At 37.7% G+C, this 121,896-nt stretch overlaps 3 long non-coding RNA genes across 9 annotated transcripts; 2 read left to right on the top strand and 1 right to left on the bottom strand.

The window, feature by feature from the left end:
• The first annotated feature begins 1,435 nt into the window (after positions 1 to 1,435).
• Positions 1,436 to 61,344, top strand: LOC146437688 (uncharacterized). 5 transcript variants are annotated; one of them, XR_014851493.1, is made up of 8 exons: positions 1,436 to 2,011; positions 3,018 to 3,100; positions 3,573 to 3,686; positions 3,800 to 3,860; positions 43,330 to 43,478; positions 47,093 to 47,204; positions 59,679 to 59,761; positions 60,250 to 61,344. It is a non-coding gene; the product is annotated as an uncharacterized LOC146437688 (long non-coding RNA). The 5 variants fall into 5 exon arrangements; XR_014851491.1 differs by lacking the exon at positions 1,436 to 2,011 and having other exon boundaries at positions 2,607 to 3,100; XR_014851494.1 differs by lacking the exons at positions 1,436 to 2,011; positions 47,093 to 47,204; positions 59,679 to 59,761; positions 60,250 to 61,344 and adding an exon at positions 46,279 to 46,584 and having other exon boundaries at positions 2,607 to 3,100.
• On the bottom strand, positions 31,814 to 41,389 carry LOC146437689 (uncharacterized). Of its 2 annotated transcripts, XR_014851498.1 has the most exons (6): positions 41,252 to 41,389; positions 40,620 to 40,671; positions 40,452 to 40,544; positions 38,501 to 38,671; positions 34,907 to 35,003; positions 31,814 to 31,889 (listed from the first exon to the last, which is right to left on the bottom strand). It is a non-coding gene; the product is annotated as an uncharacterized LOC146437689 (long non-coding RNA). The 2 variants fall into 2 exon arrangements; XR_014851497.1 differs by having other exon boundaries at positions 34,907 to 38,671; positions 41,252 to 41,369.
• Positions 61,345 to 61,856: 512 nt separating the features above from the next.
• LOC146437687 (uncharacterized) lies at positions 61,857 to 110,401 on the top strand. 2 transcript variants are annotated; one of them, XR_014851950.1, is made up of 9 exons: positions 61,857 to 62,075; positions 62,679 to 62,864; positions 63,584 to 63,710; positions 81,641 to 81,899; positions 87,326 to 87,606; positions 88,018 to 88,217; positions 89,101 to 89,299; positions 91,861 to 91,997; positions 110,147 to 110,401. It is a non-coding gene; the product is annotated as an uncharacterized LOC146437687 (long non-coding RNA). The 2 variants fall into 2 exon arrangements; XR_014851951.1 differs by lacking the exon at positions 89,101 to 89,299 and having other exon boundaries at positions 61,859 to 62,075.
• Positions 110,402 to 121,896: the final 11,495 nt, after the last annotated feature.

Raw genomic sequence — 121,896 nt, 5'->3', positions numbered from 1 at the left:
AGAATGTGATTTTGATTTCTTGAGAGTTTTAATGTGTGAATGAAAACCTGTGAGTGAAGCTATACTGAATAGTTTAAACTACCTGTTAAGTACTTTTGGTTAAGCATAGATTCTGTTAAAGTTAAGTAATAGTGAATTTAAATTCTATTAAGTTGTAAATTCTGTTAAAGCTAAAATTCTGTTAAGTAATATTAAGTGATGTTAATTTTAAATTCTGTTAAGTTTTAAATTTTGTTAGAGTTAAGTTGTTAAAGTGATATCAATTTTAAATTCCATTATAGTTAAGTTCTATTTGTTAGTTTTAAATCAAATTTATTAAGATCAAGTTTTACTCATTTTCAGTGATATTGATTTTAAGTTTTAAATTTGTGAGTTTATATTATTAGTCCCAAAAGGCCTTTGCAGTTTTATCTTCCTTAGTTAAAGTCAAATGATAATGTCCACTGTTTTCAAATATTTCATCTCACCTTATATAGCTATCTACAAAAGTGGTAACATGTTAAGACACTCTCCTTATTGATATTAATCAAAGCTTGTTTATAAGATGTTCTAAGAAAACCTTTCTACTTAGCACCTAAGCTCTGGCCAAGCTTTGGTTCTAACTAGCTGGGAAACATGCCATGAGTCCCAAGTGTTTTGCATCAAAATGTGATCAAATAATTTTGACTTGCCAAATTGAGTTTATAAAAGCTAAACCTTATTCCAAGTAAACTTAGAGTCCTTGTCCGGAAAAGGTTCCTCAGGCTTTACCTGTGAAGTGAATGTTTTCAGCAACGACAGTTCCTAGACCATGGCAACATATCTAAATAACTAGTGAAATTTCCTTAAGTAAATTTATAACAATTCTAATAATAAGAATTACTTATAGCAAAGCAAATTAATCTGATAACAGACAACGTCTGTTCTCACAAGCGAAACGGGGGAACTGTTGGAAAACGCAGTTTTCCAGCAAAACTTATGCTAACTAAACAGGCCTGAACAAAGCCTCAGCATAGTCAGGCCTCAGTAAAAATCCTAACAAGCTATTATGAGAAACTAACACCTGAGAACCACAACTGTGTTTCTAAGCTGTGGGAAGAATGTCATGAGAAAGAATAGGGAGTCAGAAGTGTTATGAGGAAAGGATAAGGGAGTCAACAGGAGGATCCCTGAATGTGTGAGAACAGACTGCAGATATGTGTGTAACTATAATTAGTAACATCTGTAACAGTATATAAGTTTCTCGTTTGGTGAAATAAAATGGAGCTTACTCTATATCTCATATTGAGACTGCCGTGAGTTCCCTCTCGTCGCTATGTCACCTCAGAACCCCCAAAGGCCGGGAATGCCATCCCCTCACGGTTTCCCACCCTCAGAAACCCCAAAGGTCGGGAATGCCATCCCCTCACGGTTTCCTGCCCTCCGAAGCCCCAAAGGTCGGGAATGCCATCCCCTCACGGTTTCCTGCCCTCCGAAGCCCCAAAGGTCGGGAATGCCATCCCCTCACGGTTTCCTGCCCTCCGAAGCCCCAAAGGTCGGGAATGCCATCCCCTCCCGGTTTCCCTCCCTCAGGAGCCCCAAAGGTCGGGAATGCCATCCCCTCACGGTTTCCCTCCCTCAGAACCCCCAAAGGTTGGGAATGCCATCCCCTCACGGTTTCCCACCCTCAGGAGCCCCAAAGGTCGGGAATGCCATCCCCTCACGGTTTCCTGCCCTCAGGAGCCCCAAAGGTCGGGAATGCCATCCCCTCATGGCTTCCCGCCCTCCCGGAGGCTCGTTAGCCCTTCCTCCCTTCAGGGCTGCTGGGCTGTGAGGAGCGTGGAGCGCCCGCTCCCCTGGGCTGTCTCTCGGTGGGTCTCTGTGTCTTTCCGGGCTGAGAATGTGGTGTAGCTGGGAAGAGCTCCCTTCCTCCTCTGCCTCAGGAAAGAAAAACTTAATTTTGAGCGGAGTAGCGCCCTGAGGGGCTGTTCGTGGCCTGTCCGCCCCGCCTCCCCTTGAGGCTGTGCTGCTCTCGGCTGTGGCGCTGAGTGAGGTGAGAAGTTACTCTTTTCCTTCTGCTTGTGGTTAGACATATAAATGCTATGTTTTACATTCATATGTGTACATACACAAATATTTATCAGTTCCTGGGGGTGGAGAAAGGCACTGCTGAGCATTTTCAGGCCGGTGAGGGTTAACCCTGCTTGCCGACCTGATCTTCGAGGGATAATTGTTTCCCTTATCTTATACACTTAATAAACCAACCAGCAGGGCGCTAATAAAAGAAATAGCTATTACTAAAGCTTTTTTCTCTCATAGAAGTAAACAAGTCCATGATTTTGGTTTTATCAGACCCCAACCTAGCCTTGAGGGAATGGGGTGGGTTTAAAGAACCTATTAAAATTATTGCTGGGAAATGAAATTTGATTAAAAAAGCAACAGCCCCATGGCTTTACAGAAGCACTGTGGTAAAATAGTGCTGTTTCAGGTTGTTATTTGAGCTCTGGGCACTGCTTTATTGAAGATAGCTACTTAAAATATTACAGATATGAAATGGAAAACTGCCTAACCTTTTATTATTTGATATTTGAACAGCAAATACAGGCCACTAGAAGGTGAAAGATTTGCTTGCCCCATTCGTAAATGTTTATTATTTCTGTAGCACAGATGGCTCTTACAGAGTAGCATGATGTTATTTTTATAACTTTGAATATTTTTTTTATTACTATTCCGTCTGGTAATTAGAATTAGGCAGAGAAAATGTGTGTGTTTTCTTTGGGTTTTTTTGTTTGTTTTGAATGGGGGCCTGAAAATGTGAATTGGTGGTCCTTTCTCCCTGAAACTGAGCTACCACAGCAATCCTTGCCTGAAAACAAACACCTGTAGTTGCTGCCAGCCTGCCAGGGAAAAGTCTGTGCTAGCTCTTGACCCTCCCAGGGTTCAAGTGGCAGCATCCCCTGAAGAGGTGTTAGAAAGACTATCTCTGGTATTATTTTCATTCCACGAAAACAAATTATATGTAGTGGATGTAAGCATTTTATTTGCTGGCATTTATTCAGCTGGATAAAGAGAAGTCGTGCTGGCAGAAAGTCAGAGAGCTGCTTGGAAGTGGAAATTATGGGTTCAGATCAAGCATCAAAAGGTGTGTAAGTAACTTCCATACACACAACAAATAGTTATCTTTTGTGAAATAGCATTAATGACTTCAAAAAGGAAAGTTTCAGACATTAACACCATATGTGCATGTGTAAATGGTTCTTATGGCATCAACCAAAAAACCTTCAATGTTAATAGTTGTATTCCATTGATTTTATAGAATTATGTTCCCTTGCAGAGTTAAGGAAGCTGCCAATATTTGACATGACTTGTATTTTGTTGTGATTAGATGAAGCTTTTACTATAAAGCTCAGTGGATATTGGGCTCCTATGATAGATTAGTATTCTTCAGTTTTTCCATATGCTTTTGTCTGTTGCAGCTTTTTTAACAAATGGGCTTAATTAGTGCTAATAAAAGTGAGACAAACTGGAATGCTCAGTTCTTTGCTAGAAATATTTGTTTTGTTTAAGTGGAAGAGTGAATCTGTGTGAAAGGTAGTCCTATTTTCTCATTTCAGAGCGTATGTTTCAAACAGCTCACTTGGCTATTGGGGGTAATCCTGCTGTGCCTACTCAAGTCACCTTTTACAGCCTCTGCTGGCCTGCAGTTTTCCAAAAAAGCACAGAAAGTAGTGAGTTTGTCCCATAAAATTCAGAATAGCTGAGGTTTGACCCCCATGCTTTTCTAAAAGGGTGTTCTATATTTCCTTGCCTTATTCATGTTGTGATTTTGTGTGTATAACAGCAGTAAATTCACAGTGCTACAATAAAACTTCTCTGGTAGATGCCAACTTCACCATTTTCAGGTAAGTGCTTGGAAGGAGGGCTCTGTTTTTTGTTTTTTTTGGTTTTTGTTTGTTTTTGTTTTGTGAGTTTTGGGGTTTTTTTGGTCTGAAGATAATACAAAGTAACAGATAAAATGTTGCTGTGGTTAGCTACTGGCACTGTTATTAGTGTTACAGTGTTACTTCTCTGTCAAGGAGCATGTCTGTATATACTGTACAGAGGTGTAATTCCAGAGATACAGACAGATAATCAAGGTACTATACATTTTATGTTCTCACAGTTTTTCAAACACCTAAATAGGTTTCTACAGCCATGTTTTACTTGCCTATAAGCTGCTTGGAACTTGCTGGCAGTGGCAGGCTCCAAGCATGGAGATGGGCAGGAATCACAGCAGAGCCACCAGGTTAGATGCTTGTTTGCAGCTCATTCAGCAGTTCCTGGATTGGATATTCTTTTTATAAATGTGCCAGATTTTGGTGCCCAAACTGGGTATTTAACTACAGGGTAGGAGAATGAAACCTTAGTCTGGAATGCCAGATTGCATTGTATTGGCTGTGTGTTTGAACAGGGTCAACCTATGGTGCTTGGGAAGAATTCCCTCATGATTGATTGTGCCTCTCAGAAAGAAAATATGCATTTATTATACTTGTTAGGCTTTCTCAACCCAAAACTTTCTAATGAATACTGGCTATTGTATTTACCCATTTATGTCTCACTGTAAATCAATTTGGAATTAGTGAGGTACATTAGAGCAAACCCAGACCTCTATAGTTTATCTGGTAGAGAAATGGAGCCCAGAAAGTTAGTAATGGAGATTAACTCATTTTCTACATGTAATGTGTTTTGCAGGACATTAGGTCATCCTGATTTGTGATGAGTGGCTTTTAAGTCTGAAGCAGACCATGAGGAGTATAAAACCCTTCATGTTTACAATTCTGTTCTGTATCAATATTCATTAAAGCTGAATATTCATTGCAGTTCCTCCTTGAAAAGGATGCAAGTGTGTTGCCAGTTTAGCACAATTTTTCAGCTGAAGTTTTAGGCAGAGGGGTGATAATGTCTGTGCATGCAACAAAATTGATATTGGGCTGTAAACTTGTTTTGGCAATATCAAATAAGGGAATTTCTACTTGCTTTTATTTTCTTAAGTTAAAGGAGAGGAGACAGAAAAAGTTAAACATTAAGGTAGTGTTTATTTCATCTTATCAACCAGGAGATAAGTTTTTCATATTGATATTAGAAAAAAAAAAAAAAAAAAGCTTTAGTGGATATATTCCCTATTGAGTAAATACCAATGAAAATAATTTGTTTGCCAAGAACATAAATTATAGACAGAAACGAAATCCGTTCCTTGTATTTTTCTTCTAGCTGATGGATGTCTGACAGGACCTATATTCTGTCTTGCCCATGACTAAAACAAAAATTGAAGTATTTTCTTGTCTTTCATGGCAAATATTTTTTCTTGTATTGTTTTATTACCTGCTCTGAGCTGTGCTGCTTTTGCTACCTTTTCCCTGCAGCAGCCATCTCTGCACAGTTCAACTGAGCTGTTTTGGCTGAGCAAAGCACAGAGGAAAGGAAGCAGAAGCTCTTAACATTTTTCTCATTCAGCTACAATGGGGAATGTTCTTGCTATCCTCCTCAGGTCACAGCGTTGGATGGATAGAAGGGGTACAGATTCTAAAATAACATTCACAGACTTTTATCAAATTCATAATGTTTTCTCCTCACAGATAGCAAGTATTCAAGGGTTAAATTTACATAAATGTGATAGTCTGTATGATCTCTTATACTTACCTAGGAATGTGAAAGAGTTGCATAAAATAAAAACATTTAGAAAAAATTAATTGGTTCATCTAATCTTGGCTGTATTTTGGGGCTAGCTGGTAGCACTCTAATTATCTCATGCATAAAAGTCTTGCTTTCAGATAATTACACACTTTTTCAGCCCTGGTATAAAGCACAAGACCATCACAATGAAATTATAGGACTAGATTAAATGTGAAATGCAAACTTGTGAAGGAATTGGCTAGCTCTATACAGGGGCATTATTTTATTAATCTGAAAGCACAATAAACCTTTAACTTCTACAGTACAAATGCATCTGCATAATTGCTTACTGCTGTTGGGTATTTTTCTTCAACAAAGCAAATAATTCCAGAATGCCTAAATACAAAAGCTTTTTCATGGTTAAAAGGTAGGTTGGAATAAGATTTGGCATGGTCTTAGTCCTATTTTGAACTGAGGGTCTAAAATGTATTGTTTCTTTTAGGAATATAGGCAAATTATAAATATACTTCAAGGACTCTATTGCCCTAGTTTTCTTATTAAAAATGCCAGAATTTCTTTTTTTTTTAGTTTTGTACTGTTTTTTCTGTTAAAACTGCCATTTTTTATTAAACCTAGAATATCCCTACATTAGGCTCAGAGATGTGCTAAGGTTTAATAACACAAATAAGTATGATTTCTCTTGAACTCGGTTGTTATTGGTAATGGGAGTATTTAGGAGCTAACTATAAGTGTAATAGGTAGAAGGTTTTCTCACAGAATTTCCTTTTAAGAAGGAATAAAGCATTGAATAATGTGGGTAGAACCAACAGCTCTGTCTTGGAGCCCTAAGTTTTGCTGCACTTAGGTTTGCCTGTTGTACTTCCACGTTATTTAGTAGAGATCATTACTGTAGTGCTCCATGTAATATATGCCTTGAATGACAGGAGACATAGTATATAATTTAGTACTTAACTTAGAAGCAGCTTTTGTGTTGTAAAAGTGCCATAGGGGAAAGCAAATCCACTGTAGGAAAAAGGAACACAGAGGTTGATGTTACAACAGATTACATGGCTGTTCCCATTCACAGCAAGCAAAGGAAATTCTGTTCAAATGACTCAATTTTCAAATTAAGGAAAAGGAGGTCTTCTGTTTTATAACTAAATGCACCACAATTATGACTGTAACACTGGAAAGAGAAGAGCAACCAGCAGTAGACAAAGATGTGTGCCAAAAATCCACTGTGTTAAGAATAGCCTGAGTGAATTTATTCTTTTTCTTGGAACAATGTGAAATAAACGGAGTTGCTTAATAAAAATCCTCCATAGCACACTGCAGAAAAGAGCCATTATTAATCTGTGTAATGAAACAAGTCAGAGTCTGTTGAACAAGTTTGTATTCCTGCTGAAATTGAACATTCATCTACAACTGTTTCTAGTTATACCTCACATCAGAGATGGTAAAATGCCAGTAAAAATTGAGTGATCTGCAATGAAAAAGACTCATTACAATATGGTACCTTCTTCATTTCCCTGGTTTTGCAGGGCTGTTTGTGCCATTATTTCCCTGGATGTATTTCCTGAGTGCTCTTCATCCCAGTCACAGATGTCTGGAGATATTGTTTACCAACCTTAGGGTGCCAAGGTTGAAGTAAGGAAACACAGTTGCTGAGGTGTCTGTAACTTTGTGGAATTGCCACAGGAGACTTACTTTTTTACCAAATAGAATAATGTGTTTCTTGCTCTAGGAGATGTGTCCTCCTTTAAAAGTAGGAATATGGTCATTTGCAATCAAGAGGAGGCTCCAGGCTGGGGATGAAACCTGGATGTTTTGAGGCTCTCTTGAAACCTTATATCTGAGAGCAAATTTTTTTTATGATTTGAAAACTGTCTTAATTGTAGCTCACTGGTCCCATTCTTGAGTATGGCAGTCCTTTCCTGATATAAAGATGATATTGCTTTTCAGGTGTTCTTTGTGTTGCTGTGCCACTGAAAGAAGCTGAGAGTTCCTAGATACCTCAGATTGGGTAAATGAGCTCCTGTGTGATCTTCCAGTCCCTTTTGGTGTAGAGCTCTTACAGGAAGAATGTGACATGTTTAAACTATACTGCTGCATTCTGGTGATCTTCTTTGGCTTTCAGGATCTGCTTCAGCAGCTTGGTGTAGTTTCATGCTGCCCACCTAGACCTCAGTCTAAATCAAAGATGTGTGCCCACATATTGGCAATACTAATTATAAAGTATTTTCTGCTGTGGTAGAATACAGGGACTGGGTGTAGGACTCTTTGAATGCAATCTATGCATGAGCAATTTAAAATAAATTGTTCTTTCTATCACAGAAGGAATTTTTAGAAAATTTGGCATGTTTCACAATACTTTCATAAGTTACTGGCTCTTGTGAATAATTTTGAGTTAAGACTAACAACTGAATGTCAGAAGACATTATTAAATCCTACCAGGATCCTGGTGCATTTTACAAGAAAGTATTTTATAGTTAAAAATATAAAGTAGTAAAATTAGCTTGTCCTGCAGCAATCTCCACTACAATTAAATGTCATTAATAATGCAGTGTTGAAAAAGTTTGCATAAGAAATCCAGAGCATTAATATTTTATTGTTGCTAATAAGCTTAGATTTCAGTTCACGTTTTCTGACTCGAGCAAGGGAAAAGTGGTTTTTAACAGTGTTTTTTCCATATGAGTAGAGAAATATTAATCACTTTCTCAGGAAACTCCCAGGGGAATTTGCACATGGTAAAGCTTATTTTCAGGCTTCTTTCTCTTTCAGGTTTGTCCTGATTAACATTATATGAGCCTTTTCCTTTAAATTCAGTGTGTGAAATCTTGTTCTGCCAAAGCCCAAGGCACAAATTCCCTGGTTATATTTGGAATGAAATTCTGACCCTGTTAATAATCAAAGATTTGACAAATGCCGAAGTGCTGAATGAGATCAGAACACAAAAGCTCCTTCCACATAAGTAATTTCTAACAGCTAATCATTGGAGTCCTTTTCACTAGCTGGAAGCCACCCAGCCTCAGAAAATGTTCACCTGTATAACTTTATCAAAAGTGATCTCATGGATTTCAGTGATGACTCACAGTGGCTGATACAATTTGACACAGTAAAGGAATCTGTCAAATCAAAATGAAAGCAGAAGGGAGTATTTTTGTATTTCAGAGCAGAGCTAAGGCAGGAAGATGTGTGTGCTCTGCTGCTGGATGTACATAAGCAGGAATCTGTCTATGAAAAGCACCATCAGAAAACAGAATCTTTGTGAAACTATTCAAAAAACCCTGCCTTGCAGACAGAAATCTTGTTTGAGGTCAGTAGATATGAGTCAGTGGCAGAAATAATCTGATAATATTGTTGATTAATTTATTCCTCACAGATACTCCTAATATTTCCTTTCTTGCTGTGAATTTTACATTAAGATGACTTTGAAATAGTCTTAGCTCTGTAATTACCTATTCTGATCACCAATAAAGGCATTAGTCTTATGTCTTGTTGTAATTTCAATGAAGTTATGACTTCATATGTGATTTCACATTTAACTGTAAAAAGACTTAGTAAGGCATTGTTTGTGGAATTCTACTGCACCCATAAAAAAAGCTGTTTCTTTGAAAGATAACAATGTTATTGCTTTGAGTTGCCATTGAAATGAGAATCCCTTTTCACTGCAGTGGTAACTACAACTTATTAAGTTTCAAAAGAATCTTTTATTACCTCCCCTCTTTGTTTTTTCAAGCTGACATTCTGTAGAAATAAGTAACATTCAAAGATTTTGTGACAGTGTAAAGCTATTCTAGGAAGTATTTTATTAAGATAACATAGTAATAATCTGTCTGGTTTTTGCCTTAACAGTATTATCTGGTTAACCTTTTACTGATTGTGTTTCCTTGATTCAAAAACATCTTAATATTTTTACATTACTAAAAATGCTTTTTTAGTACGAGTGTGCCACATTCACTTCTTAAAATGGCATTGCAGAGGGTAATTACTCTAAAGATTTATTTACTCAAAAATATTCTAAATCACTTAATTCATTAATTCCCACTTTATTAATGGCCTTGTCAGCATTTAAGACCAGCATGACTAATCAGATGTCAACAAAATGCAATTACTACCAAGTAAAAAGTAATTTTCATTGTTATGTTTTTAATGAGCCTGATACAAAGCAAATTCTCCTGTAATTGCAGAGCTCCTCAGCTACTCCCCATAAAGTTGTGGCTTGGGCTTTGCATCACTATGACTACCATGCAAAAGGGATTTGAGATACTGAATTCCTTTCTTTTTTCTTTTTGACTCAATTTTATGGTTAAATCAGCTCCCTATAGGAGATTTTTTGGTTTTATTGGTAATTGCTGCATAGTTTTCTGAAATACACAATTGAAATATTAGTTTTGCTTAATCTATTCCTGGTTAATTTTTTGTAGAGTCCTCTGTTATTGCATTAATGACAGTTGCATGTTTTTATTCCCAAATTTATTTTAAAATCTTAAAAATATTTCTCTCTGTTAAGGAAACCCCAGAGTCTGGCACCTTTCTGAGCTTTTATTGAAAAGCAAAATCTGTTTCTCTTTGTGACTAAGTCTCTAGTTATTTTATCATTTTGGGACTGGAAATGTTGAAAACTTAACTGAGATGTTTTTGAACATCATCTATGACAGTACAAAATTACTGAATCAAGACAATGAGACTGGAACTTACTACTTGAAGTACTTTGCACTGCACTAGGTCAGAGCCTGTCCAACAGAGCTGGATGATGCTCCTGGTTACTTGGTGAGCTCACTGACATTTAGGAGATTCTCAGTCATTCCTTGTCCATCTGTGAACAAGCCCATTTACTGGCATAAATCCACAGCCACCAAAAAAGAAAAGGAAGAAGCTCACATGTAACGCCCTGCTTATGTAAATGGTGCATCTGGTGCTTTTTGAGGTAGTGCCAGTGACTATTTCTAAGCAGACTAAGACACCCACAGCCAACTGATGGCAAAATCAATCCAAACCATGCCCTGGTATATTTTAACTTCTGTAGAACTGGAGAACACCCCACCTGTACAAAAAACTATTGAAATATTAACTAAAGGCACAGAATTACTAAGTCATACACTTGTAGCAGGATGTCTTCATGATTAAACTTGCTCTTATGGAATGTTCAGAATATATAAGTTCTCTTTCTATTTTTTCCCCCTTTACTGTATCCATAGCAAATCTTTTTTAAAAAATGGAATATTGTGGCTTTCAGATCATACCTTAGAGCTGGTACAGTTTATTTGCCAAGAACAATACAGAGAAATTATAAAAATTAAATAGATGAACTCTGAAATGTTAAAAAGAGATGTGTAGCAATTTGAGTGCTGGTTTTGCATTGCTGTGTGTCAGGAATTCAGGTCAACAGAGGCGTGAGGAGATGAGTCTGTGGAGGCCTCAACATCCAACCCTTGATAAAATGCGGCCAGGTAAGAAGATGGTTCTGATTTTTAGATGTTATTTTTTTAATCTTCTTGATTTGCAGTCACCTGCTGCTCTTCATACTCATGTGTATCACCCTTTTGAATACCTTAAAGTCAAGGCACAAGGTTTGCTGAGTCTTTGAGCGACAATAACTACTACTCTTTGGTTTTGAAATGTAATTAATAATTTTTCTAAAGGCTACTGTTGAATCTATAATTTTCTAGCTAGCAAGACTATTATTTTCATGTGAGTGCCATTGTGAATGTGAGCAAAGCTGTGCTTTTTTTCTCCTTGCCACTGTTTTTAATTGCTGTAGCTCCACCAGAGTTGACAGCTGTTGTGGCTGTTTCACTGAAATAGCTTGTGTTATGTCCTTTTTCTGTTTTGGATGGCCAGATTAGCCTCAATATTTCATTCAGTTTTTGCAAGCTAAACCATCAGCTGAAGAACTGTCTCATGAAGTAACATTCTGCACCTCACTTCTTGTTACCAGTATAAAGCTGCTGGAGTGGTAACATTAGGAAGAATTGCAATTGTTTAAGAAAATGCATATGCATTTTCTTATGCATTCCTTAGCTGCAGCCTAAGGGCCAAATATAATTAGATTCAGAAATACTGTATTGGAGTATTATATTATCAGAGTCAGTTTTGCAGGTCTTTCCTAAGTTTGCATAATGTTCTACCCAAATTAATATCTCCCTTTGTGCTGCTTGCATCACAATCTGTTTTACTAAGTGCTACAATAATTTTTAGGTGATTAACAGAAATTAAAAGAAGACTAATTGCAGTATGGCTACATAACAAATTATGTTTTCCACCCACCTTTTGAAGTTACTATTTTTAAAAAAGCAATGCATGTATTTTCAGGCTTCAAAGCCATCTAGCATGGAAAATTAACAATGCCCAGTATCCTGATAGCAACCCATTCACTCAGGTAGCTGAATGACAGCTAAACAGAATCCAACTGGACAATTTTCACTTTGAAAGTAGCCTGAAAATCTGTCAGCACATCACAAGAATTGTAGCATGAGATGCAGTAAGTTGATTTTTTAAAAAAATTATCATTGGTCTTTAAAAAAACCCAGTTTTCACATAGACTGGTAAGTCAGGCTTACCAAGTAGTCCTGGGATGCTGATTGTCCAACTTATTGGAAAAGTATCCAGAGGAGGGCACCTGACTTTAAAGAACAAAAAGTGTTGGCAGGATAGGTGAAAATAGAGTGCTGTAGCCTGTACCAGTGTTCTGTCTGTCTGCTTAAACCTTTGAGATCTCAGTAACCCCAGGCAAGTAAACAATTCTGAGTCTGTTAAAGGAATTTTTCATTGGTGCTCCTGTTCAAGTAGGAAAAATGCAGGAACTGGAAATTCACAGTATGCCATGAGTTTCTTTGGAGAATGTGTAGGAATATTTTGAGCTCAGCTTTAGAAGCTCACCAGATCTTTCTCTTAAGAAATGTTATTTGTTGTCACATTTCACAGTGTATTACAAAACTATTGCTGTGTTGGGTTGTGGAATGGAAGTGTTCAAGACTGGTAAATAATAGGAGAAAGAAAAGCATTATTACAGCTTTCCAGATGAGAAACCAAAGATGTGGGCCCTCCTCCCACAGAATTTTATAGTTGGTGGAGCAGAAAGAATTTGAACAGTAGTGCTAATTCTCATGCTGGAGTCTCAATCCAACAGGATGATCATAAACATCTCATTCTTCTGGAAATAATTAAGTTAGAGGGCAATCAATAATTTCAGATTCGAGATGCCATGTTGAGCCACTCAGATATACTTTTAACCTCTTGTTTTACATGAGGCATAACTCCAAAGTGTGTTGTACACTCATGGATTTGGAGTAATTTACATAGATTGAAGATCTGCTTTTATATTTTTTCAAAGCATTGACTGTGCAATTATGAAACAGATAATGAAAAAGCACAGTATTGCTCAAAAAGTGTTTACTATGGAGTATATACCTTTTTCTCAGTGCTGTTTTCTTCTGATTTAAAATTGCCTCTGATTTTACCAGGTAATGAGAATTTTGTTTTTAAAAGATAACTTTTCTGTTCCAAACATGAGCTATCTTGCTTTTCCTGATGTTTTTCCTGTTTAGATTTAAGATGATAATTAGAAAAATTCACTGCTTAATGCTTTAGCTTGTTCACAGCTGCCTATAGAGAGGCATAATCTTTTTCAGAGCCAGATGGTTGTACATCTTGCATCTGTAGTAGGCACGAAATTGGCTCTTTGTGGAAATACTTTTTGCAATTTTTTTGGATACATTTCCATACCACTAGTTCTAATACTATTTAGTGTTTGGGGGGGTTTTCTTAGGGAAAAGAAAGGGATCATTTGCTTTTTTTCATAAACCCACTTTTTTTACTTGGTTTCCTGTAAACATTTGAATTGAGAGATCCCATCAGCAATCAGTTTCTGTCACTTTATGCCTGAATTTATTTGAAATTACTGGCTAATTGCAACCAAATTTGAAACAGAAAATTTTGAAAGTTGTAACATGGGAGAGTATAAGGCAGAACTTATCTCATCTGAGGGAAAGCAGACACTGGCATGAAACTCAAAGCCTCAGTCCTTGGAGATCAGACCAGGATTGGACAGGCCCTGAGCATTCTCACCTAGGTGGTGTTTCTCTGAGGGCTGGCATTGGATTAAATGCCTTTCAGAGCTCCCTTCATAGCTGATTTATTCTGTGAGCCTGTGATGAATAACGTGTATGCTAATTTTCTCATGCTTCCTGACTTGAAAGTCACTGGTGTTGAATGAAAGGAAATAGACTTGGATATTTATGCATTCAGTCTGGTAAGATCTCTCTGCATATGGCCTTGGAGCAAATCGTACAGCAAGTCTGGCATTAGGACTCAGTATCACATAAGAAATTAAGTAAAATGTTGTTTCAATATAAACCCCTACTAGAATGGGATCCAAAATATTTCAGTGTTTTTTAGGCACTAGGTTTCTTCATGCGGAGTTTTTGTCAGGGTTGCATCTCTCCAACTCCTCCTTTTATTATTCTGGACCATGAATTGTTTGTCTTCCCACAGCTGTCATAAAAGTGGCATAAAGTTGGCATAAACTCTGTGTCATCTGTCCTGGCAGGTTTCAGGGAAATTTAATCCTCTTCTAGCATCTGATCTTGATAGTGTTTATGCTGCTGTGTGATCCAATACTACACAGATGATGCAGCCATCCTGATTGTACTTAGCTGCCTTCCCTGAATGGCTTTACTGTGAGCTCTTCTTCTTTGTGATGTAAAGTCCAAGGAATGTAACAAGAAGAGTCTATGAAAGTGAACCAGAGTCAATTACACGCCATGATTAAGCTTTGAATATTGCCCATAAGAATGAAGGAAGCATTTGGGCAAAGATTCCCTCTTTTGACTCAGACATAAACTTCTGTCTTTCATTTACACAAACTAGTAAGCACTGTCTGCTTTCTCTGAAAGGAGAATTCTGTATTTTCAGGGGTGGCATTTAGCTGAAACCGGAAGAGAATCTCTGTGAATGCTGAGTTTGAGAGGAAAGGAAGGCAATTTTAAAAAATGTATTTTAGAATTAGGGGAATTCTGCTTACTGGTCTGAACAGACTCAGCTTCAGTTAAGTGTAGGCAAATAAATTAGGGTGTTTCGCCCTTAATTTCAATGACAGCTGCCAATAACTTTAAAACTTGAGAAAAATCTAATAAATTAGTTGGATAGTTGTGTCTTGGCATTGTCATCTACCTGATTGAGCTATTTGAATTTTTGCATTGATAGATGTACCTGTGTAAATCAGTAAAAAATATAACTGTCCTTAGGAGTTAACTTGTTAAAATATTGCACAAGAAATTTTCTTAATTATTAAGGAGGGAACTTAGTTTATATTCAGCATTTGGGCAAATATTCTGGTTAGGAGGGGTATTGGTATGTTGTTTTGCTAACAGAACTCAACAAATATAGTGATTTGGGATTTTAATCTCTTTGGGAGTTGGAAGGACTAAGGGTAGTCTTTAGTATGTTATGTGTGTTCCTCAGTCTGATAGTCTAATTTAATGATAATCAATTATTTAATCTAAAGGCTGAACGTGCATCAAAACACTTAAGGATTCACAGTAAATTCTCAAGAGCAGATTCATTAATTCTTTGAAATATTACTTGAGTGATGCTAAGATTGTGACAGGAATCATCTCAAGGTAATGAAGATTTTGCTCGAGTGAAGTCAGAATAGGCTGCAGGTCCTCACTGAGGACACTGCTTCTCTGCCAGGGTCAAAGAGAATGAAAGGATGGACATGTTACCAGGTGTCTGCTCTTGGCTCAGTAACGAGCTTACTTTAAGAATGATGGGCAAAACCCCCAATGTTTTGGTTCCTAATACCTATCTATTTGTTTTCTTCTGGTAAATTTATTACTGAGGGACACTCTTGGAAATGAAAGCTGGACACGTTTCTTTGGTAATACATCTAGAGACCTCTCCTCCTTGCAATTTGCTTTGTTTTGCCCTGTGTTGTGGATTTCTGATTCTCTCTTCCATGTAGGTTTGGAACTACTGGTATTCAGATGTTGACTCTACACATATCATTCAAACTGAAGCATATTCGTGTCAAAATGTTAAATATTATTCGGACAAGCTGTCTGACAAGTCTGGCAGTACTTGTGCATCAGTGGTTTACGAGCATTGCTCTTACCTGCTTGATTAAAAAACCCTCCACCCTTACTGCACTTTTCCACTTGCAGGTAAACTGAATAGTATCATCAAGAGAGTAGATGTGACTTGTTGATAATGTGATAGATCAGTTGTCAAATTCCAAGGTTGAATTAGTAGAAATATTAAAATTCTATAGGACTCTCTTTTTTGGTGGCAAGCATTAGAGGTGAGAATCTTCCAGCTCCTGTCCTTACCAAGGTCTCAAACATCCATTTCCTTGTTGAATGCAACAAAATACTTTAGTTTGTTAACAGTGTCCCTTTTTGATTTGACAGATTATACGTAGTTTCTCCAACACAAGACAAAGGATGAAAAAAGTTAGGTGGGCTATTTCTCTACAGAGGTTAATTCAGTAGAGAAGTGCTTAAACCAGCATTTCTGTGAAATTTTGAGAGACTTGGATCTGAGGTTAGTGTTACATGTTGCAGTGAGGAGACCAAAATCTTCTCTGAGTTTGCACATACATGAGCTGCCAAGTAGTACACAACAGCAGGTTTAAAAATGACATGGGGACATTGGAGGCTTAGAGATATTAATTTGTGTGTTGTGCATTTGAAAAGCATGGCCTTCTTGCCTTTCTTCTCCCTCAGCAGAGAGCAGAATTGTCTTTCTTGCAGATACTCAACAGAAACCAAACCAAAATATATATATATATTTTAAAAAGAAGACAATTAGTTTCCCTTCTGTAAGGGAGTTGACATAGCTGCCTAATGCTTTGCTTGCTCCTCTTTGCTTTTGGATTCTATTTTCTTGCCTAGAGTGGCTGTGAGCTGTGGCTCACTAATGGTCACAGAGAGCAGATGCAAAACCAAACAGATACTGTCCAAGGCTGAACTCCCTTTCACCACAGGAGTCCCCACTGTGATGAACAGACTGTAGCACCTGTGCTCTCTCTCTGCCAAGACTACAAGTCTCAGCTGGGGAAGGCAGAGAGGGAGATAAACCCAGGTGCTCATGTTCACTAGCAAAGTGCTGTAAGAACTTGGGAAAACATGACTAAATCTCTTGTGTATTAAACAGAAGGCAAGTCAGTCAGTGTTTTTGTGCAAGAAAACTAATATCCCTTAGTCCAGGCAGCAGAGTAACCTTCTGAATCACTGAGACTCCCAAATTCCCAAGAGGTATGGGCATTCAGTTGTTCTCTCCTGTTGCAGGACTGAGGCATGTCTTCCAGTACATGTCACAAATCCCTTTCTTTGGCACCTCATTTTCAGTGTATGGAAGAGGAGGGATTTGTATACTGGCAGTGCCATGAACTAAGCTGTTTCAGCCGAGCATGAAGTCATAATATGTCAAAAATCTGAGTGCTCACATGAGCATGAACATTAGTGAAATGACTAGTGCTGCCTTAGAATGAGGGAGAGTCAGTAGTGTGCAACAAATCATCTCTGTGCAGATCACTAAAAGTCATCTTCTAATCCCATTTTGGGAATAATTCACTTGGCATTATTCTCTTCTGTTGTACACAAACCTGCTTCCTATCCAAGGATATATTTTCTCATATGACCTGATTTGAAGTTCCTGTCTAGGCACTGGTGGCCTACCTTTTGGGAGAGGCATGGTGAAGGAAGGGAAAGAAATTGGATCAGCTGTGTTTGCAGTCCATTCCTGTGGCAAAATGCAGTGCAAAGGGGCAGAATTGGTGCTGTATGGCTGTGTAAAGCAGCATCAAGGTTAGCAAGCTCATGTGACTGCAGTGTGGTGCCTCTCAGCCTCGACGTGTGTTGACTTCCCCAGTGTGACACCAAGTCAGTGACAGGAACTGAAACCTTTGGAAATATTTCCCCAGTGTTAGCCAGTTCCCAGGTATCATAATGTCCTAGTGAACTTGTTCAACTTCCCAGTTTCTTTGGGATGATGAGTTAGGCAAACCAGTAATGATATTCCTCATGATGCTCAGATGTATAACTGTAGTCATGTGCAGATTACATCATATCAGCAAAAATACTTTTCTGCTTTGCAGATTCCAAGGCTTGCATCAACAGAGAAAGAGCAACATAATGGGGTTGAGGTTTGCTGCTCATTACAAAAGTTAAGAGTTCTGATTTAACAGATGCTTGGCTTTAAACAGGTGCTTGGAAAAGTGCTAGGCAAGAGACTTCAGCATTTCCTACTGCAGGAAAGATTTGATTCTCAATCATGATACGAGAAATTCTCCTTTAGATGAAGTCCATTTCTATTTTTCTATTCCTCAGTCTTCCTCAAACAGGGTTTTGTAGCTTGTGTCTAGTGTGTAGTGTTAACTTGAAGGTAAAAGTCTCCTTTTAGTGTGTGTCCATATAACACAGAGAAAAGCTGACATCTTGTTAATAGCATTTAGTTGCTATTACAGGGACAATCCTTATAAATACCAGCAAGGTCAGAACAGTGTGTCTTTGAATGCATTCAATGTCTGTTTGAATGTTGTTGTAATTAGTACTAATTAGCCTCTCTGTTGACAGAGTTGTAAAGAAGCCAAGCAAGATTTTTTTTTGGTCCCTTTTTTAGTGGTGTCCTTTGCTGTGATAAAGCCATGTTGATACATTTGCAGTTCTTAATTTTATTCTCCAGGACTTTCAGCCAGGAATGTTTCACCAATGCACAAAATACTAAAAGCTTTTCTAGAAGTAACAACCAAACAAATAATCAATAATTTACCATGTTAGACAATTATCCTGTGAAGACCTCTGTGTGACCAGACACCTTGCTTGGCAGAAAGAGTATATTCACATCATAAGAAATCCATTTGGGTGTTCCCTTTAGCACCAGGAGCTTGTTCATGGAAGCATAAAGATGGTTGAATATAGCTGTACTCAATATTGAACTATATTTTGGATCATAATCATATAAAAACAGGAAAAAAAGACATCTGGATACTTTTGTGTTAGATATAATTCCAATTCATTTATATAAAATGTGTAATTTGGCTTTCATGACACTAAAACTACAGCTATTTGCTCTCTAGAATCTTACATTAACAGCATGAACAGTTGTCTTTGTTATCTGATAACATTTGCATCTTTGAATCCAGAAGATTTTCAGTAGCTGAAGGAGTCAAATGCATCTTAAGCTGCTGCTATCGTTTGACTTGACTCTAAATTTGCGGAATAGGAAATATTTGGGCAAATGGAAGCTGGTTTTGTTCAGTTTTTGTGTCTTTGCTTGCATAAACGACCCTCATTTTCTGACAGTAGACTGCTGAATTTTCAAGGATGCTTGCAATTTTAAAATATTTGTATTCAGTGAAAAATAATTCTCTCTAGAGTTTGTTTCCTGCATGGATCCATTTGCATTTGTTGAAATTCATTGATGTATTTGTTCTACATACTGCGTGGAAGTCTACATCTTCCACTGTAGTAAAGTGCAGTAATGCTTGAGGTGACTGGGGAAGGTTACCAAAAAAGCATGAACTTACTTGAAGTCTGTCAACACATCAGTACAATCAGTGGAACAGTCATGCTCCCTCTCAAGGAAGTACCATTTAATAAATATTCTAGTTGCTTATATTCTTTCCAAATCGTGTTGAAACAACTAATTGTTATGCTGAGCCAAACTGTAGCTCTTAATGCAGATTTCCTCCTAACATGAATCTGCTTCAGATTTTGTGGAAGACATGGTGAGTTCTTGAAGCCAGTCTGATAGGAAAAATCCTGGGTTTAAACACTGATTTGCCAGGGACTGGTGTAAACCAGTTTGCAAAGACTGAATCAAGTGTAAGAATTCCAGACAGGTGAAATCTAGTTCAGACTGACGGTCTTTTGGGTTGATGTTGTGTGTGTTTTCCCTTTTTCTACTCTCAGAGCAGAAATGACAGACACAATTTCTGCTATTCATGGCTGCAGTCAGTCTGGTTAGGTCATTCAATGTGACTTCAGTTACAGAGCTAGTGTATCGTTTTAGATTTCAGGGGCTGACATCCATGTGTGCAATAGCAGTCACACTGGAGATGCAGTTACTAAATATTTACTGGAGTCACTGGGACTTTAAGCCGTTGCCATATGAAGGCAAGAAGTACTTTTTTTTTTTGTAGTTCACAGTTTTGAAGCAAAGTTGATGATTTCATTGTTTTCCCCACAAATTAGTTTCCTTTGTGTTCTCCAGCTTCTCCCAGCTTAAATTGGTCTTGTTTGCTCTTTTTAATGAAAGTTTATTATTTTTTATTTCATGCTTTTTCTTAGTTAAATGAAAGATGAACAGGCCTAGCTGTTTGGAAATGGTTTGTAAAGAAAGCTGCAACTTCTGAGAATCAAAGTTTCTGGTAGAAACTGAATGGGTTGTTTTTTGTGGTTTTTCTTTTTATCAGTTGTCTAATTAGTTGTTATTGTCACCTGCGGAAAAAATGTAAGAGAATTATTTTTTCTTTTTTATGTAAATGCTGAATATGATGTATCCTGGGCTATTTCAAATATTTTTGCAGGATATTGGTTTTAAAGACAGTGGATATTGTAGCTGTCGTTCTTAATATCAAGGTAGATTCTTTTATGATGAATGAAAAACAGAGGACGTGTGCATTTATTCCCATTTTGTTGGCATGTTACCTGAAAGAAAAGCACCATATGGAGAGAGAAGGCTTTTGTACTTTGTCACAATGCTTATATTTAGTAATTCAATAACATCAGCCTTTTTTATTTGATGGCTGATGTCTGCTGTCATTGATTCAATAACCACCTCTGGCTCCCTGGAAGGAAAGAAGTGTGTTCTGTACCTTTTCCTTTCTGAGACAGGTATAAGGAAAAGAAGAGGGGGATGGATTATTGTTTCTTAGCTCCATCTGTGGTGGTGAGCTCTGACCAACTGCTGAATGCTTTCAGTTAGGAAGAGGAAGTGATTTAGTCCTTTTCCTTTGTTTTTCTTATGGTTTGAGAACTTTCTGTGCTCTTCATACTGCCAGGAGTAATAAAAGAGATGTGGTGATTGAGTGTGGGACGTTTTGATCTTGAACAGAGTCACCACAGTTACCAACAGATCCTGAATCCCCAAAACATAAGGTGCATGTTCAGCTGATTTCTGATCTTAAATTGCACCAAGGAATCAGGGAACAATGAAGGAAGCTGGCATTGAATTATACATTTCATGGCATGACAGGCATCCTTTATGGAAAATGTTACAGCAACTGGATGGTGCAATTCTTCACAAGCTTCCATTGCCTTTGCATGATGGTTGCTAGGGAAAACTCCAAGTTTTAAACTTGCTTGTCACACTCATGGCTGAGGTTTGCGAGAAATAATCATGGTTGTGTGCATCTCTTTATAGGCTGTAAATGGTAGAGCTTTATCTTTTCCAGTAGTTATCTGCTTACTATGAAAAAAAGAGGCACCTTCTTGTGGAATAGAATTGTTGTTATAGCCAATTCGGTTGGTAAAAATTTCCATAACACATAGCATCATGTGTTTTAAATATTTGAGGTGCTGTAATTAATCACTAAATTATCCATGTAAATTAGCAGCATATTTTCTAAATTTTGTCTTTTTAGCTGTGAGTATAGTGCCTTTTCTGACAGGAGAAAAAATGGGGAAGAATTTTGTTTGCCATTTCTTAGTATTGCCTCTTAGCCTGTCAGTTGATCAGCATTAAAAGTCCTGGAATCTAATCCATGTTTTCTTAGAACACAAATAAATCTGTTGTAAAAGACAATTGCTTTAAAAACCCTGAAGGCAGGAAGAGTAGGAGAAATTAATTTTTATTGTCCCCTTATTCAGGTAGATAAGATAGGTACTGTGTTGTAGCCCCTGTTTCATAGCCCATCTTTTACCGCCATGGTAAGTGTAATTTTACATCAGTGTTAACCTCTTTCTTCTACTAATGCCAGTCCCAGTACTGACTGCTGGAGCTCTTGCCTTCAGGGCCAGCTGATGCCTCAGGACCAGAGCACACTACCCACATACCATGAGTGTTCCACCAGGAGAAATTATCCTGCCTGCTGGGCCTTCTGAGCCTCAAAATCCTTACAGCTGTAGATTTCTGTGTTTGTCAGTCTCCTCTGATGTGGAGAATTTTGTGCAGAGGTATGAGTTTCTTCAGAGATTAAAAGCTAAAAATGTAGTACCCTTTGACCTACATAGAAGAGTTATATTTTCCTGTGGCTGAAGTTATGAGGTCTTGCTCCTTAAAAAGGATTTTGAAGTGCAAAAAAAGGGTAAATATTCTAGCAGAAATTACTTTTGAACTGTAGACTGCCAGTGTAGTAAGCCCTGTGCATCCTCTGATAAGCTAAAGGATTTGAAGAAAAATTCCCACCTTTTTATAGAATGGAGACCTGTCTTCTCAGTGTTCTCCTTCTACCATTTTACATTGTGGACACATTACAATTCTGAATGTTTGCTGAAATTTTAGCTACGGTTAATATGGTGTTAAAAATCAAATTTTTATGTCTTGGCTTTGCATAAGAAAGTGCTTTGGGTGATATCTTGTCAGTGTGTTTAAGAAAAGAAGCTAAATTGCATTAAAGTGAATTTTATCTCTTCATGTTACTTCATAATTCATAATTTGTATTTTGGGGGAACCTTTGTTTCTTTCAAGAAAATTGTTTTTAATCTTATGGTTTCAAGTGAGAAGTGCAGTGTAGCAACAGCACAGAAGGTTTTCAGCAGCTTTCATCTGTAAAACTGGACAGGTGAAAGCTGATACAATGAACATTTCAGATGGCTCTAGACAGAGTGTGCTGTTAGCGTCATCTTGAAAAAAATAAATTATATACATGTAAAGCTTGCATTGCAACTGCTGTGCAGTGTGTTAGCAGCAAATTTGGTGGCGACCCTTGGCAAGGCTATAATTGTGTCACGTGACCTATTGAGATAAACTCAACCTAGATTCAAATTGTTGCTCATTTCTAAGTGGAGAAAACGTGGTTTTGTTGTTCTCTGAAAGACTGGAAAGAGCTGCTTCATTGCCAGCACTATCAAGGACATGTCATTCAATTTTGGCTTTTTCAGCCATGAATGGGGCTCTTTGAAAATGATTGACACCTGCAAATGAAGGACTTGGGTCCTGAGCTTGTAACATGACTGGTAATTTAACCACATAGGCAGGTAAGGTCTTGTTTGGAGAAATATTAAGATAGACAGGAATGGAGCAATGAGATTTTTGTCACATCACATTTTTTCTGTCTCTAATTCATCTCGAGTTTTTACCACAAGCCTTGCCTTGACATAGACTACTTATAGTAATTGCCAGAATTTGGCTGCTTCGTATCTTCCTTTTAATGCAGTTTGGATTGCTGTATTTTTGGATGGTTTTCAAGATGGTGAGCTGCTTTGCAGAAGTGTCTTTCAGGAAGTATGTGCCAAAATAATTAGTACATTATTTCTGCTTCCACGTGTTGTCTTGGTCTTGCAGATTTGAGGAACTAATCTTGAATTTAATAAGCTTGTGTACCCTTTCCAGGTTGAGACAAAGTGAGTGAAGCAGATTGAGATAAATCCATACCTTAAACACATGTGAAATCCTCTCTGTCAGACATGGAATATCAGTTACCCTTTAGAGGGACCCATGCCTGGTTTTTCCTGAAGGACTGTAGCTCCTGGGGAGGACCCATGCTGGAGCAGAGGGAAAATATAAGGAAGGAGCAGCAGAAAAGACAGTTTACAGATTAATCATAATCCCCAGTTCCTCATGCCCTCTGTGCCACTTGGTTGTGGTGGGAGGAGGTAAAGGAATAGGGAATGAAGGATTAATTTTTGGCCTGGAAAGAAGGGATGGTGGCTGGGGAAGCTAGTTTGGCTTTTATCTTTTTTTTTCTTCATCATCCATCTTTATTTTTAATTGGTGTTACACTGAACTAATTTATTCTTAGATCTGTTTTGCCTGTGATAATAAGTGGTAAATAATCTCCCTGTCTTTATCCTGACCCATGAGCTTTTTCAGCTTATTTTATCACCCTGTTCTGTTGTGGAGAGAGAGTGAGAGAGGAGCTGGCTGGGCAGGGAGGTCCTGACAGCTGGCCAGGGTCAATCCACCACAGTCATTTGAGGGTGGCATGAAGGAAGATATTTTTTCCAGGTATTAGTCCTTAAATTCAATGTAATCCTGCTTGGTAGGCCCAGTGTCACAGTCATAACACCCTTTTTTATTGTTTCTCTTAAAGGGGTAGCCTTGAAAGGAGAGAAAAATCCCCGAGCAGACACATGTAACTGAAAACACAGCTAGTATTTACTGTTCTCTGCAGCAAGAAAAGTTTGTCTCCCAGTAGATTCACAGCCCCATGACAATCAGTATATTTATCTAAAATTTTGATTGCTTCAGTTACTCTGAAGCAGGAGCTGCTCATTATGCAACACAAGCAGTATGGATGATGAAGTTGGCATCAAAGCAATTTTTAGATATTTATACAGTTTCAGCACAGTGAGAAACATTGTTTTCAGGATTAATGGTTTTTGTAATCAGCTAATTGTCACTTGTTTTTCTGAACAGTAATCAAACGTATTCTGAAGTTGTATTTATTTTTGGACTAGAGCACCTTTTGCAAATTGTTTACCACGTACTGAGTGCTCTGCGGGAAACTCAACATTAGGAACTGCAGAAACTGAACAGAAGATGTGGAGCTCTTTTTGTAGTAATGGCACCCATACTGAGATTGCCTTTCTTCAGTTTATACAGATTGAGCATAGCTGTGAAACACAATGGAATGAGGCAGTTAATGGGTGATGAGCTGTTTTGCTGACATGGCAGTACCAAAAGATGGCTCCTCTTATGTAGTTCAGGCTAATATTAGAGGTTTTCTGAGCAGTTGCTTGATTCAATCATTCATTGCTTATGAATGGCATTTGCCTCAGAAAGCTTCATAGAGATCTAATGAAATGGTAAAAAAATAATTTGTGCATACCACATAAGTTATTGTGCAGCAGAATCAATTTAAAAAAAAAATTTTCCTATCTAAAGTATACAGTTGTTTCTATGAAAACAGATGGTGCTTTTGAGCATTTTCTCATATTGAAAGCAGATTCTAATAATTAGCTCCAAAATCGAAGCTAATTTCTTTTAAGTGTTGTGCAAAAGAAAAACAAGTCGCATTAGCAAAGCTCATTTGATTATAAACATGCACCATAGGCAGTTTATGCTCCTAAAATGTAAAATAGGAAGTGGCCTATATTATGGAGTTCTTCACAGCTCTAGACAAAGTAAAAGGATTAATATTTATGCAAAGGCTTAATCCCATGGAAAGTTTTATCTTGATTGATATCACCTTTACACTTCAATTGCAAGAACATCCACAGTAGATATTAATATCTGTTTCATGGTGGGTTAAATCATATACTTGAAGGAGTAATTGTTAGCAAAATTTTTGCCGTGTCTCTGCATGAGACTGTGCTACAGCTTAACATATGGTGGCACTTAAACAATTACTTATTTGTGTATTTCCATCAACAGCACCAGCAAAACACTTAAGTTATTGCTGGAAAAATATTTAGTATTAAAAAAGCTAGGACTGAAACAGGGGTGTTGGAAATAGATAATCTTTAGCATCCTTCCCAACACAAACCATTTTAAGGTTCTGTGATTAAAGACTGTGGATGTGGAAATGCAGTTACACCAGTTATTTCAAGAGTTGCTTGATACATTCTTATAAATTGAGATTCCCAGCATACAAACTCATCTGTTTTTCAGTAAGCCAGGTAGCAATCTTGTGCAGTGTTTTATCTTGTAGTAGCAGCCAAAGGTGGTAAATAATCCATGGGGTTTACTGTCGAAGTTGGGGCATGAAATGGAAGATTATGACTTCTCTGTGGAGATGCAGGTTTTCAAATTTAAAGACAGTATGCCTGCAGGCAAACAAATGTCAGTAAAAATCAACTTTCTTCGATCATTTTTCTTCTTCCCTTTAAATTGAAATACAGCCTTTGCCTTCAACAGGAAAAAGTAGCTAATTTTAGCACATATTCTAATAATACTTTCAGAGCCTGCTCTGTGATAGTTTAGAACTGGCAAGTACTTATAGAAGGATAGTTTCCTGAGTCCATTGCATCTTTGTGCACTTACAATTAGTGGGTTAGTGCATGTTAATATTCAGGGAAAAGATGAGTCAGAACTGGTTTGAGCTGGCCATCTTTCATGTTCCTGCAGTGAGGTATTGAATTCCTATTGCAATTCCGTGGGCATCTAGACCCCTTTGGAATCTCAGCTGACAGACACATCCCTGGGGAGATGTCAGAAAAAGATGCTGATACCTTAATGGAATATAAGAAAATGTGTCAGATCTGGCTGTAGGTCTGTGAGTCACCAGTGAATAGGTTGTCGTTGTGATCATGGGAATGAACGAGCTGATTGAAAACCTGTAGAGGGAGATGAAGAGAATACAAATGGCATGGTAAAGTAGTGCCTCAGAGACGACTGAGCTGTTTGTGAACCACGCAGGGCATGGAAAGCAGGCACAGTGTTGTGCCAGTGCAGGTGGAGTGCTTCTCCTGGCACAGTAGGTAGCCTGGATAGCCCTGCATGCAAATGTTTTGCCAGGTACTGTTTTGCATGATGGAACAGGCAGAAATACCCACCCTGTCAAGTGGCTCTGTGCCTTCACAGAAATGACAGGTATTCTGATATTTGCCTCAGTGTGTCTCTGCTTTTAGCCCAAGTTTTAGCAAGGCAGCTGAGTCCTCAGGGAGAAAAGTGAATTTGATGCATTGAGCCATGACTTTGTCTGATTAGAGGGCATGTGTGTGGCTATTGATATATGTACAGATAGCTAAATACTCAAAATTGTGAAAGGAGGCATAATGGGTTTTGTTTGGAAGCCACATCTTAAAGTGTTAACCTTAAGATGCAGTAAACTGATTCCTTGAAAGTAAATGGTATTGTGATCAAATGGAGCAACCTTTGGACAGTATACAAGTATTCAGACAATATAAATTATTTTTAGATTTTAATAAGAAGCAAGAGTAAGATGAAGGTTTGTTTAGTAAGGTATTCATACTTGCTTTGTCTCTCTCTACTCGGTTATGTGCTATATTACCACTCCAGCTGTGCATTAAAACAGTCCCCATATTTTTCTGGTAAGTTATAGCTTACAGTACATTGTCTTATACAATTGTACAATATTGCATGTGTTCCTCTACTCCCAGCTAAATGAGGGAATTGGAAGTGTTACACAATGCTGTCACCTGATGGTAAGAAATGATGCTATTGGAGGCTTAGAACTTGAAGGGTTTTTCTCTTTTATTTTTAGCCAGTTTTAATGGCTAAAACATCTGACTCTGTGTTAGAATTTAGTATCTTTTCTTGTTGTGTTTCAGTGAAATGGAAAGTGAAAAATCATTGTGTTTCCAATATTCAGGTAGTAGCTTCACTGTTTTAAGACTGTTATGGAGATCCCTCACTTGCATAATTTACCTTCTGTCATATGCATGCCCTCAACTGCAGGTTTGAATGTTTTACAGAGGAGCAAGAGATATTTAAAGAAAAGAATTGGTACACATTCTGCAATTTTCATCTGAGCAATTAAGTGAAATCTGGTTCTGTTGGTTATGATAAACATAAGAGATATTACTTCACCCACATTATGTGTACACTGGTATTTTTTTTGAGATGAACTACTAAAGAGAAAATGTTATTATTTTTATTGGTAAAACCCCTCAAACTATTAAACTGGAAAAATAGAGGGCATTCATGCTATGTAAGACACTTCTAAAAATAAGAAAAAATCATTCTGGAACTTCACAGGAAGGCACCAAAGCTGCACATACTGATCTGAAAGGTAGAAATGGTAGGGTTTGTTTCAAGGCAATTAAATAATTCCTTCCTACCTTCACTATACTACATTTTTATTAGGAGTTGAGAAGTCAAGCTTCTCAGCTGTGTTAAGAAGAAAATACTGCATCTTTGAAAATTTTGTTTTGCTCTTGCTTCTTGTTCTTATTGACCTAAACACCTCAGCTGCTTTGTAGTTTTACCTCTTGTGAACTCCTGGAATAACTTATCCAGTGTTCAGAACTTTGGATGAGGAAAGAAATAACATGTCCTGAATAATCCCATAATAAATCTGTGAGAATCTACGCAGGAGCTTTTCTTTAATGGAATGAATTGATTTTTCTATTGAGAAATGGAAGGCAGATCTTTTACAGGTACAAGCTTAAGATCTGCTTCACTTACACTAATGCTGCTGAGTTTGGTCACAGTGATTACATGAGCCTGCAAGGTGGTGGCCAAATCAGAAAGTGCTTTGAGATTTTTCAGGAAACTTGTATGGATCTGCACTGCATTGTAACATACTTTGAAGAAAAAAAATTAAAATGATGCAGTCTTCTTCCAGATGCAGAATTCTGTGAGAATTCCATTGAAGTGTACAGTTATTAAATCTCTGAATTTGAGAAGTTGTATGAGGAAGATACTGAATTAGAAAAGCTTTTCCATCATCCAATCAAATTTACTTGATATTATGGTTGATTTTTCCACGATATTTAAAGTTCCTATTTCTCTGTTATTTTAAGAAGTTATTGGAATTGCTTGTGAGAGAGGCAGGCAGCAATTTTGCAATTGTGCTTTCACAGAAAGTGTTGCCAACTTTGTTTTAATTTGGAATGAAAATGACAAAGGTGGCAAAACTACAGGCTTACTGGAGTTCACTCTTTTCCCTGCAATTCACATTTAGCCTCATAATCCTCAGGAAAGACCACAGGTTACTGAGCAGTGCCTTGTGGACTAATACAGGGTAAAAAGCCTTTAGTAAAAGGTGCATGTCTATAACTGCAACCTAATTCCCACAGAGCAGCATCATAATATTTTTTTCCTAAGATACATCCTTTTATGTGTATATCTTAGTCTTTCTGTATTTTTAAAATGTGGGGTTTATACTTTTCAGTTTAATTATTAAATTAAGATATTTATTATATATTTTCCTAGTAAATGTGGATATCACATGTACATTATGGGGGCAGAAGCATACTGGAGAGCTTCACCTTAGTTTTCAGCCAAGATAAATGTGATATGTCTTCATCTAAGATCCAAACAATTCAAAGGAGAAGAGTCTGTCACAGCAATTGGCATTTGAAGTTATTATCAGACAAAGACTCCTTTAGAATAGTTAGCAGAGCATGAAGAAAATTATTTTCATAGTGACAATTAATCAAGTATCAGGACAAAGTGCCTCAGGGTAGGAATGCCTAATCCAGAGGCATCCCTCTAACATTTTCCCGTTTTCCAATTAAGAAGTAACCTGAAAGGAACCTGTGCATTGTGTTTGTGCATTAAATCACTCATGTAAGTACACTGTCCCCTTTAAAAAAAGAGTGTGTCCTGACCCTCTGAATGCTTAGTTCCCAGTGAGAATAGAAGTGACAGAGTAACTTTTCTGAGGGCACGAGGAAGGCAATTACAAAACTTATTTCCAGGCCATGTTTTTTTCAGAAAAGCTTTGGACTACAGAGAAGCTCATCTTTGCTTTGCCTAGCAGGGATGGGGTAATTTAAACTGTTTTCTTGAGTGGAAATAATTCCCAACACCTTTTATGTATTCAGTTAGAGATTCTATCACATTCATTAGTGGAGTTTAGGCTTAGGAGTTGCTTGAATTACAGTACTGATTGTTTGTTCATTGCTGCTTATAATAGCAAAAAATTCTGAACAGTCTCAGACCAAGTTGTTGTTCAGCTTATAGACCTTTATGCAAAGTGTGAAGGGTGTTTAAAATCTAACCTGCTCACATGTGAGCAGAGAATTGTTGAATTTAGCCAATGGGGCATGCTGTGTAAAAAGCTGTATCTCAAATTGCCTCCTTCTTGAAAAATAGCTGTATGGGAGAAAGGCATTCTTCAAGTCTTGTGATGAAAGCATTCCTCTAATTGTTGAATAATTAAAGTTAATAATGTGTAGTTCATATGGTGACTTTCTGCCCCATTTGTGCTGCTCCAGTGCAGAAAACGTAGTGGGAAACAGTTATCACAGTATTTAATTTCTGATGTTCTCAGTCGGTTTAATCTCTGTTACATAACTGGAGACTTCACATTTTCGTGTAAGTGAAGTGGATGAGGCACAAACAGGGAGGGGGAGAGGAGGGCCTGGGATGCCATAGCACACACTGGGGTGATGGTGGTGAGAACCAGCTTTTACTGCTGCCTCCTTATGATCAGTTCTAGACTTTTTTGCTTTCTAAACCGCTAACTGGCAGCTGTGGTCATCCTAGAAAGTCTGTTCTTTCTTTTTTTTTTATGTGCTAGGAGGGAGAAAATAATCAAAGATGGATAAAAGCAGATCTTGTAGAAATTAGAATCAGAATTGTAGAATGGCTTCCGTGTGAGGAACAGCTGCTTGAAATCTCCTCAGTCTGGAAATGCAAGAACTGGGTGTAGGGCAAAGACGGCAGAAAGGTTTAAGAAATGATGAACCCAGTGACATGGTAACTGGAGGACCTTGAATGAAGCATCAGGTCTTGGGTTTGAAACAAAAGAAGGGATACTTCACACACTGTAGTTTCTGCGTAACTACTAGCAATGGAATTTTGAGAAAAATCCACATGAAATCTGATTTATGGAGCTTTGAAATGCATAACTTGGCTTCCTTCTGAGAAAAGTAGTGTCACACTTTGGAGTGTCAGGCTTTTGGGCGAAAGAATGGATACTAAAAGCAGCTGTGGGGCAACACGAGAGAACATTGAGTATAAACCAAGCATAGGAAGCAGCAGTTGCATTACGTTGTGATTGCCTTAGAAGAGACATGGGTCTTTATCTTAAAAATTCTATATACATGCAAAGATGTCATTACATATAATTACTGAATAGATGTCCAGAAATCTTCTGGTTGCTAAAGCCTGAATTAAATTTGAATGTTATTGCAAGTATATATAAAAAAAAATTAAACTTCTGCTTTTAGTGTACATTTATTCTTCTAATTTATCCAAGGATTCAGTGTCTCAAACCCTGATAGAATATAACTGGCAATATAATCCTTTCTAGGAATCTTTGTCTAGATGAGTCTTTTTAGCAAGATTAATTATTGTCTCGTGACCTTGCGCTGTTGTGTACTGAGTGTATTATGGCCAGCTTCTGCATTCTTCTCACTAATTTTTCCTCTTGTTCAGTCTGTGCAAAAAGGGAGTCAATTCTGGCTGAGCCAGAGCTGTAGCTGTTGGATCCAGTGAAATCCAGCCCAGCAGAGTGTGCTGAGCCAGGCAAGAGGATAATGTATATTTATAGGAGGAGTGAACTAGAGATCCCTAGGATAAAAGGAGAATAGGAATGAAATTTTGCATGACAAGGTAAAGATGTCATAACATGATTATGCTTGTAGGTGATTTAAACTTCTTTTAAAATGATCTCAAAATTCATCTGACATGACATGCTGGAGAGAGTGCTAGTAATTGCAGCAAATAATCATTTTATGAGCAATTGTGTGACAGTAACCCTAATAAATTCTGTTTCTCCCACACTGAGGTCACTTTCTCCCTGTCTGTAGCACATCTTGTGACTAAGTTTCTTTCAGCTGTGAAGTGACAGAAAATACAGGAGTGATATCATTGGAGAAGATGGAGTGGAAATGGTTAGGAGGAAAAAAATGTAAAGAAGAGATAGTGTTAAAGGGAAATAAATAGGACTATTACTATATTTTGTTTTTAAGAATTGCACAAAAAAAAGTAGAGGATAATATTTATAGAGCTGTTGAATTACTAAAGTTGGTTTGGTTTAATTTTCAGCACAGTGAGTTGTGGAGCCCTTAGTTCCTCATGAAAATCTGGGGAGGAGCAGCTCACATAAGGAAATGTTAATTCAACTGAGTTGAGCATTGCGTGCTTAATGCATCTGAAAGGTAGAGAGGCTGGGGGTGTAGCAGGTCAGTAAAGCCAGGGACAGTTGAGACATTCAATGACAAGTGACACCTTCTTTCAGGTGTGTCCTGATTGAATCTACAGGCACTGCTATTTTAAAATAAGAGCGTGAGGCTGATTTGTGTAAAATAAAACCTCCCAAAAATTAGCAACTAAAGCTGCTCTGCTGTGCACTTTAATGCAAGCAGGAGGTTTTTCTTCACTGGGGTTGTCACAGCACTGCTTAGGCTTTATTTCATAAAGCTGATACCGTCCTAATTTAAACTTTGACTTCCTATTACAAAATATAAATCAGAAGATTAAAAACCTCCTGCTATAGATTTTTTAATAGAAAGTGACAGTTTAATTTGGCAGAGTTGAGCTGAAAGGATGCTTAAACCTAGCAGAGAGTGCCAGCATCAGCAGCTCCAGAGTAGCTGGAAATGAAAACAGAAACATGAATAATTAACAGATAAGCTTGAGTTCCTCAGATATTTTGTAATTACTTACTTTAGAAAAGTTTTCTTCTCCATTAAATCACAGAGTTCTATTTTTGTAGTCAACCTGGTTTTGCTTACTGAAAAATAGTGGATGTATGTCACTTGTGTTTTCCAGTGGAAGTCTGGGTTTTGTTGTTTTTATTAATTTGATGAAAAAGTATATTTTTGCATGGTAACTAATTTTTTTGAGAAGTATGTAATTTAATTTCTTGCTGTCATATTGGTGTTTGTTTCCCAAAATACAGTAATCTTTAAAAATATATTCATTTGTGTTTGTAGGGTTCCATGAGCCCAAATGACCTGCAGTTTTTAGGTGCAACAAGTAATTCATGAGCAATTGTCTGTTGACAAATTTTTTTTTGGTTTTTGGCAACAACTGGAATATGATTCAGCCATATGGTGGAATTAAAACAGCCAGTTTCTTCTGCAGGGAAATGACTCTGCAAAATCACTGCTTTGAAAGTTTCTGTATTTCAGCCTACAAGAGATTTCTGTAGCCCAAATGGTGATTTCAGTTAAGAAATTTGTTTAGAGTATTCTGTTGATAAAATCTAGGTGATTTTGCTTTGAGAAAAAATGTTTATGCCTGCAAAATTGTGATTTTTTTTTTTCCTCTCCTCCATGTGCCACCTTACTAAGTAGGATGACAGTCTGGTTTTGTTCCAGTTTCCTCTTCATAATACTCTAATTTGGAAAATGTTTCTTATGGGAGGAACGTATGTCCTTTTTACAGGAAACAGGAGTAAATTTAACTTTGGTTCTCCTGCTTTGATTTCCAGTATAAGTGTGTTTGTAACAGCAATTACCAAATTGAAGAGAAAAAGTAATGCCAGTTCTCCTATTTTATCCAAAGCTGCGTTAATGTTTTTTGTATTAAAATCCTGCATTTTGTCTTTACCATGCTGCCTTCCATCTCCCTTACATATCAGCATATATTGATATTACAATTTTATATCTGTTCTGGATGTCTGACAAAGTATTTACTTTCTAAGAGGTTTAGAAACAAGAAGACCCTGTCCCTTGCTGCATGCAGCATTTTGGTCTTGATGTTTTTTGTGTAAAAGTCAACTCAGCAGAGTAAAATTCCTGCGTCACTGTAAAGGATAAAGAACCTTGCAGAAAAAATTCCACTGTGGTTTTTCTCCCGAGGTTAAAAAATAGTGATCGAGGTCTCAGCATGGTGATGCCAATGTCTCTCCTTTCCTGCTGACATGACTATTGTAATTAAGGAGGTGAGCCTAATGAGGTAGTCTAGTGAAGTGTTATGAAATCTATAGTAGCAACAGGTACCATCAGTCTGTAATTATCCTGAGACATAAAGTCAAGGGAAAAGTTAAAAATAAAAAAACCCAACAAAACTAAGTAAACAGCCCCCATCTGCATATTTATAAGTAAGTGAAAGCAGTGGAATTGTAAAATAAGGGAATGCATTTGGCTTCTGACATAGTGTGAAGGTCTTTTCTTTAGAAAGTGGAATTACTGAAGTATAATACATAGTATTTCTTGTTCCAATGCTGCTTATATAATACCATAATGAAAGGAAAAAGTACAGAACTGAAATGCTTTCAGGCTTAACATAATTAAGTAGACAAATGTTCTTGTTCTTTTCTTTAAATGTCACGTTTGGTTCTCATTATTTTAAGAACTTTCATTAAGAGCAATTGGTCAGGCGTGACTTTCAGCAAGCATTTTGGTCCACAAGCCTTAGCTTCTCAAATCTTCATCCCAACTATATGTTATTACCATTCTGATTAATGCAAGAGGTATCATGGTGTCACTTTTCTTATTTTTGCCATCGCTGAAAAGGTTACTGACAAAGTAAGGCTCTTGCTGCTTGCATTTTGTGACTGTTTTCAGTTTTAACCTTGAGAATACATTGACAACATTGCTTAGAGATAAAGCTGACTTTATTGAAATAAGAAATGCATGTTTGGGACTGGAGAATTTGACATGATTTTTTTAAAGACCTAGAGCTGTGAGTTAGAGAACTAAAAAATTCCTTATTGTGTTTGACCAATTAAAAAGAATCTGTGGAATTGCTTCAAGAAGTTCTTTGTATGAATGTATGAACTAGAGAAGATGATTCTGAAAGGAAGGGTATACAACTCCAAAATCGTGTAGGAAACACTCTTAAACTTTATCAAGTATTTTATCAAGCTGAGGCCAATCCAAAATCAGCAGTGTTTGTTTTCTCTATCCTGAAATTTGTAAGCAAACCATGTTTTTACCGGTAGTGTCCACAGCTTCAAAAGGTTGACAGAGACCAAGAAGTAACTCTAATGCCAGTGAGTTTTGTGTGGAAATATGTAAATATTGAGATAAAGATCAGAAAAACACAGTAAAAAGTTCTGCAGTTGGTGTCACCTATTAAGTGAATTTTTCCAGAATATCCAGTGTCTAATTAAAGTTTATAGCAGAGTTTTGGAGAGAAGTTATTGCTTTTCACAGGAACCTGCAATTATTCTTGAAAAATAAAATATCCACGTTATGTGAAATTAAAGCAGCTTACTAGAAAATTACAGAAATTTCTTTCTGATGATAGATCATGGTACCTTCATCACTTCATTCTACATAGTGTGGTGGATGTGTTACGTCTCACATGGGGAGCACAGTCCGTAGTATGATGCAAGGAATGCAGTATGTGAGTTTGTCTGAAAGCTGGAGAAGAGGGTGAATAACAGAATAGCATCTGCTGTGAGTTACTGGGATACTGTCCCTGAAAGACGGACATAAATGTAACTCTTATTGTCTCAAAACAAGTCTTTCACAACACTGTTTTTGGTAGAGCTAGCATTTAGCTGTCGTGACTAACGAGTCTCATTTTTTCTTACTTTAACCTCATGCCTGTATTTGAATCCTATCTAAACTCTTCACCCAAGAAGCAAGGCATGATGGATTGTTTTTGAGAGAAAGGATTCAAAAATAATCAATAGATACTGTTTTTTTCTTATCACCTGCTCAATAGCTTGAGTTGTTTCTTGAGAGAAAAATATATTTTCATTTTCTTTATGTGCATGTTGTCCCTCAAGGGAAAAGCAGAATACAATCAATCTGCAGGAATTTGAAGTAAAATTTTGTGAGTCAAGTTAATTCACTGTCCAACAAGAATTTCTTTGTCTAACTTGTCAGTGTGGAAGCAGGACAGGATCTGGGAAACACTGATAAAACATGACAAAGAGCTTTAAGTGTGTTTGATTTGTCATGCAAATGTAAACAAATGCTGGTGCATAAAGCAGAAATGTATGGCAAGGGAGATGGAAAACATCTCCCCCAAAACAACAGGATAAGCAAAAGGACTGTGTTTAGCCCTACTGTCCTTTTAAGCTGCCTGAGAATGTTGTGCAAAACACAGCACCAGTCATTTCTCAACTGAAATATTAAGTATACAATGTGCAAAGTGAACGTTGAACAAATGCCAGGAGCTTCCAACAGCAGCTTCAGGTTTACACCTAGTAAGATTGAAGTCAACAAGAATCTCATTAAGCTGCTCAGAGAAATGTTGAGGCAGGTATGATGCACAGTAATTTGTGAGCATGGATCTTACAAAGCAAAGGATGTATCTACTCATTCCAGATGACACCGAGGCAGTTGGGTAGTGCTCACCAAACCAAATCAATTTACTTCAGAAGACTTGGAGTGAAAGGCATTTCTTCTCTTGGCATTTTTAGAAATGCAGCTGAAAAGTACTAGACTGGCTATTTTTTAGTATCAGACACTTCCATTTGTGCTCAAGAGAGAGAAGAAGATTAGTTTGGGGATTTTTTTGCTTTGGGGGAAAAAATCCTTCAGTGTGTGGGAAGTTGCAGAACAAATACCTAAACAATTTAAAATAGAATCAACATGCAAATGTTGTAGCACAGGGAAATGTAATGCAGCTGTACCTTTTGATATGAGGAAAAGAAAAATGATATATTGGTTATAAGAGCAGAATTTCACACTTTCTAGGAAAGACTAGAAAAACTGAGAATTTCTGTAACAGGTGTCATCAATGTGTAAGCAAAATGTAGAATTTCCACAAAGTTCTTCAAGACTTCTAGTTTTGATAGAGGAGCTGCCCTTGCCAGCTAACAGAAAGTAAATAGAGGAGTGCTGATGGTCTGTGTGCAACGTTGAGAACCTTTGGTTTAAATTTAGGAAACCAATACAGAAATTGCTTTCTTGATGTAACTGCACCACTGTGAAATTATCAGCTGACAAACACACCAGCCTGTGTGTTAATAGCCACTAATGACATGTGCTCTCCCAAAGGAAATGCTGTCAGTGGCTTCACCATATTTTTCAGGTACACTGAAAAAGAAGATGGATTGAAACAAGCCTTAAATACCAGCCAGTGTGTACATTTCATGCCTGTCTCTTTTAATACTAAATTCTTCTGTTAGGAGACTAATACATGGATCATCTCTCCATATCTCTCCAAGCACCCATCCTGTCTCCCACTGAAATATACATTAAGCTCATCTATTGTGAAATAAATCCTCAGAAATCTCTCCAAAATAGACTTACAGGTGTAATGGATTGAATTAAAATTGAGTGACATACATTTAAGAAATACTTGGTAAAAATAGTTAATCCTGATGAAAGGTATAAATACCTTGCCTGAAGCAGAGATAAGTTTGAACTATAAATAATGTAATACATTTTAATCAGTTTTACTGCAACAATTTTTATCTATGAAATAAGCTATATGGGAAGCTCTTTTCAAGTAAGTTAAAAGAAGGATATCATTTGCTTGAATAGTATTGTAGTAGTGAAACCTCCTTAGTTTGGAACCTGGGGAATCTTGTCATGGTGTATTCTCCTTCCTTCTCTGTGTAACAACAGTTGAAAACAGACTTGCTGAGAGTTTGCCTAAAGTGGTACCAAAAGTACATGTCTAGATGTAAGTTTCTTTCTTGTCATGATACTGCATTATGTACCATTGGACCTGCTTGTTCTTTCTTACCACAGAAAGGTGGTACCTAACAAAATTTAAAATCACTGAAGCAATTGTTATCATAGATTTTCCAGACTTTTCAGTGTCTCTTGTGGTTCCATCTCTCTCCCAGTGGAGGATCTTGTTGTGATATCATTACACAGTGTCGCAGCACCCTCTATAATATTTCTTGTTTCCCACCTTGGGGCTCTGGCCAGTAACCCTGAGCATGCAACAAAACAACTGGGATCACTGGTAGTAATGGAGCAGCCTGTGTTACTGATTGCTGTGCTTTTGTGATGTACTTAAACTGGCCTGTTCTCAGGAGAAAGTTGGCAGGGGACTGCTGCTCTTAAAAAGAAGCAAAGCCTCTTTGAAATGAAAAGCCTTTGAGAGTTACTTTGAGATGATTGTAATGTTTTCTTTGCTGTCTGTGCAGTCCAATTAGCCTTGTCTTTGAGATCTAAAGTAGTGTGCTGAAGGTATTAAAAACCCAGTTAGAGATATAGATAAAGTCATAGGGCACCAAGTACATTTTGACCCAGCTATGCTGCTATCTACATCCAAGGTACTTCATTCAAGTCTCAGCCACAGGTATATCTGGAAAGAAGTTTAATCTGTAACTGATAACAGCGAAGTACTTGAATGGGCAGCAGAAGTATGAAACTTTTTCATTTGTCAATGCAGACTTCATGCATTTACACTACTTCCATTTCTTCTTCCCTGCAAAGGTATAGAACATTGCTGAATTGGTGGTGCAAAAAAAGCTACAGTCACATCCTTACAAAAAACTTTCTCTATTCATGGAGAGGTTCAAACTTCCCCCTTGGTTTATGATTAAGTAGATTTGTAGTTACTTATAAAAAGCCCTAGGCATATGCCCTTGGTATATGTGATGCTGCGGCCTGGCTTTCTTAGTCATGATCTTCTTATGCTGTATCTGTAAACAGTTTTGGGACCTGGATTAAATAAATAAATATTGTTAACTTAGGAAGCCTTTCAGCTCTGCAGTCTCTCAGAACAGACCTACTCTTCACGGAAAATTCATAACTGTTCACATGTCAAGAACAAAAGATGGGTTTATTGTTATTTTACTTGTAACTCCTTCTAGTATAACAATGTATTTATAGGTAATACTGTTTTTATTTTTTTTTTGCATAAAGTGCACAGCTGTCAAAGTTTCTTCTAATTTGAGGTACTGTAGAAATAAACATTTCTAGGGCTAAAGTGTGCTACTTTAGGGTTTTTTCCCTGCGTATCTTTCAGTGTGAACATAGTGTCAGCCTGCAGTGAGCTCTGAAATGGCCTGCTAAGCAAATAGAAAGCTGTATTTGGAGTACCTGGGAATAAGCTTTGACATTCTGTCTGTCACCTGGTATTTTCTTATGGCAACTGGTATTTCTAGTAGTATTAAACACATTAGCTGAACTAATTGTCAAGAAACAAGACAATTATGATCAGGTGTCTTGTTCATTGCCTTTGGGAAAGTGCCTTATTGACAGGATTAACCTGGGTAATGTCAGTGTCAAAGTGTGAATTCAGCAATGTTCTCCTTTGGCATTCTGAGCTGTTCTTAGAGTGGCACTGAAACACCATCCCCATCTTCCTTAGCGACAGCTAATCGTTTAGATATTACCTCTAAATAGATGACATCTTCAGGAGGCCTCACAGCTAGAAAATGGGATTTAAGTCCCAGGAAACTTCTCAAACTGACTGGCAATGTTTTAGTACCTCATTTCAGCCTGACTCATTGCCATCATCACTTGAAGAATCTTAGACCATATAATCTGTGGAATCCCTGTGTATGCTGAGGGGGAAGAGATAGGGAGCATCCTTGTTAGTGGTGCTTCAGTCAATGTTTTACTGGTGTTCCTAACTGCCATTTCTTGCAAGTTGTGCATTCTACAGAATACAGAATCACAGGTGTCACTCCTTTTTTAATGCACTAAGCTAGTTACACCCTGTGCCTTATGAGAGAAGCTCTAGAATGGTTATGCTGTAAGAGAAACTTATTCCCCTACGACTCTTTCTTTTTTAATAGTTCAATGAGACACTGCACCTCACTTAGACAAGAAAAGCAGCAACGAATATGGCAGAGCAAGAAAAGTCAGCACTTCCCTCATCTCATGTGCATTCATTATAAAATCAATACAAATGTAAGTGCTGTGGAACAAGGATGAAGCAATCTGAGGAGTATAGTACTTCTGCATTTGTGTTTTAATGGCAACGTTTTGCAGTAGCTTTAATATAGGTCCATCCTAAAATAGACACCTAGAATAGCCATTGTTACAGAAATAATTTCACCCAGAGGAAGGAGAGAGTTTAAAATACCTACAATGCAGAGCTCATAACAGAGCAAATGCTGACTCCACTGTAAAATGCTAGGTAACTTTAGTGACTATAATAAGCAGAATTTATTTAGGGACAATGAAAGGCAAATATTAACCTTGACAAATGGGGTGTCAGAGAGACAGGATTTAACACAGAATTGAAATGGTAAAATGCTGCTATTCTTTCCTGCTATTCCAATCCTGAAGGGAGAAGGAATTCATTACTAAGTTTTGAGCTTTTGTCAACTCAGTAGCCTTCAAACTAAACAGAACTTTTATTGCTTAGGTGAGTTTTTCACACTAATTTAGTTTGTCCCTTCCACTTAGAAATTTCTAGCCTGTAGTCTACTTGGATGTTCTTTCTCTTTATGGATTATTTGAGTTCTGGGAAATTTCTCATCTGTTACTTGATTTATGATATTTACCATAATAGGCAGTCTAATTGTCACTGAATAAACTGAGTGATTGTGAAATAGCTCTGCTGACTTTATCAAGCCAAACAAATTACATAAACCATTAATATTTTCTCCCATTATTGCCCTTATCTCTTGAAATATCATAAACCACACCTTCTTAGTTTTATCTGCTAGCAAAAACATTATAGTAGACATTATACGCTGTTATACTAGCAATCTAGGGCAGTAAAATCCTGTGTCAACTTCATAGAGGAAAGGTCTTTGTTTGTAACAAAATGCCAGTGAATATCTGCATTCATTTGCAGTCAGTTCAGGTGCCTGTATAATTTTGATGGAGTCCATTTATTCAAAAGAAAGGGCTTTTTACAGTTTATGCCAAGGACTTTCGGGTAATTAATTGTAATGGATACTGTAAAGATGAAAGCACTTTATTTGGGCTGTCATGTGCATTCGGGATAGTATTGAAATAGTTTTCCTTTTTACACATGATGTAGGGAATGAGATGATGGCTGGCTTGCATTTAAATGAGGTGGGCTGCTGCATTCACTGTAGCAGGAGGTTTCCCACCATAAAGCCACTAGTATTTAATTGTGCAGATGGACTGCAAAAGTGCTTAATTCAAACACTTAATGACATAATTGTTTAAATGAGGCATGTAGATTCACTGCAGCCAGTACCAAAAAGAGGTTCTTAAGTTGGAATTTAGAGCAGAATTTTCTAGTCTGAAGTTTTGAGTGGCAGGAGTGGCACACGACCTTTCATGTAAGGGTTGTGTTTTTAAGGTAGACAACACAGTATCTGTTAAAATTGGTTGAGGATGTTACATAATGTCGCTACTCACCTGGTTTATCCGTCTGGTCTTTCAGTGCTTGCAATACTGGGTGGATTCCTGTCCTTCCCTCCTATATCATTACTCCAGCATGCATTTCCTAAGCTAGAGATGCCAAAGAGCAAGTGATCTGTCATTCCATCTTATTTACAGGGAATCAAGATTTATATTGATTTTTACCTTTGTAAAATTTTTGTGGTTCTGATGCAGCAAGAGCTTTTTCAAAAATGTGCTGCAATAAAACAATTTTAAAACAGTTCATTAGAAGAAGACACAAATCCATGAACATCCTGTGTAAGCACAAGTTCTCTAAGTGAATTTTGTTTGCAAGTGCTGGACTGGAAATTAACAAAGCGGCTGCAAAAATGTTTGATACCGATAATGAGAGCCAACTTTGCATGCTGCATTAGCTGTAGAATATGTGAAGAAACTCTATTCCTCTGAAATAAGTAATACAAGTAAAGCAGTATAAAATTATAAATTCAAATTCAATCAGTCATAACTGTAACCATTGACAAATTCGTTGCGTTTTCTGTGTTCTCAGAAGTTGTTTTTACTTTAATAAAAACCTCCCTCTAGAGCTGTATAGTGTTTTGGGGATGCTGATTTTTTTAGGAATGTTGCAGGTGGATGCACTGCAAAGACCTGTGTAACCTAAGGTCAATCAGAGCAGCAGCACAAGTGGCAGGCAGTCAGCTTGAACACTGAGGCTGAAGGGGAACAAGCAATGTGAGACACAAGTCATGTTGTTTTCCTTAAGCTGCTGTGCTGACAGCAGCATGAAAAAGTGTCCTCAAAGGAAGGCAGATTACTGTTCCTGGAGAGTGACAGAATCCCAGCTTCTACACATCTTCTTGCTTCTTCTTGCACATCACCCATCTCCAGAGGCAATGTTGACAGGGATTCAAATGGTGACTCTGCAACATATTTTGCAAAGAAGTCACACAACAGAATATTCCAAAGACCTGCTGCTAGGCAACAGAAGTGACAAGGCAGGTCTGTAGCTGCCATTGCCCTAGCAGTGAGAATTCAGCCTCAGAGATGGGCAGTGACACCACTTGGAGGGGGAAAACAGAGGGGGAGAATACACTTATGTTGCAGTCAGGTACACTCAGGTAAGGAGAATGCTGAAGTCCTCCCAGATACACAACTCTACCACTGAGAGATTTGCTAATTGCTGTTAAAGAATTGTCCCACAGGATGGACTGTAAGATATCTTGCCCTCTGCCATGCCTGTGACAGACTTTGCTCCAGCACTTTGGGAGGAGCAGCTCCTTGGCCAGCTCTCTCTGGGGGTTGCACTGGGGATCCTGGGTGGCATTGCCCTCTGGGTTCTGAGCTTCAGTCTGTGCCTCCATTGCTTGGGACAGACCTGCAGGGAATCATGGTTTCAGAAGGATTAAAACACTGGAATTGTGTATAGCTGATAAAGAAAACTGGCCTAAGGAACACATACGTCTGAGTACTTAGTATGGTATTGTGTGGCCTTTGTTTATCTGCTGTGAGCAAAAGGCAACTCCTGCATGGACACTAAATATTTTTATGTTCTAGTGCTATTCAAGATAATACTTTCCTTTAAATGATCCTGTTAAAATATTCAATCTGGCGCTAAAATAATTCATTTTGTTTTACTGTAGCCATGAAGTAAAATGTAAAACTGTAGAAGCTATATTAGATTTTTTTTTTTAGCTGTGTAGGTGTTTCAGTAACTAAACCAAGATTCTTAAAAGTATTCTACAAGTATTCTCACAAGTATTCTACATTTCTTTGGAGAGAATGTGCATATAATATTGGAGTAATTTAAATTAGAGTGAGCTTTCAGGTTGTTAACTATGAAGTGTACTCAGCAGGCAGTATCTGTACAATAGAGTGCATGCACCTAGTACAAAATACTAGGTACAGGGAAAACCAGCAACTGGTTTATTAAGGCACAGTTTTCACCTTATAGCAGCGGCCTAAGGGTAGCTGAGTGGCAGATTCAGTGCAAAGTCAGAGATCACATTTCTAAAGAGTTTCTTCCCTTCTGACTGCTGCAAGGGAGAAACAATTCAAAGTGCTAATTGGACGTAATCGTTTCAAGGATATGTAAATAGACCAAGCAACATGCAGGCAGCTGCAGTTATGGGCTAATTATCTGTTGTTACCAGTTTAATGGGTGGTTTCTTGAACCACAGAAACAGGAAAAACAGCTTGGAAGGGGTCTTTAGACCGAAATCTGATGTCCAGGTAGCTCTTTCAGAGGACTAAATAATCTGTTGATTAGTGTGTCTGACAGATGAGAGCATTTTAAGATAAAACTGTGATGGATTTATGAGAAGAATTTGAGGGTTTTGTTATACTTTAGTAAACAAAATTCAGACTAACAAAAGAATCTTGTTAAACCCTTCAGAGGTTTGTTGCTCATCATTCCAATACCAGACAGTCCAAAGTTCTGTAGCCTTTATTTTCATGTTTCATTGCACTCCTTCAAGATTTCAACAAATTAAAAGGTCATTCATAGTGCACTGCATGAGCCTTGGAGTGTCAGAGTTTAAAGGGGCAGTTTTTTGTTGTTGCTGTTTGTGTTTGTTGGGCTGGTGCTAAGGAATGGGATAGGCCTGATCTCTGTGCTAGGAGATGAGCAGTTAATGCAAGCAGATTGAGTGAACAGGTGCTTCCATATGGCTGAAGTGAGATTTATCCCTGAGGCAAACGGAAGTAGGGATGCTGAAGGCTTCTGCAGGATGGGCTGTGTTTTTACAGATTGTTCTAGTAAGACTCTTATTGTCACTCTGAGGATATCCTGTGACCCAGAGGCACGTGACCTCTCTGTGATAAGGACAATTCTGTATAGACAAATGTGAGATCATTAATGCACTTTTTAATGTTTCTTTGTTGCATGTCTGTGGAGTTTCTCAGCTGGAGGGAGCCTGGTGAACAGAGCCCTGTGTGACCAATGAGCTGTCGTGGAACATCTGGAGCCTCAATACCTGCATCTCCACTGAAAATAGTCTGGGTACCTGTGTCTCAATGAAACTTCAGACCACACACCTAGAAAAGGTTATCCTGTCATTTCTGCTAAATTGGCTGCTGGCTTATTTTTTCACACTGCTTTTTTTTGTGCTTAGGTAATTCTGATCTGTCAAAATCTACTCAGTTACATTCTGCCTAATTTTTCCTTAATACAAGCTCAAGTCAGACAGCTACTTTTACAGATGATGCTGCACTAATTTTCCTTTCTTTTAGGTTCTTTCCAGTTTCAAACACTCTTGTCAGTAAGTTCATTGACGTGGCGTTAAAGTAATAATTACTACTCCTTAAACAAATATCAGTCTTTAAAATAGCAATCATAGAGTAATAACAAATACTATTCCTGAAGTCAGGGACTCTCTTGCCCTTGGGAACTGTATGACAGTGCCAGGATGCAGTGGCTCAAGATGTCCCTTCAGTGCAAGTGTGATTGTGGCATTCCATTAATATTTGTTTGTGATAGAATCAACACAACAGAGCTTGAACCAAATACTGAGAAAATGTGATTTGTGGACACATTGAAGCAACTGAATAATTCAGTCTGTCCCAAAGCTGAGGATAGACTGGAAAACTTTTTTTTTTTTTTTTTTAATTTCCAGACAGGGAAATGTAATCAAAAGTTGTCATCCAAGTGTATCTTCTAGTTACCTTGTATTTACTACATCTTGCAAGTGTAATTGAAACCCGTCACCAAAAATCATCATCTTTTGCTGATTTCAAATGCAAGGAACAACTTGCTGTAGGTCAGTTTTGGTCATTATTAAATGTAAGTAACTGGTGATAATATTCATATTTTTATCAGCAATAAATGCCTTTGACTGTAGTAATAAGTGTTCTTTTGACTAGATATTGAAAATCAGAAATTATCTCTCAAGTAGTTTACTGGCACACTGTAGATTTCAAATCATACAGTGCAGATTTTATTTCTGAGGAGTGCAACTTGTTGTGTGATTTATAGTGCTGACAACACTAAGCTCAGCAAATGCATTAAGTGCTGCAACTTCCTTTTGAGAAAAAATAGTGCTTTATGTTATCAAAGAGTCATAAAACTTGCAATCATAAACCTATCTGTTGCTGTTAGCTAATCAGACTCATTCTTCCATGGATAATATTTTCAGATAGAGTTTTAGTAAATGGCATGTTTTATTGCTTTTGGAACACAAGAACCATCTTTTCCTTGATGATTCACCAACAGGGCACATGAACAAGTCTCTTGAGAATATGTAAATCTTTGAAGTGAAAACATGTTGCCTTCTTTCACTGCGTAAATTCATTTAAAAATTCAATTTCATTGTTAATGAATAAAATAAAAAGGAAAGCTCTTGAATTAGGAAAAGAATTATGGTCAAGGTCAAAATTAGTACTCAAAGCTGTCAGCAACCCTGAAGACATAAGATTTGCATGAACACTTCTGCTATTGCCAGTTTCCATTTAGTTGCTTTGGCATTCCTGTCCCATGGTATTAGACTGGCTTTCAGTTTTTGAACTTCTCCTAGAAAACTTAGTGCATTCAGCAGACAGTCAAATGAAGGGAGACAGGGAAAGTGTGGTAAAGGAATTTGCTCATTTTCTTCCTTAAAGAAAAAGTGTTGGGACATCCTAATTGAAAATGCAGACCTGGCTGGTGAGCAGTGAAATACACCACAAAACAAAGGTGCTGTCCTATAAACCATTCCCTTTCTTCTGTTATCTCTCCCATCTTCTTGCTTTTCACCTTTCCTGTGACAGGGACAAAGATGGAAATGAAGGTGAAGTACTGGCCTTTGACTGCTTTACTGAATGAAATGTATTCTGAGTGCTTGAGGTGAAGGAAGCCAGCCGGAGAATGAACAGTGTCATCAAAATATTAACAGTGTTTCTGTGTTTATTCTGCAAGTTATTATTTAATAACTCTAAATTATTAGTGCAATTGTATCCATATTAAATACAAGTAATTTTATTGACATTTTATTAGAAAACCAGCTTTATTAAGACTGGGAATAATTGTCCCAGGTTATTTATCTCAGTTTAATAGTACAACAGCACACATGTGTACAATGTGTATTCTCATTATTAAAGGCTCTTAGTACAAATATTTAAATCTCTAATAACTGGGGACCTGACATTTATTAGAATGTAGGCTTGGGGAGGGCTAAATAATGCTTTTTGTGTAACTTGACAGCATTAAAATAAAAGTTTCACTAATTCCATTACTGGAATGTCTTAATGAAAAATTGCAAAGAGATGCAACTTGAATTTATACTTTACTTCCATCTTCTGAGTCTGAAATGTATTATGGTTGCATTTGCTCAAATATATGGAGCAAAAAAAAAAAAAAAAAGGATCTTAATATATTTTTCCCCTTACCAATGCAGGGAAAATTGATGTGAGTTCATTTAGACAGTAGCATCTAAGTATCTCTGCTTAGAGATAGAGTTAGTGCTAAATGTGCCTGGCTGATAGGTAGATAGTCACAGAGATTCTCTGTTCTGGAAAAACTCAGAGCAGAATCCTATAAACTGAAATTTAGGATTACATCCTTCTGCATATTCTTCTGGTTTTCTGCTCCCAGATAGAGAGGATAGTGGGCTGATAGAGAGTTCCTAAAGAATCTTAAATGCCAGTATCAGGAGATAAAAGCACATCAGGATATTCTTGGTATTTTTGTCCCATTTAAATTGAAAGATGGAGTTCTCTTAGGCTGTTGCTCCATAGAAGAGCATGTATTGACAAATGCCACTCTGTTAATGCTTTCTGACAATAACAGCGCTTTGTGCCAATTTCTGCTGCCAATAATAATGATTGTCTGCTACAGCAAACAACTAATGAATGTCTCCAAATGACCTTTTAGCAACTACTGTCAACATTAACTACCCTGCAGCATTTTCACCTTCCCTGGAAATTGCTGGTGTTTCATTTGGAGTGTGTAAAGGTAACTGAGGTAAGGACAACTGATCTGTGTTAGTTTGAATGGCATTGCCACTGGTCTAGTTCTGCATCTTGTGATGAACACTCGAGGTTATAATGACACATGACTTCTAGGGATGGGCAAAGATGCTTGCCTGTGTGCAAGTTTCTCTCATGAAGGCAATAAAAACCACACAAGGGTGTTCTGACCTGTGCAAACAGGGAATAGTAGCTTTAGAGACTACTGGATTGCGTGACGATCATGTTGTTCAGGCTCCCTTGAAATAACCACAAGCATGCAGCTTCCTAGAAAATATAACGAAAAATATGCTAAAGGAACTGAAGCTGGAATTGGGGAGTTAAATTTTCAGATGAATGACAGACTTTCTGTGGGACCAATTAACCATTCTTTATCATGGTAGTTTTTGCCATCTGTACAGTGTGAGCCAACCTGATTCCCAAGCACCTATATTTAGCTTCCAGCTCAAAATGACAATACAGTACAAATATTTGAGGGTAAGGAATAAGCTCCCTTGGATTTGAAAGAACACAAACATCGCACCCTATTGCTTAGAGATCTGCTCTCTCGAGGCTTATGTCAGAAGGCCACTTTTCTTAAAACTCTACATGTGTAATATGTATTTATAACTCAATATGTGTGAAGTGTTTGCATAGTGTAGCATGGGCTGCTCTGAACATCAGCTCTTGAAGTGCATTTTTCTCACAAAGCCAAGAAATTATGTTGTTCTTTTTGTCAGACAGGGGAAAACACAGCTGTACCAGTATATGGAGATGATGGCTTTACAGTGACAGAACCAGACTTCAGGGAACACTGAATTTCCCAGCTTCCTATCAGCAGCCCAGACACAGGTTAGTATCCTGGCTTTTTATGCCACCACCTTCATAACCTCTCTGCTCTGGATGATGCTTCACACCCCCAGCACTGGGCTTCAGTAATTTATAAGCATGTAATACATGTAAATTGTTATCCTCTGTGGGGAACTGTGTAGTATAACTGAATCCTTACAGTACTGCTTGCTTTATGGAAATTGTTCAAACACTTCTGCTTTAATAATGTAAGGCAGCTGTTGGGCATGGAAATCACATTCCTAAACACCAGAATTTAATAGCATTTTAGCAGTTAAAAGACAGTATTTTTAGTGGTTAATTTCAGCTTGGTGTTGCTATTACACTAATAGAAAATAAAGAAGTGTGTCTTCCCTTCCCCCATAGTCCCCAAAGAGAAAACTGAAAACCTTTGATATGATTTCTCTCTGCAACATAAAAAAAGAAAATTCCCAAATAAAGTGGCATTTAGTGTTGTGGTACACAATATAAGAAAGCACACTGTAAATTAATTATTCTCTGCAGACTACATTATTATGAGATTGAGATAAGCTCTGACCTTTGCTGCATCCATTTGCATAATACAGCACAGAGTACCATGCCATTGTGTATTCTTCATCATCAACGTGTGCTGCTACTGATACTAAAATGTGTTCACTTTAAATATTCCATTGTGTGAATTTTAATTGCAAATATATTCATGTTAATTGTTGGACCAAAGTAGTGCTGAGTACAGTTTATCTCTTAATACACAGTGGCTTTTGACACCTGAAAGACAGCTAGGAGTGGGACTGGATATTGAGAGCACAGGATATTGACCATAAAGAGTCCATAGAAATATTATGCTTAACTTGAGGAATTCCTGCAGAATAAAATGTTAACACCAACTTTCACTATTCAAAGTTCTCTTTTTTTCTCCAAACCCAAAAGAGGAACAGAGTTATACTTGCAGGAATTAATCTCCTTGTTATGTACATGACTTAGCTTGAAAGAGGTGGGTTAAATGATGGAGTTTTTATTCAGCATGTGCAGACAGAATGAAAACAGTTAAGAAATATTGTTTACTAGTAGAGTAGGGTATTTTAAAGACAGATAGTAAAATGGTATGCAGGACTGGCTGCTTGGCAAATAACCACAATGGACAGATGGTTTTTCATTATCTGTTATGTAGAAATACAAGGTTTGTAACAGTGTGTTTTGTATTGATGCTTATTCATCTGTGAGAGAGTAATTTTCAGGCTGCTTGTCCAGAAAACATTCTAAATCTTCCTTTGCATCTGCAGAACATCTGCTTAAACTAGGATTGTCAGTGTCAATGTTTTATTTCTAGTAAGCTACAGGCTGTCCTAATGTCTTCCCAAAGCCAAATAAATGAGTATAAAATAGGATTTGAGGGCTGGGATCCAGGGTTTACTGTCTATGTGCATTCTTTTTGCAGGCTGTGTAAAATCTTACTCCATACTCACTCTACTCCTCGTAACAAATAATGCCAACAATTAACATGGAAAAAATCAGCTTCTCTTTGTAATAGTTTGCAAGTGGTGGGGGAAGATACATTTCGTTTAGGCATTCATGTAACCAATACATTTGATGGCAAGAAACATTGTAAACAATAAGGCCAAGTTGTAAACATGCCTCAGTTGATTACCCTGGACAGGGAGGCTGAGGATGTCACATCTACAAGACTTAAAAATTCAGAAGTTATCAATTACAGTTTCTATTCCAAAGCTTCAGTGTGGATGTTACACAGGATAAGGTGCATATTTCAGATCTTTTAGGCAATCATTTTTCTTTAATTTTTCCTGTGCCAATAATATTGTTGTTTTGGTTCAATTATCCCACCCCTTGCTTTTGACTTCCACTCTTTCTGATACCTCTTGGAAGTGTAAGCCAATGCAACAAGCTTTGAGGGAACATATGAAAGAGTCCAGTGGTTGCCTAATGTTTATAATATTTACAAGGGCTGTAGAGAACTCAGGATAAATCTCTCTGAAGTAGACACAGGTATCCCATCTGCAGGGGAGAATACCAGTTCTTGCATAGTGTTTTTAACTTTGCTGATTTCATCCTGCCATTTCTACTGTGAGAGATATAGAAGATTAAGAGAAATGTTGTTAACTGTACCATGCTGTAAAGTGAATGTAATTCATCCAAGTTTTTTCAAAATATAGCTGAGTGTAACTGTATTCTATTTCCTAAAAATCAGAAATATTTCTGCAGCATGATCATTTCACCTTATCCAATTCTTTTGGATAATTTCACTCTTAGTTCCATTCAAAACTTTGCTGTGAGACACATCACTGTGCTCATGGGCCATCCAGCTTCCAGAATAATCTCCATTAACGTAGTTGTTTGTGTGTAACCAGTTCTTTCATCTAGACTGAAATGTTTTCTCCTGTTTTAGAGACATGAGTAAACCCTGAGATAGCTAATTTTTTATTTCTTCCTAAGCAACTTTGCATAGTTGTCTCCTGTTCTTCTTCTTCTTTTTTTTTTTTTTTTTTTTTTGGTAAATCTGTAGTAATTCTGCCTAAGATGAAAGAAAGGGAAAATAGTGGGAAATCATTAGAACAAGAGAGTCAGTCAATCAGCTCCAACTTTAGGATTCATAATTTTGGGTACTATTTTCAAAATTGTAAATGCTAAATGTAGACGATTATATAAACTAGGTCAGAGTAGGGTTTTTTTCATTTTGGGAAGGCTTGACCTTATTCCACCTTCAGAGTCTGTGTTTTGAGGGGTGTTGCTCTTGAAAGAATGGCCACCATTCTCACCTGAACTTTTCTAACTATTGAATACAATGATCTCTTCTACCTGTCTTGGCTCAGCATGGACTTTTAATTTTCCTGTGAACCTTTCTCCCATGTTAAGGGTTTAGTTATTTACATCTTCCCACTGCAAAGAATATTGCCTTCCACATCTTACTTTGGTCAAGGGTCGGTTTATAAACATGTGGAATGAAACTTTTGCATCCAAACACAAAGTAACTGTTTTTCCTATGGACTATTTTGAAAATTCTTGGGAATAATTTTCAAAATTTCAAATAGAAGAAAGAACCAGTAGCACAAAGTTCATACATGAATTAGTGTTCTACTGTATTCATTGAAAATGAGAATTCTAATTAGTAGAATTAATGTTCTACTACTTTTCTTCTATAAAGTAGTAGAAACTTTTCTACTATTATATCCTTTGAAAATAAGTCTGTCTTTGTACACACAAAATTATACTAATTTATAAAATTATATATATAGTTATAAATGCTGATCCATAGAGAATGTTATACACAGGAAGTACCAAAAGTTTCATTAATCCTTAGAAAAACAAATCTTGAAAAGGACAGAAATTACCATTTCATGCTATTTGCAAGACACTATTTTATAGTATTTTGCTCATTCCTTTAACTGCTTTATGACTGGGGATATAGACTTTCAGCAAAGAAACAGAATTCTGGAAAGCTTTTGAAAAATGAAAATTTAATTAGTGCTTTGATCAGAGGCAATTTCAGGTATTTTGCTTTTTCTGTTGGATGTGTGAACACTCCTTAGAAATTTATTTCTGTCTATGATTACAGCATGAGGAGATCAAATTTATACTTGCCATATGTGATTTAATGTTGCTTTAAATGTAGTGATCCTCAAAAACAAGTATGTTTCAGAACTCATAATAGTGTGAACATTAGACAGACTTCCTAAATGAGGGTGGTAGTTACCCAGCAATTTCCTTCTGTGTTAATTGGAATAAACAGCTCATCAAGCCAACCTGAAATTTTAAGGTAATGACATTGTTTCTTCTGGAGGTTTTCTCAGCATGATGTGTACAGCCTTGTGGTTATTAGTACAGCAGATAACTGAGTTTTCTTGGCACTTATTCCAGCTATTTGCTCTGCTGGAATTTTACAGATACATATTACTGCCAAGCACTATTACCACCCTGAGAATGTCCTTGACAAATTGGCCTGCTGAATGCACATAGAAAAGAAAGCCTATCAACTGATTTCACCTTAGTTCTGTAATCTGAAATTTTATGTTATTTATAACGAGATTGTTCTGGAACCTGAGGATCTTAAGAGTGTTGAATCAAGAGGAAATATGAATTTTTTAAAATGCAATTATTTTTTTTTTGCTTTTGGGACGTAAAAAATCACTTTTGTTATTTCATTGCTTAAATTCAGCTGAAATATCAGTCTGGGGTTTGTGACAGTATATTTATATATGGTTGTGCTCCTCTTTCAAGGTAGCCTAATTTGTCAAAACAAACTTTGTTGGTTATGGAGCAAAGAGTGTGGTGAGATAACTTCTCTTGTGGGCAAATGCAGATGTCAAGTACTGTTATCAGAGTTCTCTCATGTGTACACTTAAAACTTAAGTACCCTCAGGATCTGGCTTTTGATGGTTCATGTGCCAAGTAGTGATCAATGAGGCTCAAAAATGCTTCAAGACCTTGATAACATGATAGCAAATACTAATGAAATAATTATTGCAGAGATTAAGAGATTCTGATTAGTTTTAAGAGCAATACTGCAGCAGTCAAATGAAAAGATATTAATATTACAGGGATTTGAGGTACTTTAATTTCTAGCACTTCATTTCATTTGGGACTTCCTACAGGAGAATTATTTTCATGTGGTAATTAACTCTCATTTCAGGTGTACCTTAAACTAAATGTAAGCAATTTTTTCCCTCCCTTTCCCTCTCCAGTTCTTATCATTTATCTGAAAATTGGTACGACTGAAGTCAATGCTTCCATTTAAGTAACATTGCATTCTTTTTCTCTGCATTTGTAGCTAAGTTTAGATTTACTTTTATTTGATTTATGATTTAATTCATGGTCACATACCTCCAAAGAATTTCACAGCTTTTTACCTTGGACTAAACTGCATTCTGCCTTTTACATTCAGTTTCATCCAGTGGATTTCAGAAAACCCCAGTTAGCTGAAGATGTCTTTTTTGAAACCACTTTTAGCACTTGGTACAAATAACCACTTCAAGACTTAAAAAACACACCGCCATCATTTGAAATCTTAAATCAATTTATGTGTGATCCAATGGTTGACTGTATTGTGAGCTGCATGTGTCGAATTATTTTCTTGCTCTGGCATCTCTTGGCTTTCAAAGCGTTAAGGCTAAAAATTCACCCATGCCCATTTTTCCTTTAGAAAGTATGTTCCTGTGAATTCTGTGCTAACTGTGGGACATTCAGAGGACTGGAGCTGACAAATTATTAAGTTCTGTCCTGAATCTGACTCTTCAGTCTGATTGTGATGCACACAGAACCAGCTTAATAACTGTGTAGTACAAACATGTTGCAAGGAAAACAATCAGCTTCTACCCATCTGGCCCGTGTATTTTGCAGATTGAAAGGAGAAAAGTAATTTCTTGCATTGAGGACAACACTTTCTGATGAAAAATGAACAAAATCACTCCCTGAACAGAGCACTAGTCACAGTTTTGCCTGGTTGCAAAAGCAGCAATTATAAAATGGACTCCTTTTGCTTTACTTGCAGCACAACTTTTCTGCCAGTGTAGCACCCATTAAATTTTTGGGCAAGGCAAGGTGATCTCTTGGAGAATATGCAGGAGGAAAAACCCAGAATTCCCAGATTCAGAAAATGTCTTTTTATACAGCCAGAATCAGGAGATAGTGGCTGTTTCATCACTTGCTGTCCTGCAGTGAAATACTGCCTTCTTAAATGCACAACCACCAATTTAATGTGAAATTGTCTTAAATTTGTAGAGCTTCGCAATGGCCAATTATTTTTATGAGTATCATTAAATGTTTATTGTTGGCAGTTATTGTTTACTGTTAATGATGATGACTCTCTATCTGTCTGTAGAGAAACAGCCACAATTATTTATCCTGCTGTGTTAGTGTATTCTGCATCTGTGGTCAGCGGAAATCAAATTGGAAAATAGCCACTAAACTTATATTTGGAGGAAAAATTTACATGTGCTCTTTTACAGTAACAGGAAGGACAACAACTGTTCTTTGACATGAATCATTGCAATTCGTTTTTAATGGCAAATATGCATGAGTTTTCATAATATGCAGTGATAAAATCTTTGTTTACATCAGTAATTTTTTAATATTGATTCATGAAAATAATTTTATATTATTTTATTAGTGAGAAAACATAAATTTGTTTTCAAGTACTTTTTGAAAGGCTAAAAAATGAGGCAGTTTGTCATTTAACCCAAAATGAAGTTAATGGGGTTTTGCAAATAGAAGAGAAAAAACTTGCTAAATTATTAACACTTCTTTTTCTCAAGTTTCAGAGAGCAGATTTGTTACTCTGACACTACCAGAGTGTTTTCTTTACACTCTCTGATAAATATAATGATCTTTGTGAGCTTGGGTGCTAAGGCAGTTTGGAGTTACTTATTTCTATACCTTACTTAAAATCTTTTGTAGCTGGATAAAATTTGCATAACTCATCACAGATAACTTCACTGCTTTAACAAATGCTTTAAATTGAATTTAAGAGTTTCTGCAACAGAAAATGCTTAGACAACCCTTTTGTCCTAATATCCAATCTTTAATGATATAAAGAACCACAACACAATTAGATAACAATGCAATCTAGCTGCTGAACTTATAATGATGTGGAGTCTGGACCAAAAGGCAGTAATGATGTTTTTGAAACCAGTAGTCATAGAAATTATAAAAGCTGGAGTTGCTTTGTATTCCTGAAGACATTCTAGTGGAAGTAAGAATGAAGGGATTTTAAAGAACCACCTCTCATAAGAACATTCTGAAGTCTCAATTTTAATCAGTGCTTCTATTTTTTTAAAAATATTTTTAATTTTTTTTTTTGTGAAATTAGTTGTGGAGAGGAAGATCTTGGTGTCCTCACACATTCACTGGCTTCAGAATGAAGAACAAGACCTGCAGGGTCAGCATCTGAGATTTTGCTTTGTTTCTGTCCCTGAGCCTGTTCTATTGCTTGTGTTTCTGACTCTGAGACTCTGAGAGGTAAATGCTTTTACGCAGCTCCACACCTCAAAGCAGGAAGTGTGAGAGTTTGGTTTCTGCTTTTGTTTGGCCATTTAAAAAAAAATTATTAAAAATGAATGATCCCAGAGGCAGATTTTATGGCCTTTCCTTTTACATTTTTAATGTTAATTGACCAATTCCAATATGAATGAAAAGTTACTTGAAAAGAAACACAAGGTCATGTTTTCTGCAAGGAAAAAGTTCCTCATGTAATCTTTCCTACCCCTGTAGGGAGAGTATAGGTCAAGTTTTCTACTTGCTTATTCTGCCCAGTCAGTGTCAGGGGATATGGCCTTCTCCTCTCAATTGCTTTTCTGGTTTTCTGCTAGGGAGCATAGTTAATCACATGTTCTCTTCCCAGCTCTCTTCATTTGGCCTGTGTGTGGAATCATATATCAGAAAGGGTCTTGTCCACTCTCCCTGGACACTTTAGTTGCTTAGCTTTATTTCAAGTGTCATTAAAATGTTGATTCCATCTCCAATGAGTCTGTGATACCAGCCTTCATCATCCACTTACTAATTGCTGGAAAAAATGGTGCTGTTTTTACCATTAGCTTTCTAAATGTCTGCAAACTGATTTAAATACCTTCCTTCAAATATTTTCCTGTTACTCCTGTCTGGTGTTATGCCAAAACTAAGCAATCCCAGTGCTCAGGTGTCTTATGTTTGAGACTGCATCCCAACACTGTGACCACAGCTCTCTTACGGTTTTCTTCTGTTTCCTAATGCTTAATTAATCCTTGGTTTTAATTTCAGATTACAAACTCTGCAGTGGTTACTAAATGTTTGTGGGTTTTTACAGCAGAGTCCAGTTAGGTACTGGGAATATATTAAAGCAATCCCCACAGTGAAGCAGGCAAAGTGGAGAACTCTGCTTCAGCTGTGTTCTTCAGGGGGATTCCTGGGGATAAAGCTGCAGCAGTATTGGAGACCTGCCTGGAAGATTTGTTTGTGTTATTGGATATATTTAGTGTCCTCCAGCCCAGGCATGGGTTTTACTCATGTTATTTAAATATGGAATTAGTTCAGAACATTTCCAAGACCAAGTTCTTAATGTCGTAAAGAATTTAACCCCCTATGACATAATTGTAGTTAATCTGGGGAACAAATCCTACAAACAGACCTCCCCATAACTGAAGATTGGTCTTTACATGCAGTATGCAGAACACTTTGCATCCACAGATCTCTTGGGGAGCGTGTGGAAAACTTATTGCAATCTGAGGGCTCTTAAAGGTCTTCCTGAGAGGTGTGCAGTTGCTCTGTGCTGGTACTCCTGCATATTTGTGGGTTTGGGGTTTTTTTCCCAGACTCATGGATTGTGACTTATTTCTCCCAGTACTTGTGATTGTTGTGCTTTGAGCTTGATGACTGAAGACAGTAACTGTAGCACTTGCTCTGTTAGATCAGATTTAGAGAAGTGAAGCATGTTGTTGGGATGTAATTCCTTCTGTGTAAATTCGAGTTAAGGTTAATGTCATATAAGCTCCACTGTTATCCTTTCTAAGTCATGAGCCATGCAGCAAAGAGCATTAGAAAAGCTTCATTTGATCCTGGCTCTTGGGTCTTTGGGGAGAACAAATAACAGAGGATTGAGGGAAAGAGTGCGTTGTTAGAGTTTGGCAGGAAAATTGGCAACCTAAGGCTTAAGGAACTGTCACTGATGAAAGACAAGCAACTGAATGTGTCTTTCTGATTGAAAGACATGAGGTTTTAATGAATTTTATCCCTTGGTATCTGAAAGGTCAGCTTAACACTCAAGTTTAACACTGAATAATGTGATGGAAAGTGATAACACTTGGATAGAACAGGTTAAAGTGCTGTTGCATTGGTTCTATTTCTTGTCCCATTACTTCTTCCTTTTAGCTTGGTAATTGCAAGAGAATTTAGTCTTTTCATCTCTGTCTCACGCTAAATGCAGTGAGACAACCAAACTTTCTGATTTTCTGAAATAGCTGAGCTTTTCTGTATGTCTGTGTTTGCAATCCACTGTTGCCTGCAGAGAGAGATTTCTTAAACCTCTCAGCAAGACAGCATAACCTCCCCCACTGTGTATGGCCGAATGCTAAATGCTTCTAATTGAAAGGAATGACCAAATGGACAGTGAGGCAGGAACCTGCACATCAGTGTATTCAGACTGCTTTAATATCTTTGCTGTCCCAAAGTGTTGACAATGCAGCATGAAGCTGAGTTATGTGTCACACCACGAAGTGAGGGGCTGCACTGTCAGATGGAAAAATCATCAAGGGACTCAGCCATTATCCTGTGATCTTCAAATAATCTCTTAAATTAAAAACATTTGGAATATGTTGATAACTGGTTTGTATTTTAAGCAGTATTCTGTTTATTTACTGTCAACTAATGATGACTTTGAAGTCACTTGAAGCATGGCAGAGCTAATCATTGCACTGGGCTATGAAAGTGCAGCACAGGAAATGGTTGTTGAAATGTAATTTGTGTTTTTCTCCATCTAATTCTAGATATGCCTTAGAGGAGTGCATCACAGCCCCTCTAAGCTGCGATGCCAGGGAATCCTCCATTTGCTTCTAACAACCACTGCTTCCTAAATTTCCTGTTGCTGCTGAATGCAGGGCTGAGTCTGTATTACAGATTTGTAACTGTCTATCTTGTACTGAATGACAATTTTTCAATGCACTACAGTGCAAGGAAGTTACATGAGTACTCCTTCAAGAGTTTAAATTAACTTAGTCTGTGTTTATATGATTATTTTCTGTAAATAACATCTGATAGTTTTTAAACACAGTTTAAAAAAACAGATTCCATGAGCTTTGCTAATTTAATCAAGAAGCAGACTTTCCCCTGTAAAATGTCCTTTTAACATTAAAGAAATTCTGTTTAAATAGGACAAGTTCAAAAGAAATAATTTCTGTGTGACATATACAAGAAAATGAGCTAAAGGGTTTTTGCCATAGAATTTGTGGAAGCTAATTTTAGAGTTATTTTTTGGTGAGCTATTTGTAAGCAGTCCACAGTCTCAAATGTGTCTCTGGGTTCATGTATCTATCATAAAATCTCCGACTGTATATAACTGCTGTCAGCTTTACATCTACTTGTGTGATAAATCAATACCTGAGGATCACACAGATACTCAAGGAGATTCCCCATCCCACTCCTTGGCTTGGATGCTCCATGGCCATCAGTAATTCAACTCATCAGAATGTCTCTTGACCATCAGGATGATAAATATCCATTTCCTTGTATGCCATAAAATATGTCTTTTACACCTTTTTCCAGATCCTCCCTTTCTTTGGCATGGTGTTTCGCCCTCTATTTTCTCTCTGTTGTCTCTCTTTTCTGGGAAATTCTCTCATGACTCTGCAAGCTTGGCCCAAAGTCAGGAAAACTCACCAGAGGACAAAACATAGACTATTCAAGGGGATTTTATTGCCTATTGTTTTCCAGTTCAGATATCCTTCTCCAAAACAAGGATCTGAGACACCACATAGATATGGTACAAACTTTTTGTCCCACTGGCTTGAAAGAAATCCACTCTTCTCTTATTTCATACTGTCTTGGACAAAGACATGAGTAGTAGACATTAGTCAACTAAGTCCTAAGAAAGTCAAACTAATTGTCAAAAAGTTTAATTGCCTGTCTCGTGGTCAGTTCTGCTGTTTTCCAAAGTGCCACCTAATAGGCCATGAAGCACAAGCAATGTCACAAGACAGTGCTAAAGTAGCTGTGGTGAGAGCATTTTGTGCTCAGCCATGTAACACTGCACTAGGAGAACATCCTTACATCCCAGCCTGTCCTTCCAAAGGAGGAAACGAGGCTGCTTCCCCAGCACACTTAGGGAGCTGACCTGGATATGACACTGGGAGCTGTTGAGATGAGGGATGCATTTTGGGGTCTGTTTTCCTCAGAATTCTACCCAGGCATTATTCAAATCTTGGGAGTAATCATGGAAAAGAAGACACTTTATGAGCAATGATGGATCCTGGAGCAATGTGCACAGTGTGCAGAACATGATGGTAATGTGGCTGAAATTTGATTTGCACAACCCACTGCAATCCAAGGGTTAATTGCCTGTGGAACTGCAGCACGAGGGTTAATTGGAGCAGATTAGATTACCATGATTAGTGCTGCCTGGGGAGCAGCACAAAGTGATTCACCACTTAAACTGGTTTGCTGCTGCTAGAATGAAAGTAACCTATGCAGAAAAATCAAATTATCATTGCTGAGAATGCGAGTGTAAATTTTGAGGGGTGACTATGTGGTTCTCATGTGTCTAATTCTACCCAAATAAAACAGTTTGACAATTTCTTCTTAATTCATAAAATACACAAGAAAATTAACCCTGAGAGGTTGCACAGGGCTGAACTATCTGGAATTTGACATTTTAAAATGAGGGATTTGAAATATTCAAGCCAGTTCACTTTTTTCAAGTATTTACCCAAATTATGAGCTAATTTCAAATAAATAAAGAATAGTTATTGTTAATAATCATAGCAACAATTACGTAGAGCAGCAAAGACTGAAATGCAATGGAAGCCTTATTTTCGACATATATATTTTCTAAAACCCTAAGTAGAAATGGAATAATGTTTCTGAGAGGCAAGACAGTGACTAGTCTGTGTTTTCAGACAGAACAATGGACACTCAAAAATATATAGCAGAACATTCTATGATTGTCCATTTTTATCTGAAATAAAATTATTGAAAATTTATGTCTACAGTATGTCCTATAGTGTTAACTATAGGAATATATTAACTGTAGGAATACATTCTGTGTGTCTTCCTACTTGTCAGCAGTAAATTTCTATCCTTCCAAGCTAACACTTGCCATTAATTTCAGCTCTTAGTAATGCCCATTGCATATTTTCTTAAACAAAGATTTAATTTAGACAAATTATTTTGTGTTATTTAGAAAGTAATGTTTGGATATTACGATTAGATAAACTCTTGAAGTCATAGCACTTGTAATTGCAGTACATATATACTGTTACATGTAACATACTGCTACTCTGATTATGTAAATTAATTGGTAGTCATTTGACTGTATATAATGGCCTACTATTTATTAGTGCAATTTCTTAAAACAAGCGTCCTAGAAATTGTTTTTAATTTTAGATTTAAAATTGTTCTTATTAATGTTCATTTATTAAAGATTGGGCAATGTATACTTAATCATTAATAGTCTCCAGTGATATTAATTATCAATCAGGATTCACTGAAAAGTCAATAAATAACCTAATAAATATAAATTTTCTAGCCATTTGTCTAATACTTAGGGCAAGGCACTGGGAAAATGAAGATACAGATATATATATATTTATATGGTACTAAGCAGTATGTATATGTGGTTTTTTATGAAGGTTTTGTCCTACTACTTCACGTTTCATTTTGCTCCTCAAACATACACAAAGTTACCAGCTTGTTATTCTAATGAAACCCTGTGAGAATAAATTATTTTTATTAATATTGTACATGTCAAAACCTTGCAGTCATTCAAATAACAAAAGGAGTGTTCATTGTCTCTCTCCCCCACAGATGCTGTTAGGAGTTCAAGTGATGTGATTCAGACATAAAGTGAAATAGTGAGAGATTATAGGAAAATACTTTTTTTTCACAAGGTGTTTCTTCCTAAAAGAGATTGTTTTGCAGCTTTGTTTGCTCTTGACACTATTTTGAGTAAATCTGAGCTTCTAAGACATGCTCAAGGCAATTAAATATTTATGCTCCCCAAACTGAATTCTTAAAGAACATTTTCTCTTTACAGGAATGAGGTTTACTTTAGTTTTATGGCTTTTCTTACAGGTTATAAGATAGACGGTTTTTTTTCCTTCATTGGGGGAAAATATAGGTATTTATGTGTTTGCAAAGACTTTGCTCTGCTGAAAAAAAGCAATAGGTAACGTAAGTATAACGTTGTGTTCTTCCATATTTCTATTTTTAAGTCCTATTACCTGTGATATTTTCCATTTTGCTTTCTATTAGGCCTGAAATTGGAAACTATTTAAAACATAACAAACCCCAGGGTTTATCCCTGTTCTTTGAATAGCAACAGAAGTATGGCTATTATGGTTTGACATAGCAATGAAGAACAACCTCTGCTTTTCAGCAGGTACTCAACCAGAACTTTTGCAAGTGGACTCTCATCAGAAGTGAAACGTTAGCTGCTGACTCTGCTGCTTTTGGCACAGACTGCTGCCTTTCTGAATCGTGTTTGTCCTTCCGCCTTTCCCGTGGTTTAGATGGACTTTATTGAAAATGAAGTGTTTGTCCTCTTAGCCTGGAGTTCCAGCAGGTCAACTGCAGCAGGAGGTTACTGGCAGCTTACCATCAGCTCACTCCTTTCAGCCAACCTTTTCCATTCCCTTCTCAGATCCTATTTTTGCATGTGATCATAAAGAAAACAAAACCTCAACTTTTCCAAAATCAGGTTAAGGGAGATGTGGCTTAATTGTTTATTTCATTCAAATGAACACTTCTAACATTTACTTCTTGCAGTTATAAAGCCTTTTATGGGAAGCTGACAAAAATAGGAATTTTTAAATAGGAATATTCAAAATACAATCATAGGGGGAAAATTCATCACTGGGAAAGTTCTGTTTGCACTGAGGGAGTACCATCAGATTTTACTCTGTCCTATCTATCTTTCACTGATCTTGTAAAAAGAGTGGTTATTTTAAAACACTTGTTCCTCACAAATGTTTGGATCGCTGGCACTCTGGGTGTTACCAGCTGCAGCACTGAATCACAGGCAGACATGAGTTCTGTCTGGATCACCCCTGTTAATATTTTCATGGATAACTCAGAACTCTCTTTATCAGCAGCACTTTGTTGAATTTTGTCTTTTGCCTTAGCTCTTTCCACTAAATACTCCTTGAGCTAAGAAGTGATCCTAAACTAAGAATCAGCAGTAATCTTTAATTGTGCCTTTATAACTCATGAAACCACAGTAACCTCACTTTCATCTTAGAATGTGAACGTTCTTTGGACAAACACTAAATTGTAGCTTCACTGACATGAGCTAAAGCAATCTCCTTCAACAGTGCTAGAGTGGTAGCTCTAAAGGCAATCAGAGTGAAGTTCCTCAATAATTTGCTTTTCCAACCAGCTTTTAATGTATTTCCCCTGCAAATCAATTAATGTATCATAGAGGTCAATTACCTGCCCATAAAATGAGAATTGTTGCTCAGAACTGTGAAATTACGGTAACAAGAACCCTAATGATACAGCAGATAAACACTGTTGCTATACTCTCTCAGCTCTGTTAGGGTATTTAAAATATTTGCAGCAGGTCTCAGTAAGGATGAGAAAGTGCTGAGGTACACAAAATATTGGAGGCTGGAGGACAAATGAACCCTGAAGTACTCTTCAGTCTCAACATTACCATCCACCACATGTGGTAGTGAAAATGTTGGTTTGTATTTGTAAAAAAAGAGCTGCAATCAGTTAGATGCACTGCCAAGTATTAAGTAATTTCTGTAAGTCAATTCCCTTAGAAACTCTTCCTTAATAAAAGGCCTGTTCCAAATGTACTATATCTTTTTTAAAAAAAACCCAACCCATTGTGCCTTTATTTCACCTGTCCTAGACTTTATTTATTTATAGTCTGAAGGATGAGTCAAGTACCTGTAGTGGTGCCTCTAGCAATGCAAAATGCAATCTTTTGAATAATTCTTATTTAGTGTTCCAATTTTAATGAGCTTGCAGCATCGTGAAGGAAATTAGATGTTTGTGAGGGTGAGGGGAGAAATAATTAGGAAGGATCTAAAAAGTAACATCACTTTTTTGTCAGCTATCTCTTCAGGGACTGGTTTAAATCCCAAACTGTTAAGAAATCAGTGCACAAACAGACATTCCAACTGAATAGAACCAGAAGAAGCGGATAAGGCAATTCCCCGATCAAAGTGAAGGAATAAAGGTGGTGATTTTAATCTGGTGAGGCTCTGAATTCCTGTTTCAGAAATATATCATTTAAATATAGGAAAAATTTGGGATTTTATTTTCTGTGGGTTTTTTTTTGTTTTGCAAGTATATATCCAAATATGTAATAGTTAATATAGGAGTAAAGTCTTGTGTAAAAACAGTCGTATAGTTTTTTTCACAAATAGCCAAATGCATATTACCCACCTCACTGGATGGTAATTGAGGTCTCCTGTGTTCCTCTAAGAAATATTTTTCTCAGAATGCTTTGCTGTGTGATTTGTATCTTACCTTGTGAAGATACAAGAGATTCTCCCATTTTAACTTAGCCCACCATTTACAGTCTATTCTGTGCTTTCTCAGCGGTTGGGATCTGCAGTTAAGGATTGGTAGGGCAAAGAAAAAGGGTGATGGAATGAAATTATTTTTGTTTATAAATTAGGACAATTCCATTTCAAACATATATGCACACTTCCAATGCTTTCACTAATAAAGGATGAAATTTTGAACAAACATTAATTCCTCACCTTTACTTTTTTTTTTTGAAGAAAGGAAACTGGACTTCACCCTCCAGAACAGTTCTCACTATAGACAGATGATTCTTCTTTCTTCCTACAGCAGCACAGGTGGTTGGACACTGAACTTTAAAGAAGAGGTAACTAAGATAGATCCCTGACCTGGATAAATCGACAAGTACATTGGAGAAGTTCTTCAGCCAGGACCAGTTCTTGTAGGGCTTTCCAGCCCTTGACACAAAAAGAAGTTGATCCTTGCAGGCTGCAACATGAAGACTTCCAGATTCAAGTGAGCTTCCTGCAATAGCAGGGATTGGGTGTAGTACATGATAATTTGTATGGAAAGTTAATCTGTGGCAAATTGGGATTTTTAAATTTTTTTTTCATTTGAAAAGATATCATGACTTCACAGAGAGAGCATTGTTAAGCATTTCAGTGTAGATACCTGAATAATTCAGCTGGACAGGTACTATGATAAGGTAATACCATCCAGATATTGAAAGGATTTTTTGGGTGTTATAGATTCAAACTGAAGTCCCTCATTTATTCAGGTTTTTAAGTAGCATGCAAGCCTTTCCTATGGAAGAAATTCTGTTTTATGTAAATAACTCACTGTTCAGTAAACTAGAGAAAGGCAGGGAGTAATGAGACTGCCTTGGAGTTAAAAGCTTGAAATTTGGTGTGACTGCACTGTACATGTCAAAAGACAATTTTTAAAAGTTTTCTTCCTTTAAGTTCCATTGAAGCATTCACCCCACTGTTCAGTATGCTTTTATTGCTACTCTCTGTAATTTTTCCTTGTTCCATTTTTTTGATTGAAAAGGATTCACTGTGTTAGCTTTCTCCATTGCAACACAGTAAGAAGCCATAACTACAAAATGATAATTTCTTTTGTAATTCAAAAATAATGGGAGCTATATTAAAATATAAAATATTCCTTACTCTCCTTTCCCTTCCCCCCTTCAAATGCTGTTTTAAAATTACAGAACTCTGCATTCTTCATTACAGAAAAATGCCCTCTGTCAATAAAATGTCGACATCCAGCTGGACAAATCTAGAAATAACTGTTCTTTGTGATCTTCAATGATGTTCTTCACTCAAAAGCCTCCAAGAACAAATCATTTCAGTGAGGCAGGTAGGAGAGCCACTTCCATTTTCTCTTGCAATCTAGCAGCTGTTTGAGTAGCTCATGTGACAATATAATGATTTGGGCAGGAAAATAAGAACTGAAACTATGGGGTGAACTTTGCTTTAGATTTCAGATGTCTCTTGCTGTATATCTTGAAAGGCTCTCAACCAAATGGTCAAATTCAATACAGTTCAGTGCTTTGACAGAATAAATAATTTGCTAAAAGTAAATTGATGGTAGCAGCAATGGAATCTTGTGATGCTGGTGCTTACTATGAATAATTTTAAATATCAAAAATAAATAAAACTGCAGCAGTAGTGGAATATTGCATTTCTGGTACCTATTATGAATACTTTTAAATATCACAAATAAGTAAAACCACTATCAGAAGTCTAAACTCCTGAATTAACCTCCAGGATTTCAATTTTTAAGGACTCAAATTTTAAAGGTCCTGAAAAGTCTGGAGATTAATATTTCCGTTGGTTTTGTGTCAGAAAGCCACACATGGTGGAGCTGTTTGTGCACCAAGGGCAATCTCCTTTGTGGATTTTTTGAGCTCAAAGTATTGGTGAGAACAGGAGCAGCTTAAAGTACTTCCTAATCTTAAAGAGAGCATAAGTAACACATTGCTTTAAAAAGGTGGTTTTGAACCAGATTTAGCAAAGTGATTTGCCTTTTTCTGTTTTAGTTTTAATTTTGCTTAATACTGAATTGTTTTAGCACTGGAATAGTTTAGCATATTCAGCACTTACATATGCGGTTTAACAGAGGAAGCAAGAATAAGGTTTCTAGAGTTTTGTTCTTAGTGTTCGTTGTAATGTGAATTGTTTGGCTAAAGGCATAGAAATCCTCAGAATTTTAAATTCTAAGGAGTCAAGGACTAGGTTTTGAGTTGGTTTTGTTATTCTGGTGCAGACTGGAATGACTTCATCAAACTGTGCATTTTATATGACATCTGCAATACATGAATCCCACAAGAATTTAAGATTTATTTTGAGTCTGTTTCAATCTTGAATATAATCCCAAAATTATTTTTATCTAGTCCCTGTGGATTGAAGCATCTTTGAGACTAATTACATTATATATTGAGGATTAGAAGAAATGGGGAAAATATGTGAGAACTGGGGAGAGAAAAGTATTGCCTTTCAGTAAAGTAACTACCAACCCATATCTTTTCATATATTACAAATGATAAGCTCATTCTTTCTGGAATCCCATTATATATTAAGACATTATGGCTAGTAAAATTAGCTGTGGGAGTACTTTTATCTTAGATACTTTTGTACCAGAAGATGGAGCTGGAGAACCTGGATTCAAGATCTTGGCAGGATCAACGCTTCTTTTAGTAGTGCTGGCCTGACTTTTGTTATCTCCATAGATGAGATCAAAAAAGGAAAATTGAGATCACAGCTATTTCACCATTTAATAGCCCTGTAACCATTAAAACAAACTAAACCCAAAAATAAAAACAGAGTCTAAGTAAAGTCAGCTGAAAATAGTTAATGAACAAAGACACATTTCAGTGGGAAGCATCCATAAGGTAATATATAACTTTTTTTCCTAAGAAATACGTACAGGTTAATTTTAAATTTCAGTGGGACAGGTCTCAAAGGTAAAGGTGAATTGGATTTATTAATATAAGATTTTTCATACCTGATTCTCTGCAGGAGTTTTATTGAATTATGAAAAACGAAGGATATGATTCTGCAAACTTTTTCCCAGGCAGACCTCATATAGAAACTGCTGCGGTGGAATTTTTTAAGTGAGATGCCCAACACCAATTAACATGAAGAGCTAATGCTTGTTTGGATCCTCTGATGAATGGCACTGAGGATCAGTATTTTGCAAACTATTTTATACCTTACTGAGCACCAGCCATGCAACATGCCCACATGAATGCCATTTTCAGAATTTCCAGACCAAATAAATGTACATCTTATTAACGCAGATGGCAACATTTTTAAAAAGAATCCTAATCATTCACGAACATTGCAACTTCCCCCTCTCCCTCCCACTAATACTGCAGTCACTGCAGATCTAACTGGCCCTGAAAAAATAACCTTAGAGAAGGGCTGAAACAAAATTTCATAATTTCCTTCTTTTGATAGCAACGGTTGCAAATGTGTACATAATGTTGCTGCCACTTAATCTACTTATTGTAAATACCACATGCAAATCAGTATGTTCTTCTCTTTTCAGTTTTCAAAACAAATCTTAAATGTTTGAAATGCACTCTGAAAATCAGTCCTATTTTAATATTTAGCTTGAAAAGTTGTCTATTCTGTCATTTACACAAAGTCCTCATTATTTTATTAAAAAATTCCGAGGGAGTTTTTTATTGTTGGACATGAATTCATTCTATCTTCCAGGCAAACCAGTGCTTGTAGAACTTGACAAACTTGCTGCTGCAGTAATAGACAGGTCTTGAACCTCTCACAGGAAACTATCCCAGTGTTTGATTACCTTTGATTATCCTGGCCTCCCATTGCTCTTCCTAGCAGCCATTTAAGCTTCCAATTATTGTAAACACCATCCATGACCAACAAATACCTGTAGTTCCAGTGCCATTATTTGGGTTCTGTTTTCAAGGTCATGACATGGCACATGGAACTTGGGTCTGATTCCCTGGTGTGCTGCTGCAGATTTTTGAAACTAATAGGACAAATGTTGTGTACATTGGTCATATTCTGAAACCAGTCATTTTATGAAAGAATCACAACCTTTGAGTCACTCTGCAAAATTACTTGAATGACACATATTGTATTACACTGTGTGTTTCACACAGTTATTTCATGAAGTGCCTAAATGTTTCAAGCATTTCTTCAAATGAACATTACATTACTATTATATAGAATCTCTTGCTACAAATATTCTATTGAAGTGGGTTTTCTGCATAGTAAATACTTACTTCCATAGGAAAATAAGATCCACATACTTCAGAGTTCTCCCAGATGTAGGACTGTAGTTTCAGAAACATGCCTACTTTTGGTATTCCCAGTGGCACCCTGCCACTGTTTTAGTATGTAAAACACAAGCTTTCATGAAACTCTAGTCCCTTTGCTTGTTTATTTACTACTGAATAAATAATGTAAGCACATCTGTGTACTGTATCCAGCTGCATATGGGATTCTTGCTCGATTATTGTAAATCTGTGGTAAGCCCAGAGCGTGATTATTAACAAATAATAGCAAATGGTCTGTCATGATCAACCAGAAACCTGTGGGCTTGAAAATTTGAGAAAACACACTCCTCTTAATTTTCTGAAATGCAAAGCTCTCAGGTAAATCAGAAGGCCTGGCTCACAGAAGCAGCAGAGCCCTGCAGATTTGTTCAATAGGTCTGTAATTCACATCCACTTCTACTTGACTCCCTGTTCTAATGTCTAATGTCAATAACATCCTCCTGCTTATTAAAGGTGATTAATGGGCAAAATATGGGATCAGGGGATGCAGAACTCATCTTTTTAATCTACCCCCCAAATACTCAAAACACTGCTTCCTTTTGATGGAGGAACTAATGATTTTAAATCTTCTAGTTTTGCATAAAAGTGCTGCATAATTCCTAAAGGCTTTGCTAGTACATTAATTCCATTCAAAGTTGCTAAGTGAGGTCTCAAGTCACTCTTCTCATGGGTCTGGTTTCAGAACCTTGCATACAGAGAGAAGGAATACTCCTCAGCCACGTGACTCAATGAGTGACTGCTGGAGTGAAACTTTATCTATTCTACTTTTCCTTGGGGAAAAAAATCATTGCAGTAATGGAATCTGCTTAAGAGCTACTAAAGGGAATTTCACTCAGAGCATTAATACCTTCAGTGGGATTGACACACACAGAACAAAGGTTTATGCTCACCCTTTATGAAAAACCAAGAAAGATAAGCATGTGGTCACAGTTTTCCAGTTTATAGCTTTAGCTTGTTGAACTAATGTTTATTGTCAGACATTATATTCCTAGGCTATTACTCTAACATTTGAAATAAGGACACAATTAGCTTGTGACCTCATTATAACCAACAGCTGCATTTGCTGTTTTGCATTTTTGTAGTTGAGACTAAATTGGATGGAAAAAAAGCTGATCTCAAAGATGATTGGATACTAAGTCTTGCAAACCATTAATACTCTCCTAAAGCCCACAGTGCTTTATCTTATGTACTTTTTGTTAAATGGTTATCCTTTTCTAGACATTTTCTAATTAGCCTCTTTCAATCTCCTTCTATCAGTTCTATCAGTTTTGTTTCCCTGTACTACACTTAACACTCACATTTCAAAGCTTGTATTTTTATGCTAAATGCTTCTGCTGGATAATTAATTTGTCTTAAAAGAGAATGTGTATGAATCAAACAGATTAATATTCTTCCCAGTCTTTCACAGTCTAAATTTATTTTTGAAAATTACTAAGAAAGATTTTCTCACTCTATTTCTGTCCTTGAATATAATTCCCTAGGCTATATTGAATCTTTTCTACGTAGAGGAGGGCAAAGACTTCAGTTGTTGCTGCAAAGTCTCCTAAAGCATCTCTACAGATACTGTATAATTCAGTGTAACCTACTCCATGTTTAAAGTATAAAGGTTATAAATAGCATTTCTGCAAGAGAAGAGAAAGCACAGTAGACATTTTGCTTTAAATAATAAAGGCAAAGCCAAGTATGCCTCTGTCTTCTGTGGCTTCCCCTCTAATTCAGTTTTATTCTAAGTTCTGCACAAAATAGAAGAACCATGTGAGTCCTGGTGTGAGGCCCACTGAAGCAGAGTTTTCCCTCTGATTTCAGTCACCCAACTCTCCCTTGTCATTCACAGGATCCTATAAGCACACAAGGTCAGTCTTTCAAAATAAGTCAAAACTCTGTTGCTTCTCTACCATAAAATGTATAGAAGTAATTTTCTGTTGTTTCAGTTCTGATTTGTTAGTTGTGTGAAAATCGCAGGTCCTCAAATTTGTCAGTGTCCCATTTCATCATCACATTTAATCATTTGCAGGTGCTCAAGATGCCTTTTTCTAAAGTGACTTTGGGTAGCAATCTTTCTTTGGTGTGGACTCAGTAATTGTGTGATTCACTCAAAAGGCTGTAATCATATGATAGAAGAAGGGCAATTAAATATCAAACTTATTCAATTACTCCTAATGTAGGGATTTAAATGTGTTTTGTTGCATGGTAGTGCTTTAGAATGTTTTATGACACTTGCACAGGCATAGAGTCCGTAACCCATAAAACAAGAAAAAGGCCTAATTGCTCTGTGCATGGATTATTTATAACTAGGTGGTCTATGAAGGAATGAGAGTCCATAAAAAGAATGCCACTGAGTGTTAAAACCAATCTGCTTACTGCATTTTAATTGGGATGAGAATATTAGCTCTTAGGTTTCAGAAACATTGCATTATGGATATGATGCTTGCATTCTAATTTTAAAATGGGAATACAAGAAGTAAATATTGACTAAGAAACTTTGAGTATCAGGAGTATTGTCACTGTATGACAGATGAAGCCATTAAGCCTTGGGAGATTTCTGTCTTATTTGTTCTAAACTTTAGATCTACTAATTTACTTGGGAGGGGCAGGGAGAATTCAGTATTTGTTCATAGAATTACTGTCTGCATATGGATTTGTGGAGGCATAACCAGGCATAGCTCCAGTATGAGAAGAGTTTTTATGTCAGCCTACCTCTCTCTTCCTATTTATTTCCTTGGTTCATTTGTTCTCTTCTCTCTCTTACTGATCACATGGATCTTGACCTCTCAGGACACATGCTGAAGCTTCCTTCTCATCCTCTCCTTGTCTGGAAGACACCAGCATAGGTTATAGCTGTGCATGGGTTTTGTACAACACTCTTGGCACAGAATTTGTTTAAAGTTGGCAAATGGTGATGTCAGGAATGCAAAATACATTTAATTTTGTGGAATGTGTAAAATAATCTCCTCCTGGATTCCCTTAAGTGCCACAATTCAGCCCAGAGTCAAGTTTTACATCCAAGTTGTTACAGAAATAGTAATAATTCAGTCATATAATGGCTCAAACAGCACTGTTATAGTGCACAATTAAAATCTGTCCCTACAGTGGTACTAAAATCCATTATCACCCTTGAAAACTACTCTGGACACTTGGCACTTAAATTGATCTATTGATCTATTAATGCTCACCTTTTGCTAACCTATTGGTTAGTTAGTTTCCTTTAATTTTCCCCTTTAGTGAAGCAATTCCACTGGTCTACATGTAATTGTGGTCCAACATGCATGCTTTTCAAAAACTGTGTTTTGGGAAGCTTTGCTGGTTTTTGTATGGGAGAAGTAAACATATTTGGATTCTACCTTTGTGTCTGGTAATTGGCAGTATAACAGAATATGTATTCAGCAGTAACAACAAATCTGTCTTACATTCAGTTTAACATTTTACCCATGCACGAGGAAAGCAATGCTGTTTAATAAGGATAAAGGAGGTCTAAATTGTGATTTGAAACACTTTTCCACTGTAAAGCAAATATTTTGTTTAAATATCTTAAAAATAAAATACTGTTTCAGCAGAGTGTCCTAAAAAATACCTAGTTTGCTAAATGCATATATTCAAATAGCCAGAAACTCTATACTTACAAAGCTAATAGTGTTCTCTCTGGAAACACCAGGGAAGATAACGACACTAAGGGGTTATTTTGCTTGGAAAAAATAATTCAGCTTCAGCAAATTGTCTGCTGATATTGAAGATTCTCAGACAACACCTACCTTCCCATACCTTGTCTACCTTGCCTTGAAATCCCATTTCAATATTTTCATTGTCCTCTACCTTAAAAAAGAAAAGCTGAAAACACAGAGAAGGCTTAACAGTAATGATACGTGTGAAGAGTGGTTATTTTCCTATTTTTAATTAGAAATTGGACAGAAGCAAGCCCATGTATTGTTTTGAAGCTAACTGTAAAATCAGAACATTTTGCAGTAAAATTGTTGCTGGGCACTGTTATGCAGCAGCAAAACTCAAGAGGTGAACAGCCAACAGTAGATGCAGAATGCATTTTAGGTAGAATTATTACCAGCTTGGTGTGGGCTTTAAAGATACAAGACCTGTAACCTCGTGGTGCCTAGTGGCAACCTCTGGTGCCTAGTGTGTGTTTAGGCCTAGTTCCTTTAGGGTTTGGAGGTGGGGAAGAAAGGTGGTGCTTTGGAAGGCTTTGGGGTGTGTGTGCATATGTGCATCCCCAGCTTTATGATGTGGGACATACTGATTTAGCTCCTTACTTCCATTTTCTCTGGGAACCTAAATAGACATCATGTGACCCTTGGGAAACCCAGCTATTCATAATGCATAATGGGAGAGCTCAGACTACTAAAAACAAGCCAATACACCCCCCAGATCTGGTAAGCAAGAGTCCTTTTTCATTTATATTCTCTTGCAGTCGAATTTCTGGGCTGTGACTGTAGTCTATTGTAGATGTTCAAGATAAAAGTTTGTTTCAGGTGATAAAGTACACTTAAATTTTCATAAGTCTTCATGTAAAAAACAGATCCTGAGCTGATTGACTTGTACAATTTTATGATTCACCCCTAGTCACTGGAGCTTAGAGCAGAGAGTATATTCTAAAAATGCCATGTTATCAGTGGATTGTCAAGTCATTTCTGATTTAGCCCCTGGCTCTAACCAGACTGTCCTGCTTTCTGTGAGAGTAATAAAATGATAAGCCTTGAGAGATATGTAGGGGGGAAAAGAGCTCATTTGCATTCAGATGAGCTATTCTTCCAGCCTCTCTCTCTATTTTATCTTATAAAAATTATCACAGATTTGATCAAAAGCAGAGAAAAGAAGCATAAATCCAAAGACAGGTTAACAGCAGAGTTTCTTATAATGATAACTCAGCAGATAACTGATGCATACAAACCCATCTTTCCACTCGCTGAAATCTGGTGCACAGTGTATTACGTTATTGATCAGGAATATTTCATGTGACACTGAAATGTCAAAGAACTCCACAATGAGCTGAAATACAGAATTTCATCTTAATAAGGCTTCTCTTAAAATGCTGATAAGGTCCCTTAGCTTTGATGACACTTAATAAGTTTCTTTTTGGCCACCATTGCATATGGCATGCAAAATATTTTGTTGCTAGAAACTATATTCAAGGGATAGAGGGGTGTGTTCATAATATAGATACCATACAATATCTTCAGCCATTTAATCTGATGATGCCCCTAAAAGAAAGGCACTGATACAAGCCTATGGGACAACCTATTTGCATTTATAACCTAATGTAAATGCCCTTACATTCATTTAGTACAAATGAGTGCAGACCCTCAAGTAATACAAAGTCATTTTGATCCACTAACCCGAGAACACTGGTATTTACCAGTGCAGAATCCTGCTAGGATGCAAAAATGTAGACCTCTCAGTCTTTTCCAAGGATCCTTTAGCCTATGTAAATATAGGGTAGGATGTAAAATCTGGTGGCAGATAGCAAACACTGCTGTTTCTTCCTCTCTGACAGACTATTCATGGGGAAGTTTACTCATGGTAACATTTTTCTGACCAGAGAAATAGAAGTAAAATTCATAAAGTACCTCTGAGCATGGATAAACTCAGAACATGGTTTAAAATGGCAGACTTAAACAAGATGCAGAGCAGATGTTTTCCTTTCACATTTTTTGATTAATCGGAACATGGAAAGAAGCTCCTATGGCCTCATTCTGTAGGAAGCACTTCCTGTCTTTGTACAAACTGGGGAGGAGTGGACCCAGAAAGGGTCTGGGGAGGGAGAAGGGCTAAACTGCTTTTTACTTTTGCCTTTGGAGGATCCAAGTTGTTGACTAAAACCTGCCTTAGCCAAGCATGTTTTCAGTCTGTAGAAGCTTGTTCCATTATGAATATCTGTCTCTTGGCTGTAAGTGCAGAATTCTTCCTGGTACCCTTTATCCTCCCCTTGCCCCTGGTACCACCACTAAAACATTTTCCTTTCATTGTAAAGTGAGTGAGATTTTACTCAGGTGGAATTTGGAGTGTTAGGGAATGTAGTTTTTTATGCACCTTCTGAGTGAGCCTCTCATAAGGGCTTCTGTATTGTGCAGAGGCTACTCATATTTGGGTCTGAAGGCTGATACTGTTCTACCCACTTTAAAATGGAACCACTTTGATTTATATGGAAGGCAGCCATTCCCCCTGTTACTGACTTTATAAAATAATTTACTCAGGTCAAAGGAAAAGTGCATTGTTCTAACTCATGTGGAAGCAGTGGCTGTAAATGCCACAAGGAAGCGGTGGGAAGGCAGGACAATATGATATATGCTGTTAGTCCACAGTCTGAAAGGACCTGAAAATATCAGTCATAGCCACATGATAGGTCCATTTATGTAATTAAAAATCAGTTCTTGCACCATCTGTGCTGCTCTGTTTTGTATCAACTTGGTGACCAGCTAGATGAAACTATCAGGGGAAAAAAACCCTTAAATTTAAAACCAATTTGTATTGTAAATTATGAAGATAAACCACTGAGGCAATCAAATAAATCTTTCTGTGGCTTCCAGTAATAATTTAAACCAGGTAACAAATATATGCTGCATAATCTGCTTTTAATATATTTACTTTGAAACATACACATCAGTGTATTACATAATTGCAATATTTTTACACATGTAATTTCACCCATAAATGGCCACAGGAAATGTGAGAGCTTTTGTTTTCTGTTACTCCTGTTTATTAATGCTTCAAGGTATTTCTCTGTATTTGTACACAGCTTCCACAGCATTAGAAACAGAATGTTCTAAAAATAGGAGTAAAAAACCCCAGAGAGCTCACCTTTGTAGCAGACAGAGGAAACATTTGATCCCAAGTGTTTTGGCAGAGCATCCTAACTGTGAAGCACATATCAATAATGCAGACTTCAGAGGGTGTGTGGCTGCCTAGTACCTTAGGCTGGATTTAGGAAGGGCAGTGTTCCCGAGAGGAAAGTCAAGGTTTTTCATCAGCTGAGCGTGAGCCATCTGGAGAGTCAGGGTCAGCATGGCTAACGTGTGTCAGGGTAAGGCAACAATCAGGCCCAGCTGCTGACAGAAATGTAAGTCATAGCTCTAGCAGCCAAATGATGTGCAAATAAATGGCTTCTATGTATTGCAGAGTATTGAGCATAATGTTTCTGTTTCGTACAGTTGCTTGAAGGCAACGGGGGATTCCAGAGCTTAGCGTTTGAATTGCAACTTTAATTTCCTTATTTGCTGTTATTTAGACTGTTCTGAAGTAGTAATGAGAATAAAAAATGAAAGAAGGTGTTATTTGACAGGGGCTGTGGTAGGGCTTTTTTCACAGACTTGAAATGGTTTTAATCCATTAAAATCTCCAGGTGAGGGGAAGATTCCATCGGTTCCTCTTTTAAAGGCAGATTTTCAAAGAAGGAAGTAAAATTGCATTTGAAGGTTGGGGTGGAGGTTTTTTGCCTCCTTTCATGTGCAATCTAAGAACTCCAGTTTTACAGGGCTATTTAACATTTATCCATAAAAATCAGTTCTTTGCTTTGTATTTTGGAAACTCCTTAATCTTGGCAAATTCTTAATCTTCTCAGGGCATTGAAGGTCAATCAAATGCTGCAGGTTTCATTCTTCTTTTAATATGGTTTATGTATTGGGGTTTGACTTTCAGCCAGAGATATTTTCTATCAGCAGCTCAGCAGTTGCAGTGTGGAGCCCTGTGCAGGTAAATTCACTCAAGAAAGATGCTAAATTGGTGCCTGGGAAGATGTGCACTGCCTGCCCCTGATGCTTCAGCATCCTTGAGGTCACATTGGTGGTCTCTGACTATCTAATATTAATAAATAATAATATAGTTTAATATTCTTTCTAATTGGGGATAAATAAGATTTTCCAAGTTAAGTCTGTTTCTTCAGTGACCTCTCTGACTTTATCCTGAGGCAGCTCTCTAGTTCCTGCTTTTCTTGTTTTCTCCCCTGTCCTCCTGAGAGGAGGGGATGAGCCAATGCCTGGGTGGAAGTCTGGCTGCCAGCAAGGGCCAGGCCACCACAAAAACCATGTACACTCAACTTTGGGCATCTGTTCAGGAATCTGCTGTTAGTTCTTAGCTTTTTATTTCACAGACTGACCATGCTGCCATCACTATGTTTTAATAGCGTATTTTCATTTGTTTGGTCAAACTCAAAACCAGACTTTATTTTAAAGAGGAATTCTTCTTGGATGAGGCTATTAAGAATATGCTGTTTATACCCACAGCACACTGGCAGTAGAGTAGAAAAATTCAAAACAGATTTGGCATTAAAGATCTATTTTTTCTTCACTAGGCCTGCACTAGCAAAATTCATAAGTTGGTGATATCTATCTGTACAGTGGAAAATATTTATTGACTTTATTGACAATTTAATATACCTTGTCAAGCTTTGTTGTTTAGTTTCTATTGATCCTGAGACACTTGGTGTTACTTTTTCTTCCTAAGGGATTAAACTTGCAAACACTTAGAATCACATTTTGGGAAGATGGGTGCAGAAGACTGCATAATTCCCCTCTGAAAAGCATAACAATGATGAATATTTCGACAGAAATTACAGTATTTAACATAAGAATATGTGAAATATTATTATGTGAATTTGTTTTTTAAATCCTGGATAAATTAAAATGAGGCTTTTGGGGAAAGCATGAGATGGATTTTATATTGAGCTTGATAACCTCTGTTTCTTTCTCTTTTTGCTGGAACTTGTAGTGAACTTGTTATGGCCAAGTATAATTTTGTAATAATTAACTTTCAAATGAAAGATTCTTGGTGTTGATATATGTTGTGGAAGGAGGAGAATGGAGAAAAGACACCTACTTTCATGAATACAATTTAACTATCATATTGATGATATGACCCTTTCCAAGACACCACTGAGCATTGGATCAGGTTGAAACTGAGGGGATAACTCATGACTCAGGTGCAAAAAACACATTTCATTCCCTCTATTAGGAATTTTCTGTTGCTTACAAGAAAGTTAAGGAAAAAAAAGAGAAATGGATGTAAAACTTCCTGTGCTATTTTCAGTTTACTCCTCTTTCTGCAGATGTCTTGGCATCTGTAGGACACCTGAAAAGCTTTGAACTACATCTTTGTTTTTGAGGCTACATTGAACATTGCTGCTGTTATAACGTCCTTGTCAGTACACTGAACTTATCCAAGTAATGTTAGTATCAGAGTGACTCTGATAAAGCCATACCTTCCTAATTAATAATACATTTATCATGATACAAAGCATATATTTCCCCATGTATTTAACCATCTAATGAGCACAAGATTGAATGAAGTAAATACCAAGCAGATTTAAAGCAAAGCATTGCTTTTTAATGTGTTTCAACATGGGTTACATACAACTAAATAGACATTTATTTTTAAGCTTCAGCTACCTTTAACTACTTATCCTATGCATATTCAAATTGAGATTGATGAATGCTGAACCAAAAGCAGACATAAAATAGTTAATTTAAATTTTCCTAATTCAGAGGTAAACTATTTTCTTAGGTTTGTTTTGAGGGGGTTTTTCCCCCCTAAGGAAATGGCAAGTATTTATTTATCCAGCTGCCTCCACATTTTCCACTGTCATTATTCCCAGTGATCCCTACAGTGCTAAGTGGTCAATGACCCTCACATGGGGTGAACTGCAGGAGTCTTACACATTTGCCTCTTATTCATCACAGTGGTAGAACAACTGCAACAGCACAGTGACATTTTGCTAAAAGCTCATATTTTTCCCAGCAGGTTATTATACAGGCAGAATAAAATGCTTTCTTAAGGACCAACCACATCCTTTCTCTGCCTGAAAGGTCACATTTGTTTGTTTTTTCTTTTATTTCAGTGAAAGATAAAAAAAATGAAGAGGAAACACAGAGGAAAATGCCAAAACTACCAACTGGTAGTACTTCTGTGTGAATGTCTCCATTTACACCTTTAATTTCCTCTCAGAAACCTTAGCACCATATTTAAAATGTAGTTTGGTAGGTGGTGTCAGCTGCTGATTATCTGCATTTCTTCTTCCATTTGTTTTCTGTGCTGCCTTGGTATCCCTTCTGAACGTTGCCAATAATGAAAGTGGTGTGTACGAGTTGAGCAACTAGCTTTTGAAATTGTAAAGCTGATTTGTAGGTTTTTTTCCTATTGGATTTGTAGGGATGGGTAAGCCATCAAAGTTAGCCTTTTCCAGAAAATAGCAAGATTGTCCAGCTTCCAATGAGGGATCTGTGTTTTAACAGAGGTCCTGATGGTGGTGTAAAGGAGCAAGGTGCAGAATAATTCAGAAGTCATTTAAGCAGGGAGTACACAAGGTTAATTTCTAAAAAAAAAACAAAACCAAAACTTCAGGTTTTGTTTTGAAGGAACATGAATTCTAATCCCATTTTGAGGGTCATCAGGATAAATACAATGAAATAAATACCAATAAATACAAAAAACCCCAGAAATACCTGAAACAGGAGTGGGCCTCACTGGACTGATTGCTGGCATAGCCCAGAGAATCACAGAATGCATTGGCTTGCACAGCCCTGTGAGATCGTCTAGTCCAACCTGTGGCCCATGGCCACCATGGCCACCGGAGCAGAGCCCTGAGTGCCACACCCTGGCTTTCCTTGAGCACCTCCCACAGTGGTGACTCCACCCTGGGTAGCCCATTCCAGTGCCTAATGCCCCTTGCTGGGCAAAAGTTCTTCCCAATGTCCAACCCAGACGTCCCGTGGCGCAGCTGGAATCCCTTGGTGGCCTCTGCTCTCTCTGGTCCTTGGCCAGCCCTGGGAAGGCTGGCGCTGCCTTGTCAGCCACTCACCTGCAGGCAGGAGAAGAGGCTGCGCCAGGGAGTGCTGCTCAGCTTTTGGGCTGCTCAAAGGAGCACTGGATTGTGTCTGCTGTGGAAAGGAGCATTCGTGCACATTGCCATTTCTTGCAGATTTTACCCCAGATGTTCATTAACAGCTGTCATAGTGAAAGCAAGTGTGTTTGCCTAAGTATTTGAAGGGTAATGGAACACAATGTCAGCTCAGGAAAATTCTGCTGGTTTAGTTTTACTGAGGTTTTGAGAAGAGTTGCAAATCCTGAAAATTTTCTCCTTGGGGAAGTAGTTGTTTGACAATTTAGATTGAGGGGATATTGATTACTCAATGTCAAGGACCTAATGCAGCTTTTTCAGCACCAGAAATTTTAAACATACAGTGACTGTCCTTGAAACGAAAACATTTTAAATCTTTTCTGTGGACAGGAATTGCTTCTGTGTTATTTCAGATGATCCATTAAAAATTTCATGCCTGGAAAAATCTCATAGTGTTGTATGATTTCCTTGGTGCTGTTCTTAGGAATGGCCTTTCCCCCATATTCTGAAGCTGCCCACAGAAAGGTAACAGATGTGTGAGAAGTTCTGGAAGGTGAACTGGTGTAGATCTTTGCCTCCTGTGTAGAGGTCTGTGGTGAGCCATGAGTCAAAGAGCTGATTTTACATGATGTTGAAAACACAGTTTAATGTTTTTGAGGCAGGATGTATTGATAGCATGAAACCATGGCATGGCTGACACTAGTAAATGAATTCAAATGCTTATCTGGAATGTGTTTATTGGATTGTTATGCTGATACTGTGCTAATAATTATGATGTCTGAGTACTGAACAAGCTAACACCTGATTTGTATTTGATTTTCTATCTTTAATGTGGTGAACAGATTTTTAAGGATTATGCTTTCTCGCATAGCTGAGGAATGTGTTGTTCACAGGATGCATCTTAATATCACTTTGGTTTTGCAGAAGATTATTTCACCCAAAGATGATTTTCCCTGCCCTCATTTTAATTTTTATTTCATGTATTATTGCCTGGCAGGTTGACCTTTTCAGACTGTGTGCTGCAAAATGTTGCCACTAAGGATAGTTGGCATCAAAATGGGTTATTTTCTAGCTTTTATTTAAAATATTGAAAGATGAAAGGTTTCTAATTAAGTTACAGTAGTACATATTATTAGGAACTTGTACTTAAAAAATAAGAACAGATATTTCTTCCCTGCTTGTACCTAGAAAGACAGGTTAGTGCCAATTGAACTTCTGAAATAATATGTAGAGACCATGAATGGCCACCCCAAGTGCTATTCAATTCTGGAAAACATTCTTTTTGTTAGAAATCATTTTTGCTTTAATAATGTGAACTTATTATGTCTCAAAACTGGAAAAATTAGGTATGTCCTTGACCGTCTGCATTTATATTACAATAATCATGGGGGTTTGTATTAACCATGGGCTTGAGTTTCCAATCTTTTTATCACTTCCTCAAATGCCAGTTTTATACATTTGCTTGCTTGTTATTTGTATTTTAAAGTGGTGTATCTTAGGAATGTAACTTGATATTATTGTGAATTGTAAAAAGAATCTTTTTTCATCTGTCTTCATTCAATTAAATGACTCCAGTGAAAGGACCAGGAGGTTTCAGATGTAAAAGAAGTTCAGCAGCCTTGGCAAGTAAGTGTGCCACTTTACAAGGTGAATATACAGAAACACCTGTGCTTCAGCTGGAACATACACCAGCCTAGCTTGCTGCTGCTGGGCTGTTTTGTCTTGTTGGTCTGTGAACCCATATTCTGCACAATGTCATTTGTCAGAACTCCATTTCACTTTTACAGTCCCTCTGTTTTCCTGCTTCTGAATTATGGTTTTCTCCATGCCTTTTATATGGGGAATTCTTGGTGATAAAAATAATACATGGTCCATAATGTTTTATGTTTCAGATTGGATTTTTCCCTAGTTTTTAAATAATTACCTTTTGTTTCCATCCTGGGGCAAAATGCATTTACAGTTTCAGTAGGTTTCAGCGGGTTTTTTTCCAACTGCTAATCCTACTTAGGCACTAAATAAGGAAAAAAAAATCCCCCCAAGTTTCATGGAAAACATTCTGTGTTCTTACACACCTTTAAATTAATTAAAATATGAGCATTATAACGCTCTCTGCTTGATTTCTTAATTTAATTTTGTGGAGTTTAGAAATCTCGTAACATGAAATAGGTAGTGAAGAGTGCCTGCCTTCCTGTGTTTAACTGCTGAGTGAGCATTCCAGGCTGAGTTTAGAGATTTGCTTTTAAACATCCCTTACTCCTTATAAAATCTCTCCTTTTGTTTGTTTATAGCTGTGTTAGAACATAAAGAGGACGGAGATCATCCAGGAAAATTTTTCATCTGAACTGAATTTGTGTCCTACAGCCCAACAGTGAATGCTCCTTAATTTTCCCAAGGTGTGAAGGGCAGTGGGAATTCCTCATAAACTCTTCCTTTGGGACAGCAGTCATTTCTGTTTGGCTCCATGAATGCTTTGCACAGTAGAGCTGGAGCACTGAAGGGCAGGGACATTCCATGAGGACGAATAATAAATCATTCCTATACCTTGAACTGTTTCAAACCTAACAGCAGAAGGAATGTTTCCCCTTATTCTAAGAATAATGGCACTCCTGATAAGTTTTGCAGTTCAGGAGCACCAGTCTGAGATGTGCAAGGGGTTTCTGTGGAGGAAAAGCAGTTTGTGAGACTGGACCTTTGTCCTGTGGGCAGCCCTATGGTAGAGGGATCTGGAATTTAGTAAGGATTTGGAAGATTAGTAGATTTGTTGCTAGAGGTGGAGGGGGGGAAAGTCTTGTACAGTCCCGGAGCAATTATTGGATAAGGTACTGAACAGCCTCTGAAAAGGATGTTGCTGTTGCATTTGCTTTTCCTGGATCTCACTGATGCACACAAGATTTGTTATGACTAACAGGATTGCAACTAAACAGAATGCAGCCATTTTCCTTGTAATTTAGTGAGGCATCTTTTGATCCATGATGAGCTGAGGGCTCACTGTGCAAGGCCGAAAGTAAATGACATGCTCTAAAGAGATTTTGGTCTTTGTGACTTATTGAAGGTGGATAGGACATAATTCCTTTGCTCATTGGGACTGCATATTTTAATCTCCTCTGTGTCTAAACTGTGCTAGAAAAGTGTTATTTCCCTCAATTTCAATGGCAGCAGAGACTCAGCTGATTAATACAGATCTAAGTAAGGTTTTTAAAATAAAATAAAATTAAAATTAAATAAAATTATCTGAAAACCTGTTAGACAACCCAATAATCAATCTTAACAGAAAAGGGAGAAGCTAAACTTCCATCTTAATTTCAGAGAAGATTCCTCTGTTCTACCTGCTTTCCCCATGCTGTGTATGTAACCACAATGCTCCATTTTGATCCTTACCTCTGACTGCACTAACTCACCTGCCTTCTGCTGCTCACTTTTGCTTTGTTGTCAGATGGAATTGCTGAAATAGAAAAGATGGTCTTCTTATTTAATTTACTTCAGTAAAATATCTGGGCTATTGTTTAAATCCGATTTGCACTTTTGTCTTATGCTGAATAGAAGTGCTGGCATATATCTAAAGTAGCAAATGTAGATGGAAATGTTGTACTGAACATAACATATTTATTTTAGGAAGAATCATTGCTGCACTGCTAGAAAAAAATTAAAGTGAGCCAGTGGGACAATATGCCTGATTATACTAATTGGTACCTGTGTTTGTAATGCTTAGCAACTTTATTTCCTCAAAACTATGAAAGAACACTCAGCCATCTAATGTGGCCATGCAATTACTGCAGATTCGTGTTGCCTTGCTGGGGCCAGGCATGAATGGCCAGTTCAGCATTTAACTCTCCATGTGGCTCTTACAGCCTGTTGTTATGGTGGTGTCAATTTGGGATGAGAGCACATCTGTCTCAAAAAAAATCAGCAGAGTTGTTAAGGTTTTCAGAGCACTTGCTTTTCCTGGGTGCTTTTATGAAATCTAATGATGGGCTGGCTGTCTTTTGTGTGAGAGAACTTAACTTCTTACACTGAGAAGAGAAATGTTTAGTGTCTCTCACACACAAGGACATTCATTTGGCAGAATTTCCTGGTATCTGAATGAGTGCTTTAACACAGCAGCATTCTTTCTGATTAATCCATTGTTTCTATATTCCTCAGGTAGATGATGAACCCTAGCAAATTACTGGTGGGTTTTGACTTTCCTGGAGCCAGCAGCACAGCTTACTCCTCTCTGTGAGGTTCTGCAGGACAGAACAAGGAGTCATTCTTTTCACCCCAACACATGGACAGGAAAATCTTTCCCAGTTCACATCCCAATTTCTTATGTGGACCAAAACATCCTCGTCTGATCACAACAGATGTTCTCTACATCCAAGTGCCATGGACAACTAGACAAAGCCTCTCCTTCCCATGCTTGGTAAGTACCAAGTTCAGCATCTGCTTTTTGGTCACTGCTTTAGCACAACATTGCCTTCGACTGTGAGGTGGCTAAATCTTGCTCCAGTTACAGTTTATCTCTCTCACTTGCTCCCCTAAAATTGATTTACTTATGAAAATTAACATAGTCCATTCTTGTAACTGGTGCCTTGCCTTTGCAACAGATGAAGAGATTTACTTTAGAAGTTTATCCACACTGAGTAAAATTAGTTATTATGAAGATAAAGTTTTCATTGTGTTCATTTTGTATTTTTATCTCTGATGCAGCTTCCAATTAGCCAAAATTACTAGAAATCCACAACAAATCACTGACTATATCAGTTATTTATATGATTAGATATTGAACCAACTGGCTAATAAAATCACATTACCTTGGTCCTCGACTCCTTAGTGTGAGTCTTTAATTTCTTTAATTAACTGTTCCCAGGCAAACAGAGCTGTCTTACAGGGACTGACATCTTCGGTCCCTTGACATTTGTTACCTTTTGAGGTAATGCTAAGAGACACTGTGGGAACTCCAGTCTGCTTCAGGCCTTTCCTCATTGACTTTCTGTGAATTTTAACAATAAAGCTTCTCAGGTTGCTAGTTTGAGTTGTGAAGGGAACTGGGATGATGTGCTTCAATTAACACAGCATCTTCCCTTTCCCATTAGCTGCTGACAGCTTCGTGTGGAAAGGTCCTCTTCATTTGGGACCAAAGGAACCAGACACAAAGCAAAAAACATCATTCTCATTCTTGACTCCAGGAACAGGACATTTGGCATAGAGGGAAAGAGATCTTGAGTTAGACTGAGACAGAGAAGTTATAGTCTAGTGGGGCCAGTTATTAATCTTCTTACTGTAGCCCTTATGTCTTAGCAGGCTGAAAAACTTCCCTTTTTTCCTACCTGATTTTCAAAACAATTTCCCAGCTGCATGTCTGTAGAATTCCTGTCATCCTGGGCATCTGGCTTTGTATGTATTTATATCTAGGTGCTCTAAATCATCAGGAGGCATTCCAACTACAGTGTGGCTGCTTAGCTAGAAAACAAGGCCATAAGAGATTTATACAATAAATATAAGTCTTGTGCAGCAGGATGCCAGCCTTATTTCTAGACATGTTTTTCTTTTTTTTTTTCCCCTTGCATGTGTTATGGTAGTCAAAGTGTCTGTTAGAAAAGGTTGGCTTTTAGAAACAAACAGTGCTCCCCCTAAAAAGCCATACAAACAAACAAAGAAACAAAGTAGAAAGCCCAAAGCAAGAGATTCTGAGAATGTGTTGTAATTGCTTCTTTGTTGAAATGCTACCTTTCCACTTAAAAATTAAGGAAATATTATGAACCTTCCTCAAAAACAGGAAGCCTACAGACTTCATTTTATCTTCAACTAGGAATAGAGAGGGTAAGTGGATGTTCAGAAAAGTTAAATGAAATTAAAAGGAAGCAGTGTGCTTTAGCAGTCAAAAGATATGGATTATTGTAGTGATGCTGCTAAAACATTTACTGTGCCATTAACAGATAAGTCTGCTAATCTCTCCAAGACTTTATTCCTCATATAAAGTTGAATATTTAATGACTTCATCATAAATCATTGCTAAAGGACAGCATCAAGGGTGGGAAACTGGATATGAAGTCACATATCTTTCCTTAAGACTTATAATACATTTACTAGGTCTTTTTTCCTCCTTGCTCATAACACAAGGCTCACAATATAGGATCATTGTACGTTCCTTAAATTACAACTTCAGCAAAGAAACAAGGAAGAAAAACTATTGCAGATGACATTTTACCATATTTCAGGCTGGGTTAAGTGCAGGCAAATCTGGATCTTCACTCCACAGACATGCCTCTGAGCAGGGGAGTTTTGAAGTCTTGCATCAATACCTGAAATATGTATCTACACTTCTGTGTCTTCTAAGGGCATCCACTCAACAGAATATTCCTAAGCTCTTTCTCTCTTAACCAAACACTGCTGGAACCTTCTGGGTGTTTCAAACAGTTTGAGGGGCTTTTTTGTGCTGTTGTTTGTGATTTTTGTTCTGTTTAGTTGAAATAATTTTAAGCAGTCTATAGCGGTTTCTTTGCAGAACAGAAATTAAATTGATGGAAAATTGTGTTATTTGATGGTGTTTGCAATCTGTGGCTATACCAGCATGCAATATTTGGGTCAGATTGTTTTTAAGCAGTTAATTATCTACCCAACTGAATGCTCAAGCATAATCAGGCTGATTATGTTTAAGCAGTTGAAAGTTCAATGTACAGTGAGAAATAGATAGCAATTATCGTCTAAATTCCTTTACATGAGCCACAGGAGGTGCTTTTGCTCAGGACTGGAATCCTGAATAATTTGTATCATCAACACAGTTCTGGTTTTAGTTCCTAATATGTTTTCGAGAAAAAATTCACCATGAAAATGATTGAAGTCAATTTTTATGTTAATCCTCAGGCAGCTATGAGTGGGAGATGCCTGTGATTTCAGACTTGTAAAACAAAGAAAAGTTCAGTAGTTAAAATTCTGAGCCCTAAAAGTACAAGACAACTGCTTATTCAAGGTATTCATTAAAACCACATTCCAGTATAGCCCAATGAAGGTGCCTGTGCATTAAAAGTATGGGATTACATTAGGCTTTTTAAGGACTTTGTTTTATTGGCCTTTGAGTATATGTGATATTTCAATATCTGGTGTGTGTATCTTTGAAATCCTTAGTCTTTTATCTTTTAAACATATGTTCTTAAGAAGGCTCTTCTTAAACATGTATTTGGTGCAAGGAACATGCTATCAGAATCAGTAATTTCATATTAAAAGTGACTCTCTTTGTTTCTAGAATTTGTGTGCAGGCAGGTAAGTTAGGAAGTTTTTATACTGAATGCTCCCAGTCTGAAGGGAATATATTTCTTCCTCTGGGTTGTGGGCAGAAAAGGTGACTTACTAAACCCCTGGGGCCCTTGTGTTTGGCTGTTCTGGCTGGGTGTCACGTGGATTCCTCTGAGCAGTGCTGAGAGTAACAGAAGGACAGAAGAGATTTTTATCATCTTGAGACCATATCTGATACACAGAATCACTTTATGCTTAATCAGCTTCACGATGGGTGAATACATTGGAATACTACAGAGGTGTAAATATTCCTTATTTTTCTTGGTCAGTTTCATTTTCTGTTTTCAGCAGATCTGCACCAGTTGATTTAATCTATCTAAAATGTCAATTTTTTTCAATCAGAACTTGAAAAAGCTATAATTTTTCCAGCTTTCTTGTAAAGCAATAATCTCTTCAGGAAGATCCTACAAGTGCTGTGAAGCACTGAGGTTCCTATGCATTTGAAGGAGTACACTAGCATTCCTATTGTGGTGTTAGATTAAATCACAGCCTTGTGTTAATTCTTTTTTTTGTTTGAACCACTTTGACTTGGTTCTCCTGGAGTCTAATAGAATTCAGTTACAACACAAAGCTCAGGTAAACTTAAAAGGAAAAGGAAATCCAAACTCTGCTTTTTGTCAATACATCTTTATGATCTGTCCTTCACAAGAGGCTCATGCTCCTTTAATCATGTGGGATTATAGATAATGGGGGGATTGTTCTGTTGCTGAGCTGATCATAAAAAGTGGAAGAGATTAATGAAGTCATCAAACAGGTTTAAAACAGCAGCTTTTATTTCTCAGCCCCTTTAAGACAGTGCTTCAGAAAAGCTGTGAAATCTTGCTCCAAAGCCTCATGATGCTGAAAAAGTAAATTGCTTGTGCACTTTAAACCCAGCCTTTATTCTGTTTTCTAGACTGTTCTTCACATGTTTTTCTAATCCCCCCTGTTGGTGGCAAATAGCTGGGTAGCAGTAGGTGATGAGTGGTATTTTTCCCAGAAATAGGTATTTTAAACATTAGCTTTTAGTAGACACAGACTCTTGCTGGTAAATATTAGTTCCAAGCAGAGATCACATCCATCCTCAACAAGTTTATTTGTTTTAATGGGGCATTCCTCTGCAATTTCACACTATCTTAAGCTCTTCTTCCTCACCTGCTTGTATTTCAGATGGGTCACCTCTCTTCTAAAAATTAATTTCCCATAGTCCTCTAATTATTTCTCAAACATGGGGATCTCCTAAGCATAAATGAGTACTCTGACATGGGTGTTCCCATCTGTTCCAAGCTCTTTTGGTTTTGCATTCAACACAAGATTTATTCAGTAAAGAGGAAATACCTTCTCAGAATCATGCAGGGGGTACCCCAACACCTCTAGAAAGAGCACTCCCCTTCTGAATTGGAAGAATCTCCCTTCCTTCGAAGAAAGCACCATCTGAAATTGTTTCCCCACACAAAACTTACCCATACATTCTCCATCTCACTTGACAGGTTCCAGCACCCGCTATGGGTAACACAAGTGTGGTGAGAATACCAAGTACCCCATGTTCTCAGTCAGAAAGACACTGTCAAAGACCCAATTGTCAAAAGAAAATTTGTTAAAACATGTTGATAAGTAAAATAGCAACAATCATGACGGCCAGATGGTGCTCAGAAAGCTTGAAGGAATTAATCACTATGCTATGTAGGCTGGTAGCAAAAATATGTTTGCTATATTTAAATGAAGATACTTCTCTGAAGAGTTTCAGAGTAATTAGAATTTTCTTAAAACTCTCTGTTAAAATTATTTTGAAAGAACTGTGGGCCAGAGGATTCAGACCCAGGTAACTTGGTTCAAGCATTAGGTACTTAGTCCAAATCTTCTTCCCCTCCTTGTCTTGCCTGTTGAATATTTTAGCCCTCTTGGCTTCATCTGGTGAAGTATTTGACAGAAGATTTTAAGTGTCAAAGAAAAGAATAAAACTAGCTTGTGCAGTATATATTTTTTTATTTTTATTATTTTATTATTAATATATTTTATTATTTTATAAATTGCTGTTCTGAACCCTGATCTCATGACATCCCCAATGGTTTCAGCTGGGCTGTGATTCTTAGCTTTAAGAATCCTATTCACTGTTGCTTTCACTATCAGATTAAAGCTTAAATGGCTGTGAAAAACTTATTCAAGCTTTAGGACAGCTTTCTATGTTTTCACCTTTAAAATATATTTAAAGACTCATTAAACAAGTCTCAAGAGTTCTGCTGCAATAATTTGCAAAAGGCTTTTTGTGCCTTTTTTGCTGCTGCCACATTTCCTTCTTTTTAAAAAAAAATTGTCATTCTTCCATTATCACATTTTCCACTGAAATCGGTGAACTCTGCAAAGAGCTCTACATTTTTATCAATTAAAAAAAAAACCCCAAAACCCAAAACAAAAACCAGGCCAAACAACCACCAGCCAACTTCAACCATGTCACACCTTCCTTTCCATAAATGAATATAAGTCTCTCTAGTTTACTCTTGGACAACTTGCAGGGGAAAGAACTAATAAAAAAGGCAATGGTTGATCTTTCTTCCTTGTTCCTTTTCCTCAAAGGAGAGGACAATAAGGTTTCTGATAGATTTTCCCCTGGAAGACAAATGAGAACATCCCAAGCTTTGTGGATTGGAAATCAATGTGCATAAAGCAAGAAAAATGGGCAATGTTATCAAGTGCAGAGTTTGCACAGTCAGTGAACTCCAGAAAAATGGGCCATTTTCCCATCTCTGGCTAAGCTGGCAAGCTCCAACAGAACCAATTCCAGCTATGATTCCCCTTCCTGGCCCAGCACACAGTGTTTGTGCTCCTTAGGTCGACCCACCTGTATCTTGAGAAAGGTAAGTGCATTTTTGGGTGTTATCTAGTGTTGTTTGGGGGTTTTTCAAAGCACGATCATCAATAATCTTTTTCTTCTGTGTATGAAATGGTTGCCCACACTTTGTGTGTCAAATTTTAAATCTTTATTTTCTAAAACTCACCTATAAATTCCCTCTCTTTGCTACAATGAAGTTCCATTATAGGAACAATATTAGGGAAAATATATGTAGCTAAGTGCATTCACCTAAATCCAATTGAGTTCTGTGGTGATGAATAAGTCCCACAAGCAATTTTAGGACAGAGCATTAACTGTTCTTTTCCATCAGTGACATGACATCAGCAAGGTTTTATACAAATTTGTTGTGCTTTTTAAGTATGAAAGTGGCTCTTCTAATTCTTAACTTTTCCGTCCTGGCATATTCCATGTGTAGAATGTAATTTTATTTTTTTGGAGGACTCTGTGAAGAATGTCTGGGAAGAGAAAGTGTGTGGGTGGAATCTTGGCCCTGTTAAAAGAGATGAAAAGTTTCCAGTGCCTGGAATGAAGTTACAGTTTTTCACTGGGTTTTTGTACACTCTGAGATAAGCAGCAGGCAAAGCTCATCAGTTGTGGATATTTCTTATCTCAGAGGTAAGTTGTCATAAGAATTTAAGCATTTAGAATCTTCTGACACGTACATCATCGTCAATTCTCTGAGTGGCAAAAAAGATACCTCTTGAGTCAGTGAAAAATCTGGATAGCTGTGGAAAGAATCAAGGGTACATCTTTAGAAAATATTCCTTACAGTCAAACTGAGCAAGATTTCTTGGCACTGAAGCTCTCATTCTGTATTGGAAAATGTGTTTCTTCATTTATATGAGATAAGAATTTAATGAAAACCTCTTTCCCTGGAGAGGAAGTTCTTTCATTAGTGCAGAAGTATCTGTAGGTTAATTTTAAAGGCTTTTGCAGTCAAATTATTTTAATCTGCCAGAAAATTTACCTGGATATATATGAAGATATTACCTATTCACCTTCATTTGAATAAGAGAAAGTTACACTATTTTCTTATTTAATCTATGAAGCAATATTCAGTTTAAATCCCTAAAATTGCACTGCTGCCTTAAAATCTGAACATTATACAGGAAATCAGAGCTAGCACTGAGGAAAGTTCTGGACTATTCTCCATGGAAACAGCATCGGTCATTATCCATGGGACAGTGAAGATTTTAAAGCTAAAACAAAGGAGCTCTGCCCTCTTTCAGTATCCCAATTAGGCTGAAAAATTTATGGGATAATATATAGATAATCAAGCAACATTATTTCTTTGCTTGTAAATAATGCTACAATCAGCTTCACAAATTGAGTTCTATTCTCAGCCTCTCTCCTGTTGTCAAAAGAATTTAAAATCTGCCAAATTGAAAACAAGCAAGTAAAGCACACTTGGCTTATTTTGCCTTGAGTATATAATAACTTTCCTCAGTCTGCTGCCTGTGCCACTCTGAAATAAATTATGCTTGTTTTTGCAATATAGGAGAGTATCTGTTGATAGTGTACCATCTTGTCATCCATTTCGAAAACATTTGTGGCTGCTGACAGCTCTGGAGTCTTGAATTTTGATTAAGGAATTCAGTTTTAAAATGACTGCTTCCCACTTCTCTTAAATGTTCCATTACAAATGCCTTTTCTGCAATTGGATTTTCTTTTCCTTTGATTGTCTTCATTGATTAAAGGTAAAAAAGCAAATCAATCGGTAAAGGTTATTAGGAAAAGAATAGAGATTATGAAAATCCATGTCTACATCTTACAGCCATGTGTGCAATTCCAGTTCCTTTATCTCAGTAAGTGCATCAGGAGTAGGGAACAGCCTCTCCTATGTATGTAGGGCACAGATATGTGTCTGTGTAAAGAGACTTTTACTGCCATGGAGGGGAACAGGAGATGGGAAATGAGCAAAGAGCACAGCTTGAGTCAGACTGGAGTGTGGAGTAGGGCTGGTGCTATGCTAGGGCCAGACATGGGGAGGTTGTGTTGTTAAACAAGGTCATAGCTCTGCCAAAGGATGATGAAAAGAGAAGTGACCAAATTTTTGCAGCTTTCTTTGAGTCAGTGAAAACAGATTTCCATCAAATCATGCCTGCTCTTTCAGAAGTCTGAGGTTCTAGGATGTCTCTTGTTCCCGCTTGCTTCTTTGGTCAGTTTTGCATATTTTGTTGCTTATTTGGTTGCAATAATATCTCAAGATGGAAATGGCAGAGATGGATACTGCAAAGGTGACCATTATAGCAGGCAGCTGGGAAGGGACAGCACGCAGGAATGAATAAGAAGCTGAGTAATGATGGAGAGAAAAATACATAGTAACAGAGAAAAATACCAGTACACACAGTTCAATCCATGGGTATTTAAAGAAGGAAAATGAATCTTTGGATATTTTCCAGCTGTTGCTGTTCCAATTTAATTTGATTCTCTTCACCCCCTGTGTATATAAAAACAGAGTATCTAGCACTGGCAGAAATGTCCTTTGCTTGTGTTAAACATTTGTGTAAAAATAGGCGATATTTTATCTGGATTGTCTTGTACCAATTTTTAAAAAACATATCTGTTTTCTTTAAAGGGGAAAAGTTAGGTATTACTGAGTAATCAGACCAGACTATAATCAACATTTCTAGGAAAGGAATCAGTCTAAGTTGAATTTAGTGGTAAAGGAACCTAACAGTGTTGTTTGTCTGATAACAGAAAAATTGTGCTAAGAGATCAATGTGTTCACAGGAAAGGCCGTTAAAATTCTCTTATTGCAGTATAATTTTGCTTTGTTGCTGATACATTTTTCTCTGCTCTTCTCACTGGCTTTCTAAATTCTAGTGAAAAACAAATCTTTTGTTTTTTTCACCAATAAAATTATTTTTCAGTTGTAAATTAAAGGAAGACTTTCCCCTGGATTTTTCTAGATAAAATAGCCTGAAGTTTGTTGGTTTATTTGTAAATGCCACTTTCAACTGTGACTTTGGCCTAATCAATGTGTTGCTGAGCCTCAGGCTCTGTACTCTTGCGTGGCACCCTGTTTTTGTGACTGGATGTCAGCTTTGAGAAATGCCTGTCCTTGCACAGGGGCTGAGGGGCATGTGCCCTGTTTGAAGGTACAGGCTGGTGACTGCAAAAGCTGTTATTAGTTAAATATTCCTAAATGGGAGAAAGAGCAACATGGAAGCAGCACGACCTGTTAATGCTGAGAACAGTAGTTGGGTTAATAGTCCCAACAGTGTCACCAGGAGCAAGAGGCTGCTTTTTAATTCCTGGAGCAAAATGGAGGCACTTAGTAAATTCATGGAAATATATAGTATTATACTACTGAGAAAAGGAACATGGTGGAATAACATCGACAGCACCTCCTGAAGGTTTTGCATTGTTCAGGGAAGGAAAAGGGCAGTGAGAAAAGTATACAGAATCCAGATTAAGTATGACTTGGTTCATTCCAAGTGAGAAGAACTATCGGCAAGAACATAACTGTGACTGAAGTTGTCACTTTTAACAGGACATATTTTGGTTCACAGGAGCTCTTAGTGTGAAGTCGATTGCGAGGATAGAAATGGGGAAAGACTGGAATTTCTTTGAGTCAAAAGAGGAAAATCTATCACAAATGTATATAAAAAGTGTAGGAAAGGGGAGGGAAAGCATTCAAAGAACTCTAAAAATAATAAGATTATTTCCAGAAAAGTGTAGGATTTAAGAAGCAAAATGCCCAAAGAGTAGAATAGATTGATGAAGAAAACAGTCATATTTTGGAGGTCAAGAAATACAAGGCTAAAACCAGATCTGACAAAAGGAAAACGAAGTTGGCTCTTACAAAGATTATTAAAACACATTTAGAAGTTGTCTGGGAGTGATTGATGATGACAGCTTTTCCATGCCCCTCAGCTTTACACCCCAAATGGTTGCTGGATCTCCAAGGCACTTATTCACCTTTCTTCCCTGCCTTGTGGGCATTCTGTTGTTAATAAGTGGTTGGGTCTGGTTTTGTTTTTTCACTTTCCTCCATTAGTCTTCATTTTCGATTAGTGGAGGGGGATTGTTGAAACTCTTTGAAGGAGAAATCTTATTGCAGAATGTCCTCCCTTATATTTGTCTCAAAACTGAGACACAAGTATATTTTAATTGACAAAAAATAAAAAGATAATAAAATCTGTGACATTATCAATCAAATGGAAAACTAGCAAATCATTCAGAGAGAACTAAATTATCTTCAAAACTAAAATACTGGGATTTATAAAACGAGGCAATATTTTCTTGGTGACAGGTAACAATTTCCATCAAGACCTGAATATGTGATGTGGAGGAAATGACAGAGGTGGAGAAGGACCAGCCATAAATACCAGAAGGTACACAACAAAACTGGAGAAAAGGCAGATGTGGTTATAGAGCAAATCCACCAAGGTAATTCTAACAGAAAAATATTCATACTATTGGAAAAGATTGATGGGATTGCACTTGGGAAGCCATATAAAGACTGAGTGCCCATCACAGGAAAGATGGGGCTGGAGAGATGCAGAGGGCCTAGAATGGAATGGGAAATGAGTAGTGGAAAAGTGCTTGACAGGCTTAGGCACAGGGGAGACAGGCAAACAATATTATAAATACGTATTAAAAATGAATCAGAAGTGTGGATACTAGAGGCAGAAGAACAAACAAATAGGTGTGAACTAGTTATGTATAAACCAACTCTGAAAATTAGAAGTGGGTTTCTAATCATTAAACGTGGCAAAGTTTGCAACAGTCCTCGAAAAAGAGCAGTGAAATAATTGCAGAAATTGTCCAAGTCTGAAGTTTGCAGCAACTGAAAGATTTTATATTTTGCTAAGTAATTGTCAATTTCTTGGTTTAGCTTCTCTCACTCTATATATATTTAACCTCTTATGAGTAGTGACTCAAAAATTAAGCTTTTCGTCTTCTGAGACTCGTTTTCAGGCCCTGCAGTCAGACATTTATTCATTAAACTCTGTGATGCATTAGAGCTACTTGTCTGCTCTTGGATGTCATGAATACAAACATTCACCATCGGGTTGTTTACAGTGCCAGCCCTGAATAAACATGCAGGAATCACCAGGCGGCTATATTGTTTTAGGTGTGACAGATCTATGGCTTGGTATTTCTGGTTTATTATCTGTTTATTTTAAAACACTTAATTTAGTGCTGGGGGAGTAGACTCCTCAGAAGCAATAAACATCTGTTGCTGTTGTTACTCTGAGCATTTGCAGCCCATAATGTTCCTGTCCCCTCTGGGAGTCGAAGGTAAATGAGGGAACATCACACAAGTGGCAGTGTGGAGGGACCTGGGTGGGGAGGGGGGACAACGTGTGATTACAGAATTAGGTCAGAATTTTCTTCCTGAAAACATCTTTTTCATGGAAGTTCACATGTAAATAATATGATAATTGGAGTTTAAATGACAGTCTAGTATCAAAAAATTTATTTGGAAATGCATATATTAGTTTTGCCTGAGTGTATTTCTCAAAAAAAAAAGGCCCCAGCAACCCTCCCAATAAACCAGTAGTGAATATTGCTACCTTTGGGTCAATGTTTTCTAATCTGCAGTCAGATTTCCATTCAGTTCAGGCTATTTCCTTTCAGCCTTTTAAGTTTGGAAAGATTGTGAGTGGTTATATTTACATCAGGTAATTGGTATTCCATAGGAAAGGTGGACTTGTTAGTGCTCCTGATTGTCACAATCCCCCATCACATTTTATTGTAAGACCTTATTTTCAGGTACCTTTGTAGCTTCAAAATGCATGTGACCTCCCCTCATTCCCCCTACCACTGTCTCCTTTCAGATAACTTTTTCCTGCTATTTCAGCTAAAATAGCCGTTTTCTGAAACTGAATCAAGGAAAGATTCTTATTACCCATGCTAATAAAATCACATAAGCATTTAATCCAAATGATCTCATATCCTCTATATGATGGAGCAGAGGCTTGAGATCAGAGGAACAATCTTTTGCCTGGGATGAGTTCTTTCCATCTTTATGAAATTTGCCTATCAAGTCAGTAGTGTCTGAAAAATCCCATTTTACGGCCATTTACTAGAAACATACGGATTTTGGTAGCTGAAGTATCTGAAAATGCCCTGGGCTCTAAATCTCCAGAAATACAGCTTCTGAGTGAACTGTTTCTGTTATCATTCCTCCCCACTGCAACTGGTTTTCCTGCAGGGATTGGGACCAGGGAAACTGTGACTGACCTTGGCTGTTCATGGTGTCCCCAGTTCTTGACTACAAGATGAAACATTCAGAGTCTAATTTTGATAGCATTGGATACCTTTCTTTCTTATTTTATTTTTCTTCTGCAAAGCGTTTCTAGGGAAAGGAAGGAGAAGAGCAAAAGAGTGTTCAGGCTTTTTTAAAAAGGAAATTAATTTTCTGTACCATTTTAATCATAGTGTTGAACATTGTAGAAGAACTTGGAATGACTAGAAAAGAAATAGTGCCCTTTCAGGAAATACAAGGCCTTTTATTCAGCCCTGTGTTTAGCTGTAGAGTGAGGGTGGATAATTAAATAGTGAATAGGTGCTCACAGCCACAGGACATAGACATGAAAATACTCCTGCATTCAAAGCACCTGAATACACCTCTTCACATTCCCCAGCTGTGGCATCTTGAAATAATGGTCTGCCATAACAAATGGGAAGATAACCTCACTTTTCTGCCCATTCATTTTTCTTGTCTTCACACAAATTATTAAACAGAAAGTGATAAACACAGCAATTTTAGCATTCAATGAAACTACCGTTTTTTCTTGCTCCATCTTTCTTTGAGGGATATTTCTCAAGAACCAGTTTCTTTATACATGTGGAAAGAATGCAAAGCATAAGCCCTTCTGATTCACATTTTCTAAGCCATTTTGTCATCTCTGTTGTTCTCATCTGCTTGGTTTTCAATTTGTCTTTTAAAAATGTCATGTCCCCAACAGAACCAAATCAGTCCTGCTGCCGAAGCCTGAGCATTACTGAGCAGAGCAGCAGGATTATTGTCTTGGTTTGACATATACTGTTATTGTTAATATAGTCTAGTGTAGCATTTGTCCTTTTCCAGTGTAAGCATCTTACATGTGAATCTCAAGCAGTTTATGATTTAACTTCTAATAACTGTGTCTGTCTTTGTAGAAGGTTTCCTTGGCCCACATTTCTCATAAATATTTGCTTTGGGTTCAATATTCACTAGCATTGCAATTTTTTGGACTGTAAAAATAAATATATATTTTAAAGAGTACATATAAAATGCATTAGCCAATGGAAGACTAAGACAAAGTGATTCTCTGTGGCAGGGAATATGTGGGGAATATCACAGAATCACAGGACTTTTTTGTGGCAGATCAGCAATCCAAAGATATTTTTTCATCGTTGTTTAATGAATCTGAAGTAACTTGATTGTCATGGCGAATACAGACAGGCATGAGTGCAGCATTTTAATCATCCTGACATACTGCAGTAAAGCTCAGTGCTATTGCTGTTAATTCAGGGAGGATGAACACAGTGATGGTGACATTTGAAACAGAAGGGACAGTAGGCTCTTTATGGTAGAGTGCAAAAATGTGCTACCAAGATGTCACAGCTACAGATACCACCTCCTGAGTGTTGAAATGGATGTGGAAATCAGTAGCTGAAATAAATTGAGACTACCACTCTATTTTTAAGAAGGCAGAATATTTTTCACTGCCAAATATTCTGCCTTCTTAATATGTAAGTTGTACTGATGCAATAGTCAATTTTCTGTTTTCTCTCCTGTGACCACATGGACCACATCTTCCCAGAGGAAAAAAAATACTAGAGCTCTTCAAGTCCCCACTACATCTCAGAGCAGATTATATACAATTTTAGTAGTTTCTCCACAGATCAGAGAAAAAAAAAATCATTTTTTTCTGGGATCCTCAGAGTTCAAAGTGGTAGATCAAGAGCACGTGCTTGGCAGGGGAAGGTAATAAGACAGTCAGTGCTTGGTTGTTAAAAATGTCAGAGCAGAAGTGTGAGGTAAACAGTCATTGACTGCTACTAATGAAAAAAAAGAAAAGCCAAATATTTACTTGGAGTTTAACCATGTTAAAGAAACATTTTATCTATAATATGTATAGGATATAATGTAATTAGTGCATGGTTCCAGCTGTAAAACACACTGAGCAATCCCAGTTCCCATTGTGTGGCAATCCTGCAGTATCTTCACTGTGGGCACAGTAATTTCTACACCAGGAATAGGTTTGTATGGACTAAATGTGGCCACATATGGGAGTAATGGAGAGCAACTGCTAGACTTGAAATTCCCTCCCTGATTTATCCCATGGTGGCTTCATGTGCAGACAGTCTGGTCTCATTCCTTATGCCTCATTTGTGCAATCTCCTTCTGCAAGAGAAGTCAAGAGAAGAATGAGAGCAGGTTAAAATCTCAGCATGTTGATGATTCCTCTGAGAGTTGTGGGCACTTAGCACCTGCAGGATTGAGCCTCAAGGCACTTGTTTTTCCTTCACATTCAGACAAGTTTTCAGTTCATGAAATGAAACTGAATAGTGTATAAAATGGACGCTCAGGGTTCCTGTTGCTGTAATTCTATTAGAGTAAATGGCTGGAATATGAGGGAAGCCAAACGTTACTTTAACACATTAACTAGTCTTAGCACTATCCAGCTTCCCTTACTTTTCATTGCAAGAGTAGTGAAGTCAGCTTTGCAGGGCAGTTGTCAGCATTGAGGAATGAAGGGTAAGACATCCACTAAATTCTCCTCTGCACCATTTTCTCTGGATGAAATTCAGGATAATGATTTTGGCAGAGGAAGAGAATTCTTGAGAGCAAAAACTCTGCCTAGCAGTGTACTCAGCTTGTTTTCAGTGGGAAGACAGTGCATATGGACTGGGAAAATGAGCAAGGATGGGGGACTTGTGAGCTAGTTTTGGTTCTGCTGTACACAGATGTGCAGCACAGTAGAATTTTGACCTCTGCAACCACAAGAGAAACCCGGAGAAGTCATGGAAAGTCAGATGAATTATTCTGAAATATATGCAAAACATTTTTCTTAATTATTTATTGCAAATGCCCAGCCACTGGATTCCATGTATCAGAGCCTGTGGTCTGAGGGTAAACACTGCTGAGGGAGAAGGGGTAATACATTTCCACCTGAATTGATCACAGAGTTACTGTATACAAAAGCCCATATTAAGGTTTTATGAGTTTAGGTGTGGTAAGCCCAGTCAAAATTCTGCCATGTGATTACAGTAACAGATAAAATTTTATGATAAAGACAAAAAAAAAAGACAAGTCTTTGTAAATTGATTTGATTTGATAAGAATGCAGATATTCTGGTTTTGGTTATGTTAACCATTTAAACCTCCACTTTTTGGTAGAAATCCATCTAAAGTCAGTAAAGACTCAATGGCAGTTAGGAGGTTCTGAGCCTGGACATATGTTTTCAAATGCAGGTATCATGAAATACACCATAAAATACAAATACTTTTTCTGTCAGTAGACCTTAGGTTGCATATAGTGACAATTTGGGTTACAAATTATGAGGTGGTTGTTTGTTGGGTTTTTTTAGATTTAAATAAATATTTCACCATTACATTCTGTGTACTTTAAGGAGGGATTATAAAGAAATAGGAGAAAGTTATAAAATAGAAATTGATAAAAGGCTTATTTGGTGTTTGGGAGTCCTGTGCAAGCAGCTAAAAAAGTCTTTGGAACAGAACCAATCTCTGTGAAAGCTTTATTGATTACACAGAGAAAAGTCCATTTTAAACACTTTCATAGCTCTGTGTTGCCTGAGGAAGCAAAATCTATTACACTTAGATTATGAACTTTTTGTTTATGAACTCAGCTGTCTTAGTGGGCAGCTGGAAGAAACTAGCATTATTATTTTTTCTGTCTATAGAGCAGAGTTATTAAAAAGCCCATATTTTTCCCATGTCTCTACTGCTGCTGTTTTCAAAACATCCATGGTGAAATGGTTTGCCACATTCTCCAGCTGGAGCTGGAATGGTTGGCTCTTGGAATGTTCTTCCAGGTCAGACAGCTTCTCAGGTGCCCAAACCTCCTGGGGGTAAGATCTGGGCTGTACTCCCTGATTAATATTTGTATAATTGCTCCAGTTGCTTCAGGCATTTTTCAGGCTCCAGGCTGTTGTGCTGTGTTAGGAGAATGACTCAGATCTGTCCATGGTTAAATAAGGTGTGAAATAAGCTGCCCAAACAACTATCACTCATCAGGGTGATAATGCTGCTTTACACAAAGAATTTCCACCTTTCTTTGACCCAAGGAAAGGTCTAAGCCAGAGAGATGAGAGAGAAAAGAGTGATTATTTCTCTTTATTTAAGAGGGGTGAATGTTAGGCTGCAGGGGAGGAGAGTCTGGATTTGGAAGGTGCAAGAAATCTCCCCCTCAAGGGGAGAATAAAAGCTGCTGGAGGGGCAGGAAAAGAGAAGGGCACAGTGAGGCTCAGAAAGACAACAGGCTCTCTCTCAGCTGAAATCAGCAGTGGCTGTGAAACTTGTGGGTTGTGCAGGTCATGTCTGCCCCTGGTGTCTGAGATTGCAGCCACTGGGACTGAACTAATTCCTGGAGAGCAGGAAAGGTGAATTGTGTGTATGCTATGTGGTCACATATTTTTTCTGGCCTCCAGTGATGGGGCTGACATTTGGCATCTCATTGAGGGTGAAATGATGTGACCTGCTTGTTCTAGTGCTGGGTCTTTTATCAATTTGGGCTCATACCATCAATCCGACTGAAATTGGTACCTGAAGGTTCTTTAAGTCTCAGGAACTGTGAAGTTGATTAAATTGACTCTGAACCAGCATCTTCAAATGCTTCTGCCTGTCCCCTCCATTCCCCCAAGCTCAAAGCATGTAGAGAAAAGGGTAAAAATGATAAAATGCCTAACTTACTTCCACCTAAATCTTTCCTTGGAGCTTACAGTTCTTTTCCCTCCAAGTGACCCTCGCTTCTGACTGTGAGAAACAGAGTGTGCTGTGCACAGCATGTTTTCTCTCTCCTCTTGTAATACCTTGCCAGCCTGACAAGTTTTAATGACTCCTTGGAAGTGTTTTTTTTTTTTTTTAGCAACAAAATAGAAAAGGATGTGAGAAAGATTTCTTGTCTGTAATATCAAAAGTTAGAGTCTGCTCATTTGGACAATAGCACCAGGTAGCTGCACTTGTGCCATTGATTTATGTCTCATAGAAGTTGTGGATAAACACAGAAATGTTGGGAAAAAGCCTCAAAGCACTCACAGTTCTATTCTCTCTTACTCAGCTTCTCTTTTCAATATAATTCTGAATGAAAGCTTTAGCAGAAGAGTTCTGGCAGATTGTCAGGCATTCAAGTAGATTAAACTTCTTTCTTAGGATGAGCATTGTAGCAAAGGTAGGCTGGAGAAGTAGAAGATAAGGCAATGAAATGGTAGAATTCTTATAAAATTAGCAAACTCCCTACATTTAAGATCTAGGCATACCAGCTTTAATTTCTGTTAGCTGTGAAGTTGCAGGGCTTTTATTACAGTTTTACAGAGGTATATGTAAAATGTAAAACATTTAAACTTTCCAAAATTAGTGCGTTAGGATTCTTCAGCACTTTTCTCTGCACAAATCATAGTAAAAATTGTTTAATAAATAATAATCAAAATGTTTGCTCTTGATATGAGCGACAAGAATTTGCAAAAATTGCTGCACATGTAGCAAAATGCATGATTGCATAAGTAGGAACTGTTTTTCCCTCAAAATGGCTTTATTTTGATGAGTTTTTTACCAGCAGAGACTCAGTGATAAATGTGCACTGGTATCTGAGAGCAGTTTAGAAGAAATTCCAGATCCTCCATGGTAGGCAGTATGGGAATCACTGATTATTAGGGAAAGATCAGTACTGATTTCAATGAATTAGACTCCTCAGTTATTAAAAAAAACTCCAAACAAAACAACTGACTAACTAAATACATAAATAGAATTCTGTCCCACCAAATGGGTGTTTGTGTTTGCTTTCTGCTACAAGAGTATTTGGTGAAACTGTTAATTTTGTTAAGCTGTGTTTCCTTTAAAGGTATTTTACCCCAGTTTAGAACTTACCAAGTGCTTTCTACCTGCTGAAACAGTGCTGTGGGATTAAATAAGGGCCTCTAAATAAATGTTTGGGATCTTTAAACAAATTACCTTAATTTGAGGCTTCTGTCTGACAACACCGGATGTATCTGTGTTGTCTGAAACTGCTGCCTGAAAGGAGGGATGGTATTGACAAGCTTTAAATTGGTTTGTTTGGTTTTACTGAATTTTAATTAAAAAAGAATCAGAGGTCTCTAAAGTAGTCAGTGAGAAGGAAGATTATATTGGTGAAAAATCATGTGGGTAATTTACAAATATGCCTACCAATACCAGCCAGACATTTTCAGTGTGAACCAGACTCATCAGGCTAGGTTAGTCAAATTTAATTAATTTGCCTTCATGTATCTTTTGGCATATTGTTAATCTTTTTAGGCTTACACAGACTTTGACAACCAGACCAGAAACTCAGCTCTGTGAACAGGTGTTGTGGGCTGGAGACAGATTTGAACATCAGGTGTGTGCTGACAGGGAGTTAGAATGGCTCAAATTGCTTTTCTGAGCATTTCCTGCTTGCCTTGTGTTCATGGACAGAAAGAGCAGCTTTGAAAAAGAAGCGTCTCCCTTCCTTCCCAGCAGCCTGGGATATCAGACATGGGCAGAAGGATGTATAACCCATTGTCACCTACCTTCTGCTCCTTGAAACTCCGTCAGCTCATTCATGTAACTGTGTGCATTAATCATGGTTTTGGGCCAAAAGTATGGGAGCAGAACATGGCATTCCTTGGAGCCACTCTGTGCAGCAGAACTGATTCAGCTGCAGGGTCTGTGCAGATACAAACTTGAGACTTTGGTGATTAAAGAACCAGCGTCCTGGAGATTTTCTATCTTCTCTAAAACAATTTTTTTCACGGAATGTGCTAAGGTAATTATTTTCAGCCAGTGTTTTTTGTTCTACTTGTAATATTAAGGCTCGAGGTGAGAATTTGGGTTAGTAAGTAAGCAATGGCATGTGTGCTGTGATTAAAAAAATCCCACCAGATTCAACAGATGAACAGAAGCAATGTAAATAGTAAGGTAAAAGGGAAAATTTGGTTTCCATTTCTCTCTGAAAGTTTACTTAGCTTTTTGTCTGGGTAGACTTTTGATAGATTGTAGCCATGGAACTGTAAAAATAGAACTTACTTTTAGGTGCCTGTAATATCATCAATGTGGTGGTAAAGGCTGGCCTGCCCCCCTCACCTACCATATCACCTCTCTAAGTTATTATCCAGAGCAGTCTAGATCTTCCAACTGAGTGTAAAGTTTGAGTAGCCATGCCAGTTTATGAAAATTCTTAAAAAATAACTTCAAAAATTAAGTGCTTGCCTCATTAGTCTGATCTACAGGAAATGGAGAGTTACCAATTATAAATAAAATCCTTTAAATACAACTTAATTAGTTACATTTGTGAGTGCATTAGCTATATACAGTTCTGCTATTATAAAAATAATGCTAAGATAGGTGTAATATGTTTAGCTAGATGAGCTAAATGTTTCAGCCTCCCTTTTCAATAGGCACCTTTATACCTCACCTCTGATCCCTTTGAAGCTGGACTTCACTTGGCATCTTTATTCCTAGTATCATTTCCTTACTATATCATTGTTTACTGCTGGAATTCATGGGGACACTGGTGTCAATTCACCTTAATCTCATGTAGCTCATTAGCCTTTCAAAAGGTCTTCACTGGGGTCACAGATAATGTCATCTCTGGGAGAAAAATCTGATTTTTTTGTATTAAGTTTGTTGTTTGCTCTGCTCTGAAGCAGGAGCAGCTTTCGTCTGAACCAACTGCTCGGTTTCCAAATTTCAACTTTAATGATTCATTTAGAATGGCGAAAATGAACTCCATAAATTAGAATTGTCAAAATTGACATCCTTGTGCAGAACTTTGGGCAAAGTCATTGCAGCTGCTGTTGGTGTGAAGAGGCAGAAGGTGCTCAGTCAGAGATTGAGCCTCATGAGGTACCTTAGTGAAAACCAGAGGGGGAATGCGCTGGGCTCTGCTAGAGAGGAGTTAAAGGAACAGTCAGGCCACGGACAGAATAAGAAGCAAAAGGTAGGGGGAGAGAAGTCAGGCTAACAGAAGAATGAAAAGAATTATAAAAAAGGTAGAAAAATGTTAAGGGTGACTGATGGGTCAGAGGGTATGGGAGTCTAGTGATGGATCAGAGCCTGGAAAGGAGAAGGTCGTTGCAGACTGTCAGGAGGAGTTTCCATTAGCAGCTGGATTTTGGCTGGTGTGGAGGGGAAGGGGCCTCGGGCAGTTTGTGTAAACAGCGAGCTTGGAGGTGAGAGGGAGGAGAGCGATCTTTGGTGCTCGGAGGGGTGGAGGGGTGTGTGGGTGTGGGGGTGTGTGTGTGCATCCTGAAGGGCCAGTGACACCACCCAGGGGCAGCAGGGGCACAGGGCTGAGGAGAAGAGGTGATTCTGGTGTAGCCGTTCATCTGCACAGTGAATTCTAACCCAAACACAGCAAGCAGTTTACAGCAAGTGACCAGATCTGACCGGGGCAGTGCAGAGGTGGTGCTTCACCTGTTTGCTTCCGTGTCCGTGAGACGCTGCCCTTATGGACTTCAGTGCCACACTTACAGCTAACCATGCAGAGAATCTGATTATTTTACAAGAAGAGTTGGAGGCTTTAAATTGTTGGGTCCTGTAATCCCAACAGGGTTTTATCTTTTGAATTGATACCTGAAGTACTGTGAAAATAATGCTTTTTTCTTTTTGCTTCTTAGTGATAGATTTTTTTATTTGGTGAAGGTTTCAGACTAGATTTATGGAAACGTGTCATTATCCTCCTTCATTATGTGGATTTTTTAATGAAAGCTTCTAGAGTTCTAAGAACTCTATCATATCTGAAAAAACAGATCACATTAATCTCTAACGGGTTTTTTAATATATTTTAATAACATGATTAGAGAGGTAAAATGCCAGAGCTATATTTGTCCTTTTAGAAGACACTAGATACCAAAAGAAAGCCACCTTAGCAAATGAATTTTTATGATGTAAGCTGGGCTTGAATTCAAAACACTATTACACTTGGAACGTAAATGTGTTAAACTGAAATAACAAAATTAGAGCAGACAATAAATAAAACTCTGGGGGTGTGTTTTTACTGCCTTAACAAAATGAACTCCTTATAATTATGGAAATTATCACAATATCACTAATGGAAGGATTTTTCTGGGAAACAGACCAGACTGTCTGTCTCATTCCAGCAAGTTCAGACATTATCCATGGGGTTCAGTCAGTGCCATTCTGTTATCTGTTGCTAATTGCCACATACAATTGGTTATATTTATACAGTGGTCGTGATGAAAGCATCAGCCAGCAACAGCAAACCCCCAAAAGACACCTCCAGAGCAAATCTCAGTTTATTCATGCCACTGAAGAATGGCACTAGTCTCCTGAACAGATGGGGAGCATTTAATATTATAGTACAATTAAAAACATCCTTAATCAAAGAGCAGTACATTAAAAGAATTAGAGAAGGTTAATACTGGTGGCTTAATGCAGGGGAACAGCTTTTTTATTGAATTCCATTGGAACCCATTCTGCCTTTCTGCACACTTCAGCATGCAGCACTAGCTGAGGAGAATTGTGGTTGAGTACAGGACAAGGACAGGAGAGGCAGAAGGGAAAGAAAGAACTGATGTGAACAGAGATCCAAGCATCATTTCCTGATTAGTCAAAGACTTAGACATGCTGGTTGATACTCCGTTTCAGAGCTCTTAATGACAAGCATCCTCCCATACCTTTGGATACGATTTGCAAAGGGGATGTTTAAACCCATGTAATTCCAGTTGGAAAAAGCAGAGCTTCCTGATGCTGCCATGGTTGCAAAATCAAAATCTGTATGGATCCAAATTCTTGCAAAGTCTGTTTGAGTAGTGACCAGAATACTGGAATAAGTATTTAAGAATTTTCCATGTGAACAACTGGTTTGTGAAAGGCAGAGGGCAAATGTGAGTGTAGATTTGAGAGATGCATTTCCCCTGAGTTCCTGACACCTGATCTGAATTTCTGTAGTGTTCCTCGCAAATTACATCAAGTAAAAATGCTCCTTAAATTGTTTCTCTTATTTTAGCACTAATCTGTACATTTTCAGCCTCCTGTTACAATAACATGGTACTCTGTTTTTAGATCCTGCATCCAAGCATCTACTGCTTCTTATTTGCAGGATTTGGATGCTAATGGTAAAGCACTAGAAATAACAGTCCTTAAAATGAATTTATTCTCATTTAAAATTTTTTCTTATAACTTTTATATACTGCATTATTTGGGAATTAAAAAGGCCTCTTTTATTACCTATTCAATTTTGTGTTCCAAAACAGCTTTCGCTTAGTGTGTGCAGGAAAGTGCTGGAAATTTGAATTTATCAATTTAGATATATGAATCCCTATTGATTGTTTCTAATGCTTCTCACATGTACAGAACATGACTAACATCAGGTCAATCTACATCTGCATTATTATTCTCCTTAAACCCAGGTTATTGTTCATCAGAGTTTTTCTTAAATTTCCCCAGAGAACACACAGAAAAGGATTAATGTAAAATTTAATTTTAATAGCTATATAATGTGAATAGTAACGATCAGGAGAAACATTATTGAGATTCTTTCTGTAAAATTTTGTAGTGATTGTAGACATAGACACAACTAATTGTCCATGGCAATTTGAACTGCAGGAATTAGATTGGGATGTATGTTCTGTTTCCCATCTCTTTCACTGATTTTCACAAATAAGAGGCAAAATATGATCAGTGGTGTCCACTGATATTAAATTGTGCCTAGTTTCTTGTGTTGCCAGTGGCTTTCTTTTTCAATCACCTGCTTTACCCAGGGTTGGGATGGCCAGTGATTAACACCACACACAGGATAGCACCTTCGGGTCTGTGTGATGCAATCCTCACCAGCTACATTTTGAGCTGGCATTGCTAGATTCAATTTGGAATTAAGACCCACCAACTAATTTGCAATCCTGCCCAAAATAGGTCCCAGCTCACTTGAAATAAACTGCATAAGAGTCTGGGAGAGCTAACATAGCTGTGCTACTCCAAAAATGACAAATCTAACATGCAGCTTCTTAAACCCATGAAATATGCTGCCTCTGGCTTCAAAAGGGTATGAAGTTAAGCACATTGCTTGATAAAGAAACAGAAAGAACCCTGTTGAAGGGGAAGCTACCATCTGAAATTTTGGCTGAGGCTGAGATTTAAGATGCTGCATAAGAGCTCCATAAGATATTTCAAATAAGTAGGAGATTCAATACATGTGCCTGACTGACACAGCTTTGGGTATTTTGCCTCTCTATCAGGGGAGCTTGGAATCTTAGCAATGCATCTATTGCTTAGAATAACATCCTGAAAACTAAGTGGCTACAAATCGAATTGCTTTACTTGACCTGTGGTAGAAGAGGCCTTTCTCACAGTGTGTCAGCCTCAGGAGCTGGACTTGCAGCCTACATTTGTACTTCTAAAATAAGAAATGAATTCAGGCTGCTTGGCACCCAGAAGGCAAAAGGCACAACGTCCCACAAGCTCACGGAGCTGAACTCTCTTAACCTCACCAACAGGAAGGCTGTACCTAGGCTGCCTGAGGGGAATGGTCCCTGGACTATCCTGAGAGGCCAAAATCCAGCCGAGGGCACTGCCCCAGTGGAAGAGCAGAGCAAAGTGTGTGCCAGGGTCTCTGCCCAAGCCCCTGCCCTGGCAGGGCTTGGCTTCCAGCACAGGCACAGCTGTGCTATTAGGAGGAAGGGAAAATGTTTCTCCCCAGATTGCAACTCTAAAGCTTTATTTCCCCTTGATCGTAATGATGTCTCTCACCATTAAATGAACGACTTTTCATGCATTTGCTCACTCCAGAGTTGCTGGTGGAGGGAAAAAGAAGAAAAAAAGGTGCTTGTGATGTTTGTTTTTTGTTCTGTGGAACAGAAAATAACACCACCCTGCTGCCTTCCAGCAGTTCATTAAGCTGCACAGTGATGTTCCCACAAGGGAAGGATAAGCCTTGATATTTATGTTTTGACAGACTTTTTTGCATGGTTTCCTATGGAAACTAGATTTGTGCAATCACATGGGCAATGGCTGAGGAGAGGGAGGAACGAAAAGGAGGGCAAGGGAGATGGAGCAAGAGAAGGAGTCTGTCTGTCTGTCCGTCTGTCTGTCTGTCTGTGTGATCCCCACTGTTGTGCCACAGGCTGTTCTTCCCCTCTTGGTTGAGAGATTCCTTTTTATTCTCCAACACCTGGGAAGATGTTAGCCACACCTTCCTTGACTCTAACATGAGGAACCAGTAGACTAAACTCATAAGAGACTAGACTTCACTCATTCACGTGTTAGCAGAACTTCTTGCCCTCTTTTATATTTTTTTCCATAGGAACATCAGCGAAATCTATGTGAACATGAAAAAAAAAGTTTTTTTCTGAAATAGCTTTGTCAAATGAAAAGCCTTCAGCTGTTTGACTTAGACACGTACACATGGGCACACAGACATGCCATCTTTTTTTGTTAAACATATGCACATGCATAGACACAACAGATGTTTTTATCTGTGACAAAACTTCCATGGTTTAAAGTAACATAATAATCCCATTATTTTCTTGCTAGGGTTTTCTTTCTCCCATCTGGTAGACTGGCATTTTGCAAAGTGGTTGAAATGGTGTGGCTTTTAAAAATATTTTGAATTGTCTGGTCTGATAGACTAGAGCTGAAGGTAGAATTATTTTTGTGATAATCAATTATTGTGCTGAGACACAGCTGAAATTCAATCCAAATGTCTGAAAGTCCAAATCTCTCTAGACCATCTTGTTGATTATAAACACATCACATTCAGAACAGCTTTTTCTTCCCATAAATCTACATGATTTTATAAACAAAGGAAGAGAAAAATGGCCAAATTTTAAACAGATAGTGTTGGAAATCCTGGCTTCTCCCCAGACTAGATCCAAAGTCAGTCATGTAGATGGCACTTCTTGAAAATGGACGGTGTCCAGATGCAACACCATATTCCACAGCTACTATGCTGTGTTTTTTGAGCACTATACTGTTGTTTAAACTGCAAAGGTAATATATAGGGATGGAAAAGAAAGGCAAGCTTCCCAGCCCATGATTCTCTGTTCTATCCTTGCTAAGAAGAGAAATAGAATTACAAGTGAATCTCAAATATCAGTAAATCTATTTTTTTTCTAGGTTGCAGTCCAACAATATATTATTTCTGGTAGAAAAAAAAGTTAAATTCATATTGTTTACCTTCTGCAGTTACCCATCTAGTAAGAGTAAAAGTAGAAACTAGTTTTGTGAAATTGCTTTGAATAAGTAATGTACCTCTGATAGAGTGAGAAATGACAGTTGTTACATCAGGTTTGGAGGTGACTGGATGGATGGATGGATGGATCTGCATACATATAAAAGTTCATAATGCAGCAGAGATACTGCAAATGCTTCTCTGGCTTATTGGTAGCATTGAAGCAACATCTCATGTTAAACATAAACCCAGAAGCATTTTAAGTCGAAAATAACAATATTGTAAACTTGACAAACTTCTACAAAATCTGGTTTGTGATACAAATGACACCTCTTTGTCTGATTGAATTCTTACACGCTCTGTGTTTTGTGCCTCTGTAAAGAGGGATGGTTGGAAAACACTAAAACGAGTCCATGAAGTTTTGTAATTTCAGAATTGTGTGGGGTTTAGGACCCGTGTGGTTTTAGGCAAGTATTGTGCCATTGCACAGATCCTTTATACCAAAGTTACCAAAGAAGCAAAACTGCACAGTGTTAAAAAAGTCCTTCTTCCACACGAAAGATGGGCAACATCCTAAAACAGGAGAAAATCTCTTCAAGCAACTCAATTCTCAGGGAAGCTTCCCATTTTAAAAGTCCTGGGCTAAAATGATGAGGGAGTTTTGTGTGAGGCTTTTTTCCCAGCTGTCAATATGCTGCTCCTTGTTTGTTGAAGTGCCTAAGTGGACATGAGTCACGCTGACATTCCGGGTTCTGCATTCAGGGCAGGACAGCGCTGAGGAAAGGGAGCCCGAGGCCACACATGAAACAAAGGGAAGGAAACTGAGCACTGCCTGCCTGCCCATTGATCGGAGCATTGACCTCTCCCTGTGCAGAGCTGAGCAGAAACCTCTCAGAGAGTTTGGCCCCGGGCAGTTCAATCTGTATTTAGAGTAGCATAGGCTGCCCGTATTTTGCATTTCCCAGTGTTTCAGCTCGTGTTTGCCTCGTGTTTCATACCTTGATAATGTGTGCTGGAGGGAGAAGGGATAGAAATTGGGTTGTGGTCCTTCCTTGCAGTCTGTTATTAATTCTGTGCTTGAGAGACTTAGACCTTCTGCAGGATAAAAAGGGGCGTGGGGCAGCTCTGTCCTGCAAGAAACCTCTTTGCAAGGAGAGGTTTAGCTGAAAGACAAATTCACTGGCCAATCAAAAGACTGTGAGCCTGCTGCTGAAACTTCACAGTACCTGAAGGAAAAGTCCCTTGAGAAATATTAACAGGCTGTGGGACTAGCACGGTGAGTTTGCTGACCCTTGTCTACACAACAGAACTCATGGAATGATGGGTTTGTGATGGAATTTTGAGTAAGGCTCAGAATTGGCATGCAGAGTTATCTGGAGTACATAATTCTGTTGTTAAAGTAGAGTGTGTTGATATAATCTCTTCCAAAACTAGTGAAATACCCATATATATCCCAGTCCAATCACACTTGTAGGCATCTAAGGATGCCTTGCTTGTAGCCATACTAAGAATGCCTTAACATTACTTTAAGAGCACACCAATGATATTTTTACTTTCCTACTGAGTCATTTGCCTTTCTTATGCATGGTACAGTGTGATTTATAAGAATTGGGATGTCTTCTAGTGATATGTAGTAACACACCATTCAGCAAGGAAAAAGTAGTTTCATCTGGTTAATAATTCCATATTTCATTTGGTTGGCTCAATGAACCCTTACATATGGATTCTGAGGCTGTGCCTGCAGATGAATGTGGAGATAGAATTAGCAACAGAACCAAATGCAGAATGTTAAAAATGATCTGGAAAAGGTTTCAAATTCTTCATTTCTGTGACAAGAATTATAACTGGACTGGCAAATGGCACCAGGTAAATGAATTGTAGTGACAGTTAACTGTGACAATGGAGAAGAAAAGTAAAAATTCTGGTCATTATTTTTAGAACTTCAAGGTCATCATGTTTTAGTTGCTCTCAGATGTTGCAGCATGGAGTATTAGACAATTGTACCAGAACTAGATCTACATTAGTTAATTTTCCATGATTTTTCCATTCAGGCTACAATTCTCATTATTAGAATTGAAATTTTAGCATATATTTTTCTATTAATTTCCTTTATAAGACTATCATTGAAATAGTTTACACTGAGCTGTAATAATTTATTTTCATTCTTTCTTGCTCTGCCTTCATTTGAATGACAAAAATCATAACCAAAGTAGAAAATAGTGCAGATGTAATCCATTCTTGTGTCACAAATCATAAGAAGAAAAAAGCAAGGCAACAATTTATAGTTTAGACCTGCCTAAATTACTCATAGGAGTTAATACCAATTTTTCCTTGTCAAAATCTTTTTTTGTTCTCACAGTGGTTTATAAGTAATTTATGTGCAAAACATTGTAGCAGGCATACAAGATGGTATCTAATTATTCCAGTCAGAGAAATTTTAAAGCTGCAAATTTTAGGCCTTCAAACATGCCATGTGTTATGGTCTGGCTGCAGGGTACAGCAAAAATTTGAGAGATGCTGACTATGTAATTTCAGGTTTTCCAACACAAAAGTGTTGCAGGATACTTGGTGTAAAATAAATGCTCTTAAATTTGTAGGACTCAACTCACAGAGGTGTGGGAGAGCTTTTGCTATGTGCCAATCAGAAAAAGGAAATTTATCAAGCCACTACTGTAGCTTGAGTTGAAGTGGCATAGAATATGCATTTTAAATAGCATTATATTAAAATGTTTAAATGCTTCACTTGAAACAGAAGAAAGCATCCATTAGATTGCTCTTGAGCTCTGTCATTGCAGTCAGCTTGACATCACTTAGTTTTTCATGGTTTAAGTGCTGGCTGCTCTTTAATCCTAATTTCTCCCTAAGTGCTGTTTTTAGTGAACCTTTTTTTGCATTTTCAGTTGCAGGCAGAAGCCATTTTTAGGTCAAATCCTAAAAATTTAGTTAAATTTTAGTTAAATCCTAAAAATGCTGTCAGACACCGTAGAGGGAGGGAGAGAGAGCAGAAGCAGGAAAGCAAGCTTTGGCAGTTCATACCATGTCAGAAATGCCATCAGTGGGGTGCAGAGCTCTCTCTAAAACATCTCTAAAATACATGGACTGGGAGAAGAGGCTCTAGTTTCATGTGTCAGTGCTTCATCTCAAAGTGTGATTCTGCCTTTATATGGCATAAAATTGGTTTGTGCTCACATATATGTTGCTTACAGTGATTTTCTTTTAATATATTTTTAATTGTCAGAAACAAAAGAAGGAGAAGAAAGCTTTGGAAGCTTTGTCTGTAGTCTGAAAGCCAAAGCTCTGCCTTTTCTGCTTTCTGCCTCATCAGTCATGAAGATTTTGCAGGGAGAGCTGAGTTGATGCCAACGCTGGTAAGCCAAAATTGAAAGCAGCTCCCTTTTCTAGGACTCCATTAGCATTGCAGCACTAGCAGGACTAAACATGAATAGCCATTTATTTCAGTTACTGAGGGAATCAGCCATGTCTATGGATTTACACTGGCAGCAGCTCAGTTACATAAAAAGGCACAGAATGCAGAGTAGAACTGCTTAAGTGTTGGATGAATGCTGTTCTGGGGTTGCTGGCTGTCACTTCCCTGCTCTGTACATACATGTGTGATAAATAGCATCCATCCCAGGGACACGATGGACCATGGGACTCCTTCACCTCAGCTCATAACAGTGTTTGCCAGGGCACTGATTGTGCAAGGCTCAGAAATACCTGCACAGTGCTATCTACCAGCACTACTTACAGGGTTCCTATTGCCAGAATGGATCTCCTCATCCTTACTGAAACTAACTTACTTAAAACATCTGCTTTGCAGCCGTGGGGAATGCTAAATTACTTCTGTGCTTTTATTAAAAAGTATCTTGCACCAATTCAGCTTCTCCAATGTGCACAGTCTGCTGTTCAAATTACAGGCAAATATTTGAGGATGTCCACGTTGCAGTCTGTAATATTTAGTCAAGGTTATTAAGAAAGTAATACCAAATTAGAAATGTGTTGCTCTAATGTGAAACTATTCTTATTTAATTGAGGTTTTCCAATGATCACCGTAGATTTCATCCATTATCTCCCTGTCCCAAATGTGTATTAGCAGATTGCATTTGAACACAACAGGCCAAGGAATTCCATTCTGAAAGAAATACATGATGCATTCTTTTTGATATGCATGCTTGAATTTTGGTATCTTCTCAAAAGTGCCTGATTTCAGCAACTGTACATTTACATGATAAATGGTCACCTCCTTTCCCTCTGTCTAAAAGCTCAGTCAAAAAAGTATGAGCTGTATCAATTTACACAGTTCTCTTAATCTATTGAAAGAAAGGCGAGGAAGAACTATAAAGTGATGGAGGTACTGTTTGCTATACTAAGAAATTAAGAACTTCAGTATTTCTACATAGTTCTAAGTGAAAACCAGTCAGATAACTAATTTCCAGTTTGAAAACCATATAGTTTAAATCCTTATTTCTCATCTTCTTGACTAAAAGTTAAATCAGCTACACTGCAATGCCCAAACAGATATTAAATCAAAGCTACATCTGAAGAGCACAAGTTTCTTGCAACAAAATATGTATTTCTGTGTTTTCTGGCATCACATTTACTATCTGAATTTGGATTATCTATATTACCATTGTACATATAACAGCAAGGCTCAAAATACTTTTATGTCTGAATAAGTCACATTTCTTCTATAACAAACATTAAAGATATGCTGCTGTATTTAATTTCTGGAGAAAATGAAAGGCAAGCAAGTAGGGAAGTGGTTGCAGTAGGTGGTTTAAAACTGCTCATGCTCTGCAGAATTAATTAGACAGGGAACAAATGAAGTTTTATGGAAAATCAGTTAATACTCAGTGATACAAAAGTTGGCTTTGCCAAGGACACTTCATCATTCAGCAATGTTCAATACCCCAGTATTGGATCCACAGAACCTTGTCCCAAAGGCAGACTCTGATTTCAAATGAGCACTAGAGTGTTGTTTAGAACTTTGGAGGGTTGGGCAGAGGGGAAGCAGGCTCAGAGCATTGCCTACAGCCAGCATGGGCTGCCTGACTCCGTGTCTGGCTGGGAAATAAGGGAGCTGCTTTCAGACAGGGAAATCAGGCATAGAAATCAATGACAGGATTACTTATGTCGTAAATCCTGAGACCCTTGGCTCATTTCTGTGTAAAGCATTTTGTGCTTTATTTATTTATTTATGAAAATCCAAACCAGCACGTGGATATTTTCCATAGCCTCCTGAGACTAAGAGCAACTCTGAGGCTGCTCTTGAGTTACACTTGGGTCAGTTCCTTCTGCCCAGCCCAAAATTCACTACCACATAAAAAGGTTCAGACGCTCTTTCCTTTCTGCTCCACTGAGATCCTCTTCACAGCAGGAAGTCTGGACCAGGTAGATGAGCAATCAGACTGGCCTTTTCTCAGGTAGCAGAAGGCAGGTTTAGAGATCAGCTGTCATTCTGAGGCTGAGAACTAAATTCTCTGGGGGGAAAAGCCAAAAAAATGTGTGTGTTTGTAGATTATTAGATTAGATGGGGAAAATCTAGCTGGGCTGGAAGGAGGAGCAGAGAGATAAAAGAGGACAGGAGTCCCCTTGCAGGCTTTTGTCACACAAATTTCCTAAAATTGTGCTCGCTTCTGGAAGGCACAGATGGGCTGTAAAGGCTGGAGGCTGAGTGCCCACAGAGACACAGGAGCTTATTTATACTCACAGCTTCTGCCTTGCTGGGTACACCTCCGAGGGAGACTCTCCAACCAGCAGCTATTCTGAAGTGAATTATCTTCTCTGGTTTTCCTACATGAAAATCTTGCCACAGGGAAAGGAAACCCTTCCAGCTGGTCAGGCCCCAAACACTTCAAAACTGCGAGAATCTGTCTCTGTGTGGAGCTGCTGCATTCCTCTCCCCTGTTGTAAAGGCAGCAGCTAAATACACCTTCCTGAAGATCTGTACATCAGATGGAGATCAAAACAGACCTTTGAAACAGGTATGCCTTCAGTTTATTGCAGGGTACATCCTGCAGGGTGCTGCCTCTCCCAGTGTGATTCTTCTAGGCTAGGAAAAGCTCTTCCTTTATGACTCTTTCACTTCTGCCTCTTTTCCTGCCATCATGTAGAGCTGGTCTTGGCAACCTGTCTCTAGATTTTCAGGCAGATCACATTTGTTATCAGTACTTTTGCTGAGTGATAATCTGTTTATGATTTCTTGGAAGATTTCACAGTGTGGAAAAAAAGTAGCACAGGCATATTTTAAAGTAGGTGATAAAGGTGCAATTTATAGAAGACAAGTTCTACAAATTGTGCAAAGCTTGAATTTGGCAAAGAAATTACTCTAAAAAGATTTTAATGAAAACCTACCTTCATTTATATTGTAGGAATTCTTCATTTTGAGACCCAGGATATCATCAGCTGATTTAACACAGATCAAGTTCAGATCACCACTTGCCTTTCAATTCAGTAAACACATTTACTCTCCAGGATTTAGCTCTTCTAGTGAAACCACAAATCCAGAATAGTGCAGAAGTCCAGTTCAGCAAACAATATCTATTTAAAGCCATTGAACAGAGGGTAAGAGAGGAAAAGTCTGCCTGAATAACTTTTCCTCTCTTTGCACGTCATTGAATCTTTTTCTATGGTGTTTTTGGTTTTGGGATGACAGAGGTATTTCAGAGAAAGACTCTTTCATTGTGTTTCTGATGGAAAAATCAGCACCTTTTTGCCCTGCTGATTGTAATGTGACATTGCTGGCCAAGCATTATCTGCTTTGCCAAGGAGCTTACTGTGGACTGCTTTCTCTGGTAAGGAGGAGCTGGTTGGAGTCTTCCCAAAAGGACTGGTGAGTTAGAAGGTGAGGTTTGAGCTAAGTCATTAGGAGCCAAGTCACTGTGTGTGTAATTATGTTGATCAGTATTTACAACTGCACCTTTCCAAGGTCCCTGCACAGCTTAACTTCCTTGAGTGAATGTTCTACAGTGCTGTGTCCCACAGTGACCCCACAAAACACACAGCAGTAGTTATAAAACTAGTTTAAGAGTCCTGAGGAAATGGGTATTAACCTGATGAATTAATATTCCCAATCATAGACAGAAATCCAGTTCTAATTTTTTTTTTGTTTTAAAAAGTTTCTGACATGGATGGTATTTACTGCAAAAGACTTTATTAAAGTATATGACAGCTCATGCATGTAAATGAAATCTGAATTAGTACAAGCCACAGAGATGAGTCAGCAATGCAGATTTATGTATGTTTTAATGTGGTAAGAAGGGTCCTCTGAGAAGACAGAAAAAAATTATTTATATTCCCATAATTTAAGAAGAGAAGCCCCTCTCAGCAGCACTTGAATACCTTGAAGGATATACATGAGGACTTTTCATAAATTACCTGGTGCATGTAAAATAAAGGTTATTCAGAGTAATTATGTAGGACAGTCTAATGAAGTAGGGCTGGAATTTACTTGAGTCCATTAATATCATTTGTGTCCTGTCAGAGAAAAATCAATTAGAGGTGTACATCAGGGGATTGCACTTTGTTCTGAAAAGGTGGAGCATGTACTAAATCCCCTTGGATGTGTGGGTCAGTTCCACCAGGTCACTGTTGAGTGGATTCATATGAACTGAGCTGACTGGGTCTTGTAATTTGGTGTAAAAGTGTCATTAAGACTACAATTGATTTCATAATATATATTTGCTCACCTTATTTCCATTTTCAAAGAGTCTGTAATAGAAAAGTAACTTATCCAAATGAGAAAATAAGCTTGAGATAATGGTATGATAAGAAGAGCATCCTCATACCCCAGTTGAAAACTCCTGTTCTACTTCTGAAACTGCAGAGGGAAACTGAAAAAATAATTCTCTTTCTCACTCTGAGAGTCTGTATCACCTGCAGAAATGAATGTCTCTTTTTTCCCTAACCTGTGAAGTTCTTTTACTTGTTTATCTACAGAAATGTTCTACATTTTCCATGTCCCACTAGAAAATCAAAGTATTCCATACCACGTGGAGGGATCAGGGTTTTCTTGGGGAGGGGCAGCCTGCAGGAATCATAACCTGTAACAGGAGCAGTTTTTTCCAAGGTCTTGGAAGATAATGAAGAAATGTGCTACTTGTCCTGGATCTTTATTCAAGAAATTCCTTAATGGGGTGTGGGCATTTGGTCAGCTCCTTAAGGGTTTAAAGAGAGGACTTGCACTTCATGGGGAGCTGGTTAATGTCCAGTCTAGGTTGCTGTGTATTCACCAGGTGATTTTCTGGAGCTGCTTAGGAGGTGTTTGCACTGCTGGTACAACAAAATATGGCTCCTTGGTGGGAGTAAGACATAGAGCCATGGACAGAGTTGTTTTGTTCCATCCAAAGCAGTGGGGATGGGACAAGCTTCTCCACTTGTCCCCAGGCAAGAATGCACTATTTGGCTAACAAAACACACCTGCCAGAGTCAGACACTTTGTTCTGTAATCCTTAGCATGGTTAACTTTTATTGACTCCTTGCTGACTGAAATAGCCTTTCTCACCAGAACCTGATTCAGCTGGGGGCCAGAAGAGCAGCTGTTTCAGTTGAAGTGTGTCTTGTTCACACTGTTTTAGAGTTTGGGGCTTTGCTGCTGTTCCAGGGACATAACAGAACACCACAGAACCTTTAAGATGTTGTGGCTGGTCGTGTTTGAAATCCTCAAAGGCAAGTAAGCAGTTGGCAGTTGTCACTCTATGGGTTTTGTCTCAGGGATTCTCTCAGTTACGACCTTTTTGCTGGTGTTGAAGAACAAACCCCATTTTCATCATGACATTTGCGTCAATGTTTGAGTTCACATCTGTCAGCTTAGTGTGTTCCAGTTCCTAATATTGCAAGGTAGCATTTCCATTGATGTTTTTATACTGTCTTGGAGAAAATTTCCAGTTCTCCAGCCTCTTCTTGTGAAATAATGTGTTGTATTTGCAGTACACTATATTGTATCTTTTCTAGGTTTAACAAAGCCTGCAAAACATTTCTACCAGTTTCCTAATCTAGTGTTATACCCATAAGCCTCTCTATAAGTCTTGTTTTATAGACAGAGTTACTGGACTGTGATTTAGCTGAGTTTTTATCAAAATATTAAAAGAGTGATGAATTCAACAAATGTTTTTCACTCAGCTTTCTCCTTCAGTTTGATTAGTGGCAGCTGCCATGCTAATGACTAGATGGTGATACAGCAGACAGCAAATACCACCACACCTTCCAGCTGCATTTTCATTTCCTTACAAGGCTGTCTCCCATTTTAGCAGCAGATTTTTTATCTCCATTACAAAGAAAAAATTATTAAGTGTATTTTTAAAGTCTCGTTTACATATTCTTGAGGAAAGTAGAATCAAAGAAAAAGTGTTTAGCAATTACTGACGCATCTGATTAATTGCAGGCCTTTTTCTTCCTTAGTTGCACATGAATCTTGAATTTCTGCTTGAGTCTTTCTGGAGACTGAAAGTTCCCCATTATTCAGGGCACTTTTCCAGCTGTCTGTGTTGGTAGCAGCAAATGACACTCATAGGTCTTTGCTAAGAAACTGCCTAAATCTGAAAGCAAACAGCACAATGGCATCATGACAGAGCCAGAACATCCTTTGGGGCTGCTAATCCATCACTTGCCTGTGAGAGGAATATAATATTTCCCCAAATTTGTCTCCAGCAAAAGGAATTGGTGTGTAAAATCCCAGTGGGAGAAATTTGGTTGTGACTCACAACACTGGTAGAACTCAACTGTGCAGTTACTGCTGATTTACCCTGTTGTAAATAGAATGGGAATAAGGCTTTGGTGTCTTGATAGGGCAGAGTGTAACATTATATCTGTGTTATCTTCAGCCACCTGAAGAGGATATTTCTGTCCTGGAAAAGGCTCCCCTGGTTCTTGGACAGGCACATTGTGGATGATACTGGTGGTGTCTGTGCTGGGACACAGGGCACAGGAGTGCAGTGCAGGGAAGAGGCAATTGTGTGAACATGTGTAATTGTAATTACCAGAGTTTACTGGTGATTACTGTTTACTGCTTTCATTATGGTGCCCAGCAGCAATACACACTGTTGTTGTGTTTGTGGACTCCTGATTATAAATGCAGACAATAGGCACTGAAATAAAGGGAAAGATCAAGTCTTCAAAGGAGGAGATGTCTCTTTATACTAATTAGGGCCTGACCTACGTTTGTCTAGTTAAATCTAAATTAAAAGCTGTGTATTTGTGATCATTTTATTCCATGCATAGTAAATTATTGAAAAACATTGTGTTAAATGTAATTCCTGATCCCTCTGACTAGCAGCATAAATTCATTATTTAGACCTGCTTCCAGTGAAATCAACTGAAATTTAGTTTCTGCTCTCATGGAGACCAGGATTGAAAGAATCCATATTGATGTGGGAAATGAATTCAGCCACGTTTTTAAATGTGATTGAACATGTGTTATAAAGCACAGTACTTTCATTCACCCTAATAGGCATGATAAAAAAATAGTTTTCATACAAGCCTACAAGTAATACAAATGAATTAAAGTAATTTAATTGCAAAATATTTTAAAAGTCACAGTGATAACTTAAAAATAACTGCTATGCCAAATTTTAATAAGATAATGACAGCTTCATTAGCTTTAAAAATGTGCATAATTTACAGGAATGTTATATTAGCATTGAGGTGACATTTTCTATTTTATTCAGATTAAAATTGTGTAAATAGGCCATTTGAAATGCTCCCATTGTATATTAAAATTAACTATCAGGGAATTATTTCTTCCAAATTCTCAGGAGACTTATCCTTATTCACACAAGAAGTCCCATTGATTAATGGCATTTTTCAAGCATAATCAGATGACACTAGGATAAGAATTACTCATGTGAAAAATACCAACTCCATCCTTCTTTGTTCAAGTATTTGCTGATAATGACTCTTTACATGCAATTTGCTGTTCCAGTGTTCAGTGCTGTACAGCTGACAGTGGGAAATGATAACCATCTACTACCAGTTTACTCTGTGTAGCAAGCTTTAGTTTCTTGACAAGTAATGCTTGTTTTAATAAGCAAAGTCTTTGATGGGACTCCCAAAGCAATCCATGGACACCAAGGAGTCTCTAGAGCACAGGCTGGAAAACAGTGGTTCAGCTGATAAATTCCACCAGCTCATTTCAGAACAACTTGGATTCCTTTATCAACATTTGATAGACTTATGGATGACCTAAGTTACTTTACTAAGTAAGTAAAGCCCTAGCTTTTATTGCATACTTTGTTCCACATTTCAAATGTTTCCTAGTTTTTCTAACCATGTTTTCAGGTAGCTGCTCCTCTTTGAACTGTTTTTCCTCACAGACAGTACTCTTCTTGCATCATTATTCCTGTGACTCATTGAAACACATACATGTGTGAAATGCAAACTCTCCTGAGCATTTAAAATCATCATCTGGTCGTATATTGAAAGGGATTCTTTGGGATTTACGAGAAGCACTCACTAAAATATGTCAGCTACTCATCCTGTAATTTATAAACAGATAATCCTCATCAACAAGAGAGATGGAAATGCTTCCTAAAGCAGTTTTGTTGCCTTTGTAATAGATCAGATTTGTGCAAAATGGTACATAATTCAAGAGAATATTTGAAGAGTAAAGCCATAGATCCTCTTAAATGACTCTTCCTTCTCCATAAGTCTGGGTTGAAGACTACTATCTGTCTCATATCTTACTGTACTGATATCTGGAATACATTCGAATACTTTTTAAAGGTTTTTTGCTAAAGAGCAGCTTGCTGCTCTAATCCTATTTGCTTAGCCTTTGTAGTTGATAATGAAATTATAGGTTTTGTTTTTATTATTTGATTTTTGTCAGAAAGACTTAGTTCTTAAAAGAGGTAAAGTATTAGCAAGTGCTACTGCCTCTGACTGCTGGATCCAGATGCTCAAATGAAGAGATTTAAAAGTAGCATCCAGAGGTTAAAATGTACTCACATAATTGTGTAGCCATCTTGTGTATTCAGCTGCTTAAAAGAACACAATCTTTCATTCACCAGAAAAAAACCCCCAATATTTGGGTTGAGTTATTCCACTGAAGGGCAATAACAGTGTTAATTCATTGGAACTTTATTGATATTCAGAGCCTTGGTGTGGAGTGTTCAAAAGGAGCCAGTACTTTTCCAGCAGCTGAGCTCAGAAGACTTTCAGAGATTCCTATGGAGGTGATGCATTTTCTTTTCAAAACAGCAGGAAAAGGGGTTGTACTAGAATGAAAATGGCACTGGGGCTCTGTGTGAAGAAATATCAAAGTCAAAACACAGAGCCTTGTCAGCAGGCCAAAACTTCTCTTAAAAAGTGAATTTGTAAAAACAAGATGGAATATCTCTGATGAGAGTTAAAATCACTTTTGTCACCTAAATTAATCTGCCCCTGTGTCCTTTAAATCATTTCATGCCACAGATAATTGATCAGCGAGAGAAATTTGGGCTGTGATTTAAAGGGAATTAATTCTTAATTAAGTTGGCTTACTTTGGATTTTCATCTTTAGGGAGAATAGGCTGCTAAGCATTCCAAATATCTGCCACTTAGTTTAATATTGGGAAAACCCTTCATAAGAGATTAGGGAACTCTTCACATGAAGGAGATGGGAATGAAGTACCTGAATTTAAGACTAAGAACCAGAACTCCTGGCAGTGTATAGGGGTCTGGTGTCATCTACTAAGTGAGCTTCCAATTATCCCAAGAAGTGAGACAGAACAGCAAGTTCAGAATCCTCTGTTTGCAAAGGAAGCAGGCAGTTAATCCAGAAATCTTTACAGGATGATCTTCCCTCTGCTGTGTTTCTCTGCTACAGCTTCTATCAGGAGTTTCCAGTAAGAATAATGCAGTCCTTTCTTTGTCACCTAATTCTAGGATCTTATGGGAACTTCTTCCTGAATATTTCTAGAACTTCCTATATTGTTTCAAAAGTGCTGCCTCCTTCATGTGTGGTGCTTCTCTCTCATGTTAATTGTTATTTATTCTGTCCTGCTCCTGGGTTATTTGCTTGCAGATGGGTACTTGTTTTCACAGTGCTTTAGTACAGTTTGGAACATTAGTTCTGAATGGCATTTTCCATTTTATTTTTATGTTATCTTATGAGGTCTTTTAAAAAAACCTGAGTCTCTGTTTCTACCACTGGAACACTGCACAATCAATTGCTTTTGGATGTGTGTGTGTTGATAAGATTAGTGAGATGCTGTTGCTTCCCCAGGATATTTCAAACCCTGTTTCTACCTGATGACTTCATGTATTTGAGAATGTTACTTGATTAATTGCTTGAAGTGCTTGCAGAAGTCAGGAAATGAAGCACTGTGGTCAGTGCTGATGATTTTATTGCAATGGTTGTGAAGTCATGTAATTAGATGAGTTTCTGCTGGTGTGTTTTTAGCCCTTGCAGCTATAGAAAAAAAGGCAGGAAATGTGATACAGAAGGCTGATGGGAATAGCAAGCATCAGGAGGACTCAAAACACACACACCTCATGATTTAAAGACAGTCTTGCTGTTTCTTAGGGTCTAGCTTGAATTCTGTCAGTCTGAGGGTAAGCAGCCTTGCTGAAGATACAAAAGGAGAAGATTTAGGGAGAACAAAGGGAGAAAGTAGAGAGACCCTGCCCTTGAAAATAAGAGAGTGAACTGTGTTCTCTTTTTGTGCTGAGCTTCTGGCAAGGTATTTGTCCTCTTGACTGACAAAGTTCTTGTGTTTCCCTCGGAGTGTATCTGTTCATTAGTGTCTCCAGACAGAGTAGTTTAGCTTTTAATTAAAGTACAATTTCCAGGTTTTTTAGTGTGTAAATGAGACAGCAAAAATGAATTCATTGAAAGAGGAACAGATATCTAGGCTTTACAGCAGTGAAAGTGAGAGCCTCATTAGTAGCTAATTATGCAACATAGCATATAAATAGAGCTGTTATGGTATTAAAAACAGCCTCAGTGCATTACCTAATGACATAAAATGTTTACAGTCTGCTCTGAGCATGGTATAATGTCTTCCTGAAGTAATTAATGGCTTATTTAACAGTGACACAACTGGAATCACAATTGCTTTGCAGGTACAAGTCGAGGGCAAGGGAATGCATTAAAGTCTTTGAGGAACAGATTACTTGTCTGCTAATAAATATGAGAGTTTCAGAAGATGCAGGAGGAACACATGATTTATGCAGGAGGTGGGATAATGTCTCTTTCTGACAAGGACAGAGTACACTGGCCTTTATTTTCAGGTTTTCCAAAAGTGAGCAGTGAGATGCCAGAGGTCCAAACTGGCACTTCCAAAAAGGGAATAAGAAAAAGGTGGAAAGTATTTTGAAAATCTTTCTTTTTTGATATAAAAATGGCCATCAAGACTGATAGTAAACACAAGATGAAAACAGAGGTTTTTGTTTCCCTATGAGGGCCCATGTAATCAGACACACACTCAAAATAGTACCTTAATAGCAAGTTAAATTATGTTTTTAGTAAATTAAAGCATACATATGATTTTTTGCTCTGCCTAACGAGAACTGCATATGTAGCTTAACAACTAATTCTCCCAAGAGGGAGGGAATCATCCTGGCCTAGCACACCAGAGGTGAGATGAGGAGCTGTTTATGCAAATTAGCAAGGCCTGCAAAATGATCTGTGCATTAGTCATGATGATTCCAATTACTGCTGTATTGACCAGCAGCCACAGAGCCACAGAATCAATCATTCCTTTAAAAATACAAAAAGCTATTTCCCGGTTCAATTTGTTCAGCAGTCTACAAGTTTAGAGGTTTTTCCTGGGAAATTATTTTGATATGATGACCAAGTTAGAGACTGATTAATGTTCAGCTGGGGGCAGGTGAATTGAAATGACTTTGCTGTCAATTCAGTGCTTTATCTTTTAGTTGTGATGCTCAGTGAAGTAACACGGAGTAATGGAAAACATCATTGTGCTGTGTTTATTGCATGTGTTAATGACATTATCTAGTGGGAGAGGAGTTAATGACCTGCAAGTTTGTGTTATTTGCAGGTAGGAAAACAAG

This window comes from Lichenostomus cassidix, chromosome 4 (genome assembly GCF_008360975.1).
Source record: "Lichenostomus cassidix isolate B80296 chromosome 4, HeHo_3.0, whole genome shotgun sequence".
In the NCBI taxonomy this organism is placed as follows: Eukaryota; Metazoa; Chordata; class Aves; order Passeriformes; family Meliphagidae; genus Lichenostomus; species Lichenostomus cassidix.
The sequence above is the reverse complement of the archived record's forward strand: the minus strand, read 5'-3'. Positions and strand labels throughout refer to the sequence as shown.